Here is a 130,998-nt window from a genome sequence, read left to right as displayed (position 1 = left end):
TCATCCCCTTTCCACTTTTCTGTTGCATGGCAACATCTTTCTTTGATACCTTGACATTCATCTGCATCCCCACCCCATCACAGAGCATTTATTTCCACCCCTGCCCTGGATCCACAGTGAAATATACAAATGGGTTCTCCACATAGTGACACACACGTAAATCGGAGTGTTTTTTTTTTTAGCATTCACTGAAAATGACTTGGAATTTTATATATATATATATATATTTTGTTGTAAATTTAATAAAAAGTAAATTAAAAAATGAGATTGTTTAAAAACTCTTCCCCCCCCCCCCCCTCCTAAAGGTGACAGGATACCACATGATACAAGTACATGACCTCATACGAGAATAGCTGATTGCGACAAGACAAATATCACAATTTTATTGATTGCAATAGTGTTAGCGATTTTCATAAGAGGCATTCTTCATTGTAAGGCATGTAGCCTAGTGGTAAAGTGTTCACCACTTGATACGCAGTTAGTCTGGGATCCATCCCTGTCGGTGGACCCATTGGGCTATTTCTTGTTCCAGCCAGTGTACCAAAGACTCGAAGACTTATATGTCAAAATGACCAAATGTTTGACATCCAATAGCCGATGATTAATAAATCAATGTGCTCTAGTGGTTTCGTTAAACAAAACAAACTTCTAAACATTGTTTCAGTAAAATCTGACCTGTGTTACATGCAAAAATCTTGCACATGGATTTTTTGTAGATTTATAAAAAAAATATTCGACTAGGATTGATTACACATTGGTTCGTAATGGTACTAGTCTTGTTTCATCTAAATTGTTTAAAGAATTACATTTTTCCATTAGTAGCAAGGGATCTTTTATATGCACCATCCTACAGACAGGATAGCACTTATCACGGCCTTTGATATACCAGTCATGGTGCACTGACTGAAAAGAGAAATAGCTCAATGGGTCCACTGACGGGGATTGATCCTAGACTGACCGTGCATCAGGCGTGCACTCTACCACTGGGCTACGTCCTGTCCGTTTCTGAAACAATATTCAGAAGTAATCTGTGTTGCAAAACTTGCTGTAAAAATATAACAAACAAAGAATTGTCGAAAGGTTTAATGGTAATTTATTGATTTTTGTTGTGTACAGTGAAACCTCATAACCGGACCCTCTGTAAACCGAACAGTTTTTTTTTATGGTCCCTTTTTAAAGATCTGTGCAGAAGAAAACCTCTCTAAACTGGATACCTCTTAAAACTGGACACTTTACTTGGTCCTGAAGGTGTCTGGTTTAGAGGGGTTTCACTGTATACTGAAACTCCTAAGCCGGACATCATCGGGACCAAAGAAAATGTCCAGTTTTAAGAGGTACCCGGTTTAGAGAGGTTCTCTTCTATACAGATATTTAAAAAGGGGCCATGAAAAATTTCTGGTTTTGAAGGAATTCCGGTTTACAGAGGGTCCGGTTTTGAGAGGTTTTACTGTATATAAGGTTTTTTTAACTGTTGATTATCTACCGGTACACATTACTTACAAAATCAATGTGCTCTAGTGGTGTTGTTAAACAAAAGTAACTTTTTAAAAATTACTTACAATCTTTTGCATAAATGATAAATTTTAGCAGATTGTCCTGCTTTTTTATGGTATCTTAAAATCCATTTTACGTGAAATTGAAATGGTATTTACTTCAGTAACTAAGGTGACTGTCTCTTTTGAGTCGAAGTTTTTAGAGAATCATCTACATTTTCTATTACGGATTTTGTGTGCACATATGTATATGTGAATACAGCTTGTATTGCACGTCATGTGTATATAGAACGTGATTACGATCTGTATTGCATAGGTTTATATCAGAAAGTGAATACGATATATATATTGCCAGTTAATTATGTATTAATATTACATATATAGACAGAAAACGGGTTTTTGTGTTGATCATATGACCTCAGTTTCTGTGATTTTTGTTATAATTACTCTGTAATTACTACAGGTCATGTTAATGAACTAATATATATTATCTCTGTATTAGTAGTGATAAATATATTTGTTTTGTTTTGGGTTTTTTCTTTTCTTTTCGTTTTTTTTTAAATTATTAATTTTGTGAAGTATAAACTCCCTGGCCAATGGAAGTGATCATGAATAAAACATTAAAGTCACATGTTGTTAGCCTTAATTGTTGAAGATAAGAAGCATCCACCACACCACCACCATCTTCCACACCACCACCACCACCACCACCCATCTAATGTCTGTATGTATGTCAGAGACAGACGTAGCATAAGCATACAGGCGCTGATTTTTGTATAGGGTTGGGGGGGGGGGGGGGGAGGAAGTGAAGTGAATTGATTTTTGCCCAACTTGAATGGAAATGCCCAATTTCATCTGCAAAAAGAATATTTATTTATTTATTCATATAACATTTATTATTACTACCAAACAGCTACATAGGGTTTGAAACGAATCACTATGCATTTTTAATTTGATTATAACTGATATTGAGTAGAATTATGAATGCACAAGGTGAAAAGGTTTTAAATCGGCTCATTATGTCTGAATGTCTCCATCACTTTTGCCTCATTGTGAAGATTTGTTCCAGCATTTAAAAAAAAAAAAAAAAAAATTGAAACAAAAAATTGGGGGGGGGGGGGGGGCGGTGGCAGCAGCTGGCATACCACAGCAAGTCTCATTAACAAATTGACCTGACCTGAAAACCTTTCACAATGTACATGTATTTTTATATTTTCATCATTCTACTCACAATATTAGTTGTAATTCAAGTCAAAGTGTAAAGTGATTAATTTGAAACCCTATATAGCTGTTTGGTAGAAATGCAAAATATGAGTAAACATTGTTATCCTGATTCTGACATTTTCGTTTAATTCGGGCAAAAATCAGCCTGCACACCCATCCCCCATCCCCCCATCACCCAGGCTATGATGTCACTACACTGACCTCTCTCTCTAACCACCATCAGGATCTAGCTCGGTTGGTAGCCTGAGGTGCTGAAGTGTTTGGATCGAATCCTCATGTGGTGAATCCATTCTCTGATTGGGTTTATACCCATCCTGACCTGGGCACCATAACCGGTATATCAAATGCCGCAGTTGGAAAATACACACAAGATCTCTTGCTGCTAATGGGAGGGGGGTTGGGGGGGGAGTGACGTTTTCTCTGAAGATGTGTCCTATTTATTAACTGTTTGATATTCATTAATATTACCCATATGGTTAAAAATATCTTTGTACATATCAAACTGTTAGTCCCATAATCGGAACGCTAATCAAACGAGTTTAGTTCTATAAATTGAAATTGATTAATGTGTAATAAATGGGATATTAAACTTGCTACCATTTAGTATTGTGTTAATGTCCCTCGTGAAATAATTTTCATTGACAATTGAACATTATTTCACTTGGGACATAAACATGATCCAAAATGGAAGCTTTAATAGCTATAATACTGCAATAGAAGATCTTTAAAATAAATTTAACCCATTGTCATGAACAGACAGCTCAGATTAGTAAATGGATTTTTTTTTAAAACAACTTGGTACATTTTAAACTATGACTATTTGGTGTTTAACATATTGTTATTTTAACACTTGATTGAAAGAAAAAAAATGAGATGAAATCCGGTTTTGCCTTCCGTAATAACATCAAGAGATCTTTTATATTCAGTCTCACAGACAGGACAGTACTTACCATGACCTTTGATGTACCAGTTATAGGGCCCTGGGCCCATATTTTCGAAGCTATCTTAGTCGTACGAAATCGTAAAATCATCGTAGGGTGTGACGTCACTACAGCGCACGCCATAGTGACGTCATAGCTTACGGCGATTTTACGATTTCGTAGGCTAAGATTGCTTCGAAAATATGGACCCTGTTTGGGATAAAGGCATAAATCAATCAAGTGCATCTAACCCCTACCTTATACAGATGACCCATTTAACAAAATCTGTCTTGACACCATATAACCGTAAATAAAATGTGTTGAGTGCGTCGTTAAATAAAACATTTCTTTCTTTCATTGTTCTATGAGAAAACCCTTTTTTTAAAGATCTAATAAGAATAAAACTGTAATAAGGAATGTTCATTGATTTTTTAAAGAAACTTAAAAATTTTTTTACTTAAGTATTCAGAATGAATTGTTTTAGCAATTTTTTACACCATACATATATGTATATTTATCCCACAATCACTGTATTCATTGGCAAGATATGATGACTAGATAAATCTTTATATTTTCGGTCACTGACCAATAATATAGGTCACGTGACATAAGCCCAACTCGACTCCAGTATTTCAGAGTAGATTTTCAATAAACATGCTCTTTAAATCATTTGTTTTAGTACAGTAAATACAAATAACTTTAAGTTTTGAGATAACAATACCAAACTTGTATATTTATTTATGAATTAGAGTTTAGAAATGCTTTTTCAGTGTGACGAATGTAGCTAGCATCTTACAAATTATGACACCATGTATCTTGTATGACGTCATACTGCAAAAGCCTTGACTGGTATATCAAAGGTTGTGGTATGTACTATTCTGTTTTTGAGATGTGGTATGTACTATTCTGTTTTTGAGATGGTGAATATTAAAGATCCCTTGCTACTAATGGAAAAATATAGTTTGTTTCTTCTCTAAGACTATATGTCAAAATTACCAAATATTGGACATCAAATAGCCGATGATTAATTAATAAATGTGCTCTAGTGGTGTTTTAAATTGCCAAGGCTTAAAATCAGTCTAATTAAAATTAGCTCCACTATTACATGTGGATCTAACACCAGCCAGTTGGAGCTCATGTCCACCAATCAAAACCTTACTTGCAGAATCCTGCCAGTGATTTAAAACTAACAACACTGCGTAGTCTCCAATGTCCATTTCGTCTGTAATTTAAATATTGACCAATCACACTTACGTTATTTGGGAGCATACAAATTCTAAAAATATCGGGCGAGTCTATTTTAGTGGCCGCAGTACAGCGAACCATACCAATACGTACGAGGTGGGTTATCAGTCTTCAATTTTACATTAAAAATTATTTATTTATTTATTAAAAAAACCCAAAACTAAATCAGTCTTCAGTTTTACATTACAAATTATTTATTTTACAAAATAAAACATGTTTTAAGACATTCGTAATTCATACGAAACATGTATACCCTCAGGATAATTCGGAATGTTTTCAAATTATTTTTAAATCACTGGCAGGATTCTGCAAGTAAGGTTTTGATTGGTGGACATGAGCTACAACTGGCTGGTGTTAGATCCACATGTAATAGTGGAGCTAATTTCAATTAGATTGGTTTAAAATGATCGTGCTGAGGTGCTGTTAAAACATTGTGGCTTTCCTTCGTTTCGGGGTGGAGAGACGAGGTGAGTGGGTAGTGATTCTTCGTGGACCTTGTCTGTGAATCCTATCTTAAAGAGGGGCAGGATGTAACCCTGTGGTAAAGCATTCGCTTGATGCCCGGTCGGTCAGTGATCGATCCCCGTTGGTGGGCCCATTGGGCTATTTCTCGCTCCAGCCAGTGCACCACGACTGGTATATCAAAGGCCGTGGTATGTGTTATCCTGTCTGTGGGATGGTGCATATAAAAGATCCCTTGCTGCTAATCGAAAAGAGTAGCTCATAAAGTGGTGACAGCGGGTTTCCTCTCTCAATATCTGTGTGGTCCCTAACCATATGTCTTACGCCATATAACCGTAAATAAAATGTATTGAGTGTGTCATTAAATAAAAAAAATGTCCTTCCTTCCTTCCTATTTTAAGAAAACTGAATATGTTTCTTCTGAGGTTTTGACTGGAGCGATGCATTCATTGACAAGAGCGATGCATTCATTGACAAGGGCGATGCATTCATTGACAAGGGCGATGCATTCATTGACAAGAGCGATGCATTCATTGACAAGAGCGATGCATTCATTGACAAGAGCGATGCATTCATTGACAAGAGCGATGCATTCATTGACAAGAGCGATGCATTCATTGACAAGAGCGATGCATTCATTGACAAGGGCGATGCATTCATTGACAAGGGCGATGCATTCATTGACAAGAGCGATGCATTCATTGACAAGAGCGATGCATTCATTGACAAGAGCGATGCATTCATTGACAAGAGCGATGCATTCATTGACAAGAGCGATGCATTCATTGACAAGAGCGATGCATTCATTGACAAGAGCGATGCATTCATTGACAAGAGCGATGCATTCATTGACAAGAGCGATGCATTCATTGACAAGGGCGATGCATTCATTGACAAGAGCGATGCATTCATTGACAAGAGCGATGCATTCATTGACAAGAGCGATGCATTCATTGACAAGAGCGATGCATTCATTGACAAGAGCGATGCATTCATTGACAAGAGCGATGCATTCATTGACAAGAGCGATGCATTCATTGACAAGAGCGATGCATTCATTGACAAGAGCGATGCATTCATTGACAAGAGCGATGCATTCATTGACAAGAGCGATGCATTCATTGACAAGGGACTATCTGGAGATTCCATCCATTGTAACATGTTTCCTACTAACACTAACAGAAAGAAAAAAAAGTTTTATTTAATGACGCACTCAAAACATTTTATTTACGGTTATATGGCATCAGACATATGGTTACAGAAACCCGCTGTTGCCACTTCAAGGGATCTTTTAGTTGCGCTTCCCACAGGCAGAATAGCACAAACCATGGCCTTTGTTGAACCAGTTATGGATCACTGGTCAGTGCAAGTGGTTTACACCTACCCATTGAGCCTTGCGGAGCACTCACTCAGGGTTTGGAGTCGGTATCTGGATTAAAAATCCCATGCCTCGACTGGGATCTGAACACCAGTACCTACCAGCCTGTAGACCGATGGCCAAACCACGATGCCACCGAGACTAACAGTCTTTTTGGCAACTATAATTACATACTAAATACATTTTCTGGTTTAGAAGGAAAAAAATATTTTATTTACCGACGCACTCAACACATTTTATTTACAGTTATATGGCATCGGACATATGGTTAAGGACCACACAGATATTGAGAGAGGAAACCTGCTGTCACCACTTCATGGGCTACTCTTTTCGATTAGCAGCAAGGGATCTTTTATATGCACCATCCAGTAGACAGGATAGCACATACCTTTGCCTTTGACGTACCAGTCGTGGCGCACTGGCTGGAGTGAGAAATAGCCCAATGGGCCCACTGACGGGGATTCTGATTTAGAATACCAGTGTCTGTATATCCAATGTATTTGGGGTTGTGTGCTTTGACATCCATTAGCCGATGATTAATAAATCAATGTGCTCTAGTGGTGTCGTTAAACAAAACAATCTTCAACTTTAATATCTTTAACAGTCACTTTTCATTATACTTCATAATATATCTTTTTTCATTTGTACAAAATTTTCGACATCAATAGCCGATGGTGAATTAATCAATGTGCTCCAGTGGTGTCGTTAAACAAAACAAACTTTACTAAGACTATATATGTCAAAATTACCAAATGTTTGACATCCAATAGCCGATGGTTAATTAATCAATGTGCTCCAGTGGTGTCGTTAAACAAAACAAACTTTACTAAGACTATATATGTCAAAATTACCAAATGTTTGACATCCAATAGCCGATGGTTAATTAATCAGTGAGCTTTATAGCAAACGTTAAATATGATTGCAATCGCTTCACAATCGAGGTCAATAACATTCAGCGATGTAAATTACAGTGACGCGGAATGAAAAAAAAAGTTTCTTTTGTTTAACGACACCACTAGAGCACATTGATTTATTAATAATCGGCTATCGGATGTCAAAAATGTGGTAACTTTGTTATAGTCTTAGAGAGGAAACCTGCTACATATTTCCATTAGTAGCAAGGGATCTTTTATATGCACTTTTCCAGTGACGCGGAATGATGTCAATATCATAGCTGCAACCATTACAAGCTTACAGCTGCTGTAGCAACTATAGTTACCGGTATGTCAGAAGTGTGCTGTATAACAGTTTTCAATGTATTATTATAGCCCATGCCAGAAAGAGAGATGAGGGAGGAAATACCAGATTTATGTAACCGTTTATTGTAGAGCATATGGGTAATAAAATACACAATAGCTCAAACTCTTGTATACAATTTTGGATTATTTATTGCCTACTAGAAAACATCCAGTTAAATGAAATCAGTTAAATGTTTTATTTATTCTCATATTCTTTTCACAAGGGAGCAGGATTTAGCTAGCTCAGTCGGTTGAGTACTCGCTTGAGGTGCTTGCGTCACAGGATCGAACCACCTCGGTGGACCCATTTAATTGATTGGGTTTTTCTCGTTCCAGCCAGTGCACCACAACTGGCCAAAGGCTGTAGTATGTGCTTTCCTGTCTGTGGGATGGTGCATATATGTCTGCGTTAGGAAAAATGTAGCAGGTTTCCCCTGATGACTACATGTCAGAGGGTGCGATTATTAAAACATTCTTTGAATAATGACAATGTTGGGAGGGAAAAAATAAAGAAAGAAACGACGCACTCAACACATTTTATTTATGGTTATATGGCGTCGGACATATGGTTAAGGACCACACAGATATTGAGAGAGGAAACCTTTTGTCACCACTTCATGGGCTACTCTTTTTCGATTAGCAGCAAGGGATCTTTTATATGCACCATCCCATAGACAGGATAGAACATACCACGGCCAGTCAAATGAAATTACTTAAATGTTTTATTATTTCTTCTCATATTCTTTTTACAACTTCAAATCTAACTTATGCGTTTTCAATGGGGTTAAGTATATTTTCTAGTTGATTTTGGTTGTTTTGATCTTGTGTGTCCAAAGTATGTACATGTACATGTTATTTTATTAAGTCATTGTTGGGGTGCGATTATTAAAACATTCTTTGAATATAACAGTATTGGGTGGGATGGTGTAGTATGTACTTTTTTATTTTATACCTGGAACGTGTGTGTGTGTGTGTGTGTGTGTGTGTGTGTGTTTTTGTGTGTGTGTTTTGTTTAATAAAAGAACTGAAAGGAAGGAAGGAAGGAAGGAAATGTGTTATATAACGACGCACTCAACACATTTTATTTATAGTTATATGGCGTCAGACATGATTAAGGACCACACAGATATATAGAGAGGAAACCAGCTGTCGCCACATCATGGGCTAGGTACCCTTTTCAGTTAGCAGCAAGGGATCTTTTATATGCACCATCCCACAGACAGGATAGTACATACCATGGCCTTTGATATATCAGCACTGGCTGGAATGAGAAATACCCCAATGGGGTCACCAACGGCGATCAATGATAAACCGACTGCGCATCAAGCGAGCGCTTTACCACTGGGCTGCGTCCTGCCGCTAAAAGAGATTTATTTTTAAACTAGAAATATTTAATACAACAAAACAAAGAATAACTTTAAACACCTTTATTAAATGTGTAAATGTACAATCGATTTATACAAAAAGAAGAAACATGGTCCATCGTCTATTCAGTGGAACATTAAGATTGAGATGTACCTGCTAGAACATCAACAACAGCCGTCAAATGACAAAAAGAGAAAAACAGAAGAGAATATTATGCACCATCATACAAACGAAATGACATGAACATTCAAACTTTACGGACATTCAACTGGACAACTTTACACAAACCTCCACACCCCAAGATTGATGGGTCAAAGTAAATGTTCGCTTTACCAATCCGATTTAAACGCATGTAAATTAAAATTTAGAAGGCCGTCAATCATAATTGGTTATATTCACTACTGCACATTCCCCCCACCCCCACTTTTAAAGGTACGGTCAAGACTGGTCCAACGACCACCTGTGTATAACCACCACCTGTCTTAACACAACCACCATCAATACAGATCAATGCATTTTTTCTTTATTTTACCTGTATATAACAGCCAGCTGTCCATAACAGCAACAATAAATGCCCGCACAATGCATTTTCTTCTTTATTTTACCTGTATATAACAGCCACCTGTTATGACCAAAATGAATGTTTGAACCTGCCATAACCACCACGAGATATAAATGACCACCATTTTTGGGGGGTCCAAAGTGGCCAGCTGAACTTGCCAAAACAGCCACAATATGTAAACATGTGTTTTTATTAATTGTACATAACAGCCACTTGTCCATAATGACCACTTTTACCATGTCCTTTGTGTGGACATTATAAACAGATTCAACTGTATATTTTTTTAAAGGGGCATACATGTAAATAGCAGTGATGAAAAGCCATGTACATGCTTTCTTTATGGACTTCTTTAAAAGAAAAAAAAATGTCTTCATGTACATTGTAGATTAATTTTAACCCAGTCTACATGTAACAGTATATGAAATAATGTAAATGTTACCGAAGTCATCGAAATGACTGATGTAAAGTACCGGGAAATGTAAATCTGTCTTGGAGGTTTTGTATAAAGACGAACATATTCAAAATAAAAATACAGCCAACAATGGATGACAATACTAATGTTTTCAGCTGGGTAATGGTCTCATTATATGAGCGCTGAATGATTCATGAAAAATCTTGACGAAAACGCATAAACTCGTTTTCCTCTTTGTGGTAAATATGCAGCTAACAATAAAATTTATTACTAGGCAAATGTACAGCACATGGACATACTTCAGTTTTCGGTGCCAAACTCATCTGTTCTTGGAACATCACATGTGATCTTCCTTTAAAATGAAAATCATACAAGTTATGCTTTTGTTTTAATGCAAACCGACATTTGTAACACAAAAAGTAAAAGACAAATTTTATAATTCAATAAAAAGGCTCTTTTTTTTTTTCATCTTGCATATACAGTTGAATCCCGCTGGCTCGAACCCCGTCAGTGCCTGAGGAAGTGTTCGACCCGTCGGGCAGTTCGACATAACAATTCAGTTAACATTAGTGTTAGTAAAACTCGGGACTTTGTTTTTAGTTGGAGCGTTGCGGTGTATTCAACCCTCTCGAGTTTGAACCGACGAGATTCTTCTGTACTTAATTATGCAAGACAATTTAAATAATGTTAACATGATTCCCTCTTGCACTGACACTTTTTTTTGGTTTGTTTTCTCAAACTGAACAATCAAGAACAGGTTTCAGATTTGCTGAACAAAGAAGTTTGGCACCGAATATTAATAATAATAAATAGCACACAACACAACCACAGATTCATAGTTATAAATAAACAAGATCTTTCAGTCCAGCTTTCAGGCACAAGTATCAAACTGCGTGTATGAAATTAAAGAGACGGTTCTGAATTTGCTGTCATTGCTAACGCGTTTCTCACTAACGGAGCCTTTTCAACATACACTGATGAAAGCCACTACATTTATTTCATTACTAGCAAGGGATCTTTTATATGCACCATCCTACAGACAGGATAGCACATAATGTATAATGCAACTTTAATCATTAATGAGGTTCAGTTAGTTGGAAACATGTTACAAATTCAGAATTGTCTCTTTATACAATTCATCTCGGCAATAATTTTGGTATCATTTTGCGAACGGCTACATACCATAAAAATAGCTATACAATTCAAAAAGGCAATGGCTATCCAAATTTGTGTGTTCTCTGAATGTTATGTATTGTATTATATAGCTTATCGAAATTTCGACCATTCATTATCTCCCTCATCTTCTTGTAAATAAATGCATCAATTATTTACTAAAATACCATGTATGCTAAATGTTACAGCTTGAAAAACAAATCGCACACTTTTGAACATTGGTCATTCGTACATCCTTTCTTATCATCTCATACGCTGATATAAATAAATACATTCTGGCTACATCGTTCAATAAATTCTGGCTATATCGTTCAATCTTCTTAAGATTAAAACGAGAAATTTAACTTCATAATTGAAAATTATGCAATTTGTATTTTACTAAAGAGCGAATGGAGGGTTAAATATTATGCTTTTCGTTTTCAGCTGACATAATTCGTAAATTAAAATTTACACACATTGTTTTTTCTATTATACTTCAATATTAGAGCTTTTCTCTGTAATGCATATTGCAGGATATCATTTTTCATGATAAAAACATACTGCATGAATTCAAACGACGTTCGACAATCCACAGTCTAAATATCACGGTCACTGGATTATCGGCAGCTCGTAAACCCACACAACCTAGTTTAAAAGGAACTGCTGTAAATATATGAATGCCACGTTCTATAAATACCTCAATGTCACGTTCTATAAATACTTCAATGTCACGTTCTATAAATACTTAACACCCAGACTGTCACGCTACATCTCTATAGGACATTGTTATAGATCTGGTCAAATTGACAATCACATCTCTATTTCTGTCACTATACATCCACTGGTATAGCCAGCATTTTTTACATTCGGGGAGGGGGCACCTGACAAGCAAATATAAATTGTACTGGGGGACAAAAAGAAAGAAAATGAGGTGTGATTTGGGGTTTTTTTGGGGGGGGGGGGGGGGGGGGCTGCCCCCAGACTATGCCAGTGACTATACATGTACTGGCCTTAGTTGTATAATGGTTAGGCCATTGGGCTTTCAGCTGGTAGGTACCGGGCTCGTATCCCGGTAGTGGCAGCAACCCAGACTGTTTTAATGGCTTAATGGGGAAATGTTACTACATTACGCTGACTTCTCTCTCAATAACAATTAAAGGGAAAAAAGTAATACCTATATAACGCCTTTTTTACTTCGTAAAGGCAGGACAAAAAGGGTTAATTGTACGATTCTTTTCCTACATGTACACAAAATGGAGGAATGAGACTGCGTCAAACACAGAATATATCTTTAAAAAAAACCCACATGAAAAACACAACAGCTGTTAATGACAGGGGAAATGTAATGATATGAATGTTATATCAAAAAAAAAACCCACACTGTTTACAAAATAGTATTGAGAAAAGTCGACCAGCAGTTGCTAGCTATGGTTTTTTTTAAATCAGTTCATTGCTAACAAATCCCAGGCTTGAAAAGATTTACAAATGTTCACATTGTTTACCAACTGGACAAGAAGGGACCCATCAGAATGCAGTTCCCAAATCACCATGGTTACCATTACAGTTTAAAAAAAAAAAAAAAAAAAAAATGTTGTTCTGGTTAAGCTACTTGATTTAAAACTAACAGGTGTGGGGTTCAAATCCCAGTACCGGACCAATAGTTTCTGGCACGAGTCCTTTTGTAGATGTTTTTTCTGACATGAGTCTCAAGAAATTCAATCACAGGAGCAAGCTTCATCTTAATAAACATTAAATAACATCCACAATAACTTTCACAATATGATTTCTACCAAAAGGATTTAAAAAACTTTCTAAAAAGTTTAATTGCACAGAGAATCATAATATAAACGTTTCCTACTGTTTCACAACACTTGAACTATCACTAATATCACTGCACTGTTCTTATTTCAAATAATATCGTGAACCACTGTGTTTAATGGACAACTGAAGAACACTTTACAATTGTAGTGTGCTACAAAAAGAAGAAAAAAACAAACAAAAAACAGAAAAGAATAACACCCAGGGAAAAAAAAAAAAAAAAAAAAAAAAAAAAAAAAAAAAAGAAAAAAAAAAAAGAAAAAAAACACCCCACACAACAAACCCCAATCACATACACACAACATACACAATGTTGATCCCTCTCCCCAATTGGAAGTAAATCTGTTTTATTGATGAAGGGTTTGCGAAGAATACACTAATTTCCATATACCAGCAGCAGAATTGACAAATGTGCTGAATAATGATTTTGTCTCATCCTTCATGTGATGATGTGGCGACTTGATTTGTGTGTGAACGACTTCCAAATGTACAATGCACATGATGATTTATGATGTGGTCCATCCGTTCGTCCGACTATCTGTCATCACCAAACAGTTCCTTCCATCGTTTCTCAAAAAAGTTTCTGAGCGTGTGTCCCGCGCGACCTACTTCCGAATCATCCTCATTAAACGTTTCACAGTTGTTGAACATTATTCTCGCATCGGTGGCAAAATCACTCGTCACTTTATACCTGTGGGAAAATAAGAAAAGAAAAACCTTGTCTAAATGAATAAAGTATATAACGACAAAACTGACAGAAATGACACCTAATCCAACCATTCACATCCAGGGGTGGGAATTGGTGAACTGTCAAAAAAAAAAAGAGGAAATCTAGAGGGGTCCCGGAAATTCTTGAAATCCTAAGTTAAAATCTGTGCCATCTGACACATTTTGGAGGAAAGGACCATTAAAATGTGAGGAAACGCAATGTTCCACGACAGGAAAATAGCTGATCCGAGGAGAATTCCCACCCTTGACATCTTGTTTTCAGTCCACAAAAATACACTCTCCCCACACATACCATGGCCTTTGACAAGTTGTGACTTATGTCTGGTTAAAATGAGAAGAAAAACCCCCCAATCAGTTGAATGGATCCACCGAGGTGGTTTGATCCTGCGATGCAAGCACCTGTGGTATGTACTGTGCTGTCTACTGAAAAGTGAGCATAAGAGATTCCTTCTAAACTAAAAAAAAAAGGGCTCTTTCTTCAAGTTATTCTTCTAAGTGTGAGAACATAGTTTTTCTGTCCCTATTAATCTGTTGATAAATGTGAGTACGTACGCGTTATCCCTGAGTTTTGCCTTCATTGCCGACAGGTCCATCGGAGTCGTGATGTATTTCTTGTACGACGGGAACTTCTTCACGTTGACCGCGTGGAGGAACGGCCATCCTGCGTCATGTTTCTCCATCTCTATCAACAGTTTGCTGAAAAAGAAGACAAATTTTATTCATAAAAAAACACCTGCACAAAGCAGATAAATATAGAACAGAGGCCCATTTCACAAAATATTTTAAGTTTATGTCTGTGACCAGCAGTTATAACAGCCATACGTTAACACCTGTTTGGAATCTATTTCACACAGCAAATTACATCATTACGGAAGAGGAAGCATTTTAAGGACAAAAGAAAATGAAATGTGAATTCTTCAAACTATATTAGTTGTACGGTTAGCAGTAACAAGGATTGTGTTTTAGTCGTAGATTTACATTTACGTGCAAAACTAGGCTTACGATGTTTTGTGAAACTGGGGCCTAATTCACCAAGCTCTTTTAAGTAACATCATACCTTTCTAGCAAGTCTGTCTGCATTGCACTAGGACATCGCAAAATTGCGAGAGATTTATAGGATTTTAAATGAGCTTCAATATTGTATCATGTTTATGTCACGAATGAAATAATTTTCAATTGTCGCAAGTTTCAGCGAATGACAATAAAAATGTTTTCACGCTGGACATAAACACGATATGAAATGGTAGTGAGTTTAATATCCTATTTATTACTCATAATTGACCCTAATTTATATCACTCAACTCATTTGGTAAGCGTTCGTGTAAATTGTAGTGGGATAATCGATCACGTTAGAGTGTTACGTCCCATTTGGCGTAATGCCAAGTAGGACCTATCACTTTGATATGTACCAAGATATTTTCAACCATATGAATAATTATAGTGATTATTATCCATATATATGGTTAAGGACCACACAGATATTAAGAGAGGAAACCTATTGTCACCACTTCATGGGCTACTCTAACTGCCTCTGAACTATTTACCTGTACGCGACTACCTGCCTTTGAACTATTTACCTGTACGCGACTACCTTCCTTTGAACTATTTACCTGTATGCGACTCCCTGCCTTTGAACTATTCCAATATTTACCTGTATGCGACTCCCTGCCTTTGAACTATTCCAATATTTACTGCCTTTGAACTATTTACCTGTATGTTATGGACTCCTTGTCTTTGGATGGAGTGGTCGGTTCTTTCTTCTTTTTCTCGGCAGGACCAGACTCGGAACTTTTCGCCTCCGAATCTTTCCGCTGTCTTTTCTCAGCTTCAGCTTTCTTTCTTGGTCGTTTCGGTTTCTGTAAAAAAAGAAAAATGTATTTCTTTAAAACTCTTGATATATATATATTAGCACTGGTTGGAATGAGAAATAGCCCAATCGGCCACCGACAGGGATCGATCCTAAACCGACCGCACATCGAGCGAGTGCTTTACCACTAGGTGATGTGGTGCCCCAAACTGTAACAGATGTAAAGTAAATTTAATGATCTGTTCGTGTTAAGTGAATGGACATCTTACCTTTCCATTTAAACAGGCAGCACATGACCATTTCTTTGGTAACCTGCAAATCAGATGGACACACATATTAATGCCTAGTTAACATAAAATGTGCACAAAGAGTCGTGCAAAAATTAAATGTTCTGGCTTAATCATAATTCAAAACAAAAATAATTGGCCATACTAAATATATATTACTACTTCTGTATTCCATTACATAGCCGATCATGCTTTAGATATGGAGTTTTGGGCCCCATGTCACTATGCAATCTTAGTGCTAAGATCACCTTAAGTACACAAGGTAGTTAGGCACCTACATGTAAGATGATCATGGCGCTAAGATCGCTTTGTGGAACTGGCTCCAGTTGTGTTGAAAAATACTGCTGTCTAAAACAAGTTTTCTTTGGTCCGCCAAATTTTTTCAGCCATGTTGCTCCATTTGGCCAGGCCAGGACCCATATTCACAAAACATCGTAAGCCTAGTTTTACACATAAACGTAAATCTACGACTGAAGACCTATTCACGAAACAACGAAAACATAAGTTACGTGTAAAGTTGGACGTAAATATAAGAGTGTCCCCGGTTACAACTAGCGCTGCAAGTAAGTCGTGTACATATAATAAATCAAGCACGATCACCGTTATTTACTATTATTTATGGAAACTAGCAGCATTTCCAATAACTGAAGCAGTTTGCGATAGCGAACGCCTACGGATTGAACATATTTTTGTTGGTGATTGAACAGATGTTTTCGACTCAGTCAATTTCTCCTGAGTTATCTTTTCCTTTTTAAGAAATGTCCTCAAGTTCATACCAAAACGCGGATCCTAACAAATACCAAAATGCCATGGTTCGCCGTTCGCGATGTTAATGTTAGCAGACGACAAACGAAATTGTGTTTTGTGCATTTGTTATTATCCAGTAGCCATCGTTTCTAATGGGGTTTTAAAATTATTTCCTGGTGAGAGTGTTAAATCATAGATTTATGTCCAGCTAAGTTACGTTTACATTTACGACCGTCTTTGAGAATAAGGTGCTTCTTGCATGTAAATGTAAATCTACGGCAGACGTAAGTGCTAGCCGTAGACGTAAATTTATACCTTTTTGTGAATATGGGTCCAGTGCTTTAAGCTTGCTTCATTGTACAAGGGGCAAGACTGCAGGGTGTGTTCTGGAGCCTAGTGTCTTGTTGGACATGGACAGTCCTCAGTGTCTTCCAGTTAGTTATATATATCTTACCTAACAGCTAACTATGTGACATCAGTGACAATGTTAAAATCAACCATTAACCTACACCATTATCTGACAAGACTATTACACACCTCGGCAGTGGAGGATCAAGGCAGTCAATGTGGATGGCGCGCGGACACCGTTCACACTCGACGATCTTGCCGACCTTCTTGCCGCACACGATGCAGTGAGAGGCACCGCTCGCCTTGGAGACGCACTCGTAGCAGTACCAGTCTCCATCTGGAATGTTGTCCATCTTCGGCTGCAAGGAAACAGATCGTTAACGCTATAAAATGATTAGTGATTTCCCTAGAAATTTGGCATGGCATGGTAGACCAAACACTTCTGTGGCATTTTCACCATTTTCGGGACACTTGATTTTCATTAAAAATACACAAAAATTAATTGAAATAAACATTAATGTAATTTATGTGCTTGCTTTAATAAATGAATGGCAAAAGATATAAAAGGCATATTTTATTAATTAATAATACCTTTTTGGGTGTCTTATAAAGGCAATTTTAGAATTAATTAGTGAAAAAGGCTCGTTTAATCTCAGGGCAGCATGGTGCTCATTAAGGCAAGATGATGCTAGACTACTGAGGTATGGTGCTGCACCATGATACGACAACATGCTAGTGAATGTGGTCTATTATACACAGGGATGAAACCGGGTTAAGAAAAACCATCCAGAAATTTTATTCTCCAATCCCTAACTATGCAAGACACACCTATTTCATGACGTCAGCCCATATGGAATAATTCTGTCTTGTATAGGCTGTGATGTCATTGTGTTCAACATAGGTAGTACAAATTTACTGTTTACTTTTGCAGCCATCTTTGTTTGTTCGTGTAAAATAATGGTTTATTTATTGAATGGATGGGAGAAAAAGACTCCATCATATGTGATAATGTGGGATAAAAAAAAGTACACCCGAGGTGGTGGAAATTTTCGACTTTGCAAGCCTCGTCCCGGGTCGAAATTTCCACCACCTCGGGTGTACTTTTTCTATCCCACATGACCGCATAAGATGAAGCCTATTAATATTGTTTGGCTGCGTACTGAGACTGGTCCAGAGTTTGGGCCGCACAGTAGTCTCAGTAACTATACAAGAAAACTATACACCAGTCATGGAGTACTTGTTGGCATGGAGAGAAAATCCCATCAAAGAATGGGTCCCTTAAAGTCGTTCAATCCTATGACTCAAGCACCACAGGCGAGTGCTCTGCCGACTGACTATGTTCAAAACTCCACACTTGACAGATAATCACTAGACAATTTTAAAAAACATTAAAAAAAACCCCACATACTGTAGGTTATCAATTAGGAAAAGAAAGGAATACCTCAGCACAGTATGAACCTTGAAACAGTATGAAAAAAGCCACAAAGAGTTATCTCCCTAGCCATTAAGAGTTATCTACCTTGAAGCAGTATGTGTGGTATCCCTTGTCACAACCATCGCACAACAACAGCTCCGCCTCATTATCATCCTTCCGACAAATCTGACAGATCTAAACATACAATCAAATCAGAATTAAAAAACGACACATCAGTATTTCACAAAATTTGTACGAATCTGACAGATCTAAACATACAATCAAATCAGAATTAAAAAAAAACCACATCTATATTTCTAAAAAATTGTACACATCTGACTATTAATGATCTGTGCAACAATGTTAAATCTACCGTAAGTGCACAGACACAGAAAATTAACAATGTCGAGATTTGCCAAGAGGTTTTAAAGGCAATAAATTAATATAATTATCCCTTGATTAAAGCAGTATTAAAAATAAACCACCACCACCATTACAAAAAATATGTATACCGACGTCCAAAAGAAACTTTACATACATAAAATTTGAATAATTTGATAAATATTGTTGCTAATCGAAAAGAACCAATTTAGAAACCACCTTACAAACACTTTGGAAGTATCACAAAGTGTATTGTGACGTTTAGATGTTGAACTTCATGATACTTTCATATCCCACCATACATACCGTTTGTTGGTTTTCTATAATACAATTTCAAACCTTGTAATGTTTCTTTTGAATGTCAGTATATAAAAGGGGGAAGGGGGAGGGAAATCATTAAGAAAACAACTCTGACCTGGGCCCCCATTTTACGAAACAATCTTAGCGCTTAAGGCAGTTATGCAGTTACAGCAATCTAAATGCTCTACAAAAAAACAACACCTCCACAAACAATGGTAAGCATGGCAACAGGTTACTGTACATACCACTTTCATGATTGATTTCTCCCATGAGATGGCACTGTTCAGCTGCAGAACACACAACATGAGCTGGGCGGACGAGACCGAAGCCGCGACTGCCTGTCGCCATAGCAACAGGCCTGGGGCGACGACCTGTTCCACATCGTCGTCAACCTCCTCCGGTACACCGGGATGACCCTCGCTGCCGGAGATGTTAGCGAGATTCAGAGGAATACTACAAATAAACGATAAAATATTATAAATATTGTTTTAACTCTGAGATATATACGCAAATTGTATAAAATAGTCTAAATTCAGAAAAAACCCCTGAAATTAAGAACAAATATTGTCTAAATCCTGAGAAACGCTAAAAGTATACAAAATATTATCTAAATTCTGAGAAATATGGAAATTATACAAAATATTATCTAAATTCTGAGAAATATGCAAATTATACAAAATATTATCTAAATTCTGAGAAATATGGAAATTATACAAAATATTATCTAAATTCAGAGAAACACTGGAATTATACAAAATATTATCTAAATTCTGAGAAATATGGAAATTATACAAAATATTATCTAAATTCTGAGAAATATGGAAATTATACAAAATATTATTTAAATTCAGAGAAACACTGGAATTATACAAGGAGGGAAACTAACTTTTAGTATATGTTTAAAAAGTAAGTTTGTTTTGTTTAACGACATCACTATAGCACATGTACATTGATTTATTAATTTTGAAATATAGTCTTAAGAGAAGAAACCCGATACATTTTTCAATTAGCAGCAAGGGATCTTTTATATGCACCAACCCACAGACAGGATAGCACATACTACGGCCGTTGATATACCAGTCATGGTGCACTGGCTGGAATGAGAAATAGCATTTTGTAATTTTGACATATAGTCTTAGAGAGGAAAACTGTTACATTTTCCCATTAGTAGCAAGGAATCTTTTATATGCACCATCCCAGAGACAGGATAGCACATACCACAGCCTTTGATATACCAGTCATGGTGCACTGGCTGAAACGAGAAATAGCTCAATGGGCCCATAGACACGGATCAACCCTAGACCCAACCGTGCATCAATGGACTACTCTTTGTGATTAGTAGCAAGGGATCTTTTATATGCACCATCCCCCAGACAGGATAGCACATACCACAGCCTTTAATATACCTGTCATGGTGCACTTGCTGGAACGAGAAATAGCCCAAATCAGGGTTTCTGTCAGAGGGTAAAACGGGTTTTGGGCCATACCCAAATTTTTGGCAGATTTTTTTTTTTAAATTAACCTTTTGACAAAATATATTATTCTTATCATTACTGTATGCTTTTCATAACCCTAATCCTAAACTTAACCCATTTTCTTTCTAGGGGAGGCCCCCATACTCCTTGTTGACTGTGGTTGCATTCAATTCCATAGCGCCATACCCCAAAAATTTCTTTCTGGCAGAAACACTGCCAATGGGCCCATAGAGGGGGAAAGATCCTATAGTATACAGGGGTGCAGAAGTAGAACATATTTCACTTGCCAGCCGGACCAGAACAAACTAAACGTTACCAACCCGCCAGAATTTCTACTAGTCTGCCAGCCTATAGAACAATATTACTGTTGAACAATATTACCATACACTCCACTTCATATTATATATTATTAAGTACCCTTGGTAAGTGATCAACATCACATGGCAAAATGGAATCAAGCCCCATACCTTGATAGACAACTCAATAAATGTTTTTAATATTCTGATATAACATTTTTCACATTTCTTTCGTATAGATTTTAAAAAATCCTGCAAGTACTGAACAGAACAATCCAATCAAAACACACCAATATATGACAGTTAAACATCTCTATAACTGTAAGAGAATACAACGTAAATAAGCCATTTGAATTTCCACAAAGTATTGATGTTTGACCGCCTCTGTTTCCGTCGTCTATTAGTCAGTCAGAAAAAGAGACAGATCACCCGTCGGACTGGTAGTTGCATTTTTTTTATTCGTTCGTCAGAATTTTTACTCACATTTGGCGAGTGGGTGAGTACTTTCTGCAGCCCTGAGTATATGCGTTTAAAAGTCCAACGTACCTTTTAGTGAGAGGAGGTTTGAGGTAGCGTCGCTCGACGTTAGTTTCCAGCAGAGACAGGCGGTCCCGCGCCACATCCAGAGGGTATCGCTGATTGTCTTTCAGACTCGGCGAGTCGTCTTCACGCTTCATTAACTCCAGGTTAGAGTCCTCCGTCGCCTTCGGGGGAACCTTCCAGCCCTACAGAAAGCATAACAAATACATGGTTAAAAAACAAACACAGATACAAGGCCAGAAACACACCGAATCTGGGTCTGTGCCTGGGGCCTGGGTCTGGGTCTGGGGAGTGTGGCAAAGACACCATCTGGTATATTTTGACATCTGGGTCTGTAGCTGTAATGTGTTACATGCGTAATTAGTTTTACTTTCCATCAATAGATGTAAGTATTTAATAAATAAATTTATTAATAAATAAATAAATAAATAAATAAATAAATTAATTAATTAATTAATTAATTAAATAAACCCATGCAATTTCTTCTACTAATTAATTAATTAAATAAACCCATGCAATTTCTTCTACCTTCCATCATTAAATACAAATATTTATTTTAAAAGATAATTAAAAAACCCCAACACAAAACAAATCAACCTGATGAACAAAAAAGTATTAAATAAACCAATATTATCTTTTCTACCAACCTCCTTAAGAAAAAATAAAGATATTAAAGAAGTCAATCACATGTTCTAGAAATCACCAAAATGGTCAATCTGAAATGTGTTAATGGAGCTATGGCCACCATTAGTTAAAGTAACATAGTACCAACATTTTATTTATATAAGCCAATCGACTCTCTTAACACAGCAGCCAATCAACTGTGTCCTACCATCATTTACTTTTATTACATACCCATTTAATCTTACTATATATAGTAATAAAGACAATTCTGACCGTGCAATTAAAAAAATATTTTATTGAACATATGTGTGATACAAAACATCGCATGCATAGTATTGTTCACCCGAGTGAAAAAAAAGAGAGTAAAGTTTGTTTTATTTAACGACGCCACTAGAGCACATTGATTTTTTATCTTATCATCGGCTATTGGATGTCAAACATATGGTCATTCTGACACTGTTTTTTTTTAGAGGAAACCCGCTGTTGCCACATAGGCTACTCTTTTACGACAGGCAGCAAGGGATCTTTTATTTGCGCTTCCCACAGGCAGGATAGCACAAACCATGGCCTTTGTTGAACCAGTTATGGCAAGTGGTTTACACCTACCCAATGAGCCTTGCGGAGCACTCACTCAGAGTTTGGAGTCGGTATCTGGATTAAAAATCCCATGCCTCGACTGGGATCTGAACCCAGTACCTACCAGCCTGTAGACCGATGGCCTAACCACGCCGTCACCAAGGCCGGTCACCCGAATGACATTATGTTCCTAGCTCAGCGTTTCATCAATTCCATACAATTTAACCGACTTTGCAGATGAAGTAAGTTGTGTTATTTAATTAAACTTTTGTTATCATAATATAGAAAGGTGGTATGTAATAAATACTGAACCACATACCAGCTGTGTTGCCATGTTATTTACTACACTCGTTTATAAAGCGCAAGATTCATACCACTCGACCACTGAGCCGTCTAATGGTACAATATTCTTGCGCACTATAAACTCGTGCAATAAATAGCATGGCAAAACAACTGGTATGTGGTTGTGTCTGGGCCTGAAAAAATATATATGTGTTTCTGGTTTTCCGACCTACACTAATTTTGTCGCGACCCTGAAGTTTTTTTAAACGAAAAAAAACAAACTAGATTTGGAACACCTCGGCCGATTAAAGTATCTCAATTTGATTTGATTTTCGACTTTTTTTGTGCTTATATCCAATTAAGGTTCAAGCATGCTGTCCTGGGCACACACCTCAGCTATCTGGGCTGTCTGTCCAGGACAGTGGGTTAGTTGTTAGTGATTAGTAGTTAGTGAGAAAGAAGAGGGTGCAGTGGTCTTACACCTAACAACGGAGTCGTTAAAACTCGCTCTGGATGGGAGCCAGTCCCAGGCTGCAAACCCAGTACCTACTAGCCGTATGCCCAACACTTAACCACGACACCACAGAGGCCGGCAAAACAAAGAAGAAAAGAATTCCTACCTACCTAGTCTGGGGAGATAACCGTAATATTACTTTGTAAAAATAGGTGGTGCTTAAAGCTTAAGCGCCACATAGATCAGTTCCAGCTTAGCATTTTTGATATATATTATTCAAGGATGAAACCTGAAACACACACACACATATATATATTTTTAGGCCCTATTTATCAGCCAATCGACTCTTAACGAAGCAGTCAATCAACTGTCTCATACCTTCACCTGTAGGCTGGCCTGGTATATCCTGTCCTCCAATGCTTCCACCTCTTCGAGAGCCGACATCTCCACTTCGTATGCAACCTGCGGATACCACTTCGATGGCAGTTCTGGTTCCGGGGCCGGCGTTTCCATGGTAACCTCGGCACTATCGTCGGCCTTGTTTTCGACCTTTTCATCAGGCTTGGAGTCTGTCTTCTCTTTGTCTTTTTCATTACTGGCGGGTTTCTTCTCTACAGGTTTTGGAAATCCTAGAACTGCTGAATGAATGAATGAATGAATGAATGAATGAATGAATAAAACTCCTTCTATAATGAATAAATGACAAGAAATACAGAAATCCTAAAACTGCTTCATGAATGAATGAATGAATGAATGAATGAATGAATGAATGAATGAGTGAGTGAATAAATGAATGAATGAATGAATGAGTGAGTGAATAAATGAATGAATGAATGAATGAATGAATGAATGAATGAATGAGTGAGTGAATAAATGAATGAATGAATGAATGAATGAGAATCCTAAAACAGCTTCAAGAATGAATGAATGACAAGAAATAAAGAAATCCTAGAACTGCATCAAGAATTGAATTAATGAACGAACGATCTAACGAATAATGAATAAATATGAAATAAAGAAATCCTAGAACTGCTTCAAGAATGAATGAATGACAAGAAATAAAGAAATCCTAGAACTGCATCAAGAATTGAATTAATGAACGAACGATCTAACGAATAATGAATAAATATGAAATAAAGAAATCCTAGAACTGCTTCAAGAATGAATGAATGAATGAATGAATAAACAAATGAAAGGAAAGGAAAGGTCATCCCAGCACATTTGTAATCCATGAATTCAAGAATAAATTAATGAATAAAGAAATGAATGAACGAATAAAAATACACTTCAGTACATTTTCAAATCCATGGCTATTAATGTTACAATGAGGGATTTTCTTCAATCTTGTTACAGAAAAAAAAAAACCCATTCACAAAAGGACTACATGTATTACTGAGTATAAGCACGACAATAAAATGGAATAAAATGATTACTTTTATCGGATCCTTTGGCAATGCACGTAGCTGCGTATTCGAGATATTTCTGGATCATCTTGGAGAGCGACTTCTCTCGGATTCCACGGGAATGTAGGCACTTCAGCATGTTCCTCAGCTGTTCCTCATCACTGATCTGCCACCAGCCGTGACACTTTTCTGAGAGACGGAAGAAAGGAATGTTTCATTATCACCCACACAACATATTTTAATTATAGTCCATCCCACAGGGAACACCTTTTTTATACTATGCAATTTAGTACAAGTTATTTATGTCTAAGCCAAAAGATTTGTAAATTGCACACAAAAATAGTATATTTTTGTTATTTCCAAAACACTTTTGCTTTTCTTATTATGTCAAATCAAACTGAAAATATTTACAAAAAACATATTTACAGAACGATGGGACAGACTACATGTATAGTTACATGGCGTCAAACATATGGTTAATGACAATAATGAGAAGGAAAAGAAAGAAAGAAGTGTTTTATTTAACGACGCACTCAACACATTTTATTTACAGTTATATGGCGTCAGACATATGGTTACGGACCACACAGATTTTGAGAGGAAACCCGCTGTCGCCACTACATGGGCTACTCTTCTGATTGGCAGCAAGGGATCTTTTATTTGCACTTCCCACAGGCAGGATAGCACAAACCATGGCCTTTGTTGAACCAGTTATGGATCACTGGTCGGTGCAAGTGGTTTACACCTACCCATTGAGCCTTGCGGAGCACTCACTCAGGGTTTGGAGTCGGTATCTGGATTAAAAATCCCATGCCTCGACTGGGATCCGAACCCAGTACCTACCAGCCTAAAAACCGATGGCCTGCGACGACGCCACCGAGGCCGGTTTGTTTAAAGACATCACTAGAGCACATTTATTTACTAATCATCAGCTTTTGGATGTCAAACATTTGGTAATCTTGACATATAGTTCCCTCAACCTGCTACATTTTTCCATTAGTAGCAAGGGATCTTTTATATGCACCAACCCACAGACAGGATAGCACATACCACGGCCTTTGATATATCACTTGTGGACCACTAGTTGAGACAAAAAAAAAAATTCAGTCAGACAATGGATCCACCTAGGAAGGAAATGTTTTATTTAACAACGCACTCAACACATTTTATTTACGGTTATATAGCGTCTGACATATGGTCAAGGACCACACAATTATTGAGAGAGGAAACCCACTGTCGCCACTTCATGGGCTAATGTTTTCAATTAGCAGCAAGGGATCTTTTATATGCACCATCCCATAGACAGGATAGCACATACCACAGCCTTTGATGTACCAGTCGTGGTGCACTGGCTGAGTGAGAAATAGCCCAATGGGCCCACTGACGGGGATCGATCCCAAACCGACTGCGCATCGAGCAAGCTCTTTACCACTGGGCTACGTCCCTCCCCGTAAGAAATGTGATTGTAAAAGTAAAAGAAAATGGTGACACCCACCTTCTGGAATAGGAATCGGTTCGGTTCTCACCGGCTCCCACTCCTCATAGTTGGGCATCGCTTTCTCTGAAGGTGGCGGCGGCACTTTGAACGGGACCAAATTGCCAGACATATCCGATGACGTGGCATTTTCTATCGAGTTGTTACCCATCTGGAATGATGAAAAGCTTGGCGACTGATATGGCAGAAACGGAAAAAACGACATTGAGCTGTTCGAGAGGGAACTGGCGGCGGAGGCGACGTTTGGGTGGGGCGAGCGGGTCAGTGACATCTCATCACAAGGCATTCTGGGTAGAATGCTGAACCACGGCTTCTGTTCGAGAATGTCCTTGTAACTCTGGGCGTAGTGGTCGGAGACGAGGGGTGAAGGCGGGAACACGTTCAGTGGCAGAAAGTGATTGTTGTTCAAACAGTTTGTCTGTTCTTTCGTTTCCTTCTTGAGCAACGAGTCGATGCTGGTGAAGTTGTGCTTGCTCTCTGTTTTGATGGACGGCGAGGCTGTGGTGGGCGAGGTCAGAGGGGTGCTGTGGACGAACAGCGGTGACGATGGTGAAGATGGACAAGGAATAGATATGGTTGGAGAATGTAAAACGTTCGCAACATCAGGCAAGTCTTTTCTCTTTGGTACTTGGAACAAATCACTGAGTTTACTCATGTTAGGACTATGCATGAATAGATTACTTTCGACCACAGTCTTTTTCGTTATTTCATCCGTATTTTTGCTTAGATTTTTTTCTTTTTCACTGTTCGAAATGTTGACGACCGTCTGTTCGGAATTATCCCCGTTGGACATTTTTACATCCTCTTCGTTTTCTTTTTTCAACAGTGTCCATAATTTATTTTCCAAACCTAGTTCTTCTTTTTTAACATTTTCGTTTTCAAGCTTCACCAAAATATCAAATGGTTCCACTTTTGAAACATCACAAGTTTCTTTTTTCGAAATATTATCCATTTTATTTTTTGAAATATCTTCCGTTTCATTTTTCACAATATCATCATCAGTTTCTTTTTTCAAAGTATCAGAATTGAGATTTTCTGAAATATCAAAATTTTTATTTTTCAAATCATCCGAATGTTCATTTTTCAACTCCATCGAATCTTTATTCGCTTCATTTTCGTCCTCACTTTTCGAAACATCCATTTTCTCAGTTTTCACTATTTGCTCATCTTTACACTCATTCTCTTCTTTATCGTCTTTCATTACTTCCTCATCATCACGTTTTTCTTCTGTTGTGTTTTCCTCTGATTTCTCATCTTTTTCTGGATCCTCGTCGTAAACTTCCCGAGCCGATTCAAAGCCCTCGATGTACACCCCTCCTGCTGCCGGGAGAATCCAGTACCTCCTCTTGTATCTGTCCTGGCCCATCGTTATCCCGCGGAGTCGGTGAGATGCGTCAAACACTTTGTTACGATACATTCCATGTTGCTGCAAAACAAAATCACATTCATTCTGTGTTAAAACATAGTATTTAGATACATATACTTAGTTTACATATTGAAAATTTTGGGGGCATATTAAAAAAAAAATAATAAAAATAATAATACAGTAAATGTGAAAGAAAAATATCACAGTAAAATGCCGACATCTTCAAAAAAATTAATTGAATAGAAGACGAAGAAGGAAATGTTTTATTTAACGACGCACTCAACACATTTTATTTACGGTCATATGGCGCCAGACATATGGTTAAGGACCACACAGATATTGAGGGAGGAAACCCAATGTCACCACTTCATGAGCTACTCTTTTCGATTAGCAGCAAGGGATCTTTTATATGCACCATCCCACAGACAGGGTAGTACATACCACAGCCTTTGATATGCCAGTCGTGGTGCACTGGCTAGAACGAGAAATAGCCCAATGGGTCCACCGACAGGGATCGATCTTAGATCGATCTGCACATCGAGCGAGCTCTTTACCACCGTGTCCCGCCCCTTTAATTGAATAATGCAGTAAATTAGGTATGCAATAAAAATAATAAATTGGACCATTATTTTCCATTATAGGTAGTACTAAACCAAATAATTTCCAACTGGGTCAAAGTTCAAGGTGCACCCAACTTTTAATAGAGAAGTTAACACCACCTGTCCTGTGATTGGTGATAAATGTGAGTGTTGATTGTATAAAAAAAAAAAAAGTTTAATCTGGGCAAAAAATACTGTGTCAAGTAGCCCGGTGCTTGAAACATGTATGGGGTACCTGTAAAAAAAAAAAAAAAAATTTACTCACATTTTGTGCGGAACTAGGGTCGTCTTAGATGCTATTTCTGAAATGAGTAGCTTGACCCCCAATTTTTTCTGATTCACTTTAAGGGTGAGGGGTGGTAGTACATGTATTTGTATCCATGGTGTTTATTTTGATTGATACATTGCAGGTGGGAGTTTTAGCCACATGTTACTATTGTCGATTTGGGATTTGATTTGGTAGCAAACATCCTATAATATGATCTACCGAGACATTTTTCATGTTTTCAAGCAGACATAAGCAACTGGCAATCTATCTCATAGCCAACTGCATCTAATTCAAGAGCTTCACCATTAACCCACATCCCACCCTGAAAATGGGGAAAGGAAAGAAAAGGAAAGAAAAGAAAAGGAAAACACTAAAACAATACCTTTTGTAGTTTTTCAATCTTCTTGTCACATTCTTCTATGGTTAACCCTTTATCCTCTTCCTGCAGAGATAAAAATAACATGAACAATTTTAAAACCTACTCAGTCTTTAGAGAAAAATATTACTTTTTAAAAAACAGAAAGAAAAAAGAAGAAGTTTGCTTTATTTAACGACAGCACATTGATTTATTAATCATCGTCTACTGAATGTCAAACATTTGGTAATGAGGACTCCTGGTCATCAGAGGAAACCCGCTACATTTTTCCTAATGCAGCAAGGGATCTTTTATATGCACTTTCCCACAGACAGGAAAGCACATACCACGGCCTTTGACCAGTTGTGATGCACTGGTTGGAACTAGAAAAAAATCTAATCAGTTGAATGGATCCACCAAGGTGGTTCGATCCTGCGACGCAAGCACCTCAAGTGAGCACTCAACCGACTGAGCTTAATCCTGCCCCTTAAGATTACAGTAAGATACATTATATTTACGATGGTGCGCAAAAGTCCTGTCATATATTATAAATAGCACATGATTGAGCTCACCTTATAACATACCAAAATATTACAGTAAAATATGTTACATTTATTGTGCTATATTTACCATGGTGCCCAAAATCCTGTCAAGTATTATAAATAGCACATAGTTTGACCTTATAACATAGCAAAATATTACAGTAAAATATGTTATATTTATTGTGTATGACACCAAACCAATGGTGCACAGAAGTCCTGTCATATATTTTTAAAAACCACACACACCCCCGACACCACTAGAGCACATTAATTTATTAATCATCGGCTATCGGATGTCAAACATTTGATAATTTTAACATACAGTCTTAGAGAGGAAACCTGCTACATTGTTCCATTAGTAACAAGGGTTCTTTTATATGCACCATCCCAGACAGGATAGCACATACATGGTCAGTCGTGGTGCACTGGCTGCAACGAGAAATAGCCCAATGGGTCCACCGACGGGGATCGATACCAAACCGACCATGCATCATGTGAGGGCTTTACTACTGGGTTACATCCCACTCCATATACATATGTTTTAAATATCACATGATCCAGCTCACCTCCCCGAGGTGGTTTGATCCTGCGACACAAGCACCTCAGGCGAGCACTCAACCGACTGAGCTAAATCCTGCTCCTTAAGTTATCAAAATATGACAGTAAGATATGTCACATTTATTGCATACGAAGCTAAAACAATAATGCATGAAAAGTCCTGTCGTATATTTCAAATATCACATGATCCAGCTCACCTCGTCTGACACGGGGCCAGTTGCATTTGTGACATCGCTCTCGTTTCCACTTTCTTCGTCCTCTTTCTCATCATCGTCCTCCTCATCGTCCTCGCTGCCATGTTTACTCTCCATGGAGACGTTGGTCACATGCATGCTGTCGTCGTCACACGTCACCGACGGTCGGTCCGCTTTCTTCGGAGACTTCAGTTTCGATTGGATGATTCGCAGTCTGCAAGTCAAACATTTACTGGATTAGTTCCGGTCTTGGGTTTAATTTTACATGGTTAATCGCTTGTAAGTTTTGGAATGGAATGTACTGGAACGGAAGACAAGGTAGGAAGAGGAGGAGGGGAAGGGGGATGTGAGGATGACGAGAGGAGAGGCCAGGGGAGGTAAGGGAAGGGGAGGAGAGGAGAGGAGATTGACAGGGAGGGGAAGGGAAGGAAGAGGGGAAGGGAAGGAAGAGGGGAAGGGAAGGAAGAGGTGATGGGAGGGAAGAGGGCAAGGGGAGGGGAGAAGAGAGGAGAAGAGAAGAGAGGGGAGAGAGTGAGGTGAGAGGAGGGGAGGGGAAAATGGAGAGGAGATAGGAGGGGAGAGGGTAAGGAGAGGGTAGGGGAGAAGGGAGAGGGGAGAAGGGAGGGGAGAGAGCGAGGTGAGAGGAAAATGGAGAGGAGATGGGAGGGGAGAGGGTAAGGAGAGGGTAGGGGAGAGGGAGTGGCAATGACAGGATAGGGGAGTATTGGTGTTAAACAAAATAACTATTTTCTCTTGGTTCTAACACCGAATTAAGAGAATAAATAACAGGTAACACTTACTTTCTTATTTTTCCTTCCACGATCCACTTATCACGTCGCAGGTTGTTGATTTTTTCTATATTCTTATCAATTTCTCTGCAATGAATGGAAATATATGAATGGTTAAGATAACGGCATAAAAGACAGAGGAAATGCCATTTGTTTGCGGACAGGCTAAATTGAAAAGAAATTTTATTGTAACACGTGCTTCATTTACTAGCGCTAATTGTCATTTTATTCAGTCATGTTTACTTATATTATTATGTAACTTACTTATATTATTATGTTTACTTATATTATTATGTTTATGTATATTATTGTTTACTTACTTATATTATTATGTTTACTTATATTATTATGTTTACTTATATTATTATGTTTCTTACTTATATTATTAGGTTTACTTATATGTTTATTTACATTATGTTTACTTACTTATATTATTATGTTTACTTATATTATGTTTACTTATATTATGTTTACTTACATTATTATATTTACTTACTTATATTATGTTTACTTATATTATTACGTTTACTTATATTATTATGTTTACTTATATTATTATTTAACTTACTTATACTATACGTTTACTAATATTATTGTTTACTTATATTATTATATTTACTTATATTATTATGTTTACTTACTTATATTATGTTTACTTACTTATATTATGTTTACTTATATTATTATGTTTACTTATATTATTACATTTACTTATATTATTATGTTTACTTACTTATGTTTACTTATATTATGTTTACTTACTTATAACATTTACTTATATTATTATGTTTACTTATATTATTATTTAACTTATATTATTACGTTTACTTATATTATGTTTACTTACTTATATTATTATGTTTACTTATATTATGTTTACTTACTTATCTTATTATGTTTACTTATCTTATTATGTTTACTTATCTTATTATGTTTACTTATATATTATTATGTCATCTTGAAATGCATCTTAAAAGTACTGCTGGAAAAGGAAAAGAAATACTGTGAAATCACTTTTGTTAATGGTGGTTTAATTTTCATGAAATTCGTAGACTAGCACTGTCGACAAACTTAAGAACATTAAAAAAAAAAAATATATGTATACACCAGGGGTGGGGAAAATTAAAATTGCCAATCGGTCCCACCTATGACATAATTAGTAGCCTACCCCCCCCCCCCCCCCCCCCCCTGGTTAAAAAAAATTTAAAACTATTTTATAGGCCTACTTGATGAATTTATAGTTTATTATCGTTTTACGGGACTTTACTGCTCGTAAAATATCCGACTGCACGTACACCCAATCCCTCAACGTACATTAAAACACCTACTTATCTGTACATTAAATGATGTTTCTAATAAGGAAGATATTAATTCATTTCATATTATGCTATGGTTCCTTACTATATTGTTTTATTGACGCGTCCTGATAAGTGTCGTTGAACAACCAACTTGACACCTAATTCAATGATACTATTGATAGAAGTTGCCAACTGAACGATTAATAACGTCGACGCTGATTGGTTCACCTTGAACTTGAGCTGTTCATTGCGGTTTTTGGTGCTAATCCCATTGATGTAATTATTTTGTTATTACGCGCTTGCTTCATGATCACAGTGATATTAAAGATTACTGGCCGACATAATTAAACCTATTGTAATTGTGTACCGATCGACACCTGTGCAGGAACAAACTGAGAAGTGACACAAATAGCTCATTCACCGTGTTCAACGTTTCTATTTCCGGTCATTGATAGAAAAACAAAACATGACCGATTGATTTGTATTAAACGTGTGACCGGTTTAAATGTATCACGACACCTGTTAGTGAAGTAGGTAAGTAATGAGTTGCAGAAACATCAATAACAAATTAAAGTTGTTTCCAATAATAAAAATGGACAGACGCTTCGCACCGAAAAAATAATAAAAGTGGGACCGGCAAACACGTTTTCAAAAAATTATTTCGGTCTCAAAGATTGTGAATCGGTCTGAGACCGGCAAAAAAGGGCTTTTCCCCACCCCTGGTATACACAGGGTTAAACCGGTCGCTTGCCAAATTGCCAATGTAAATTAAAGTTAAATTTGACGAATATATTTCATTACTAATTTGCCAAAAAGATAATTTGAAAATCGTCTGTCATTTATAGATATACCGCCATTTTGGCTGTTTCAGTTTGGCTAAATGAAACTTGAATTTGGTGACAGATAACCTTAGGAAATTTGCAAAATTGCTAACAGTGTATTGCTTTGCTTTTCCTTTGTTCAGTTAACTATGTCAACACCTCATTTAAAACAGATCTATGAATATCTTTAACCTGACAGGATCCGACTCGATAGCAATTAGTTAACTATGTCAACATCTAATTTAAAACAGATCTATGAATATCTTTACCCTGACAGGATGCGACTCGACAGCAATTCGTTACACAAGAAAGCTAAAATAGCCGATTTTTTTGTTGCATTCAGTGCCTCCAGAGGTAGGAATTCCAGCCACTCACTCATCTGAAATAAAACATTACATTACATTACATTATCATTACATTACATTACATTACATTACATTACATTACATTACATTACATTACATTACATTACATTACATTACATTACATTACATTACATTACATTACATTACATTACATTACATTACATTACTACATTACATTACATTATATTACACTACACTAACATTACATTACTACATTACATTACTACATTACATTACATTACATTACTACATTACATTAGATAACATTACACTACACTACACTACACTACACTACACTACACTACACTACACTACACTACACTACACTACATTACACTATACTACACTACATTACTACATTACACTAATTTACTACATTACACTATATTACATTACATTACATGTTTGTTGGTGGAGGGTGTGTCAAAAATGTAGGTTTTTTTTGTCCTACTCTATATAAATAAAGATAAAAATATGGCTTGTGCCCCCCCCCCCCCCCCCCCCCCCCCCCCCCACACACACACACACTCAAGCTGTTGTTCCTACGGGCCTGATATATGAAACTAATAATGTAAATCCTTTTTAAACTCATATAATTCTAACTGATCATATAGTCTAATTAGTGGATAACCCTACCGTGTTTTCTGATTTGCGGACATATATCAGTGGTTTTACTGTCGCAAATTTACCGTTTTTATAAAACGCTAAATTTGTGCCTGTAAAACCACCGATATACGTCCGTAAATCAGAAAACATTTAAAAATCAACCAGCAAACAGTTATCCCTATTCTAATTAAACTGTTTGCTGATTGATTTTAAATAGGAAATTGTCACATTTTTAGTAAGAATAAGCATATAAACATCACCAGCTGGTGACGTCATTAGGCAGCCCATTAACAGATGATGGGTGGTTGGACAGTTAGCGGCTAAAACATAGATGTGTAATTTGACATATTTAATCAGCTCTTGTGATTAGATAACGACTAATAAAGAATAATATGTTCATTTCTGACATAAAAACTGTCTCAGTATTTAACGACTTCTGTATGTACTATGGACACTACAGAAATTGTCTTTATGACGTCATTACAAAACAACCCTGTTCGTATGACGTATTTCTGCCAGGAAATTTGCGACCGGTATATCAGTGATTTTACCACCTGAAATTTTTAGTAGAGATCTAATCGGATTCGTTCTTACAAATGTGTTGAATTAGAATGTTGACTGGACGGTATAAACTTGCAACCGATTCCCCAAACTACTACTCACCTCGTTCTTTCCACCGCTGCGGACGATGATGAAAACCCGTAAGATGTCCGACAGAGTGGAGTCGGTCAACTCAATATCCGTGATCTTCTGGTTCAGCTTGGTGATAGCCTGTCAAAATAAACACAACATGGATGTTCACAAGTTCATCAACACTGAACAAAAAAAACAAAAACAAAAATTAATGAAAAAATTTTAAGTTTTTTTTGTTTAACAACACTGATTAATTATTAATCATCAGCTATTGGGTGTCAAACATTTGGTAATTCTGACATGTTGTCATCAGAGGAAACCTGCTACATTTTTCTGTTAGCAGCAAGGGATTTTTTAAATGCACTTTTCCCCACACAGGACAGCACATACCACAGCCTTTGACCAGTTGTGATGCTCTGGTTGGATAAAAAAAAAAATGGAATGAAATCTATGGTCCAAATTTATGAAGGGATATCATCATGTTTTTATTTTATTTAATAAAATTTCAAATGCGGAAAAAATATAAGACAGATGCATGCTTGGTTATTATTACCCATATGGGCTCAAATATACGGGGTAATATTTTTTTGATCTCTGCACAGTGTGCAGATTGCTTCTACAGCCACTGATTGGCTGGCTTAAAAATCACGATGTTTGGTTGGTTGCTTGTCATGGCCGGAACTTCACTTTCATTCATATAATGTTTCCATTCATGAGTCAGATTACACATACGTTATACGATATACAAAGATTTACAAAAACAAATGGACTCACTTGTTTCGTAAACATGAAATGGTATATTTTCATAAGCAGCGGCTTTAGTAATATATAAAAATAATTATTTTCAAATGCAAATACAGTCGTATTATTTTGTACTGTAAACATTTGGCTGTAAAAAGAACGCCGTTATGCTATGACGTCACTTACATTACGTCATGTAATGTGCGTAAGATTATATGACGTAATGGCTGATGGCTTTGTTGTAGACTGCAGAGGAATTTTTACATTAAAAATCAGTTAAAATTGACAATGGGTAATAAAGAGAATAACCAACTCGCTACGAGGAGTTACGAATTATCTGTCCCTCGTGAATGAATGTTGTAAAACCCTCGCCAAAGGCTCGGGTTTACAACATTCATTCACCCGGGACAGATAATTCATAATTCCTCGTAGCTCGTTAGTTATTCTCTAAAGCATCTTCATTTGTCGTAACTTAGGGGAGGGATTTAGCTCAGATAGTAGAACGTTGGTGTGAGGTGCCTGGGTTGAAGGTTCAAGGAAGGAAGAAAGGAAGTGTTTTATTTAACGACGCACTCAACACATTTTATTTACCGTTATATGGCATCAGACATATGATTAAGGACCACACATATATTGAGAGAGGAAACCCGCTGTCACCACTTCATGGGCTACTCTTTTTGATTAGGAGCAAGGGATCTTTTATATGCACTATCCCACAGACAGTGTAGTACATACCACGGGAGTTGTAGGATCAAATCTCCTTGGTGGATCTATTTGTTTCCCCATACCACAATGCCTCATAATAGATATATCAAAGGCCTTGGAATGTGCTGCCCTGACTGAGAAAATACTTGATCCCTTGATACTAATGAAAATTATGTAGTGGGTTTCCTAGATCTATATTAAAAGTCAGAATTATCATATGTCTGACATCCAACAGATGATGACTGATAAATCATTGTGCTCTAGTAGTGTCGTTAAACAAAACAAAGTTTAACTTCCATGAAAGTTAAAGTACACAGTGGGTCACTCACTACATAGGTAAAAACTTGAGTCCATCAAGAATCTTGTGACCCATGGCCCCTCAGTCAACCACATTACCACTGAGCTACAATTCATCCCAATATGGAAACACTGGCTTTGTTCAGATCTTCTGAGGCGAACTCAATCAATGGTAGCAGTAAGATCTGATGTTATTCAATGTACATTGTAGATACCTCTTTAGGGTCAGGGACGCCCGGGTCGTTGAGAGCAAATAGTAGGAGATGTGACAAGATGTCAGCTACATCTCATCCTCATGGGACAAACTTGCTTTGTTCAGATCTTCTAAGGCAGATTCAAACACAATTATAGTAGTAAGAGTAAGATCTGATGTTATTCAATGTACATTGTAAATACCTCTTTAGGGTTAGGGACGCCCGGGTCGTCGAGAGCGAATCGGAGAAGATGTGAGAAGATGGTCATCAGTTCTTCCATGTCCTCCTCATTAATATTCAGCAGGCCGTTCTGTAGCACGTGCATTGTGGGAATGGAATCCTTGTCTGAAAAGAAAGAAAGAACAACGTATCACCATTCAGTCTTAATTATAGGATATTAAACGAGCTTCCATTTCCTATCATGTTTATATCCCGTGTGAAAAAATGTTCCAACTGGCATGAGCTTTAGCAAGTGACAATGAAAATTATTTCACAAGGGACATAAACATGATATGAAATGGTAGGAAGTTTAATATCCTATTTATTACCCATAATCGATCTTAATTTATATCACTCAACTTGTTTTGTTGAAGTTCTTGTTAGGTTGTATTGCGCCAATCGATGACGTCATTGTGTGACGTCAAAGTGTTAATAAAAGTAAAGTAAAGTTTGTTTTATTTAACGACGCCGCTAAAGCACATTGATTTTTTATCTTATCATCGGCTATTGGACGTCAAACATATGGTCATTCTGACACTATTTTTAGAGGAAACCCGCTGTCGCCACATAGGCTACTCTTTTTACGACAGGCAGCAAGGGATATTTTATTTGCGCTTCCCACAGGCAGGATAGTACAAACCATGGCCTTTGTTGAACCAGTTATGGATCACTGGTCGGTGCAAGTGGTTTACACCTACCCATTGAGCCTTGCGTTTGGAGTCGGTATCTCGATTAAAAATCCCATGCCTCGACTGGGATCCGAACCCAGTACCTACCAGCCTGTAGACCGATGGCCTGCCACGACGCCACCGAGGCCGGTCAAAGTGTTATTATGTCTTACTTGGCATTCTAGTGGGACGTATCACTTTATATGTACCGAGATATATTTAACCATATGGGTAATAAATTGGGTTACCTTGGATTTTGTTTTTACCTTATCCCACAAATAAAAATTTCAATTCTGAGAAGCATGTATGGACATGCAAAATTTAAATAATGGCGATTCACAAACTTACCGAGACCAAGAGCATCGACAAAATTGTGCATGAACTCTAGCGCCATAAGACAGTCTGAAAATGCCTGGCCCTCCATTTTGATTCCATGGATACGAGGGAAGATCGGGATTGGCTGAAAGAAGGAGCATTTAAAACATGTAATATTGTCAACTTAAATGCCCCTAACTTGGTTATATTGTAAACTCTGTGATGTTCGTTTGTCAGCTTATCGTTTATTTGTAATATTTTTCTTTATAATTCAGTTGCATTTCATCAACAATAAAGTTTAAACAAATAAGAATCTTGACATCTCGATAAAGTTCTATTAATTTTACTTTTATTTGTAACCTCTTCATAAGCTGTTGGTTTTTTGGTGCATGTAGCTGTTGAGATTGAAAAATGGATAGAAACAAGGACAGACAGAAGGACATAAACAATGAATGTTAAGCTACCCATAAATCCTTTAACTCCAAGTAAATGTAGGTGTTATAGACAGACAGAGAGACAGACAGACAAGAGTAAAACAGATAGAAGCAAGGACAGACAGACAGACAGACAGACAGATGGATGTGTGGACAATAAGTCACCTGTAGATCCTCTAGCTCCAAGTCCTCGGCAGGTCTCTTCATCTCGCGTGCTAGCTCCATCTCCATCCTCCTCTGTTCCATCTTCTTCTCCTTACTCAGTCTCCTCTCCGCCATCCGCTCCTCGCGAACCTTGTCACGGACCTGGTCAAAGGGAAAAATATAAATATAACATACTTAGTCAACGAAAACACATTAGTATACATATAATATACCTAGTCACAAGAAAAACATGCTAATATCATAAAACAAGACCTGTAGATCTGGGTTTTTTAATCTATCCTACTTTGCCCCCTTTCCTTTCTCGTGTTAGTGAGCCCATTGGGCTATTTCTCGTTCCAGCCAGTGCACCATGACTAGTATATCAAAGGCCGTGGTATGTGCTATCCTTTCTGTGAGATGGTGCATATAAAAGATCCCTTGCTGCTAATGAAAAATTTAACGGGTTTCCTCTCTATAACTATATGTCAAAATTACCAAATGTTTGACATCCAATAGCAGATGATTAATAAATCAATGTGCTCTAGTGGTGTTGTTAAACAAAACATTTGGTAATTCTGACATATAGTCTTAGAGAGGAAACACGTTACATTCTTCCTAATGCAGCCAGGGATCTTTTATATGCACTTTCCCACAGACAGAAAAGAACATACCACAGCCTTTTGACCAATTGTGGTGCGTTGGTTGGAACAAAAAAAAACCCAATCAGCTGAATGGATCCACTGAGGAGGTTCGATCCTGCGATGCCAGCACTCCAAGCTCCAAGAGACTGAGCTAAATCTTGCCCCAGTGAACTAAGAATGCGTACAGGGCTCAACCTTAGCAGTAGCCCTGAGTGTTTTGGCTACCAATTTCTCACTCGGGCTACCAGATATCTAAACCTGGTAGTCTGCCGGGCTACTAGATTATTTTTTTCCACCTCCAGTTGCTCTGCAATCAACAAGATGCTTAAACACCTAAAAAAACACATCGTAAAACATTTAAATAAAAATAATTTATTTCGCTTTTTTCTCTCCTTTTTTAAAAGTTCATTAAAATTGTGGGCTACCAATTTTACTGAGGGCTACCAGATTTCATAACCTGGAAGCCCGGTGGGCTACTACTGAAAAAGGTTACGGTCAAGGCCTGGCACCGTACCTGTTGCTTCTTCCGTGCTTCTAATGCCTTCACGAGGATGATATGTTGTCTGCGTCTCTCTCGCTCCTACAACAGTAAAAACATGAGGATATTCCTTCAGGGTGTCTCACAGAGGGCAACAAGGCTAAAATTATGTACCCTAAAATCTAGGAATTAATGGATATATGCGTACAGTTTTTCAACTGCTGTTTACAATCTGTCAAAGTATATAAATGCATTAGAGCTGGGCGGTATTGAAATTTGAGGTTCGATATCGATATTGGTATTTTTTTTGGTGATTTACCTCGGTATTGATACGGTATTCGGTATTGACACGATACCGATATCGAGCGCTATTTTTGGTATACTCGGCTTTAAATGCATGCCTGTGTTATGGCTTACCTGCTAATATCATCTAAATACAATTAAATTCCATACACAAGGCTCTCGTCTGATTTATACCAACCCATTTTGCGTTCATCAGATATTTTATTAGTGGTTTCCGGTAAATATTTTTCAATACCGAAATTTCGGTATTTTGAAATTTGCTTGGTATGGTAAATCAGTATGGACATAATACCGACACCGAACAGTATATACGGTATACCGCCCAGCTCTAAAATGCACTGTCCAATTTCAAAAGATCTCACACCCATAACCACCTAGTAAGGTGTCCATATGCCACAAAAGGTTCAGGCATGTCTATCCCAAGTCCGGTTTCTGGCATGGCCAGGGGTCAGACTTGGGACAGAATTTCTCACAGAAAGCCTGCCAGATAATACCAACACTTATTACCCACATAGTTCAAGATATTCAGGGAAATATAACCAGTATGGCCCACGAGTGGCATAATGATTTCACGTGCACAATGAATGACGTAATTTTGTGAAGTGACGTCATAACTTAATGCGGTTTCCCCAGTGTAAATGCTTATTAACATGAAAATGACGTCGTTTTGTTGTCTCTTTTTAGTTATGTTTGAAATGTTTTGACATGTCATTCGTGAAAATAATCTTTTGGATAATGTGGATAATAAAGAAATTACTACACTTGCATGTGAATTGTACTGATTTTACGAAACTCATGTCAGGATTCATGTATTACCCTCGCTATTGCTCGGGCAATACAATAATCCTAACACTCGTTTCGTAAAATCAGTATGACACACAAGCTCGTATAATAATCTCTATATAAATAATATTAAACGTAATCATATACATGTACCAAATTATGATGTGAGTGTGCATGTGGGAGGGGAAGGTGGAAGAGAGAGAGGGGGGGGGGGGGGGGAAAGAGGAGAAAAAAGAAATAAATTTCACCTGTTCACGCAAGACAATAGCATGCTGACGTTTCATTTCCCGCTCCTAGACAAAGATAAAAAAAGAGGTTTTTTCAAAAAAACCTTTAGGCAGAACAATTAAACTGACAGCCTTATCAACATAAACAGAATTCTTTAAAAATACAGAGTACATTTCATCAATACTACATATGGCTCCAGTAAAAATGATTACCTTTAAGCCGAAAAATAAATGTTGGTCATACTGTGACATACAGACAGGGTTTTTTTGTGTGACGTACACCAAGATGGATGATATGATGGACACTCAATAGATAAATGGACATTACCCACATTATAAACTTTGTGGGTTTTTTAACGACACCACTAGAGTATCATCGGCTATTGGATGTCAAACATTTGTTAATTTTAACCTATAGTCAACCCGCTACATTTTTCCATTAGCAGCAAGAGATCTTTTATATGCACCACGAGCAAGATTTTAATGTGGAATACAAATATTATTAGTGGCTCATGTGTTATAGCTCTAAAGAAGATAATATTATTTGGGCGACTAACGACATTATTTTTTAATAATCAAGTCGCCCAAACAGGACATTGGGTCACATTTGGCGACCTGGCCACAGGCCGTTTCGAGCCCTGCAAAAGTTATCCAGTCTGAGCATAAGTACAATACAGGACTCGAAACGGCCTGTCGCCAGGTCATCAAATGCAACCAATGTCCTGTTTGAGCAGCTTGAATATTAAAAAATTAAAATCTTGCTCGTGGTTTGCTTCCCATTATTTGCCAACATCCGTTATTTTTTGGGCCACCACATGTTTTTTCATGGCAAGTTTAGAGCCCTGACACTACGATTACCATTGCATAATATAAATATCCCCTTACCAAATATAAAACTAGACTGCCTGGATACATTACTGCAAGCGAAACCATACCAGATGTGTCAGATGGACTTGTGGACATACGGATACATCTACCATTTGTTCCAAACGGCAGTGAGAAGGAATGAGAGAGATGACCGAAAGTACATTACATGACAACAGTATTGAAGCAGCCAGTTAACACCTGTCTCAAACCTGTCACACCTGTACCACGGTGGCACCTGGCTTCACAACATTTATTTAATCATCACCGGAGCACTGTGAGGTGACCGTTGATGAAAAAGACTTCTTCAGTCAATGTGTAGCACAGTGGTAGAGCGTCTTGCCTGAGGTGCGATGGGCCACAGGATCAAACCCCCTCTACGGATTATGTTCCTTCCCATCCCAATCAATGCCCCATGATTGATATACTAAAGACTGTGGTATGTACCGACTTGTCTGTAGGAAAGTGAAGATAATGGGCTGAATTTACAACACCTGTTTATGTATTATGTGTGTACTACATATATTTACAATGCTGAAACACATGTGTTTAAGAAAAATAGGCTTCATAAATTCGGTCCTATTTGTCAGAATTATCACATGTTTGACATCCAATAGAGAGCAAGAAACTGCTTAAAGTAGTTGAAAAGAGAGAGAGAGAGAGAGAGAGAGAGAGAGAGAGAGAGAGAGAGAGAGAGAGAGAGAGAGAGAGAGAGAGAGAGAGAGAGAGAGAGAGAGAGAGAGACAGAGAGAGATGAAGGCATTGTGCATCAAATTTTATTTTATTTCGATGAAATTAATGGGCGAGCCTATACGGAAAATAGCGATCGGTATTGGCATTGTGTCCATACCGAATACTGTACCGATACCGAGTTAAATCACCCCCAAAATACTGATGCTGAACTAAAATTTCAGTACTACCCAGCTCTACTAACTTTAGTTAATCTACAAACCTGCAACACATTAATTTTGAATAAGGTTACAACAGAGAAAAGCTAAAATTTGTGATGTTTAATGGAAAAAAAAACCCTTCCAAAATTAGATTAGAGTTGGTCTTGGTAACCATTACTTCTCAGACAAACGTGTATTTTAAGAATTATGAAAAATGCATTTTGGGGCATTACAAAAAACTGGATTACCAGAACCACCTTCAGGCTCCATATTCATAAACGTACTTTAAGTATGTATTTAGGTATCATGCATTGACTTAAGTATGTTTATGAATACGGAGCCAGGTGTACGACAATGAATATTCTAAATAATAAAATGTAAGTATGTCTCCAATTTAAATTATCAAAAACAGCTTTACTAGTCAAAAATAAGTTGTAGTGTTTAAAAACCTGGGCATATCACTTTAATATGCACTATAGTAACAGATAAGAGGGTGTATACCTCAGTCTATGATATACCAGTCACAGTGCACTGGTTGGGACACGACAAAAAACAACATCACAAAAAAGGTGCACTAAGGTGATTTGATCCTTCGACCCCAGAGCTTCAGACATGAGACTAATGAGATCCCATACAATTCACCAGTAACGGGGTTCTTTTGATTAAATCCAAGGAGTCTATCAAAGTTACTCTTTCTTAAAATACACCTGTGATGTCACAGTATTGTCTCAACGCTCCATTATTTTTAAGTAATGGAGAGATGAAACCCTACTTAATTAACCCACCAAAATCACTAGTGTTAAACTCCATACTAACATATTTTGGCATAAAGTTGATGTCACAGTATTGTCGTAACGCTCCTTTATTTTTCAGTAATGGCAAGATAAAACCCTACTTAATTAACCCATCAAAATCACTAGTGTTAAACTCCATAAAGTTATTATTTAGTGGTGTATTTTAAGTAGGGGAATATCCTTATAACTCAACATTCCTGAAAAATAATAGGACCCTAAGTGGGCCTCGTCTCCATTATTTTTCAGGAATGGAGAGTTACTTGGACATTCTCCTATACACATAGAACAGCACATATTAATGATTTTGATGTATCCTCTGTTGTAGTACAAAATCTGAAACTATGAAAATCTACTAAGAGGGACAACAATAAATTAATAGCACACTCCTTGCTCAAACACCCTCCTCTTAAATCATCTGGGTTTCAAGACAAATCTTTAATTAAAACTACTGGTCTCGGTGGTGTCGTGGTTAAGCCATCAGATATAAGATACAGGGTTCGCAGCCCGGTACCGGCTCCCACCCAGAGCAAGTTTTAACGACTCAATGGGTAGGTGTAAGACCACTACACCCTCTTCTCTCTCTCACTAACCACCAACAACTAACCCACTGTTGTGGACAGACAACCCAGATAGCTGGTGTGTGCCCAGGACAGAATGCTTGAACTTTAATTGGATATAAGCACGAAAATAAATTGAAATGAAATAAAATTAAATATTAAAACTGAGTGTGCGTGTCCATATTAATACAAAAACATTCCATATTTAAGTAAACAATAACTGAAAAGTAATTCATACATCTGTATATATACATGTATATTAAAACTCTGTGTAATGCTAATTATACATACTATAGAAGGAAATATACGGTAAAAAGTACAAATATATACATGTATTATGATTATGATAATGTAGCTACAAAAGAACTCGTGTACAAAGACCACCTCACCAACCATGGCCTTTACATTAAGAATGGACAATTCAGAAATGTCCTTTATGGATAGGTGGGTGTTACACAAGATGTCCTTTATGTCTGCATATATTTATTAAATTATACACTTTTCTCAAGACAAATAAATCAATTTACAGTAAATTATGATTTAGAAAAATACTGCACAATATTCTTTACTTAAAGGGACATTCCTGAGTTTGCTGCAATTTTTAAGATATTATCAACTAACAGAGACTTTTTAACGATTGTAATTACATATCAAATATATTTTCCTGCATAAAATATTAGTGGCTGTATAGTAAACATGTTTCTGACCGTTTTAATATTTTTTCTAGGTTAAATTTCATTTTATTTCCTAAAAACTATTTTTTCGTACGTACGATATTATTTGAAGACAAAATCCAGTTTGGGCTTCTTACAAATATTGAGATGACCAGAAACACATTGATTATACAGACACTCATATTCTAAACAACAAAATATATTTAATATGTAAGTTTAATCGTAGAAATATTTTATTAGTTGGAAAAATCTTACTATACAGCAAACTCAGGAATGTCCATTTAATATAAATGAAATAGAGGGTAACCAGTCTTTTAGAAATATTATGAATTTTATGACAAAAGTGTTAGAAAGCTACTACCATTATGGACTACACCACATGCAAGCACAAAAACTGGCCAATGAAAGCACCTGTTTCATAACTTTTGATACAAATGTCCAATGAAAACACCACATGCAAATAGCTTTACATACAGAACTGGCCAATGAGAGCAGATATTACAAATACCAGCAAGACAGGTTTTGAGTAAGAGTATTATTTTTAATGAATTATTAATATGAACAAATGGAATCTATTTTTCTAATTACAAAAAACTTATGCCAAGACAACAAAATTGCAAGCAAATGCTATTCGTTACCATAGTAATACTTAATGTTAAACAAGTTTAGAACTATTTTAATACATGTATTTTAGTCTTTTTTTTCTCTCTACTAAATCTAATCATGCATCATATTTATTCAAATATTTTTGTTTTAATGTTATGCATGCAGATGTAACTAAAAACAATGCCTTTTAATTAAATTTGTTTTTAACAATTTAAAATATGTTTAACAATTATTCAGTTTTATCATTATAGTTGATGCCATACTTTGTTAGAGGTGGTTGTTTTTTGGGGGGGGGGGTTAAAGTTTTTTTTAGGTTTTTGGGGGTTTTTTTTTTTTTTTTTTTTTTTTTGGTATGTGGGGTAGAGTTATAATAAAGTTGCATTTTTAAAAATAAAAGTAAACTATCTTAGATAGGAATATTAAAATAAATTGCAGCACTACAGTTGAACCGAGTTACAAAATGTAATACTTATACTTACATAAGTAATTTATGACAAATTTAAACTGCCTATTTTTTATTTCGTTAAAATTTTTCCTTGGTAAATTAATAATCTTTTCAAACACCATCACAGCATTTTATTTTGTCGGTGGGATGGAGTTAGTGTTACAGTGTCATTTATGTTTGACAATTTTTAAAATTAAAGTAAAATTTAAAATTTAGGACAAGAGTAAGAGAATAAATACTAATATATTTAAATGAGGAAATGGAAATGATAAGGAAATGTTTTATTTAACAACGCACTCAACACATTTTATTTAAGGTTATATGGCGTCGGATATATTTAAATGAAACCCAATTTATTATTCGTTATTACAAATCTTTCGAGAATGATTGTTTTTATGATGGCACCACCGATGGTTGGGGGGATGGGGGAATCCCGGATATAATTTTAATTTCTCAACAACTAACAACATAACTTTTCTTCCTTTTTTTTCAACACTTAATAATTATCAGACAACAAGTCTAGCAATGCAGACATTGTTCTTAAAAATTGTGATGGGTATCTTTGTAATTCCTGATATTAACTGTGTTTATGTTTATTAAAAATGGATTAAAAATAAATTTAAAATATTGGAAATATTAATGTCATACAGGCCAGTTTCCTAAGATGCAAAACTACATCATTCTCTACAGAGACAAACTAAATATTGTTCTTTGCATTTCTAAAACCTCGCTATTTCGACAATATGTTCCAATGTCTTGGCATGCAATTTAAGGGGAGACAATTTGTTTCCAAAATGCTATAATTCGACCACATCAAGCGATGCACAAGCAAGTACCCGACGAAGTAAATCACAAAAAACAGGAAGACAAGACATACTTCGTACCTACATACTGAATGATAACAACAAAACTACATGTATCATTACATTTTTTAAAAATTATATCTCTGCACAAAGTCCAAGGGGTATATTTACCAAAGACAATGAAAACATATTTCACAATCTCTTCCACAGTCATATTTGGGGCTTGTTTTGTGGAGGGGGTTTTTTGTATTGAAAAAAAAAATCCAAATAAAGATCATAAGTTTTAATAAATTTTTTCAGTATATGTTTCATAAGATTTTTTTGATTTTTTTTTTTGGGGGGGGGGGGGGGGGCAAAAGTGAAATGAAACGTTATTCTTTTTGAGAAAAAGGAAAATGGTTTCAGAAGCCAAACCAATGTTAGGAAAGCACATTCACAGATCTACAAGTAGGGTACAGATTTGACTTACTCTTTCCATGTGGAACCAAAGAAGATTGGACTGCAATAGATAAATCAAACATTACCTATCGCTATGGCTACCAGTTTACACATTTTATACATTTATCCAAAAACCACTAGGCCAAAACAATGTAATTACTAAACTTTCAATTCCTCTCCCTTACTCAAGACAAATTAAGATTGCAATAGATAAATAAAACATTTTTCCTATACCTATTGTTACGGCTACAACATTTTATACATTCACCGAAACAGCTAGGCCAAAATAAATCACTAGATTTTCCAATCCCCTCCCCACCAATTGATTAAAACAAATAATAAAATAGTTTTGTTATTTTATAAAAAATTCACTATTGGGGGAAAAAAACAACAACGAAAATTCACCCTCCCACAACACCCTCTAAAATGTTAGGGGGGAAAAGGGGGGGGGGGGGGGGTGGGGGTAAAATCTAGTAATTAATCATAGCCTTAAGATGATTAAGAACATTCTATTTTAACGTAACATTTAATTAATGGAGTCATTAATTAGTCATTTTATACATTCTGTTAAAAAGGTTTACAAACAATACTTTTATATATTCTAATTATAAACCATTAACTTGTCCTATGATGGGACAACTGACACACAAAACTATATTATCAATATGATTTTATAATGATGCCTTTAATATACCAATATAGTTTTACAAATTCTATCATGGATATCATTAATATTAAATAACATATTTTATCACGGATACTATTAACAGTGGTTGCCCCTACTACCGAGTAGTATTACTGAGTAGTTAATAGTCTAAAACTCCTTAAATGGCTAAGAAGAAAATTTTCTTTAAGTTTCTATAATGCTTTCCGGATTCCACCCCCCACCCCAGGCTACGGACCTGAGGGAGCCATTATAACTTCAACAGCTTTCCATTTTAGTCCTGAATTGACTAGTTAGACCATAATTGAATTACTTATGCTAATGTATATTAAAAAGGAATCTTTAAAAAAGCTGTAAACATGAACATAATGGTTCACATTTCTACTGATACATGTATAATTTCCTATCGAGTCACCACGGTTAAAAACTGAGGCATTTTTTTTGTTATCAGTCAAATGATTTATATTCTAGGTAAAATGTACAATAACCATATATGTCAATAAATTACATAAGGAATATACTGCAACTTTTAAACAGCTAGTTCTAGATAGGTTGTTAGGTAGAAAGAAAACACAATCTGTATAGGTCATGGGTACACAAACTGGAGGTCATGACCTCTAAGAGGTAATGAAAAGGTCATGAAGGTCAGTACAAAGGGTCAAGGACAGATCCTATGACTTTTGTGAACACAAATCAGAAAGAAAGAAAAATATTTTTGTACTCCAAGACTTTTTTGTTGTCTTTTTTTTTTTAGGGGGGAGGGGAGAGGGGGGTCACTGAGGATAATAATAGTGTTTATACGAAATTCTACCCTCTCAAGTTTACAAAGAGAACATTCAAATGCCCATAAAATTTGTGTACAAATTTTGTGAAATTTAAAAGCTGTCTTAAAATAAACCAAAACACACATGGAATTAAAAAACAGCTTAAAAGTGTTATAACCCAAAATGCACATGAATATAAAAACAACTTTAAAATATTATAACCCAAAACACAAATTACAAGAACATGTAAAATTATCCCAGATTAAAAAAAAGAAGTTAATAAATAAATTTTAAAATGACAACCAAAAAACATGGTCATAAAAGTCGATCATACATCTTAAAATTCAACTTATTTAATAAAAAAAAAGAAAGACAAAAAAGCCATAGATATAAAACTGCAAAGTATATATCAATATCTGCTCTCATTGTGTAAAAGTACAAAAAACAATATCACGTGTTCACTTTCAACAATGTTTTTATTATTATTATTACATGTATTAATTGTTATCCCTTAGACTTGGTGTTACGTACAGTAAAACATCCACATCTCAACCTGTTCTCTTGCTACCCTAGGATATCCCAAGGTTGAGAAATAGTTTCAATGCATTAGAAATAGTCCCACGGAGTGAGAAATAGTCCCATGGCATGAGAAATGGTCCCATGGCATGAGAAATGGTCCCATGGCATGAGAAATGATCCCATGGCATAAGAAATTGGTCCCATGATATGATAAATTGGTCCCAGGCATGAGAAATTGTGTGTGTACACACACACATACACACACAAAGTTGCTGCTTTCAGTCAGTGTACCAGTAATTCTTGTCAATTTATTGGCAAGGTTTTATTCACTTGATTTCTATGACTAACAACTTATTTTTCCACATTTCCACATCTATTTCATCTAATGTCCCTTTGTGATCACATACTCTGAGTTTTCAAAACAAGAACCCTAGAGGATAATTAATAATTACTAAATACAAATTAATGGATCAGAATATTCATATATATATGATCAAAGTTGCATTATGAATATTATATAATTTCCAGACGATTCTTTTAAATTATTTTTATTTTAGGCATCCTTCATTTAAACATGTAGAATATGGGATTGAATTTAATGGTAGCCATGCACGCAATTGCTGCAGTGCCCTAGTCATAAGCTCCAAGCCCTGAAAATTATTGAATGACCCTATATTTAAACACCAAAAGAAAGAGAAAAATGTCAAAGAAATTATAATACTTGTGGGATATCACTGTATACATGTAGTTTCAGTTGACCAATGAAGGAAAACAGAGTGGTGGGAGATTGATTCTTAATGTCCTATTTATAAAATTTCTAATTCCTAAGTTTTATTTTGTATTATTGATATGTGGTTTTAATTAATAATTTACCCATTTTTAAATTCACTCATATATTTATTTTCAGTTTCAGTCAAAGCATATTTACAAGCTTAATCTGATTAACATTATCTGTATAGTAAGTAGTACATTTCTGGATGACTATATCCTGTTAAATCATTGGATGACATTGGGTTAGAAATGCTACAAGTCTTCTCATTGGCCAGTTGCCGTTTCTAAAATATTAGAAGCAGAGTTTGACTACCAGTCTACTAACTGGCCAATGTGTGAGGTTAGTACAAGTCTATAACAACAGCCAACATAAAATGGTATTAGTAGGATATTAAATGTTTGGGCAGGGTGTCTATGTGCACAGCATGCAATACTTTCACTACACTGTAAACCTATAAAACTGAAAACTACTAACTAGAAAGACATTGTTTGAAATACTGTGGTTGAAGTCGCTGCATATCTGCAGTGTTGTTGTTATGAACCAGTGTAAAAGCTTTTTATAATTAACTGTGTGTTTTTTTCTCTCTTTTTTTTTATACAGAATATCTATAATTAACAATGAACGCTGGGTACATAACTATATGTTCATTATATATATATATATATATATATATATATATATATATATATATATATATATATATATATATATATATATATATATATATATATATATATATATATATATATATATATTTTTTTTTTTTTTTTATTTTTTTTTTTTTTTATTGTCCCCAGACCATTAGACAGTGATTAGTTTCACAGTCCTTTCTTTTAAAATATAAATATTTAAATTCTTGATTGATTTTTTTTAAAAAGAACATTTTTAAATAATAAATTTTGCTTATTTGTTTATCTGAAAATGTCTTCACAAAGCAATAGCATCAGTATGTTAACCCAAAATTTTATTTTAATTGGAAGGATGTAATTTTGGAATTTCCTCTTGCACCAAGGGTTAAAGGAGCAGACTCTAGTTTCAGCCCGTAAAATGGACACTAAGTTACAAACCTGTAACACATTTGGATAACGTTATAAAAGAGTGAAACAAGAGTGTGATGTTGAAACGGTGAAATACCGTTAAACATAGACTAAAACTCGACTCCATAACTGTGACTTCACAGACGCATGTGCGTTTTCAAAAAAAGCAGAAGAAAAAAAGCATTTTGTAGTATTAGAAACACCAGGATGACCAGAAAAACTTCTATTTTACGGAAATGGATAAGCTAAACAATAAAATATAAGTAATGTTTGATTTCAGTGATCATAAACGGCTTTAATAGTGAAAAATATACCTTAGTGTTTAAAAACTAGGGTATGTCCCTTTAACGAGTGACATACTGCTGATAACCATGTCGCTAGTATAATAATGTTGGTATCTTAACAATTTATTAGTGTTTTTCCTAGAAATTTGGCAAGGCATATGGTAGCTTAAACACTTTTGGGGCATTTTCACCATTTTCAAGGTTTTTTCATTTTTTTCATTAAAGACAAAAATTAATAAAAATAAAAATAAATGTAATTAGTGTGCTTTCTTTAACAAATGAATGACTAAATACGTAACGGGGATATTTTATTAATTAATAATACATTTTTATAAAGTGTTTTTATAAAGGCAATAATTTTAGAATTAATTATTGAAAAAAAAGTCTTGTTTAATCTCAGGGCAGTATAAAAATAAATGTAAGTAATTTGCTTTCTTTAAAAAATGAATGGCTAAATATGTAACAGGAATATTTTATTAATTTTAATAATACATTTTCTGAGTGTTTTTATAAAGGCAAGTTTAGAATTAATTATTGAAAAAGGTCTTGGCAGCATGGCGCTGATTAAGGCAAGATGGTGTTAGACTATTGAGGCATGGTGCTGCACCATGCTAAAACATAGGAAAAACACTACACATGATCTTGAAAACAAATACAATGAGATTCAGACAGAGATATTAATCACACTTACTGCTATACGATATCAAATTTTAATCTACATATCACAAATAAATGTAAAAGTGAGCAATTACAACTATGGTAATGCACCTTTTATTCAATTATTTAATGAAAATAAATATAAAATTAGCAAAATATTGCACTTACAGCTATGATAATACACCTTTAATTTGGTTATTTATCACAAATATGATTTAAAAACAGCAAAATATTACACTTACAGCTATGATACTACTCTTTTAATTTGGTTATTTATCACAAATTGATTTAAAAACAGCAAAATATTACACTTACAACTATGATAATGCACCTTTAAGTTGGTTAATAATTTTAGGTAACAAACACATTAACTGGCGCTCATAGTGTCCCAAACTACTGTTGGTGAATGTGTGTGGGTGCAGAGAAATAAAAGGCATAGCCAATGAGAGATCGGGTTAGTGAACAGGACAGGAACTATCCAGCTAATCAAATGGGACAAGACAAACCTTGGCTTTTTGCAAAGTCTGAACATAGCGAATGTGTTCGATTTCTTCCTGCCTTCTCTTCTTCGTCTGTGGCCAAGCAAGATGGACAACAGTTTAAGAGTCAAGAGAACACACAGTCTAACAAGGTCACGGTCACGGTCACGGTCAAGGTCATATATATATATATATATATATATATATATATATATATATATATATATATATATATATATTGTAAGCTATATATATTATAACTCCAAAAAGGTTACGGTCATATATCTTACTACCAGTATGTTACTCTATGCATATGGTAGCAATGCCAAAACAAGTTTGAAATAGCAACTCCGAACAATGTCAAGGTCAAGGTCAATGGAATATTTATTCTTAATCTTATTCTATTATGTAGCTAGTTTGAAACAGTCAAGCTATGTATAGTAACACAAGGTATATCCAACTAGGTCAAGGTCAAGGTCAAGGTCACTCATATTACTATGTTACTATATGCACACACATTAGCCACACCAAAACAAGTTTGAAGCAGTATAGTTATTTATATACAGTAACATCATCTACATAATATCCCTTAATAGATCAATGTCAAGATGATACATATTATTAACACTAAATATAACTACCCTTTTAAACAAAATTGGAAACAAAGAGATATATATAGTAACACAATCTCCAATGTGGTCAATGTTTATGCAAGTTCTTTAATGTGCCAATTAGAACAATTTGTTAAGAAACACATCTATCTTGGGTTCAAGGTCAAACTAACGTATCTATTCTTGTGTCACCAGCCTCGGTGGCATAGTGGTTAGGCCATCGGTCAACAGGCTGGTAGGTACTGGGTTCGGATCCCAGTCGAGGCATGGGATTTTTTATCCAGATACCAACTCCAAACCCTGAGTGAGTGCTCCGCAAGGCTCAATGGGTAGGTGTAAACCACTTGCACCGACCAATGATCCATAACTGATTCAACAAAGGCCATGGTTTGTGCTATTCTGCCTGTGGGAAGCGCAAATAAAAGATCCCTTGCTGCTAATCAGAAGAGTAGCCCATGAAGTGGCAACAGCGGGTTTCCTCTCAAAATCTGTGTGGTCCGTAACCATATGTCTGACGCCATATAACCGTCAATAAAATGTGTTGAGTGCGTCATTAAATAAAACATTTCTTTCTTTCTATTCTTGTGTCAATCACTAACTTAAATTATTTTATGCATTAACCCACCTACCAAGATAAATACTTTAAGATATGCTAAAGACTGATTGGCTACTGTTGGGAATGATGAAAACTGAATTTTAGTTATTATTTCACTATTTTTAACACACTACGTTCAGTATATTCGTGTTGTAGCTTTATTGAATTCAGTTACCTGGAGCAGGACTTCTAGATTATGGTAGCGCCACTCCCATGGCTAGTGATATTCAGTGTTGGGCTAGTAAATAACTACTATAACTAGCCCGATGGCTAGTAAAAAACAAAGTGGTCAAATGCTGCATTTATGTCTTATTTTGTAAATATGAATATCCTGTTCCCTCTTCCCATCCCAATCTATGGGGTTTTAAGCTCTATCTCCCTCTTTAGGTGACATATCTGATTATTACTATTAGTAAAATTGTATTTATTTAAAGTAGGGCTAGTGGATTTTTAATTGTGGCTAGTAAAGTTTTAAAGTCACTGATCCCATGGCTAGTGGATTTTTATAAAATTCTAGAAGCCCTGCTGGAATTATTCATGGAGCTGTACTTGTTTAATTATTATACACAATATTTTCCATACAGACATGTTAAAAACTAGGGGTTTGTTCTGTCGTACTGTAGAAAAAAAGTGTGCATAAAACATCCCATAACTTCTGATGGGAAAATGTAGCAGGTTTCCTCCAAGATGTCAAATTACAAAATGTCTGACATCCAAGAAGCCAGTGATTAATAAATCAATGTGCTCTAGTGATGTTGTAAAATAAAACAAACTTAAACTTTTGTTAAAAAATACTACCATTAATTCAATTCAGATATAATGTACTGATCTTTACAAAATTCAAAAGGATAAACGACTTTTTTTTTTTTTTTAATGTATTTACACCGTTGTAACATATGAAAAATATTATATTCTGGACAAACATATTCTGGACAAACAATCACATCAGTTGAATGCTCTACCCACAAAGCTAAATAGTATCATCTAATAAAAACTGTACAAATCAATCCCAGACACAAACTCAATGATTTTTCAAAATGTTTTCTTGCTGTAACCGCAAAACCAATTCTCGTTAATATTAAAACATGTTACTGGTACACAACAAACAGGCAAACACAAATATTAAAACAAAACACTTCGAGGAGGTTAAAGTTAGTTATGTTTAACAACACCACTAGAGCACGTGTAGCGATTAAATCACCATGTTTAAGGTTGAAAGGTACCGAGTTCGTATCCCAGTGCCAGATCCAACCTGGAGTGAGTGCAAAGCACAGTACGAAGAAAAAGAATGTTTGGTTTTAATACAACATCTAAACCTATTTTTAACTACAGCTGTTTGGTGTGTAACATTATGGTTATTTTGACACCTGGTTTAGATAATAAAGTTTGTTTTGTTTAACGACACCACTAGAGAACATTGATTAATTGATCGTCGGTTATTGGATGTCAAACATTTGGTAATTCTGACACGTCAGCAAAGGAAACCCGCTATATTTTTATAATGCAGAAAGGGATCTTTTATATGCACTTTCCCAGGGACAGGAAAGGACATACCACGGCCTTTAACCAGCTGTGATGCACTGGTTGGAGAAAAAAAACAATCAGCTGAATGAATCCACCAAGGTGGCTCGATCCTGCGACGCAAGCACCTCAAGTGAGCATTCAACTGACTCGGCTAAATCCCGTCTCCTTGGTTTAGATAGTGATAGTAAAGGAAAGGAATGTTTGCTTAGTAACTCCTCAGCACATTTTTAACTGTCTTTTTAAAATGATTATTTTGACATTTCTTCGACAGAAAGAAAGGAAATCTGCTGCTGCCACATAAACTACTTCTACCGATAAAACAGCAAGGGTTCTTTTATAGGCACACTGCATAGGACGGCCTTCGATATACTAGTCCAGGGCTGGAATTTAACATAACTATAGTCCGTCCCATCCTTGTACAAAAGTGTTTTTTGTTAATAATTTCAGTTTGGTTTGACGTAAGAAGAAAAGTAAAAGTGTTTTGAAAATAACAAAAAAATACTATTTTTTGTGTGCAAGTTACAAAATAAATAAATAAATTACTTGTAGTAAATTCCATAGTATGAAAAAGGCATTCCCTGCGGGATGGACTATAAAACTGTATTAAGTAGAGGTGGTTTTTTTATATATAATTACATAAATTAAGTGAATTCTATAATCTTGAATATTTCAATCAGATGCTCAATATGAAGAATTTACACATAAATGGGCAAACAAATTATATACTAACTGATCTTCCAAAATTATTTTTTAAAATGCTGCCAAAATAAAGGGTGGATTTAGAGTGGGTACCAACTCAGTATACCCCTTTTAGTGACAATTTGTAGTACACCCCTTTTTGAGACAAATTACAGTACACCCCTTTTAGTGACAAAATGCACCCAACCAACATAGCCCCATGATCATATTTAGTACTAATATTCAGGGAATATTTTGTTTTCATAATCTTGATTAACGATATTTCCAGTCAATTAAAAATTGATTAGCAACTACTGTTTAATGTTTTAAAATTGTGTTGGGATCTGAAACTTGTGTAGCGAATTGTGACCCGATACTGAACATAGTGTTCTCCGATATTCCATTTGGTGCATGTACATCCACTCCTCCCCACCCTACCCCTTTAAATTCCATCCCAGCACCTCCCTTCAAAAAATCCTGTCTCCCAACTCTGCAAAGTATAGACTTATAGAGTTGATAATGTCAGCTATATACAACTTGCTTTTGTAAATATTAATACTGACTTATAAGTGTGTATTGACAAGGGGAAATAACTGGGTGAGGGTTTTTTATACGGGAAATTAGGGGACGGGGTGGGTAAAGATCTTGTATGTTTTATAAAATTGTGAAACTGTTGATAATTATGAACGACTCCTTATGTTATTACAAAAATTAAAAAATGTGCAATAAAACTGAAACATACACAATAACTGAAACCAACTCAATATGCTGAAATATATTCAAACTGAAATATATGTAATAGTAAACTGAAAAATATGAAAACATATTTCATAAACTGAAAAATATTTAATAGTAAACTGAAAAATATAAAAACATATTTAGTAAACTGAAAAATACTGAAATATATTTAATAAACTGAAAAATACTGAATATATATTCAGTAAACTAAAAACCACTCAATAAGCTGAAATAATATTCAATGAACTTGATAACAAGGACTCAATGATTTGGATTATATTGATAGTAAACTAACCTCGAGAACGTGTTGGGCTCTCATTTCCTTTTCTAACCGTAACTGTTCCTGTCGCCGGTATCGGTCTTGTTCCTTCAACATTTTTATTTGTTCTTTTTGCTTCTGCCTTTCCAGTGCTGCAATCCAAAAAGTAAATGAGTTATCTCCCTTTACATGACATTAAAAATTAAATCTTCATGCCAGAGACCAGGCGTGGGATTGACATGCCTGAACCTTTTTTTAAATATAGGCATGTTAATAAAGTTAAAAGAAAAAAATCTTCATACCAATGATCAAATACAGTGAATACATCTGTGTTATTTAACCATTTAAAACAGTTTTTCTTGTATTAAACAACACCACTAGAGCACATTGTTTTATCACTCATCTGCTACTGGATGTCAAAACATTTGGTAACTTTTACATATAGTCTTAGGGAAGAAACCTGCTACATTTTTCTGTTAGTAGTAAGGGATCTTTTATATGCACCATCCCATAGACAGAGTAGCACATATGACGGCCTTTGATATACCAGTTGTCTGGAACAAGAAACAGCCTTATGAGGCCACCGACAGGGATCGACCCTAGACCGACCACACACCAGGCATGCGCTTTACCATTAGGCTACGTCCTGCCCACTGGTTTAACGACTTACTACACATATCAGGAGAACACTTAACCACTGGGCTACATCCTGCCCCATACAGTTGAAAAGACAAAGTCACTGATGTAATTTCTGTTATTTTGGAATTTAAAACAAGTCAGGTGACATTTTACTTATAAAGAAAAATCAAAATTAACCTTTTAAATTTTTGGCCTTTTGGATTAATTCATTCTGTCTCTGTTTTTCCAACCGTTTGTGGAATTTAATCACAGCAGCCTTTCTTGCCAGCTCTGAAAAAGATTTAAAAAAAGCCAATTGGTGTTATTTGGTTGTGGCTCCAAATAATTTTTAAAAAGGGGTTATCATTCTTCATGTATAGCAGGCTACAAATTTAGCTTGATTCTGTGCATCCACTCAACACCAACTAGGTCCACTTAACGAGCTACTCTCGGCACACTAATCTTCCAAACTATACGTAGCTCCCTATTTTTCTTTTTGGCTGACCATTCAAAATTGCGCCTAATTTCCTTCACAAAACTGTGCACCTTTTCTCTTTAGACTTAATAATACGGGACATCACATACCATCCTCCGCCTGGTACCGGCCCTGGTTGGACTGCTGATGCCCCCTTGCACCTGCCAGTGCAGGCGGAACCCCCCTCCAACCCACCCCACCCCTTTCCTGTCCTGGACGGCGGAATCGGCGTGCACTACAACAGCTCTGAATGTGCATGTTAACCACTCTGACCTGACCTGACCTGACCATCCACAAATCCCAAAGTTCGGGATGAAGGGTAAGATTATGAGACAGAATCACAAAACATCTATATTACATAATTTTTACGATTCAGTGGAGTTCTAAAAATAAATCCCCAAATTAAATTTCTGATATGCATTGGTTTAAGTCAATTAAATGAACATAAAATATATATAATTCATCGACACATTTTATCCTGGATCTATAACCTGGGGCAGGACTTACCCAAAACTAAAACATTTGCCTGATGTGCGGTCAGTTTAGGATCGATTCCCGTTGGTGGGCCCAATAGGCTATTTCTCGTTCTAGCCAGTGCACCACGACTGGTACATGCTATCCTTTCTGTAGGATGGTGCATATAACAGATCCCTTGCTATGAATGGAAAAATGCAGTGGGTTTCCTCTTTAAGACTATATATAAAAATTAGTCTGTGCTAGAGAAAAACCAGTGCCACTACTGATATAAAAAAAATCAAAAAAATCAAACAAACTTGAACATGCACTTTCCCATATGCAGGACAGTATGTACCACTGCCTTTGGTGAACCAGCCATGGGGAACTGGGGCCCTACCACTGAGATATATCCTACCCCCCTGCATAAACACCCCCCCCCCCCCCCCCCCCCATGACCGACAACTCACCAAAATGTTAAGTGTCTTCATCCTACTGGTCCAATCTTTTTTCATTTTCAGTTCCATATACTGTGCCCTGTTTTTTTTACCACTGAGATACATCACACCTAAACACCCATTCCCCCACCTCCCCACCCCCCCACCCCCCCAGCACCCTGCAACCCATGGGACTGACAACTCATCTCAACCTCCGTTACCTTCTTCGTCCTGCTTTTCATTTTCATTTTCAAGTACTACCACCGAGCTACACCCACCTCAGCAGCAACCCTCGCCCCACCATTCCCATTAAGCATCGGCTGTTGGATGTCAAACATTCGGTAATTCTGACTCGCAGTCATCAGAGGAAACCTGCTACATTTTTCCTAATGCAGCAAGGGATCTTTTATATATACTTTCCCCACAGACAGGAAAGCACATACCACGGCCTTTGACCAGTTGTGGTGCACTGGTTGGAATGAGAAAAATGAATGAATGAAAGAATGAAAGAATAAATGAATGAATGAATGAATGAAATAATAAATGAATGAATGAATGAATGAATGTTTAATGACACCCCAGCACTGAAGAACAAGAAAAAGCCCAATCAGTTCAATGTATCCACCGAGGTGGTTCAATTGTGTGACACAAGCACCTCAAGCGAACACTCAACCAACTGACCTAAATCCCACCCCTTCAGTTACCTTCTTCGTCCTGCTTTCTATTCTCTTTTTAATTTTCTTGTACTGTGCTCTACCACTGACCTACACCCCCCCCTCCCCAGCACCCCTGTATGACCAGACAACACACTAAAACATCAGTTACCTTCTTCATCCTGCTTTCTATTCTCTTTTTCTTGTACTGTGCTCTACCACTGACCTACATACGCCCCCCCCCCCGCACCCCTGTATGACCAGACAACACACTAAAACATCAGTTACCTTCTTCGTCCTGCTTTCTATTCTCTTTTTCATTTTCTTCTACTGTGCTCTACCACTGACCTACATCCCCCCCCCCCCCCCCTCCCCAGCGCCCCTGTATGACCAGACAACACACTAAAACATCAGTTACCTTCTTCGTCCTGCTGTTCTATCCTCTTTTTCATTTTCTTGTACTGTGCTCTACTACTGACCTACATCCCCCCCCCTCCCCAGCACCCCTGTATGACCAGACAACACACTAAAACATCAGTTACCTTCTTTGTCCTGCTGTTCTATCCTCTTTTTCATTTTCTTGTACTGTGCTCTACTACTGACCTACATCCCCCCCCCTCCCCAGCACCCCTGTATGACCAGACAACACACTAAAACATCAGTTACCTTCTTTGTCCTGCTGTTCTATCCTCTTTTTCATTTTCTTGTACTGTGCTCTACTACTGACCTACATCCCCCCCCTCCCCAGCACCCCTGTATGACCAGACAACACACTAAAACATCAGTTACCTTCTTCGTCCTGCTGTTCTATCCTCTTTTTCATTTTCTTGTACTGTGCTCTACTACTGACCTACATCCCCCCCCCTCCCCAGCACCCCTGTATGACCAGACAACACACTAAAACATCAGTTACCTTCTTCGTCCTGCTGTTCTATCCTCTTTTTCATTTTCATTTCCATGTACTGTGCTCTACCACTGAGCTACATCCCCACCCCACCCACCCCTGTATGACCAGACAACACACTAAAATGTCAGTTACCTTCTTCGTTCTGCTGTTCTATTCTCTTTTTCATTTTCATTTCCATGTACTGTGCTCTACCACTGAGCTACACACCCCCCCCCCCCCCCCCCCCCCCCATGACCAGACAACATACTAAAACGTCAGTTACCGTCTTCATCCCGCTGTTGTTTTCTTTTTTGTTTCTGTGTACTGTGCTCTACCACTGAGCAACCCCCCCTCCCCCACCCAGCACCCCTGTATGACCAGACAACACACTAAAACGTCAGTTACCTTCTTCGTCCTGCTGTTCTATTCTCTTTTTCATTTTCATTTCCATGTACTGTTTGGCCAGCTGCTGCTGTTTCAAGGCCTTCTCTTGACGACGGTGTGCCTGTGCACGGCGACCCTGCTTTCCTTTCGACAGGGCGATACGTTCCAGAATCTCAGACTCGGTCAGTTGAATAGGAGTCTACAACAGAACAGACCTTGATTTTAGTACAAATGTTTTACAAAATCTAATTAACAGGGTTTTAGTATGAGGGTCAAAATAATCAGGTGAACCAAGTTATTATAAACATCAAGTCCAAATAATTTCTTTAATTAATGCAAAGTAACCCAAATACTAAGTGGATATGTCAAATACTTAATAAAGGGAGATAACTAAAGTATTGAGTCCTGTTCCATACGGAGATCTTAGAACTAAAATCACATTAAGTGCATAACTACTTAAGTATATGCACTTAAGGGGAACTTAGGGCTAAGATCACTTCGTGGAATGGGGCCCTGGACATCATTAACAGGGAATAATTCAAATTGTCACCTTAATAAAAGGGAGATAACTCAAAATATTATCTTATTTAATGGAGATAACAAAATATTAAAGTGGAGAATCCAGATATTTTCCTTACAGTATCAAGGGACAGATTTTTGCCTCTTGGAGGGGAGAAAAGGTAGGACATTAATATTTCGGTTATCTATTTTTGGGGGTGAGTTATTCCTTCAAGAAATGAGTCATTGATAATTGGCCTACATACCACAGCATTTCTTGGACAAGTCGATCGAACATGCAAAAAAACCAAGTCCACTGAGGGCAATATATACTGTATAAAAAATATACAATCACAAACTCACCGTTTGTCCTGGGCGCATTTCAAAAACCTCTCCAACATTCACCTTCGTGTTGAAAGTAAAGTTATCTCGGGTCAGGTCAGAAATCTGGTTACGAGCCAAATACTGAAAATAAAACAACTACTGTAGAACAAAACAAACCAGCAATTTTAATCAACAATAAACATAGCAGAGAGGAAAGTGGGTTGTGGGAAAAAAAATCCAGATATTCTGATATTGGCGATTTTTTTTTTTTAGACTGGTGTAAATGGTGACCCCATATTGGTATGTATGTATGCAAAGTCTCAGACGAAACCATATTGTAAGTTTTGGACAGAGAATATGGGTATTTTTTTTACCAACAGCGAAAAACACAGAAACACTGTACAATTAAAAATAAAGAATTCCAAATAAATCTGGAAAAACTTAAACCTGTAACACAGTAAACCAGAGATCTGCTGTGGAAATTTTTTTTTGATGAGGGAAAAATCACTTTCATTAAAATAACTGGGGGGAAAATTGCATCCGTAAACATGATTAAGTGTGTGACATAATACAGACTAATAACTACATAGGTAAGAATATTGTTTTTATAATTACAAAAAAGGAATATGGAAAATTAAAATGACGAATACAACTACAACAACTCTCCAGAAGAAGCTGTATGGCACAAGAAGTGATCTACAGAGAACAGTATCATTCATAGTCACTGCTGGCCTCGACGTGTAGTCAACAAGTGAACGAAAAGAAGAAAATGACGAATTTGATTTTTAAAAATTTAACCTGCATTAAAATGAACACCTGTGGATTCAACTATCAGTGTTTATGATAGGGGTGAGATTTACCTCCATGGAATTCTTGTAATATAAACCAGACTTTGTTTTTGTGTGGTGCGAGTGAATGAATGAATTAATTAATTTTTAACTACACCCCAGCACAAAAATACATATCGGCTATTGGGTGTCAAACAAAGATAGGTATATGAATATAATTATTTACATTAAAAATTAAAAATGATATCATTACGTAATTTATGTTGAGAGATGTAAAACATCTTTAAAATTAGAGGTGCAATATTTTGCTATGTAAAGGCAAAGACAATAAAACAAGTTATTCCCCTTACCCTCATGATATCTGGAAGAATATAAGTATTTACATTAAAAATAAACAATTATATAATGACGTAATTTATGCTGAGAAGGGTAAAACATCTTTAAAATAGAGCTGCAATATTTTGCTATGTAAAGGCAGAGACAATAAAACAAAGAGTTATTCCCCTTACCCTCATGACATCTGGAATGGTTTTCATCTTCTTCCCGCAGGGTGCCGTGTACAGGACTTCCCCGACGATTCCACGCCTTCCCATCGTGTGAATAGTCGTGGTTCGCTGCCAGCCATGCTCCAGTGGAATTCGCAAGTCCTGCTCATTGGTCACCAGTTTGCGACGTTTGATCGGCGGGGCATCACCTTCCACAGTGGCTTGGTCATGTGACAGTGAGCTACCAGCCTCACTCTGAGATTGGTCTTTATCTACATCAGAATCGCTGCTGCCATTAGAATCATTTGCCGAGTCGTCATCGTTTGAGTCTGATTGGAAACAAACAGAGGATTTGTACGTTTTTCAGAGCTATCGGCTGTTATCGATTTTTATTGGTGTCAACATTATTACTAAAAAGTATATTACTATCAAAAATAATATGGCTTTCGTTGTGTGTAGGGTGGGAATTAATTCAGTGGTGTATAATGTATAAGGACACTTGGTCGAGATTGAGATTGAGTGAAAGAGACAGAGATGGTCAGAAAGACGGAGAGAGGCTAACAGAAAACCAGACAGAGAAACACAGAAAGCCGAGGGGGGTGGGGGAGGGGAGGAGAGAGAGAGAGAGAGAGAGAGAGAGAGAGGGGGAGAGGGAGAGGGAGAGACAGAGACAGAGACAGACAAAGACAGACAACTGGATACCAACCTGATTCTGAATCTTCTTCACTACCTGAAGAGTTCTGATTTGATTTTGAAGTACTTGGAGTTTCCTCCCCTTGAGCATGATTCAAATGCTTCTGTAAAACATATTTCAATATACTATTTAAAATGGTAGAATTAAACATTATTAGTACTATTATTATAACTACTATATTATTATTATTATTATTAATGACATTAAAAAATATAATAAAACAATGTATGGCTGGTATTTTGTAATAAAAGAAATCCTTTTTCTCCAATACTTTGTGGGAAACTAGTATTTTAAATTCCACCCCCACCCCCTTCTATGTTGCATAGTACCTAAGAAGAAAGTTCCCTGTCAAAGTTTGAGGTGCACCGTCAAATATTTACGGAGTAAAAGCAGCTATGGGTGTGATTGGTAGTAATATGCGACATTGATTATTTGTGCAAATACCATTATCCACTTTTATTTGTTATACAGTTGTTATACAGTATATACCAGTTGTTGAAACTAATGTGTGGTACCCCAAAAATTGGAACTGCAAACTGCAAAACTGACGGTTGCAATTAGAAACATTAATTAAATATCTTAAATGGTATGTGACCCCTCATTTTCTTGCAGATAGATTAGATGTGAGGTGCCACATGTTTTATTGCTGTACTTCCTGGGTGTGTTGATATGCTGCTTATATCGGTTTTATTAAACGTTAACATTATCGGCAATAGGAATTGATTTGGTCTATTAGAACCTTTATTTGGCACAGTATAATCTAACAGGTTGCACTATACCAATTACTTTCCGGCTGGGTCAAAGTTCGAGGTGCACCGAACTTTTGATAGAGAAGTTAACACCACAAGTCCTGTGATTGGTTATAAATGTGAGTGTGTTGGTTGTAAAAATTAGTTTCATCTGGGCTAAAAAGGTATGCAATTTTATTTGATGTAGTACCACCGTGTCAAGTAGCCTTGTGCTTGGAACATGTATGAGGTACCTGTAAAAAAAAGTACTCAAATTTTGTGTGAAACTAGGGGTGCTGTAGAAACATCTGGTTATACCGAAAGTGAGCCATGAAAGGTACCATTTTCTGCAGTTAATAGTTTGAGGTAGGGGTTGTAGTACTGATATTTATGGGTCATAGTTTGGTTGATATATTGCATGTAGTGTTTTTAAACACAAACGTTAACATGGTCATCTATGGGATTTTAACTGGTATAGTCCAACCAACAGGAAGTCTGTGTGTTTGTCTTAAATCCCTCCATGTGCATAACTCACCTGAATGAGTGATTTACTGATGTGAAGTTTGAGCGAGGTAGGACTCAACGAATGACTTGTTGAATGACTTGTTGAATGACTTGTTGATGAGGTTGATGAGGTTGAGGCCACTGGCTGCTCCAGTCGCTGCTGTACCTCAGCTTTTTCCTTCTGTTTCTTTCTCATCAGTTTCAAATTGAGTTGTTGTTGTTTTAATTCTGCTTCTAGTTGTAATTTTAGCTCCTGCTGCCTGTATTTCTGCTGCTGGAACACATATGGTTGGGTTTTTTTCAGTTTTATTACGTAATCTTTTGCTTATATCCAAGTAAAGGCATATTGTCACAGATCACTGACCTATGAAATGGCCTAACAAAGTATTACCTGAAAAAATATATATATTGGATTTGTCCCTGAATGTACTTTATTCAACTATCTTCATAACCACCATACTCCATTTATTAATGGTATTTTGTAAAAATAACTGAATTGTGGCAATGATCCATAATTTCAAAAACTAAAACTGCCGAGAAGGTTGACATGGATTCCACTCCATCATGGTTCAGTTAAGGTGATGCGATAGCTAGATTTGGTTTCCAAAAATTGATGTAATTTTTATTTATTATCAGTTTTAGAGAAATACGGTCCTTAAATCCGTGACAGTATGCCTTTAAGTTTCAAGCATGTTGTTTTGGACACACCCCTTGACTACCTGGGCTGTCTGTCGAAGACAATGAGTTAAATCAAAGCTCGAGATTTATTTTGTAGTGTTTAAAGAAATCTTGGCTTTTTAAATTTTAATTCGAAGGAAATGCTACAAATTGAGATGCATTTCCCCCCAAAAAAACCCCACTGGAATATGAAAAATGCCTTTAGTTTGAAGGTGCCCTTGTTGTCTAGGCAAAGAAGTCTGTATATTGCTATGTCTCGATTCCTTTAGTTTTTTTCACAGTTCATCAATTTTTTTTGTTTTAAATGCCACCCCTCCCAGTCCTGATTTACCCCTACCAGTATCTTAAACAATTGTCAAATTAAAATCAGCATATCTCTGACTCCTGCGAAAGTGAATTATTTGGTGATAAACCTTTCTTACCTCACTATCTAATTCAAATTAGCATACCTCCAACTCTTGCGAAAGTGAATTATTTGACAATAAACCTTTCTCACCACTGTTAAATTCAAATTAACTCACCTCTGACTCATGCAAAAGTGAATTATTTGACGAGGATAAACTTTTCGCCGGCTTCCCCCGATGTCCCCTCATCTTATTATGCAGTGACGGTGTCGTGATCACGGGGGACGAACCGGAACTACCTCCGGTCTTCGACTGCATCCGGTGCCGAATCTGGTCTGCGAGTAACTTCTTCTTCAAGCCATCTATCTGGTGGGCAAGCGCACCGGCTTTCTTCTCGAACTCTGTCATGCTGGTCGACGTCTTGCCAGCATGGTCGTCGTTTCCCGAGCTGTCGTCGCTGAGACTCGAACTGATGGAGCTGACGTCGGGGTGACTGTCGCTGTCGTGTGTGATCGTCCCGTTGTTGTTATGCTTCCCAGAATTCTCCAGTGTCTTCTGGGAAAGGAGAAAGGAAAGGAATGTATGTCAGGTGTTAAGAAATATGGTAAATTCTCACTCAATCGAAGGAAAAGGAAGGAAATAGTTTATTTACTGGCTAGAATGAGAAATAGCCCAATGGGCTACCGATGGGGATGAAAGGAAGGAAATGTTTTGTTTAACGGCACGCTCAACACATTTTATTTACGGTTATATGGTGTCGGACATATGGTTAAGGATCACACAGATATAGAGAGAGGAAACCCGCTGTCGCCACTTCATGGGCTACTCTTTTCTCTCCACTGAGTGCACTATGACTGGTGTATCAAAGGCCGTGGTATGTGCTATCCTGTCTTGTGAGATGGTGCATATAAAAGATCCCTTGCTACTAATGGAAAAATGTAGCAGGTTTCATCTCTAAGACTATATGTCGAAATTACCAAATGTTTGACATCCAATAGCTGATGATTAATAATGCTCTTAACAAAACTTCAACTTTGTTAACTGAATGAATGGGGGTTTCTCAATTATTATTATTTGAGGAGGAATATATTATCAACTAGATGTCAGTGTTTATATTTTTGTCACTGGTTTATAGCTAAAATATTTTATTACTCAATGTAATAGACTTAAAAATATGAATGAATGAATGAATGAATGAATGAATGAATGAATGAATAAATAAATAAATGAACAAATCAATGAACGAAACAATGAATGATTGGTTTAACAATTTAGATTTAATTCATTCTCGAAAACAGTCTTTGGGGACTTTGATACAAGACATCAGTATTGTAATATGAACATCAATAACATCCATGAAATCTAATAGAAATCTCAGAAAACTGAAATATTGGGGACTTTTTGGCATTCAAGAAAAGTTATCTTTATTTTTGTTTTCAAAGTTATCTTTATTTTTGTTTTCAATCTTGCAATAAAAATGAGCTATCAATACCTTAAACATTACCTAATTAAAAATATACATATTAATATACCTAAACTATATAATTTTTAATATTTCATTAACAGAAAATATGTCACAAGCTTAAAGGCGCAGATCTAAAAATTGGATAAAAAATAGTTTTTTGTTCCACTATGAGCCCTGGGATAGCTATAGATCTCATTAATTTGGGCCAAATAGAGACTTTTGTATTTTGTCATTTAAAGCAATGCTGGATCTTGCTAAATTATCAAGACTGAGATGGGGAAAGGGCTGCATATGTTGTCCATCCATCCACATTTCATCTATCACCAATTGTCTTAAATGTACATAAACCAAAAATCAGAAACCTAAATGTACATAAACCAAAAACCAGAAAACCGAAATCTATATAAAGCAAAAACCTGAAAACCGAAATCTACATAAACCAAAAACCAGAAAACCGAAATCTACATAAAGTAAAAACCAGAAAACCGAAATCTACATGAACCGAAAACGAGAGCCATAAAAAAACCCCACCAAAATCTCACCTTCAAAATGTTACGTTCATGAGATGCCGATGATGATGATGGTGACTGTGAAGGTGATGGCAATGGTTTCCCCAGACATGCGGAGGACGTCTTCGACGACTTCTGTTTCCGCCTCTGTACGAGTTTGGGCGATTTCTCCAGGTGCAGGGCGCTGCCGTTGAGATAGGAGTGGCTCGACACCTTCACGGCAGCCTTCGAGTGTTGAGACTGCAGGGCTGCCAGTGCCGCCGCATGCTCAGCCATTTGTCTGACGGCGCCAGAGAGGAGGGAACCTGTAAGGTCAAAGGTCATGAAAAGATTTAAAAGCAGATATAACATTTTAATTGGGTTTTTGTGGGGGTATTTCTTATTCTGTTTTATTTTGTTCATATGGTTGTGTTTTGTTTTAGGTTAAAATATTTTATCACATTTTAGAAGGTGGATACCAATCTAGTTATTAATTATTATAGATATCAGAGTGAACGGCTAAACTCTTATTGTCTTTAGAAGGAAATTTCAAGGCTAAAGGTCAAAAAAAGAATATTTAACCAACGGGTATAATCTCTCTCTTGTCCGTCCCTCCCTCTGTCGGTCGGTCTAGGATCGATCCCTGTCGATGGATCCATTGGGCTATTTCTCGTTCCAGCCAGTGCTCCACAACTGGTGGTTTCTGCTATCCTGTCTGTGGGAAGCGCAAATAAAAGATCCCTTGCTGCTAATCGGAAGAGTAGTCCATGTAGTGGCGACAGCGGGTTTCCTCTAAAAAATCTTTGTGGTCCTTAACCATATGTCTGACGCCATATAACCGTAAATAAAATGTGTTGAGTGCGTCGTTAAATAAAACTTTTTTCTTTTTTTTTAAATTTCTCAAACTTTAGATACGTTGATCAGATGAGATAAGAAAGGTCGAGATAACTATGTTTGACTGTGCATCCTGTTTAATTCTCGTGATGTTTGGTCATTCAAAGCTTTTCAATTCATTACAAACAAATTAGGCAGAATTTACAAAGCCTGTTTTTCTTAAAACCAGGTGTTTAAGCATTGCAAATGTATGTAGTTACAGGCATGTAAGACAACCAGGTGTTTAAGCATTGTAAATGTATGTAGTTACAGGCATGTAAGACATAACCAGGTGTTTAAGCATTGTAAATGTATGTAGTTACAGGCATGGAAGTCAAAAACAGGTGTTTAAGCATTGTAAATGTATGTAGTTACAGGCATGAAAGTCAAAAACAGGTGTTTAAGCATTGTAAATGTATGTAGTTACAGGCACGTAAGACATAAACAGGTGTTTAAGCATTGTAAATGTATGTAGTTACAGGCACGTAAGACATAACCAGGTGTTTAAGCATTGTAAATGTATGTAGTTACAGGCATGGAAGTCAAAAACAGGTGTTTAAGCATTGTAAATGTATGTAGTTACAGGCATGAAAGTCAAAAACAGGTGTTTAAGCATTGTAAATGTATGTAGTTACAGGCACGTAAGACATAAACAGGTGTTTAAGCATTGTAAATGTATGTAGTTACAGGCACGTAAGACGTAAACAGGTGTTTAAGCATTGTAAATGTATGTAGTTACAGGCACGTAAGACATAAACAGGTGTTTAAGAATTGTAAATGTATGTACATGTAGTTACACGCGTGTAAGACATAACCAGGTATTTAAGCATTGTAAATGTATGTAGTTACAGGCATGTAAGACAACCAGGTGTTTAAGCATTGTAAATGTATGTAGTTACAGGCATGAAAGTCAAAAACAGGTGTTTAAGCATTGTAAATGTATGTAGTTACAGGCATGAAAGTCAAAAACAGATGTTTAAGCATTGTAAATGTATGTAGTTACAGGCATGTAAGACAAACAGGTGTTTAAGCATTGTAAATGTATGTAGTTACAGGCATGTAAGACATAAACAGGTGTTTAAGCATTGTAAATGTATGTAGTTACAGGCACGTAAGACATAACCTGGTGTTTAAGCATTGTAAATGTATGTAGTTACAGGCATCTAAGACATAACCAGGTGTTTAAGCATTGTAAATGTATGTAGTTACAGGCACGTAAGACATAAACAGGTGTTTAAGCATTGTAAATGTATGTAGTTACAGGCATGTAAGACATAAACAGGTGTTTAAGAATTGTAAATGTATGTACATGTAGTTACACGCGTGTAAGACATAACCAGGTGTTTAAGTATTGTAAATGTATGTAGTTACAGGCATGTAAGACATAACCAGGTGTTTAAGCATTGTAAATGTATGTAGTTACAGGCATGAAAGTCAAAAACAGGTGTTTAAGCATTGTAAATGTATGTAGTTACAGGCATGTAAAACAATCAGGTGTTTAAGCATTGTAAATGTATGTAGTTACAGGCATGTAAGACATAAACAGGTGTTTAAGCATTGTAAATGTATGTAGTTACAGGCACGTAAGACATAACCAGGTGTTTAAGCATTGTAAATGTATGTAGTTACAGGCACGTAAGACATAACCAGGTGTTTAAGCATTGTAAATGTATGTAGTTACAGGCACGTAAGACATAACCAGGTGTTTAAGCATTGTAAATGTATGTAGTTACAGGCACGTAAGACATAAACAGGTGTTTAAGAATTGTAAATGTATGTAGTTACAGGCATGTAAGACAAACAGGTGTTTAAGCATTGTAAATGTATGTAGTTACAGGCATGTAAGACATAAACAGGTGTTTAAGCATTGTAAATATATGTAGTTACACGTATGTAAGACATAACCAGGTGTTTAAGCATTGTAAATGTATGTAGTTACATGCGTGTAAGACATAACCAGATGTTTAAGCAGTGTAAATGTATGTAGTTACAGGCATGGAAGTAAAAAACAGCCTTTGTAAATATGGCCCATTAAGAACATATTAATTTTTTAAGATTTTAACAATTTTGGTTAAAAAATGTCTAATTTCAGGGCTCACCCCGCCACTTGCCAATTTAATATTCTTTGGCTAATAAAATATTCCTTAAATTAAGCACATTTTAATATTTTTCAAGGCAATACTGTATGTATTGGTTAAACCAACATTTGTTCCAGCCTATATATAGGCCGTAATTTTGTAGACAATTATGGACTCAAAAATGTATTTCACATTATTTGGTATGAAGACACTATCTCCAGAAAGGAGTTAGTTTTAGCCAGAAATATGATATCGTAAGAGGTCAAAGTTCCTTTAAAATTATATATTTGTTGAATGAAGGAAGGAAATGTTTAATTTAACGACACACTCAACACATTTTATTTACGGTTATATGGCGTTGGACATATGGTTAAGGACCACACAGATACTGAGAGAGGAAAGCCGCTGTCGCCACTTCATGGGCTACTCTTTTTGATTAGCAGCAAGGAATCTTTTATATGCACCATCCCACAGATAGGGTAGTACATACCACAGCCTTTGATATACCAGTCATGGTGCACTGGCTGGAACGAGAAATAACTCAATGGGGCCCACTGATGGGGATTGATCCTAGACTGACTGTGCAATGAGTGAGTGCTTTATTACTGTTTTACGTCCCGCCCCACTTGGTATGAAAGAAAGAAATGTTTTATTTAACGACGCACTCAACACATTTTATTTACAGTTATATGGCGTCAGACATATGGTTAAGGACCACACAGATTTTAAGAGGAAACCCGCTGTCGCCACTATATGGGCTACTCTTCCGATTAACAGCAAGGGATCTTTTATTTGCACTTCCCACAGGCAGGATAGCACAAACCATGGCCTTTGTTGAACCAGTTATGGATCACTGGTCGGTGCAAGTGGTTTACACCTACCCATTGAACCTTGCAGAGCACTCACTCAGGGTTTGGAGTCGGTATCTGGATTAAAAATCCCATGCCTCGACTGAGATCCGAACCCAGTACCTACCAGCCTGTAGACCGATGGCCTACCACGATGCCACCGAGGCTGGTCACTTGGTATGAAGACATTATCTTAAGCAAGAAGTTAAGTTTTAGCCAGAAATACTATATGATATTGTAAGAGGTCAAAACACCTTATATTTGTTGAACAGTGCCATTAGGTGTTATTATGGGACGACTCAACAATCGCATAATGGTACAGGTGAGGTTTACTGTTATAAGTTCTTATGTACACAGGGCTTGAAATTGACAGAACAAGAAGCAAATGCCACACAAAATACACAATATACTTTCTGAAGCTGTATCCTAACTGGACACGAGTGATGCGAGCGATTATTTTAGAAATCATTGATTTCAATCGTCGTATCCTAACGGCATGCGTGCGACGTGACAGATAAATGTGTCACGTCACACGCATGCAGTTAGGATATGGCAACTGAAATAAATTATTTCTAAAATAAACACTAGTGTCTGGTTAGGATACAGCTTTATAATATATCTCAAAAGCAGAACTCTTGTTTTCACTTTGAAAATCACAAAGTTTTTCGTTTTTTTATCATTATTATTAACGCAAATTTACGAACTTGCTAAACAATTTTGTCTTAGTATAAGTTGGCTAATTTCATTTTCATTTGGTGAAATAATTTCATGTAATAACTGACAATTTGTCAAGGAACAAAAAACAACAACTGGTTTTCTGAATTATTTCTTAACTTGGCAAAATTTTCTTCTCACCCAGAACTAACTCAAAACTGTTCAAGTGAATAAGAATGGTTTCTCAATTTTTAGCATTTTGCCTCCAGATTAAAACATCACAAGCAAAGATGGCTTCCCATTCCACAAAGTGAGGGCGGCATTTAGCACAGTCAGTTGAGGTACTTGTGTTATAGGATGGAACCAGCTTGGTGGATCCATTCCACTGATTGGGGTTTTCTTGTTCCAACCAGTTCACCATAACTGGTCAAAGGCCATGGTATGTGCTTTCCTGTCTGTGGGGAGAGTGGATATAAAAGATCCCTTACTACTAACAGAAAAATGTAGCGGGTTTCCTCTGATGTCTACGTGTCAGGGGCCTAATTCACAAAGGTCTGTTAGGCTCTGCTAGACAACAACGCATCCTCTTTGCAAGTCTTTTAGCATTGCACTGCGAGATCGCAAAGTTGCGAAAGTTTAGTGGATTAGGCCCCTGAATTACCAATATTTGACATTCAATAGTCGATGATTAATTAATCAATGTGATCTAGTGGTGTCGTTAAACAAAACAAACTTTGTCTACAAAGTGAATTTCAAGCCCTGTACATGGGGGTTAAGTCTTAGAGATTTTTTTTTACATTTGTAATACAATCACTTAATTGTTTTTACTAGTATGTTTTAAATGCAGGCAGCCCTTGATACTTTGTTTATATATAAATGATCATATAAAATATAACACAGCATGTCTTAAATCTTCACAAAATGAGGGTGTGCATTTAAGAGGGGTGCAGATAATAACACAATAACAATTACTCGGTCAAAGAGGTGTAACTGGTCTTTAAGGGTTTTTTTGTAAAATATATAAATCACAATTAGTGAAGATGCATGGTGGCTGGTGCTGCATTAGGCAGAGCTTCTAGATTATGGCTGCCCCACTCTCATGGCTAGTGATATTCAGTGTTGAGCTAGTAAATAACTACTACTGCCATGACAAACGGCTAGTGAAAAACAAAATTGTCAAATGTTGCAGTTAAGTCTATTTTGTAAATATGAATATCCTGACCCCACCCCAACCCCCCACATGTTAGTGTTTTTAAGCTCTATTTCTCTCTTTAGGTAAAACATCTTATTATTACTATTATTTAGTAAAATTGTATTAACTTAAAGTAAAGTAGGGCTAGTGAATATTTAATCGTGGCAAGTAAATTGTATTAACTTAAAGTAAAGTAGGGCTAGTGAATATTTAATCGTGGCAAGTAAATTGTATTAACTTTAAGTAAAGTAGGGCTAGTGAATATTTAATCGTGGCAAGTAAATTGTATTAACTTTAAGTAAAGTAGGGCTAGTGAATATTTAATCGTGGCAAGTAAATTGTATTAACTTTAAGTAAAGTAGGGCTAGTGAATATTTAATCGTGGCAAGTAAATTGTATTAACTTTAAGTAAAGTAGGGCTAGTGAATATTTAATCGTGGCAAGTAAATTGTATTAACTTTAAGTAAAGTAGGGGAATATTTATCGTGGCAAGTAAATTTAATCTTAAAGTAAAGTAGGGCTAGTGAATATTTAATCGTGGCAAGTATTAACTTTAAGTAAAGTAGGGCTAGTGAATATTTAATCGTGGCAAGTAAATTGTATTAACTTTAAGTAAAGTAGGGCTAGTGAATATTTAATCGTGGCAAGTAAATTGTATTAACTTTAAGTAAAGTAGGGCTAGTGAATATTTAATCGTGGCTAGTAAAAAATTTAAATCCCTGATTACTTGGCTAGTAGATTCAAAAAGAATTCTAGAAGCCCTGATTACGTCCATGCAATTGTTGAACTTCCCCTCAGTGCTTCAATTACATGCAGATAAACACTGTAACAGACTACGTATACAGATCATAGCGTGTAAGAAGTAAACAAACGTAAACAAAAATAACATCAGAACGACAAAAACACTGAAACAATGGGCAATGTGTAGCTTGCCACAATTAGTGCTAACAACCAGAAACATTGCATAAAGATGATGCTAAAGACTAGAAATACTGCACAGAGTCTTTGGACACTCCAAGTGCTAAGGCAACCACTTTACCAATGAACCAACAAAAATCGACATGACATCAGAAATCATGGTTATGAACAGTCAGTGATGGATACATCGCAATGTGTTCCCAAGTATCGAGATACGTATCGTAATATATTATTGACAGCAGCATCAATTGATTTTAGGGGTAGGGATGTAGCCCAGTAGTAAAGCACTCGCTTGATGCACGGTCGGTGTGGGATCGATCCCCATCGGTGGGGCCACTGAGCTATTTTAACTCTTAACTCAACTGACTAAATGCTGATGTGGCCAGCTGAATAAGTACCAGATGGAAAACACCATTCTATTAAAAGGACATTCCTGTGTTTGCTGCAGTATAAGATGTTTCCGACTAGTAAAATATTTCTACGATTAAACTTACATATTAAATATATTTTCTTGTTTAGAATATTTGTGTCTGTATATTCAATGTGTTTCTGGTCGTCTTAATATTTGTAAGAAGCCCAAACTGGATTTTGTTCTCAAATAATTTCATATGTACGAATAATTTCATATGTACAAAAAAAACATATTTTAGAAAATAAAATGAAATTTAACCTAGTACAAATATTAGAATGATCAGAAATATGTTTAATATACAGCCACTAATATTTTATACAGAAAAATATATTCGATATGTAATTACAATTGTTAAAAAGTCTCTGTTAGTCAATATCATCTTAAAAATTGCGGAAAACTCAGGAATGTCCCTTTAATTCATATTACATATTGGTAAACCGAGCCAAAAAAGTCTCAGATTATAAGGTTTTACAAAAAACAAGGAACTGATCAAATTCAATTCGCAAAGTAAACAAATTAACAAATGAATAATGGTATGGTTATTGAAAACATATATACAAAAAATCAAAGCAAAAACTAAACAAATTCACCATTTTAATAACAAATTATTACACATAACATTAGTACAAAACCAACAACGGTATGGTTTAACCTTGAAAGCAATCTGGATCCTAATTCACAACGCTCTCTTAGGCTCTGCTTGACAAAAAAAGTATCCTCTTTGCAAGTCTTTTAGCATTGCACTGTGAGATCGCAAAGTTTGCGAGAGTTTAGTGAATTAGGCCCCAGGTACAAACAATTGGACAAACTGCAATGAGTGATACCAAAAATGGAAAAAAGGATAAATAAAAAATGGCAAGCTAAAAAGAAATAAAGGGGGGGATAGGGCAACAGGGTGTGTGGGGGGTATCATGAAATTGTCAATACGGAATCATATACAAATTAAAAACTTGTACTGTTAAACTTTCACAGCAATCCATTGGAATCTGTAAGAAGGTATAAATCAGTGTGTGACGGGGCAGACGGACAAATGGACATAATAAAAACAGCAATTCATAAAACACGAATAGGTGGTAAAACAACCTTTAACAATTCCACAAGATAACTACTAAAACCCAGCCAAACACAACTAAAACTGTTCTCCAATATATAGGAAAATTTGCAACGTGACTACGGTATGTGTGCGAACTACACAGTAACAACAACAATACCAACAACAACACAACAACATGAATACGTTTCTCTCTTACTGCTGTTTAGGTCATTTGGAGCCCTAAGGAGCAACTCTAGCCCCGACTGACTGAGCTCAAGGCCCCCATCGAGCGTGGTGAACGTCTGGGACAGGTTATTTCCGAGGCTACCGGCGTAATACTCTATCCCCGTCCCACCAGCCAGTCGACGGGCGTGCTCAGATGCCGACCGCCACCATTCAGCGCCACCTGGTGATCACGATTGTTGTTAGTAAAAGAAAAACAGTCTCTTGTAAAGGGGTGGAGGTGGAGGTGGGGAGAGAGAGAGAGAGAGAGAGAGAGAGAGAGAGAGAGAGAGAGAGAGAGAGAGAGAGAGAGAGAGAGAGAGAGAGAGAGAGAGAGAGAGAGACAGAGAGACAGATAGACAGAGACAGACAGAGACAGAGAGAGGGAGTGGGAGAGGGAGAGGGATAGGGAGAAAGAGAGGGAGAGGGAGAGGGATAGGGAGAAAGAGAGAGAGAGAGAGGGGGGAGGGGGGAGAGAGGGAGAGGGAGTGGGATAGGGAGGGGAGGGTAGGGGGAGGGGAATGTTTTCTCACTAAGACTATATGTCAAAATTATCAAATATTTGACATCTAATAGTCAATGATCATTAAAGAATCAGTGTGTTCTAGTGGTGTTGTTAAACAAAAACTATAGGGATAGGACATAGCCCAGTAGTTAAACTGCTTACCCTTATACATGGTCAGTTTAAAACTGATCCCAGTCAGTGGGTCTATTGGGCTATTTCTTGTTCCAGCAGTGCACCATGATTGGTATATCTAAGGCTGTGGTACATACGTATTATCTCGCTACTAATGAAAAAATGTAGCAGGTTTTCTGTCTAAGACTATGTCCAGGGATGTATGAGGGGCTGGAACAAAAAAGCTTACTGTGGCCGGTGTCCAGGAGCCGCTCAAGGGCCCCTGAAGGAAAATTGTTGTTTGCAACCCCTGGAACTGACAAAAATTGCATTCAATGCTAACAAATCTAAACTGGTTATAACTTATAATATAAGGCACACATCATAAACTTGAAACTGTGAAAACATGCAAATGAACCGTGTGTGCTCAACAGTAATGAATATCATGTTTTTTGGGGTTTTTTTAGACGAAATGGAAAAGCACATTTACGCGTTTCCACATAGCTCTCATGTCAGAATGACCAAATGTTAGACATCCAATAGCCGATGATTAATGTCTTCATAATGTATTTTATAGATACTGATGGAAAGACATAAGGGGCTGCACAGGCGAGGGGTGCTCGTTTCCAAAACATTTTACTGTCATAACCATTTAAAGGTTAACTCAATAATAAAACTTTTAACTATGACCTTTATGGTTTAAATCTATTTTGCTGTATATTTTTATTCCCAATACGAAATAAAAAGTGATATTCCTACTTTAACTTGCACATAACCATAACACTGCAAAAAATGTTTACATAATATCTATGCTAAACATTCTAAACTATCTGATTTTGTGTGTGTTAAAAACATTATTATTGAGTGTTTTCAATATGTTCATTCACTAAACACCAAAACATACAAAATACATCACTATCAAAGAGAAAATCATACAAACTACGTCATTATTCAAAGGGGGCGGGACCTAGCCCAGTGGTAGAGCGCTCGCTTGATGCACAGTCGGTTTGGGATCAATTCCCATCAGTGAGCCCATTGGGCTATTTCTCGTTCCAGCCAGTGCACCACGACTTGTATATCAAAGGCTGTGGTATGTGCTATCCTGTCTGTGGGATGGTGCATATAAAAAATCCCTTGCTGCTAATCGAAAAAAAAAGAGTAGCCCATGATGTGGCGACAGCCAGTTTCCTCTCTCTCTATATGTGTGATCCGTAACCATATGTCTGACGCCATATAACCGTAAATAAAATGTGCTGAGTGTGTACATTTCCTTCCTTCCTTTTAAGAGTTAACTATTGGTCATTTTTCCTTTTAGCCAAAAAACTATTTTAATGCTGGATTTTCAACATCTTTTTATTTATTTTATTTTTTTAAATTGAGCTTTTAATGGAAATGAAAGCATGTAATGTTATCTGATATTTCACTACAAGTTGGAAAAAACAAACTGTGTCTATTATTTAAGCAGACACCAAACAACACTGATAATTTGACCTATGTCTATTTGAAATAATTTTAATTTTAAAACATAACATAAATAGAGAATAATACATGAGTGGCCATTAGATGCCATTTATCTCACAACAAGTTGTTTTTCATTGGCTGCATGGCACTGATGACCTGGTCATCACCTAGGAGCAGCCAGTCATTTGTCTTGAAATTGTCAACACACGTACGTGTGTTAACAACCCATGTGTTATCAAAAATAATGCATGGTGTTCTCACCAATGGGTGAGTAAGAAAGATGGATATAACAGTCAAAAGCTCCTATATTGGTAACCTTCTCTAATAAATCCTTTCCTATAAAGGGTCTGTCGCTTCATACAGCATACAGCACATATTTGAACCTGTATACAAAGACCACCTATGAATAAAGACACTGTGATGCAGCCTGAAAGCTAAAAAAAATGTATAGTAATAGTACTACACCTTTAGCATCTTACCATCTTAGCAAATGCTTATAAAAATACATTCTAATTCAGCCCTTGAAACGATGATCATTAACAGACAGGACAGCACATACCATGACAATTTAGTACAAATCATAACAATATAAATACCAAATGGTTGAAAATGTCACTGCAACTAATTTTGCTACAACTTTTTGTAACAAAAATGCTGCTTGCAACTGTCAATTTTAAGGATTGCAAATAAAAAAAATTGTTTTAGACTTGCCACCACCACCATAAACAAAGACATAACGAGAAAAAAAACAAAGGCTCACTAAACAAGCACATTTATGTCTCCAGTTTTGTATTGAATTCATAATACAGTACAAAAACAACAAGAAATTCAACCACAGAGGTTTTTTTTTTATATTGTTAAAGATCGTTCTGTTGAATGACACCACTAAAGCACAGAGATTAATTAACCATCAGCAAGTTGATGTCAAACATTTCTCAATTCTAACACACACACAATCTTCAGAGGAAACCCACTACAGTTTTCCTTTAGCGACATGCTATAGGTTTTGTGGGTTTTTTTTAAAACTTTCCCACAGACAGGACAGCACATACTGTGGTTTTTGATGTACCAGTCATGGGAACCCAGCAGTGCAGTACATTTCTGTAATGCCCTATTCATGTGCCTCAATGCCTTCAAAATTAACCAGTCTCACAGGTAAACCGGCAGTGTCTTATTTTGCATGTTACTAACTGGTTGTCATACCCAAACACTGGTTTTTATAACGAAAACATGAAACCGTTCACACTTGTTTATTTTGAATGAGTGCTATTGTGTTATATTAAAACACTGCTTGAAGTCTGCCTTGTTGCCCTGCTTCATGGCCATAAAGCCCTAAAAAAAAACAAATCTCTATTGGTCTAGACCAAATGGCCTCATTTTGTTAGGGGAGGCACGTAGCCCAGTATTAAAGCTGCTGGTGTAATAAAGGCCATGGTATGTACTATCCTGTCTGTGGGATGGTGCATATAAAATATCCCTTGCTGCTAATAGAAAAGAGTAGCTCGTGAAGTGGCGACAGCGGGTTTCCTCTCTAAATATCTGTGTGGTCCTTAACCATATGGCTGACGCCATATAACCGTAATTAAAATGTATTGAGTGTGTCGTTAAATAAAATATTTCCTTCATTCATTCTGTTAGCACAGGGCTGCAGACAGTACTACCATAGTTCAGTCCCCAATGAGAAAATTCAAATTTTGACAGACAAGTTAAAAATTATATCCACCAGTTTGACTGGCGATCTCCTTTTTATGATCAAGCAAACAATGCATTTATTTTCAGTGAGGTTCTTTTTCTTTTATGGTTTATTATTATTTATTTTAGATTAGTTTAAAAAAAAAAAAGAGATTTCAATAAAAAGGAGATTTGAACACCAACGTGCTATGAATGGCAACGGTGGTGCTTGGTACAAAATGTTCCAACGTGGTCTGGTTGAATTATGATCATATCCTAGCAGATGTGCAGACAAAAAGAGTTGTGAGCCAGCTAAAATGGTAGATTTTCTGCAAATTTATGACACATGATTTTTGAATTAACGAGCTTTTTGACAAATTAGTAGTCAAATATTTTAGAAATTTGGCAAATCACAGTTTACACTCGGCTCCAGGTCAGGCCTCTTGACATTTGCGGGAATGAAACTCGCTCACACAAGATTAATTTTACACAACCTGTTTTTCATTAACCATTAAATCTAAGACATCATTTATATGGACATGACAGGTTGTACAAAAAGGATATTAGCAGGGGTGCAGAAAGTACTCGCCTGCTCGCCTTATGCGAGTAAAAATTCTGACGGACGAGTTCGACGGTCTATCTCTCTTTTTGATTTTGTTTGCCACATGATGTTGACCACTTACCAAGTGTTATTAATAATGTTTTGTCCATACATTTATATATATCATTTGAAGTGAAGACACTGTATACTATAATTTTGTTAATAATATATTGTTCTATAGACTGGTGAACTAGTAGAAATTCTGGTGGGCTAGTAAATTTTATTACCCATGTTAAAAATATCTTGGTACACATCAAAGTGATACGTCCCACTAGAATGCCAAGTGGGACGTAACACATTTGACGTCATGCGATGACGCCATCAATTGGCGCACTACAACCATACACTATAAGTTACAGGAACGTCAGCCAAACGAGATGAGTGATGTAAATTAAGACTGATTATGGGTAATAAATAGGATATTAAACTCGCTACCATTTCGATTCATGTTTATGTCCCTTGTGAAATAATTTTCATTGTCACTCGCTAAAGCTCGTGACAATTGAAAATTATTTCACTCGGGACATAAACATGATACGAAATGGAAGCTTGTTTAATAACCTATAATTCTGCACCGCTGTATTAGTTACCTGAATTTATTTCTGCATGACCCATGAATGGATTACGCGAACTTTCAATTCTCAGAATCCTGGGCCCCGTTCCACAAAGCGATCTTAGCGATAAGATTACCGTAAGTGTATATGTTAGGTGTGCAGTTACGGTGATCTTTGGGCTAAGATCGCTTCGTGGAACGAGGCCCTGCAGATGGCTTTTTAAATTAAAATAACGTTTTTAAAATAAATTTATTTGCCACAAAACAAAAACAAAAAGACACTCACCTGTAATTGGGTTGGCGCCATGGCCAAAGGTGTGAAGCGGGTTAACAAGTCCTAGTGATCCGAACAGGGCAGCAGGAGGGAACCCCGGGGGTGGGGAAAGCAGAGAAAATGCAGGTAGATGGCCTAGATGAGGGAAAACAAGGCTTGGACTTGACGTGGAGTCCCCACTGATGGGGGGTGGACCTGTGGAAATAAAAGCTTGGGTAAGATCGAGGAGGGAAATCAGTATTCTGTGTTCATAGTACCTTGTTATCAATGGTTACCTCCCTTAGTTTGGACCTGAGCCAACTGGGTGAAAAAAAGAGAAAGTTTTCTGGTAAGTTTTCAAGAAAAACATAATAGGTTCATTAAACAAGCTGTAAGTTGTTTTTTCATTCTTCTACATCAGTATATGAAGAGTCAAAGCACAAAAAGCAATAAACGCCAGTTTATCCCAAAACTGACTTCTACTATCATTACTTACTTCAAGGCGTCATGTTCTGTTTTCTATTCCTGTTTTTTTTAAATTCTGTCCTTTATTTACTTTATTTATTTCAACTTAAGATCACCCATTGTGGATTTGATATGTTTTACATAGAAATTATAACAAAAAACTTCTTTTGCAGAAAATTACTAAAATGGATTTATCTGTTTTGGATCTGAACTCTTCATATAGTCTTAATTAAAGGTTATCTCCCTTACTTTGGATTTCAACCAACTCAATGAAAAACCCACTTTTTTTTTATCAGTTTTAAAGTGGAAAAAAAAAAAATCAAAGGTTTATTATCTTGTCAGTTTCTTTAAACAAGCTGTAATTTTAGATATGTTTTATTTTTAAAAAATTTGGTGTATCAGTATATATTCTCAAGGAAAAGAAAGAAAAGGAATGTAAATGGAATCAAAGAGAAATTCTTGTTAATGATAACTCAGGTCTTTTAAAACAATACATATATTTCACACAAACACTTCTTCGGTGGTACAACTTTGAATTCACTTGAACTGCCAATTTGATCGGTTAGTTTATGAACTGTTAATTTGTTATGTGGTGAACATATTCTAGAAATAAAAAAGTTGCAAGCTTGAGGATCACCAAACCTTTATTTATGTATACGAAACAATGTTTTCCAACAATGTTCTAAGGAGCAGGACGTAGCCCAGTGGTAAAGCGCTCGCTCGATGCACGGTCGGTCTGGGATCGATCCCCATCGGTGGACCCATTTGGCCATTTCTCATTCCAGCCAGTGCACCACGACTGGTATATCAAAGGTCATGGTATGTACTACCCTGTCTGTGGGATGGTGCATATAAAAGATACCTTGCTGCTAATCGAAAAGAGTAGTCCATGAAGTGGCGACAGCGGGTTTTCTCTCTCAATATCTATGTGGTCCTTAACCATGTCTGATGCCATATAACCATAATTAAATGTGTTGAGTGTGTCATTAAATAAAACATTTCCTTCCTTCCAACAATGTTCTAAGACTGAATTTCATTATTAAAATAATGGACTGTTACCAAACATTTTTAAAATGGCCGAATGTAAAAATATATGAAGCACTCTAAAACATAATTTTGTCATTTGAAAAATGGACCATTACCAAAAAGACTTAATTTTGTTATTAAAAACATGGATCGCTACCAAAAAAATTCAAAATCACTAAATGTAAAAATTATATAAAGCATTCTAAAGCGGAATTTTTAATTAAAAAATTGGCCCTTTACCAAAAATTTCAAAATAAGCAAATGTTAAAAATACATACACAGAATTAAATTATTAAACCATTAATAAAAAAAGGAAATAGTTTTAAACAATGCTGACTGACAATTAAAATCAAAGGTGAAAAACAAATTTAGTTAGAAAACTTGCGCAACGAGTGTGATATGATTGCAAACTTCACTCGATGAGATATAAATCATATTTGACCAAAAAAACATGAAACATTCTATTTATTATATAATTTTTGGCAATTTACCTTTATTTTTAAAATGCCAGCAGCAAAATAGTTCCGGCTTTCTTACAGTGAAGATAACACTTTCTATAGTGACGATAACACATTTTAGACTGAAATAGTGAAATTTTCACTCTAAAATGTGTTATCATCACTGAGTGACTGATAACACTGATATGTAACTGATTTAATTTCACTAACTTATATTTCACTGATATAGCTTTTTGGGGACAGAACTAGTTTTATAAATGAGAAATAAATTGTTGTTATTTAAGAACTATTTTGTTTTGGTGTACAGATATTGTAGGCAATGAGGCATTCAACATGTGTGAGCTACTACCCTAGACAATGGTTAAGTTGTACCAGCCTCAGTGGTGTTGTGATTAAGTTACTGGACATATGGCCGGTAGGTACAAGGTTTGCAGTCCGGTACCGGCTCCCACCCAGAGCGAGTTTTAACAACTCATTGGGTAGGTGTAAGACCACGACACCCTCTTCTCTCTCACTAACCACTAATAATTAACAACTAACCCACTGTCCTGGACAGACAGCCCAGATAGCTGAGGTGTGTACCTAGGACAGCGTGCTTGAACCTTAATTGGATATAAGCACGGAAATAAGTTGAATTTAATTAATTTTGTGTAATAAAGTGGTGCATAATTTAATTAATTTTGTGTAATAAAGTGGTGCATAATTTAATTAATTTTGTGTAATAAAGTGGTGCATAATTTAATTAATTTTTTTAATTATATAGGATCGCAGGACCAACAAAATAACCTGTTACTGACTAAAGATATCGGCTTTATCCTGCTCAGAATAAAAGTAAAGTTTGTTTTATTTAACGACGCCACTAGAGCACATTGATTTTTTTTATCTTATCATCGGCTATTGGACATCAAACATGGTCATTCTGACATTGTTTTTTAGAGGAAACCTGCTGTCACCACATAGGCTACTCTTTTATGACAGGCAGCAAGTGATCTTTTATTTGCCCTTCCCACAGGCAGGATAGCACAAACCATGGCCTTTGTTGAACCAGTTATGGATCACTGGTCGGTGCAAGTGGTTTACACCTACCCATTGAGCCTTGCGGAGCACACACTCAGGGTTTGGAGTCGGTATCTGGATTAAAAATCCCATGCCTCGACTGGGATCCGAACCCAGTACCTACCAGCCTGTAGATAGTGATGGCCTAACCACGACGCCACCGACGCTGGTGCTGCTCAGAATAAATGCGACATCTTAAGACGGTAACCAGAGTTATTCTCTACATATATAGCCGGCGATCTTTGTTTCTTCAATAGGTACGAAAAGGTAGACAACTCACCAAGCAAGTGATTGGTTGCATCAAAGAGTCCATGGCCACCAGGACTGGGTGATGACTTTTCTTCTTTGCTCATAGCATTACCGGGCTGTAGACAAACTGGAAAGAGAGAGAGCACAAATATATCTTAAAACACTCGTCTGTAACCCTAAATACTGTAAGTACCATATAATATATTAGTTACTGGAACCTATCCTTTTGTAGAAGCAGGGCTTCACCCTGTACATTGCCAAATTAGCCAATTTTTATACAAAATGACTACAAAATTTAGACTTTGGCTAATAAAATATTCCTCAAATTGACCATATTTTAATGATTTTCAAGGAAATACTCTACATTTCCGAAAACTGGCTAAACCAAAATTTGTTCCAGTACGAGCCCTGTAGAGTTTTTTTTTTTTCTGACACTTGTCTCAAGAAAAAAATCAATCCTTTAAGCTTACTAAAGCTGTCTCCAGGATTGATATTCGTGACATCACGACCCTGCTGACAGCTGATATATATTACGTCACTAGAAGCAATGTATGCAGTGCTACATATTACATGACATAACGACCCTGCTCACAGCTGATATATATTACGTCACTAGAAGCAATGTATGCAGTGCTACATATTACATGACATCACGACCCTGCTCACAGCTGATATATATTACGTCACTAGAAGCAATGTATGCAGTGCTACATATTACATGACATCACGACCCTGCTCACAGCTGATATATATTACGTCACTAGAAGCAATGTATGCAGTGCTACATATTACATGACATCACGACCCTGCTCACAGCTGATATATATTACGTCACTAGAAGCAATGTATGCAGTGCTACATATTACATGACATCACGACCCTGCTCACAGCTGATATATATTACGTCACTAGAAGCAATGTATGCAGTGCTACAGATTACATGACATCACGACCCTGCTCACAGCTGATATATATTACGTCACTAGAAGCAATGTATGCAGTGCTACATATTACATGACATCACGACCCTGCTCACAGCTGATATATATTACGTCACTAGAAGCAATGTATGCAGTGCTACATATTACATGACATCACGACCCTGCTGACAGCTGATATATATTACGTCACTAGAAGCAATGTATGCAGTGCTACATATTACATGACATCACGACCCTGCTGACAGCTGATATATATTACGTCACTAGAAGCAATGTATGCAGTGCTATATATTACATGACATCAGGTACTAACTTTGATTATGGAATGATGTAATTAACAGGTAGCAATGGCCATCTACCTCCTAAATGACATGACCAATTAAAGGCATATTGTCACAGACCACTGACCTATTTAATTGCCTAACAAAGTATTACCTGAACAAAAATAATTAGATTTTTCCCTAAATGTACTTTATTCAACCATCTTTATACTCATACTCCACTTATTAATGGTATTTTGTAAAAAAAAAAGAAAAAAAAACTGAATTATGGCAATGGTCCATAATTCAAAAACTAAAATTGCCGAGAGGATTGACATGGATTTCACTCCATCATGGTTCAGTTACGGTGATGCTATAGCTAGATTTAGTTTCCAACAATTAATCTAATTTTTATTCACTATTAATTTTTAGAGAAATAAGATCTTTAAATCCGTGACAGTATGCCTTTAACATAACCAACATATCCCACTTGTTAATGATATTTTGTAAAAATAATTGAATTATGGCGACGGTCCACAATTAAAAAACTAAAATTGCCGACAGCGTTGACATGAATATCTCTTCATTGTGGTTGTTTGGGCGATACAATAGTGAGGGTTGATATCCCCCCAAAATGTAATTTATATTTGATATCCAATTTTAGAGAAATAAGGTCCTTAAATCCGTGACAATATGCCTTTAAAAAACCCACCCCAAAAACAAAAACAGCAGGCAATAATTTACTTCCTATTTAAGAGACCTGTTGTATATGCAAGTCACTGGCATATCTGCATATGTGTGCATGCATAATATAGTATGCAAGTTATTAGCATACCTCATGAACAGAAGCGTGACCCGTGTAGTTGTATGAGGATAAACGTGTATGCATTATGCTTAAAGTTCTTGGCCTAAAGTAACTCAGGGAACAATGTTAAAGTTTGTTTTGTTTAACAATATCACTAGTTACAGCACATTGATTTACTAATCATTAGCTACTCAAAGGAAGGAAATGTTTTATTTAAAAATACACTCACCACATTTTATTTTACAGTTATATGGGTCAGACATATCGTTAAGGATCACACAGTTATTAAGAGAGGAAACCCACTGTCAACACTTCATGGGCTATTCTTTTCGATTAGCAGCAAGGCATCTTTTATATGCACCATCCCACAGACAGGATAACACATACCGCGGCCAGTGCTGTATGTACCACTGAGCTATTCAATGTCAAACATTTGATAATTCTGACACTTAGTTTCAGAGATTACCCGCTACATTTTCCTATTAGTAGCAAGGGATCTTTTATATGCAATTTTTCCCACACACAGGACAACACAAACCACAGCTTTTGATAGGCTAGTTATGGGCAATGGTTAGGACAGAAAAAAAGAAGAAAATGGTTCCCCCTAGTGGGTTCGATCCTGCAATCAAAGCAACTCAAGCGAATGCTCTACCAACTGAGCTAAATTCCACCTTCATTTATTTCATTTATACATATCCGACGCCATATAACCGTAAATAAAATGTGTTGAGTGCATCGTTAAATAAAAACATTTCATTCATTCATTCTTATCCCTCAATATCTGTGTGGTCCTTAACCATATGTCTAACGCTATATAACCGTAAATAAAATGTGTTGAGTGCATCGCTAAATAAAAACATTTCCTTCCTTCCTTCATTCTCATCCCTCAATACCTGTGTAGTCCTTAACCATATGTCTAACACCATATAACCATAAATAAAATGTGTTGAGTGCATCGCTAAATAAAAACATTTCCTTCCTTCTTTTATACTTATTTTCGTACTCATATCTAACTAAGGTTCTAGCATGCTGTCCTGGGCACACACACACCTCAGCTATCTGGGATGTCTGTCCAGGACAGATGGTCAGTGTCTAGTTGTTACTGAGAGAGAAGTCGATGAAGTGGCTTTCCACCCCGCCAACCGAGTCATAAAAACTCGCTCTAGGTGGGAGCCGGTACCGGGATGTGAACCCTGTACCTTCCAGCCTGTAGTGTGACGGCTTAGCCACCACTCCACTGAGGACAGTTCTACCAACAAGGAGAACAGTGAAGAAAATAATTTGGACACCTTAATTAACTGAAGTTCTCCAGGTAGATGTCGATAAAAAAAATAAAAAAAAGCACTTTAAAACTGAAAATTGTTTGGGTGGGGCAGGGGTTTTTCAGTGGGTGTAACTGGTCTTTTGCACCACCCCCACCCTCCATGCTTGGTTTCGCCCTGGTTGCACATTCATAAGCATACTTAACTCAAGGCCTCATATACTTAAAATAGATAGATAATCAAGTATCATATGTTTCTTATGTATGTTTATCATTATGAATACGACCGGCCTCGGTGGTGTCATGGTTAGGCCATCGGTCTAGAGGCTGGTAGGTACTGGGTTCGAATCCCAGTCAAGGCATGGGATTTTTAATCCAGATACCGACTCCAAACCCTGAGTGAGTGCTCCGCAAGGCTCAATGGGTAGGTGTAAACCACTTGCACCGACCAGTGATCCATAACTGGTTCAACAAAGGCCATGGTTTGTGCTATCCTGCCTGTGGGAAGCGCAAATAAAAGATCCCTTGCTGCTAATCGGAAAGATTAGCCCATGTAGTGGCGACAGCGGGTTTCCTCTCAAAATCTGTGTGGTCCTTAACCATATGTCTGACGCCATATAACCATATATAAAATGTGTCGAGTGTGTACTTAAATAAAACATTTTTCTTTCTTTCTTTCATTATGAATACGAAACCTGGAGTTTAATAATCAAACTTGCAGGCAGGTGTTATAATATTTAGTTATTTGGAACTCAGTTTGCACTGTAGTGTACTCAAAGCTGTCTCACACTGTATATTGGTAGTCTTGTACAAAATTAGGGGCTTTCATGCCAAAAAAAAGAGTTTTGTTTTGTTTACAGACACCACTAGAGCACATTGATTTATTAATCATCAGCTACTGGATGTCCAACATTTGGTAATTTTGACATTTAGTCTTAGAGAGGAAACCCGCTACATTTGTTTCAATTAGTACCAAGGGATCTTTTATATGCACCATCCGACAGACAGGGTAACACATGCCATGGGTTTTGATATACCAGTCGTGGTGCACTGGCTGAAACGAAAAATAGCCCAATGTGCAAACCGATGGGGATCGATCCTAGATTGGCCGTACATCAAGCGAGCGCTTTACCACTGGGCTATGTCCAGCCCCAGTTTTTGTAATAAGCAGAAACCAGTTTCAGACTTATCAAAAAACACAAGGTTTCTAATTCTTTAATAATCTAAAACCAGTTTCAGTCTACAAAAAAAAAAAAAAAAACCCACACACAAGGTTTCTCATTTCTGTAATCATCCGAATCCAGTTTTAGGTTACCAAAAGAACACAAGGGTATTTCTAATTCTTGAAATGATCTGAAACCAGTTTAAGGCAGCCTACATGCTGGCTCATATTGATAAGAGATAATACACAATCATAAGATCTTGGCTATTCCACACAGTGGAGGCCATGGTGGGCAGACAGCCGTCTAAAATCAATAAGAAATGTATCTGGTCATATAGCCCAGCACAGCATACCACGACGACTTGTCACAATGATGGCAAATATCTCCGCAAGCAGCAGCGAATCAAAATTTCTCCACCAACATGGCCAGTTTTTATTTTTATCTTCGATGACGATCCGTCTTCAGAAAGGATAGCACTTCACTGGCTGCTGTAGCCTCTGTGGATGCAGATTAATGCTAGCTGTCAGGTTTACCAAATGATAAACTTAAGCGGACATGGCAAAGCAAAAAGGAGGAAAAAGAAATGTTTCATTTAACAACGCACTCAACACATTTTATTTACGGTCATATGGCGTCAGACATATGGTTAAGGACCACATAGATTTTGAGAGGAAACCCGCTGTCGCCACTATATGGGCTACTCTTTCCGATTAGCAGCAAGGGATCTTTTATTTGCGCTTCTCGCAGGCAGGATAGCACAAACCATGGCCTTTGTTGAACCAGTTATGGATCACTGGTCGGTGCAAGTGGTTTACACCTACCCACTGAGCCTTGCAGAGCACTCACTCAGGGTTTGTAGTCGGTATCTGGATTAAAAATCCCATGCCTTGACTGGGATCCGAACCCAGTACCTACCAGCCTGTAAACCGATGGCCTAACCATGACGCCACCGAGGCTGGTCAAAAAGGAGGAAGAAAGAAATGTTTTATTTAATGTTAAGATTGTTTTTGTTTTAACTGGCTGGAACAAGAAATAGACCAATGGGCCCATCACAGGGTTTGATCCCAGACCCAACAGGATTCGATCCTAGACCACAGGTGGATGAATGTGTCCAGGGAGAAAACTATGACAGCTGGTTGGACACACAGATCTGATTTGTAAAAATTAAAACAAATAAAGACAGGTTGATAAATACATAACAAGCGGGAATGGCAACCGTTCAGCTAACTCGATCATGTTGTTGTTTTTTCTTTTATACAGCTTCACAAATACTTAACATATGCCACATCTGTTGATATACCAATTATACTGGTCAAACTAGTGGCACTTTACAGTTAATCTACCTGCAAGTAAAGACTGTTTACAGAGAAAACCCTACAAATCACTAAATGTTATCATCAGTAACTATTTACTACCTTTTTTCCTTTATGTACACATAAAAACAAAAACAAACAATATTTACATCAATTTCATCAATTAAACTGGACGAACAACCACAATTAAAATTTCAATCAATTATTACATCAATCTACTCAACCAATCAATTTTTAATAATTATAACTGATTATCAGAACATGACTAGTTAACAAGCAAAAACAATTTTATATGCATCTTAAGTGGTCAACATAAAAATTTGAAGTTTTTTTCTGAATCATTAAAAAAGAAGTCAATTCCAGCAAAATATGGAAAGGAAGGAAATGTTTTATTTAACGACGCACTCAACACATTTTATTTACAATTATATGACATCAGACATATGGTTAAGGACCACACAGATATTGAGAAGGAATGTTTTGTTTAACGATGCACTCAACACATTTTATTTACGGTTATATTGCATCAGACACACAGATATTAAGAGAGGAATCCCGCTGTCGCCACTTCATGGGCTACTTTTTTTCGATTAGCAGCAAGGGATCTTTTATATGCACCATCGCACAGAAAGGACAGCACATACCACTGCCTTTGATATACCAGTCGTGGTGCACTGGCTGGAACGGGTAATAACCCAAAAGGCCCAACGACAGGGATTGATCCTAAACCAACCATGCATTAGGCGAGCGCTTTACCACTGGGCTACATCCCACCCCGATCACCAAGAGATCTTTTATATGCACCATCTCACAGACAGGATAACACATACCACAGACTTGATATACCAGTCGTGGTGCTCAATGGGCCCACTGACAGGGCAGCAAAATATAGTCTAGACAGCCAAATTCTAACTTTAATCCATTTAAAAATTAACCATTAATCAATCCACCAATGTGTCATAAAAAAAAAAAAGGACTAAATTTTATACATTTTTAATTTATTTTATAAATCATAAATTCTCCAAAGTATTATTAATTTAGCTATCATTATATGCCACCTGACTCCCAGGGCAAAGATGATCATTCTATAAAAATGGCCGCTGCCAGTCGGGCATTGTTCTGGGCTAAGATGCGACAAACTGTTAAGCAAGCCCACAGTGTGGTTTTCATGCTGTTATTTATCTGAATCCGCTTTCAGTGGGACATCAGCTGGGCAGATGGAAAGTATAATTGTGTGAAAACAAGCCCGGGCTAAGCCGGAGCTGGGATGGAAGAAACAAATTAACCACGACATCAGTGAGTCTGCTACATGCTGTGATTATTGTCAATTCAAGTCATCGCCCCTGGCAACCTAACCATACAAATGTATATTACACCAGTTTGGAACCACCGGTTTTGGTGGTGGCATGGCCATCAAAAGGAAGACTGGAAGTTACTGGATTTGACCTGAAGACGGCTAGGTACTGGGTTCAAATCTTAGTACCAGCTTATATACTGTGTTTCTTGTCAAGTCATCGCCCCTGGCAACCTAACAATACAAATGTATATTACACCAGTTTGGAACCAGCTTTGGTGGCATGGCCATTGAAATGAAGACTGGAAGTTACAGGATTTGACCTGAAGACTGCTAGATACTGGGTTCAAGTCTTAGTGCCAGCTTACATAATATATTTACTGTCAATTCAAGTCATCATCTTGCACAGTGTAAGCATACACTGTATATTACACCAGTTTGGAACTGGCTTTGGATGCATGGTCATCATGGCCTGAATACTGCTAGGTACTGGATTCAAGTATTAGTGCCAGCTTACATAATATATTTACTGTCAATTCCAAGTCATCATCTTGCACAATGTAAGCATACACTGTATATTATACCAGTTTGGAACTGGCTTTGGATGCATGGTCATCATGGCCTGAACACTGCTAGGTACTGGGTTCAAGTCTTAGTGCCAGCTTACATAATGTGCTTATTGTCAATTCAAGTCATCACCCCTAGCAATCTACACATAAGCATGCATACCCTGTATATTACACCAGTTTGAAACCAGCTTTGTGGTGGCATGGTCATCAAGGCATGAAAACCGTTTGGTACTGGGTTCGTATCCCAGTGCCAGCTTCATGTTTGTATTAAAGATCGATTTGCATAATGCCACAACTAGAGTACATTGATTTATTGATCATTGCCTATTAAATATCAAACATCTGGTAATATTTGCAACATTTTTCCCATTAGTAACAAGGAATTTTTTAATATACACTTTTTTACAGACATAACAACACATACCATGAACTTTGATAGACCACATATGCAAAATTATTGGGAGCCAAAATTCAGTTTTGGGTATTAGAAACATTAGGATTACCTCCAAAACACATTTAATATACAAACACTGATGTTTCAAACAAGATTTCAACATATTTAATATTTAACTGTAGTCATTAAAAAGTCTTTATTAATCATAACCATTTACGGATTGTCTGTTATTTCTTTTACGTTCCGGGTATAAACAAAAATAATTATATGTGTGAATCAGCGAAGCCGTGAGCTAATGGTAATAGTTAAAGCTGTTGTAGATGAAACAATTTTACACAGTTTAATAACCAATCTGATTAAAATTAGCTCTACTGGGTCTACCAGTAGATCTAACAGCATTGTGTGGACTCGTGTGTCCAGGTGACATTTTATCTATAAATAATAATTTAAATATCGACCAATTACACTTCGCCTTTTATAGCGTTATTTGGGAGCATACAAATTCTAAAAATATTGGGCAAGACTATTTATGCAATAGGCAAACTTGTTGGTCTATTTCAACACTGAAAAAACAGGGGGTAAAGTGCAGTAATAAACTCTGGATTGTATACTAGTATAAGCAGATTTTATGGCTATACCATCACAGTTTTTTAGTTTTTTTTCGTCTTGAAACGAATGTTATATAAAATTTTATATTGAAATTAGTTTCTGGCATACTTCGTAAGTCACCTGAATCATTTCGTATACCCTCAGCTTAATCCTGAATGTTTAAAAAAAAAATTCAAATCACTGGCATGATTTTGCAAGTAAGGTTTTGATTGGTCGAATGAAAGGTCAACTGGACATGAACTCCAACGGGCTGCTGTTAGATCCACATGTAATAGTGGAGCTAATTTTAATTAGATTGTTTAATAACTAGGGTACATGCAACTTTAATATCACCGGCCTCGGTGGTATCGCGGTTAAGCCATCGGACATAAGGCTGGTAGGTACAGGGTTCGCAGCCTGGTACCGGCTCCCACCCAGAGCAAGTTTTAACGACTCGGTGGGTAGGTGTATGACCACTACACCTTCTTCTCTCTCACTAACCACTAACAACTAACACACTGTCCTGAAAAGCAGCCCAAATAGCTGAGTTGTGTGTGCCCAGGACAGCATGCTTGAACCTTACTTGGATATAAGCACAAAAATAAGTTGAAGTGAAAAAAATAATAATATTAAACAGGATGGGAATCTAGCTGTCAGTAGCACACTCACTTAAACAAAGTTTAACTTTAATACCAAACTGAGCTACAGATATAGCAGCTAACTCTGTCTGTCTGTCTGTCTGTCTGTCGTATACACACACTGACTGCATTCTCTCGTAAAGGATGGATAGAAAACTATAAAGAGTTCCTCTAAGATTATAATTATGTCACAATTATCAAATGTTTGACATCCAACAGCCGATGATCAATTAATTAATCAATGTGCTTTAGTGGTGTCGGTAAACAAAGTTTAACTTTAATTACCAAACTGAGCAACAGATATAGAAACTAGCTCTGTCTGTCTGTCTGTTATACACACAGAGAGTGACTGTATTCTCTTGTAAAGATGCACACTTTCCGACTATCCGCGGCGGCCGTAATTGAAATGGTTTCTCAGAGAGAAATATACGAGCCAAACGCAAATGATTAGTTGTGAAAGAAACGTCTTGTAGGGCCGAATCATGAACCATCGTCAATCAATACACACACTATTTGCTAGTCCATGCAAAAACCGTCTGTGATCTTATGTGAAGTCATTTAATATGCGCTTCAAAGTTGTCCACTTCGGCTCCAAGCCACACACTGATCATGCAAGCCTTTTATAATCCGTTTTTTTTTTTTTTCTTCTTCTTCTCCCTTGGTTCAATAGATTTGAAATGGATGTTGCCATGCAATTGTCAACTATGTTAATGAAGTCATGGATACAGAAACAGATTGTATAAATAGATATATACCAGTCTTCAAAAGGTTACAGTTATTCACACATAAAGAGTTTAAGGGCCCGCTGTTTCAGTTAATGAGGGTGAGGTTTATGGGTAAGGGTGGGAGTAGAAGGGTTATTCAAGGTAACCAATCTGAGTGGTGTCATGGTTAAGCTATCGGACATAAGGCTGGTAGGTATAGGGTTCGCAACCCGGTACTGGCTCCCACCCAGAGCACGTTTTAACGACTCAATGGGTAGGCAGGTGTAAGACCACGACACCCTCTTCTCTCTCACTAACAACTAACAACTAACCCACTGTCCTGGACACAGGTAGGTACTGGGTTCGAAGCCTGGTACTGGCTCCCACCCAGAGCAAGTTTTAATGACTCAGTGGGTAGGTGTAAGACCACGACACCCCCTTCTCTCTCACTAACAACTAACAATTAACCCACTGTCCTGGACACACAGTCCAGATAGCTGATGTGTATGCCCAGGATAGCGTGCTTGAACCTTAATTGGATATAAGCACAAAAATAAGTTGAAATGATATGAAATATTCAAGGTAAAAATCTGTATGAAGCAACTTCATAATTAACTACATTAATGTCAAACCTGTAAAATGTAGCCAGGTTGGAGTTACAGTACCAGTAAGTAGTGAAATGTGTTGATTGCTGACATGTTTCAACTAGTCTGGGATTTGGATCAGAGTAGATGGCATTGTCCAGGGGCTCACCACAAAAGTATTTATTTCTACTTCTAATCAAAACTGAAGAAACACACACCACAGAAAGAAGAAAACAAGTGATGAATTAAGAAAGAAAGAAATGCTTTATTTAACGACGCACACAACACATTTTATTTACGGTTATATGGCGTCAGACATATGGTTAAGGACCACACAGATTTTGAGAGAAAACCCACTGTCGCCACTTCATGGGCTACTCTTTCCGATTAGCAGCAAGGGATCTTTTATTTGCGCTTTTCACAGGTAGGACAGCACAAACCATGGCCTTGTTGAACCAGTTATGGATCACTGGTCGGTGCAAGTGGTTTATACCTACCCATTGAGCCTTGCGGAGCACTCACTCAGGGTTTGGAGTCGGTATCTGGATTAAAAATCCCATGGCTCGACTGGGATCTGAACCCAGTACCTACCAGCCTGTTGACCGATGGCCTAACCATGACACCACTGAGGCCGGTAAGTGATGAATTAATGCTTAAATATTAATAATGTATTTCAGATTACACCTTTAAATGTTCATAAGGTTTGTTTTGTTTAATGACACCACTAGAGCACACGGATTTATTAATCATCGGCTATTGGATGTCAAACATTTGGTAATTTGACAAATAGATTTTAGAGAAGAAACCCACTATGTAGTAGCAAGAGATCTTTTATACGGACCCCCAAAAGTTTGTTTTGTTTAATGACACCACTAGAGCACACTGATTTATTAATCATCAGCTATTTGATGTCAAACATTTTGTAATGTTGACATATAGTTGTAGAGAAGAAACCTGCTACGTTAGTAGCAAGGCATCTTTTATATGTGCCATCCCACAGACAGGTTAACACACACAACAGCCTTTGATATACCAGTCATGGTGCACTGGCTGGAACGAGAAATAGCCCAATGGTCCCACCAACAGGGATTGATCCCAAACCTACCGCGCATTAAGCGAGTGCTTTACCACTGGACTACATCATGCCTGACATGTATGCATCTATACATACACATGTACATTTAATATGGAGATCGGAAATGTAGTTCACTCCTGCATACCTGTGTGCATATGTGTGTACTTGTATGTGTGTCGACAAGGGAATATAACCCACAAGGTGAGACAGACAAAAACAACAAGTGCTTGACTCATAATTCAAATGTGACACCACTGCACTGCCCATATCCTGGCCAAGCTGTCGTTTTCTGTACACTCATATTATCATGCACACAACACTCCATAGAAAAAGAAAAAAACCTCGTCTGGCAACAAATAAACTAGTGTACAGCAGTTTATAAAAGATCTAAGGCCTTGGCAGTCTTTATTTGTCGCTTTTAATGGGGCACAGAACAGAACGCAACTCTAATGTTTGTTTAACTACACCTCATTGTGGCCTATCTTTAAGCTTTTTAATGTTTTGTTTAGTGACATCACTAGAGCACATTGACAAATTATTCATCGGCTATTGGAGGTCAAACATTTGTTATTACTGATATATAGTCTTAGAGGAAAGTAAAGTTTGTTTTGTTTAATGACATCACTAGAGCACATTGATAAATTAATCACCAGCTATTGGATATTAAACATTTGGTAATTCGGACCGGTTTGAGAAGTATTTCGCTCTTTTCATTCTATCAATGTGAGACCAAAAAACAGGACACATTTTCACTATGAAGATACATGTATCACATTTCCATGTCTCAGCTAATATGACATACACAGTAACAGGTTTTATGTCAGGTACAAGGGCAGGCCAGCTACCTCCATTGAAAGGCCAACTTCCAGGGTGGATTCAAGATATATTTTCTAGAAAAGGGTGGATTCAAGATATATTTTCTAGAAAAGGAAAGAAAGAAAGAAGTGATTTATTTAATGATGCACTCTGACTTCAAGGGTGGATTCAAGATATTTTTTCTATAAAGGAAAGAAAGAAAGAAGTGATTTATTTAATGATGCACTCTGACTTCAAGGGTGGATTCAAGATATATTTTCTATAAAGGAAAGAAAGAAAGAAGTGATTTATTTAATGACGCACTCGATCAACACATTTGAACATATGGTCAGGACTTCTAGATTATGGTTGCCCCACTCCCATGGCTAGTGATATTCAATGTTGGGCTAGTAAATAACTACCATTACCATGCCAGACAGAGCTTCTAGATTATGGTAGCCCCACTCCCATGGCTAGTGATATTCAATGTTGGGCTAGTAAATAACTACTATCGCCATGTCCAACAGCTAGTGAAAAACAAAGAAGTTGTCAAATGCTGTATTTTAGTGTATTGTGGAAATACAAATATCCTGCTGCCCCCCCCCCCCCCCAACCCCCCAATCTAAGGGTTTTTAAGCTCTATCTCCTTCTTTAGGTGACATATCTGACTATTCCTATTAGTAAAATTGTATTTACTTAAAATAGGGCTAGTGAATTTTTTTATTGTAGCTAGTACATTTTTAAAATCACTGATCCCATGGCTTGTGAATTTTTATTAAAATTCTACAAGTCATGTATGGTTAAGGACCATAGAGATACATAAAGAGAAAACCCACTTTTGCCACTCCATGGGCTACTCTTTTCTGTTAATTAGCAGCAAGGGATCTTTTATATGCACCATTCCATAAAGAGGGCCTGAAGATAGTACATACCATGGCCTATGCAGGGGACAATATTTAAAAATCGTAGGTCACCGAAGACGGTTCGGGTTAGTTTTAATTAGGTAACTGATTGTTCAGTTAACCGATGGGTTAGACCTACCTAATTGTAAAACACTTGAACAACGGTTCTATGCCACATTGGTGGTTCAAATGTATTTAACAAATAAACCGATTTTCAAATTGACTTCTGGTATATGGTACTTATAATTTTAGGATGTAATTTGTTCACCACATAACCGATAGGTGGTTCATGTGATTTTAAAGTTTGTGTAACCGACACGTGAACAGAAAGAAAGAAAGAAATGTTTTATTTAACGACGCATTCAACACATTTTATTTATGGTTATATGGCGTCAGACATATGGTTAAGGACCACACAGATATTGAGGGAGGAAACGCGCTGTCATCACTTCATGGGCTACTCTTTTTGATTAGCAGCAAGAGATCTTTTATATGTACCATCCCAGACAGGATAGCACATACCATGGCCTTTGATATGAAACGTCGTGGTGCACTGGCTGGAACGAGAAATAGCCTAATGGGCCCACCAACGGGGATCGATCCCAGACCGACTGTCCATCGAGCGAGCACTATACCATTGGGCTACATCCTGCCCCTACAATATTTCAAAAGTATATTATTATGATATATTTCCACATCAAAGTGAAAAAATATATAAAAATAGGGGTTTTGTGAGGTGGGGTTTTTTTAAAAATATTTCACACCCAGTATAATTCAGGTTTGAATACAAGAATGATTCGAACTTGTTATGCCAAAAAAAAAAAAAAAAAAAAAAAAAAAAAAAAAAAAAAAAAAGCATACTTTGTACTGTAAGTTAATCAGACTATGGTAGTGTTATTTCCTTGTTTGTGTAAATAAAGAAATGTGTATCACACACACACAGTAAACTTACATAATCTGTCACCGTCAACTCTGATCATGGCACTTTGACATTTTTTCCTTTGTGTCACACGAAGGGTCAGTGATTTATACAATTGTACACGTACAAATAGGGTTTCTGCCAGAGGGTATACGTACAAATAGGGTTTCTGCCAGAGGGTACACGTACAAATAGGGTTTCTGCCAGAGGGTACACGTACAAATAGGGTTTCTGCCAGAGGGTACACGTACAAATAGGGTTTCTGCCAGAGGGTACACGTACAAATAGGGTTTCTGCCAGAGGGTACACCTACAAATAGGGTTTCTGCCAGAGGGTACACCTACAAATAGGGTTTCTGCCAGAGGGTACACATACAAATAGGGTTTCTGCCAGAGGGTATACATACAAATAGGGTTTCTGCCAGAGGGTATACATACAAATAGGGTTTCTGCCAGAGGGTACACCTACAAATAGGGTTTCTGCCAGAGGGTACACCTACAAATAGGGTTTCTGCCAGAGGGTATACGTACAAATAGGGTTTCTGCCAGAGGGTATACATACAAATAGGGTTTCTGCCAGAGGGTATACGTACAAATAGGGTTTCTGCCAGAGGGTATACATACAAATAGGGTTTCTGCCAGAGGGTATACGTACAAATAGGGTTTCTGCCAGAGGGTACCAAGGGTAAAAAGGAATTCAATCTTTCTTTCTTCTTTCCTCTCTCCTTCCTTCTCTTTATTTCTATTATTGATAGCTTCTCTGTTAAGCCCATAAAATTATAAACTATATTTTACATGTATCTATGTCCATTATTACTGTTCGATTAATGTGATATATATATATATATATATACTATTCACTTATGTACAATGTTTAACATATTAAAAGATTTTAAAGTAGTGATGCCAAGGCCTCAACACTGGTACCAGTGTTTGAGATTAACAGTATCCCGATATCCCGGGGATACCAGAATTTAATTTTGGATACCAGACTTCAAGAACCCAGTATCCCACCGGGATACCATATAATACTAAATTCTCAGGTGGGATACCAGATTTTGAAATGTTAGTATCCAACTGGGATACTGCCTCAAAATTTTAATCTCGAACACTGGGTACTACCATATTTGTTTTCTGGGATCAATAAATTTTATTTAAAAAAAAAAAGGAAAAAAAAAAAAAGGTATAAGAATGTTTGTTTAAAGTTGTATTTTGTTTAACGACACCACTAGAGCACACTGATTAATTAATCATTGGTCACTGGATGTGAAACATTTGGTATAGTCTTAGAGAAGAAATCCGCTATATTTTTCCATTAGTAGCAAGGGATCTTTTATATGCATCTTCCCACAGACAGGATAGCACATACCGCAGCCTTTCATATATCAGTGCACTCCTAATGTATATAAACTTTGCTAGCTGCTAATGGAAAACTGTAGTAGTCTTTCCTCGGGAGGACTGTGACAGAAATATTACATACCTGACATCAAATAACCCAGGATTAATTCATCAGTGTGCTCCAGTGGTGTTGTTAAACATAATAAGCTTTCATTTTTTAAAAATCATTTCAACCAGCCTGTCAGAATACATCTGTTCATGTAATGTATCCAAGCCAGCAGCTTTGTATGAACTTGTTAAAGAGGCATTCCGGCCGCCATCTGAACAAGGAAATGTGTGTTTATCTGACGCCAAGCCAAAGATGCTTATTGAAAACCTATGACTGGTTGTACAACAAGACTTTTGTCTGATTTATAATGTAGTCGAGTTAACACTGCGAAAAAAAAAGTAAAACAAAATGCCAAAAATAAATTAAGAAAGAAAATGTACACCTATAATAAAATAAAAAAAGCTAAAAAAGCTAAAAAACATCAACAACCTTTTAGTAAGTTATAAATAAATACATATTACACCAGTGACTGCTGTTTAACAGGCGAGATCACGCTCACGCCCATATAGCACCAGTAAATCGTATCTCAGCACGCAAAAAAACGTTCCCCTTAACAAATTTGCAAGGTAAAAATATTATACTGTTAACTTATATCATTTTTTAGAAATTGAAACTGAAACCAAAAGCTTTCATTCAGAAAAAGAAAACAGTGGTGTCTTCCGTAATATAAAATGTATCAACTGTTCTCATTGGATGTATGTAAGCGGAAATCGTACGGTCTATCAGAATATTCCTCATTCAGAACACTTCGGCATATTTCTATTCATAATAAGCCGCGGTGTTCCTAATTATCACAAATTTGCAGAAGGGGCGGGTGAGGTGTGTAGCAATCTCGCAAATTAACTGAAACCAATGAAAAAAAAACCCACGATATTGCTGTTTATTTACTTGCTTACTAGTAACTCCCTGTTATATTTAATTATTGTTGTTACTTTCAAAATGTTCACGTGTTGTCAGGAGGCGGAAATTAGTGTTTTCCGAATTTGTTACGTACACTTACGGCTGACGTCAGTGAAAACTTCAAAAGAACAGTGATTAATAATTAGAGCACAGTTGAATTTCTAGTCCAATGGGAGCTTCATATTTGGTCACGTGAAGTACATTTATATCCCGATAAAGTACTTCAGACATTCACTTTATAAGCGGTATTGCTGCACGAGATTTTGGCTCTGCTCTAAGACAGTTAGAGGACGAGTAACAAAACTTTATCGGCGTATAAAGGTAGTGTCGCACTACCTTTATACGCCGATAAAGTATTGTTTCTCGTCCTCTAACTATTACTTATAATGAACTGTTTGACAGTGGTGTTTATATATAGTGATGGTCGTAAAGTTAATCAGTGAGAATGGTTAGGTAGTAATTATTAATGAGCAGTCAAAACTTCAAAATGACAGTGATTAAATTAATATTTGTTTGATGATTATTAGTGGTAAACTTGTTAATAGGACTAAAATGAAAAGTAAGGATGGTTAGTATAATTATAAATGACAGTGAAATATTATTATCAGTTTGGTGACATTTACATTTTAACAATTAAGGTATGCTAGCTAACTTCTGAGGAGAACAATGACTCTCGCAAAAAAAATTCAGGGGATCTTTTTTATGCTCCTGAAGATTTTACAAACGGCAGTCAGTGATTACACAATATTTTAAAAAAATCAAATTAAATTCAATCAAATTAAAATATGCCAAGAGACAAGCACCTGTCGCGGTTGGAGAGACCAGGACTGGGATGTGGAGGTGGACAGCAAAAGAAGTTGAAAGATAGGAGTTTCCAGATCGGGAAGAAATGAGATGGAATTCAAAGGAGTCAAAGCAAAGGGGGCAGTGGGATAAAAAAATAGCTATTTGGAAATACAAAATTCAGTTTATTTGATTTTGGCAATTTAGCAATGATTACAAGATTTTGAATTTCAAACATGAAGTTACTTAAAATTTAAATAACCTTATTTATTAAATATATGTAGTAAGACGAATTAAAATACTAAAAATAATAACAAACAAAAACTAATAAAATAAAACAAACTTGCAAACATGTATTCCATGAAGGTGCATATATACAGTGCTTTAGATCTCACTGATTTGAGCACGAAGGGGTCTTTTGTCTTTTCTGAGTGCAGAAAGGTCGTTTTAGTTCAGTACTGTCATTAACAGCTGCTGTAGAGTGGTCAATATTCAAGAATACATTTCAAGTTCTTTTAATCTAATTACCCGTAACATTTCAATGGTTTTGAAATTAAATATTTTGAGTTCAGCCTGTAACAATGATCTTTGTACTTAATTTGAACGTGATTAATAAAGTTTGTTCGTTTTGTTTAAAGACACCACTAGAGCACATTGATTAATTAATCATCGGCTACTGGATATTAAACATTTGTTAGTGTTACTTCTGACTCGTAGTTATCAAAGAAATCCACTACATTTTTTCTAATGCAGCAAGGGATCTTTTATCTGCATTTTCCCACAGACAGGAAAGCACATACCACGGCTTTTGTCCAGTTGTGGTGCACTGGTTGGAACGAGAAATACAAAATCAGCTGAATGGATCCACAGAGGTGTTTTGATCCTGCGACGCAAGCACCTCAAGCGAGCACTCAACTGACTGAGCTAAATTCCACCCTGCTTGGGCGTGATTAATTTCGGCATATGCATTTTGGGCACAGTGTTTATCGCTTCAATTTTGATGCAATCTACATCCAATAGCCACTGATTAATTAATTAACCAATGTGCTCTAATGGTGTCGTTTAACAAAACAAGCTTTAACTTTTGTAACTTTGATGCGAACTAAAGCCCTGACATATAACCAGATTAATTAATGTTTGTTAAAAAAAAGGCAGAAAGAGAGATAGAGAGAAAAAAGAAAAAGAAAAAAAAAGTAAGTTACTTGGTGCAATATGACCTGACTCAACACATTTATCTGCAAGTAGAGATGTACAAGCAACTATCTTGTCTCAAGAAGCGTTGTACGTTTCACTGATGTACATTTCACATTACACTAATGCCTTTGCACTGTGTAGAGCTCCATAGCATTCTTAAAATCCCATTTGAAGTGATGCCAGCCCACACACCCAGGAGTCTGCACTTACAGCCAAGCTAGCCAATAAAAAAAAAAGGAAAAAAAAAAAAAAAAAAAAAAAATGAGAGAGAAAATATTATTACCTCCTCGTACTTATTTTAATAATTTATTCTGACTGCACTTTGAGTATAGATGTATATGCAGAGTTTGGGGGAAAAAACAACAACACAGGAAAGAGTGCAGTGACTCATGAGGTATTCTAAACATTTATTGTACGGTCTTAATAGAGGAAAAGAATGTCTGAATACACACTAGCACATCAGTTAATGAATCCAGGTGCAGGACAATTATTTTCTCAGACATGGAGATAGGATTTAGCTCATTCAGTAGATTCAATGGAAATGGTTTATTTAACGACGCACTCAACACATTTTATTTACGGTTATATGGCGTCGGACATATGGTTATGGACAACACAGACCTTGAGAGAGGAAACCCGCTGTCGCCACTTCATGGGCTACTCTTTTCGATTAGCAGCAAGGGATCTTTTATATGCACCATCCCATAGACAGGATAACACATACCACGGTCTTTGATGTACCAGTCGTGGTGCACTGGCTGGAGTGAGAAATAGCCTAATGGGCCCACTGACAGGGATTGATCCCAAACCGACCACGCATCAAGCGAGTGCTTTACCACTGGGCTACATCGGGAGGGGATGTTTAAAGGGACATGCAGAAGACAACAGATAAAAGGAACAACATCACATGGCCTAAATGAACTAAACCTGCAGTCACAAATTTAACTTTCAAAAGAAATGATTTTACATATTGACGAATGCTTATTTGGATACTGTCTTCAAAAACAAGGTTTATAACTGACAAAGGACAATGAACATCCATAATCTGAGAAATTTTTTAATAAATCTGCTGTCACAAATTAGACGGGTAAACATCTAACAGATATCCCAATACGGCGATGTACTAAAGATAATGATAACAGTTCGAACCACACTTATTTAGATACTGTCTAAGTTACAACAGACAAAGGACAATGAACTAACTACCCAAGGACTAAAACTGATGAACCAAAACTGCAGTCACAAATTAAACATCCAACACGTATCGCACTATGCTAATTGCAATGATGTGGCAGTTCGAATTAGGCTTATTAAACTGGACATTCTATCTCATGGTCCATTCCTTGATGTGATGAAAGAAAGAAATGTTTTATTTAACGATGCACTCAACACATTGTATTTACGGTTATATGTCATCAGACATTATTGAGAGGAAACCCGCTGTCATGGGCTACTCTTTTAAAAGAGCAATAGCCCAATAGGCCCACTGACGGGGATTGATCCCAGACCGACCGCACAGCAAGCAAGCGCTGTACCACTGGGCTACATCTCGCCCCTCTTGACGTGGTGAGGTAGCTTGCCTGTCTCAATGACTCGGAGAGCTATGTCAGCTGGAGCATCAGCTCCTGTTAGGGTCACCCAAGCTGGACTGGTCAAAGGGTAGAGACTAGACTAATATGGACCGGACAACAAGAGGACATCAAGAAAGACAACTGTCTAGAAGCAGCAAACTCCAAAATCAAAACTGGGCTGGAGAGGCTCAGAATCCTAGTAAGGAAACTCTCCTAGGAGAAGGAAAACTCCAAACTCAAACCAAGTCCACTGAAGTCAGAGTACAGAAGCTATGCATCAGCATTTGCGTGGAAACCAAAAGGAAATGTCTGTACATGCACCAAGCTCTGTGATCATGATCATCAAACTGGACATTGTTCTATAATGGCCAAAGAACAATAACTACTCAAGTACAAAATTAACCATTTGAAAACTGCAGTAGAATAAATTAAGACCAGAAACCATCTAAGATATCCCTATGTACTAACTGTCATTATACTGTTTGAGGCACTCTTATGAAACTGGACTTTGTTTTATAATGGACAAAGGATAATGAATTCCACAAGAAAACTGCAGTAAGTTATTATATGGTAACCACCTTAGATATCCCGATGTGCTAACTGTAATTATGTGACATTTCGAGGAACACTTATTAAACTGGACATTATTTTAAAATGGACAAAGGACAATGAACTACACAAGGACTAAATGAACCAAATTAGATTGGTTACCATCTAAGATACCCTAATTTGTTAACTGTAATTATATGACATTTTGAGGCACACTTATTAAACTGGACATTGTTTTATAAGGGACAAAGGACAATGAAGGACAAAACAAAACAAATTCGACTGGTAACCATTTAAGATCTCCTGACCGGCTAACTAATTATATGACAGTTAAAGGCACCCTTATTAAACTGAACATTATTTTATAATGGACGAAGAACAATGAACTAAGCAAGGACTAAACAAACCAAATTAGACTGGTAATCATCTAAGATACCTCTATATACTTTAGTAATTATTAGTGCTGCAATGATAAACCGGTATACCGCGATAATTGATCAGCTTTATATGAACTGCAGTACAATTTTGCGTATCGCGATTTTTACACGCTATTTTTTCCTTATATCTTATTTGACTTGAAATAGGCATACAAACAAACTAAAACCTCATCATTTTATTAATTGGTGATGACAGGAAATGTAACAATCATGTCCATACGAAGTGATAGGTCGGTTATACTTGGTTCTAACTTCTAAACAAAATGTGTTAAAAGTCCAATAAAAATAACCAGTTAACGATAATTACAAATAAATGTTTTGTTACTTACACATTATTATTCGTTGGCTATCATCTTCGAAGAAATAAACCAACAAGGAAGAATCGCACTTCGCTGTTTTTCCCTGAACTCGGAATACTTTGGCCGATCAATCAAAACACCTTGGCCAATAACCTCTGGTTCGGTCGATCTGCCGAAACATTGCGAAATGATACGTACATTTCCATGTCAAGTGTGCAGCAACAAAAAAGCCAGATAGTAAGTAATACATATTGCAATACGGTTTCTTATATCGCAATATATCGCAATACGGTTTTGACCATATCGTTGCACCCCTAGTAATTATACCGTTCAAGGCACACTTGAAATTGAACACTGCCACAAGACTTATAATGGACAAAGAACAATGAACTCCACAAGGATTAAACCAACCAAATTAGTCGGGTAACCATTTAAGATCTCCTGATGCGCCAACTGTAATTATATGACAGTTCAAGACACACTTATTAAACTGGACATTGTTTTATATGGGACAATCTCCCCTGGGGGGGGGGGGGGGGGGGAGAGAGACAGGATCCAGGGGGGCCATGCCTGAACCCTAGTGGATAGAGGCATGTAGAACAAGTTTGACTTGACATATGGGACAAAGAACAATGAACTCGGCAAGGATTAAACAAACCAAATCAGTCTGGTAACCATTTAAGATATCCAGATGGGCTAATTAATTATATGACGGTTAAAGGCACACTTATTAAATTGGACATTATTTTATAATGGGCAAAGGACAATGAACTACTCAAGGACAAAATGAACCAAAAACTGCAGTACCAAATTAGACTGGTAACCATCTCAGATACCTTTGTGTACTTTAGTAATTGTTCTGATGCACCAACTGTAATTATATGACAGTTCGACACATTAAAGAAAGAAAGAAAGAAATGTTTTATTTAACGACACACTCAACACATTTTATTTACGGTTATATGGCATCAGACATATGGTTAAGGACCACACAGATTTTGAGAGGAAACTCGCTGTCGCCACTACATGGGCTACTCTTTCCGATTAGCAGCAAGGGATCTTTTATTTGCGCTTCCCACAGGCAGGATAGCACAAACCATGGCCTTTGTTGAACCAGTTATGGATCACTAGTCGGTGCAAATGGTTTACACCTACCCAATGAGCCTTGCGGAGCACTCACTCAGGTTTTGGAGTCTGTAGCTGGATTAAAAATCCCATGCCTCGACTGGGATCCGAACCCAGTACCTACCAGCCTGTAGACCGATGGCCTAACCACTATACCACCGAGGCCGGTCAGAGTTATAAGAAAGGCCAATGAACCAACCCAGCATTGCCCAATTAAGACTGGTCAAACATCCAACAGCTATCCCGATGTGCTAACGGTCGTGACATCACCTATTGAGACATCAACCCTTGGTCACAGCAAAACTGATCGTCAGTTACCTTGGTTTCAATCAATACCAAGCAGAAAAACAGGTATCTCAGAGCCTACTGATGATTTCTGTCGGTGGCGTCACTTTGTCTGCCATCAACAACCTGCTACAGATACATACTCCACTCATCCTCCGATCAAACACAATCGAGCTGTTAATGCAGTTTTCCCAATTTCCACAAGATGGCCGAATGTTGCAGACGCAGGTTTGTATGCCAATTTGTGCTCTCCTGTGCCAGCTGCCACCAGTCAGATGAACACAGGGCTCACCTTACACATTGCCAAATTAGCCAATTGCTAATTTTTATACAAAGTGGCTACAACATTTAGGTTTTGGCTAACAAAATATTCCTTAAATTAACCACATTTTGATAATTTTGTAAGGAAATTCTCATCATATGTAAAAACTGGCTAAACCAAAAGTTATTCCAGTGTAAGCCCTGGGACACAAGGATGGGACAAAAGAAAGGAAGGTCTGCATGACAATCGGAGATTCTGACACCCCACCCACCTGAGCTGATGCAAGTCAGACGGATACAAGGACAGGAAAAGGTAAGGAAGATTTACCTAAAACTGCTCCCCGTCCCCATCCCGAGCTGCTGCAAGTCAAATCGACACAAGGATGGGACAAAAGAAAAGGAAGGTCTGCATGACAATCGGAGATTCTGACACCCCACCCACCTGAGCTGATGCAAGTCAGACGGATACAAGGACAGGAAAAGGTAAGGAAGGTTTACCTGAAACTGCTCCCCGTCCCCATCCCGAGCTGCTGCAAGTCAAATCGACACAAGGATGGGACAAAAGAAAAGGAAGGTCTGCATGACAATCGGAGATTCTGACACCCCACCCACCTGAGCTGATGCAAGTCAGACGGATACAAGGACAGGAAAAGGTAAGGAAGGTTTACCTGAAACTGCTCCCCGTCCCCATCCCGAGCTGCTGCAAGTCAAATCGACACAAGGATGGGACAAAAGAAAAGGAAGGTCTGCATGACAATCGGAGATTCTGACACCCCACCCACCTGAGCTGATGCAAGTCACCACGGATACAAGGACAGGAAAAGGTAAGGAAGGTTTACCTGAAACTGCTCCCCGTCCCCATCCCGAGCTGCTGCAAGTCAAATCGACACAAGGATGGGGACAAAAGAAAAGGAAGGTCTGCATGACAATCGGAGATTCTGACACCCTACCCACCTGAGCTGATGCAAGTCAGACGGATACAAGGACAGGAAAAGGTAAGGAAGGTTTACCTGAAACTGCTCCCCGTCCCCATCCCGAGCTGCTGCAAGTCAAATCGACACAAGGATGGGACAAAAGAAAAGGAAGGTCTGCATGACAATCGGAGATTCTGACAACCCTACCCACCTGAGCTGATGCAAGTCAGACGGATACAAGGACAGGAAAAGGAAATTGTAAGGAAGGTTTACCTGAAACTGCTCCCCGTCCCCATCCCGAGTGCTGCAAGTCCCTGGGACACAAGGATGGGACAAAAGAAAAGGAAGGTCTGCATGACAATCGGAGATTCTGACACCCCACCCACCTGAGCTGATGCAAGTCAGACGGATACAAGGACAGGAAAAGGTAAGGAAGGTTTACCTGAAACTGCTCCCCGTCCCCATCCCGAGCTGCTGCAAGTCAAATCGACACAAGGATGGGACAAAAGAAAGGAAGGTTGCATGGCATTTTGAGACTTTGCCTCCACCCCCCTCCACACACACACACACACACACACACACACACACACACACACACCGCAAAGCTGATGTAAGTCACATGGACACAAAGATGGGGACAAAAGAAAGGAAAGTTTGCATATTGGCAATCTGATAAATGGGTTAATTTTGAAAAGCCTAGTTTGAGATTATTTCCAACTGTTGCACAGACAGGACAAAAGGAAATAAATGTTTGTTGAACTGCACCCCGGGAAATTTTTAACTACAGCTATTTTTCGCGTCTCAGGCCTCAAATTTGGCAAATTTGTTATCCAGTCATTACGACACCTCGGTATATTTTAAACTATAGCCCTCTGATAGTGTCTAATAACTGAAGGGTCCATGGGAATAAAAAGAAAGAAAGAAATGTTTTAACGACGCACTCAACACATTTTATTTACGGTTATATGGCGTCAAACATGTGGTTAAGGACCATACAGATATTTAGAAAGGAAACACGCTGTCGGCACTTCATAGGCTACTATTTTTTATTAGCAGTAAGGGATCTTTTATATGCACCATCCCACAGACAGGGTAGTACATACCACGGCCTTTGATATACCAGTCGCGGTGGGTGCACAGGCTGGAATCAGAAATAGCGTAATGGGGCCACCGACGGGGATCGATCTCACACTGACCGACCGCTGTACCACTGGGCTAAGTCCTGCCCCACCATGGGAATAACGTAGGATGTACAAAAAGACAGTCAATATTATAACGGTCGTGTACCCTGTACGTGTATATCAAGACAGGGCTTCTAGAATTTTTGTAAAATCCACTAGCCATGGGATCAGTAATTTAAAAAATATACTAGCCACAATCACACATTCACTAGCCCTACTTTTAAGTTAATAAAATTTTACTAAATAATAGTAATAATCAGATATGTCAGAGGGACTATACTAAAGAGGCTTAAAAACACTGACATTAGGGGTTGGAGTGGGGTCAGTATATTCATATTTACAAAATAAGACTTAACTGCAACATTTGACAATTTTTGTTTTTCACTAGCCGTCGGGCATGGCAATTGTAGTTATTTACTAGCCCAACATTGAATATCACTAGCCCTGATCACGGTCACAATGACACACTAAATAAAAAACCTATAATTATGATAGGCCATTAAAAGTAGTTGGTAAATTATGCTTTCTCAGGCATAAATATTTCACGATTGTCGAGCTGTAAACATTAAAATTTAAAAATATCACCTCACTAAAAATGTGACATCACAGTTTATTCCTGCGAACCCTTCAATTGTTTTTAATTTCCAATAGCCCACAAAGGTAAACCTGTAGCCCAAATTCCTGACCAAATATACCTTTAATTTTTTTAATCCTCAAGATTTTTAGTATAACAGTAAAACAAAGATGTAATCAAGTGGAGTGTTTCCTTGAAAATGATTAAAAAGTAGTTTATGGTTTTTAAATTTTTAATCAATTACAAAATGTAGCTACTTTGTATTTATAGAAAAATAATTCAGTGATTTGACATTCTGGTAATGTGTAGTGTCAGCGTTCAGGCTTTCTAACAGATAATAATTTGAGGGTACGTAATAAAAACTAAACAGATTATAAATGCCCCTTTTAAATGGAAAGAAAGAAACGAATGTTTTATTTAACGATGCACTCAACACATTTTATCTACAGTTATATGGCGTCAGACATATGGTGAAGGATCACACAGATATTGAGAAGAAACCCACTGTCGCCACTTCATAGGCTACTCTTTTTGATTAGCAGCAAGGGTCATTTATATGCACCATCCCTAAACAGGATAGTACATACCATGGCCTTTGCTATACCAGTCATGGTGCACTGGCTGGAACAAGAAATAGCCCAATGGGCCCACTGACGGGGATCGATCCCAAACCAACTGCTCATTGAGCGAGTGCTTTACTACTGGGATATGTCCTGCCCCTCTTTTAAATGGTTATAGGTTTGAAATCTTTCGAAAAATTTAACACTGCATTATTACAAATTTTAACCAGCAATTCTCTGATCTATCTAAAAAAAAAAAAAAAATTGTAATAATGCAGTGTTCAGTTTTAAAACAATCAATCATTCAATCTACAAATTATAAAAATATATCCATTAATTTCCAACATTTTCGGGCACGTCATTTTTACCCTCTGGCTGAAATCCTGACACTGGCCTTGAAGAATCTTTTCACAAAGGCTATACCAATGATTTATTAAAATCCTTTGTCAACATGCTCAGCCGGTTGAACCACGCTATCTGAGTATATAAATCTGTAAAGAATATTATTGATGTTTTCAAGGTTCTGTGTAATTGAGAATCCATCATAAGGGCAGTTTTTAGCTGCACCGATTGTTATGGACTTTGAGACACTAACTTCTTGTCGCCAATTTTAAACATTATTCCATTTGTCTGCTACTTTCAGGGGTGGGAACTGGTGAAGTGGAAAAAAGAGGAAATGTAGAGAGGTCCTGGAAATTCTTCAAATCCTAGCTTAAAATCTGTGCCATCTGACACAATTTTGGAGAAAAGGACGATTAAAATGCAAGGAAACGCAATGTTCCATGAGAGGAAAACAGCTGATCCAAGGAGAATTCCCACCCCTGTACTTTCCCTCTTAGTTATTACGTACATGTACGGTACTTAGTGTTCAATGATTTTTTTTTTTTTTTTTTTTTTTTTTAACATTTATTTACTGTTCACGAAAATCAGTGTGTATAATGCAGTACGCGTGTAGATACTGCTACATCACAAACATTTCAAGTGGATGTGTTTGTGCATGTATATATGTGTAGCTTTATTAGCAAGAGTCTAAAAATAGGATGAGTTATTGAGAGGGAAGCGAAAACGGATCAATGTTTAACCACCTACAAGAATTTCACTAGGAAAGTCAGTCGCTTGCATATGGTTAATATCAAAGACCTGCTTGTGCCATGTGTACTGCCAAAACGAGCTTGGTGTGATATAACAATCTGTAACCCATCTAGATCCAGCCTATACATACCAATATAACAAGACTGTAGGCAGGCAGGCAGGCAGGCAGGCAGGCAGGCAGGCAGGCAGGCAGGCAGGCAGGAGGCAGGCAGGCAGACAGACACGCAGGCAGGCAGACAGACACACACACAGACAGACAGGGACTCAACACTCAACACATTTTATGTACGATTATATGGCATCGGACATATGGTTAAGGACAACACAGATATTGAGAGAGGAAACCTGCTGTCATCACTTCATGGGCAACTCTTTTCGATTAGCAGCAAGGGATCTTTTATATGCACCATCCCACAGACAGGATTAGTACATACCACAGCCTTTGTTACACCAGTTGTAGAGCACTGGCTGGAACGAGAAACAGCCCAATGGGTCCACCGATGGGAATCGATCCTAGATCGATCACGTATCAGGCAAGCACTGTACCACTGAGCTACATCGGGAGGGGAGAGAGGGAGGAAGTCAGATGAAGGGAAAACGACAGAGAGAAAGAATGGGTGAAGGAATATTTATTGAAATAACACTTAGAAGAATATTATAAATTAAAGTTAAACTTGGTTTTATTTAACACCACCACTAGAACATATTGATGTATTAATCATTGGCTATTGGATGTCAATTAAACATTTGATAATTCTGACATATAGTCTTAGAGAGTAAACCCGCTACATTTTTCCCCATCAGTAGCAAGGGATTTTTTATAAGCACCATCTCAGACAGGATAGCACATACCATGACCGTTGGTATACTAGTCATAGTGCCCTGGCTAGAGCAAGAAAGAAAATTGATCCTAAACCGACTGCGCATCAGGCGAGAGCTTTGCCACTGGGCTATGTCACACCGAATGCCCAGAGAGAGAGAGAGAGAGAGAGAGAGAGAGAGAGAGAGAGAGAGAGAGACAGAGACAGAGAGAGAGAGAGAGAGAGAGAGAGAGAGAGAGAGACAGAGACAGAGACAGAGACAGAGACAGAGAGAGGGAGGGAGGGAGGGAGGGAGGGAGGGAGAGAGAGAGAGAGAGAGAGAGAGAGAGAGAGAGTGACAGAGACAGACACACAGAGGGAGAGAGAGAGGGAGAGAGGGAGAGGGAGAGAGGGAGTGGGAGAGGGAGAGGGAGAGGGAGAGGGAGAGAGAGGGAGAGGGAGAGGGAGAGAGAGGGAGAGGGAGAGGGAGAGAGAGACAGAGAGAGAGACAGACAGACAGACACACACACACAGTGTGTGAGAGACAGACAGAAAGAGAGTAAAGTAAAGTAAAGTTTGTTTTATTTAACGCCACTAGAGCACATTGATTTTTTATACAGAAAGAGAGAGACAGACAGAGATAGAGAGAGCGATGACAACTGATGACAAAATATGAAACAATCTAAAACAGTAGTGGCCCATTCAGGTCAGACCAATCTGAAACACTGTGGTTCAAACTAGCTGTACAGTCTCAAAATGGTTCTCAACCACTGGGCCAACATTAACGTCAACTTCCCCGATGTTGTTGAGTAATATTTTCATGTGTAATAGCCACTGATGCAGCTGATTAAATAATGTATGGTGAGGTGACACAAAGACACATTCCTTTCTTTTCTGTGCTCAACAATGGATGTCATTCGGAACAGCTATAATCTGGTGTTACATATAACCCAGCTCCGTGTGCAGTCAACCGTAACTAATCCATGGAGATCCATTTCTCTTTATTTATATCTCCACAATGAAGTCACGAGTACAAATTTAAACACACATGTATGAACATGAATAACCCACTGTTGGAGGTGAAGTGGTTACATCATCAGGACTCGAGGCTGGTAGGTATTCGGTTCGCATCTGGGTACCAGCTCCCATGCACTCAGACCAATTTCTAACAGATCAGTGGGTGGGTGTAAGACAACTACAGTGTATATCAACATCTCTATTTGTAGTGATCGAGCCATCAGGTCTTAATGCTGGTAGGTACTGGGTTCGCATCCCAGTACCGGCTCCCATGCACTCAACCCAATTTCTAACAGATCAGTGGATAGGTGTAAGTCAACAACAGTGTACATCAACATCTCTCTCACTTGCTGGTGTAGTGGTTATGTCATCAGGACTTAAGGCTGATAGGTACTGGGTTCATATCTCGATACTGGCTCCCATCCAGAGCGAGTTTTAATAGCTCACTGGGTAGGTGTAAGACCACTACACTGACTTCTAAGAGATGTTGCTGTTAAGTCATCAGGTTTTAAGGCTAATTGGTACTGGGTTTCTATCCCGGTATAACAGCCCAAAATATACACACACACCCCCCCCCCCCCCACCAAACTATACCTGGGGTTAAAGTGGGCTAGCCCGTTTTATACCCCTAACGCTGACCCTCATTTTTTATTACTAACCTGTATACAAAATAAATAAATAATGATTATAAACGCTTTAAAAGAAAAGCAACTAAGGTATATTTTGGGCTAGCCTGTTTTATACCCCGGGGTATATTCTGGGCTAGTCCAGTTTATACCCCGGGTATAGTTTGGCTGGGGGTGGGGGTGGGGTGGTATATTTTGGGCTATTACACCGGTACTGGATCCTACTCCAGGGCAGGTGTAGGTGTACAGCCACTACACAAACTTGGTGCTATAGTACAAGGGCATAGCATGGTGAGGGTGGGGGTGGGGGTGGGGTGGGGGGGGGAGGATCATGGGTTCGAATATGAACCTAGCTGGTTCTTTTGTCTGCATCTATATAAATATTGCACTGCTTCAGCAGAGTGGTTCGCCTGAACCGGTGAATGAACCCCCAACAAAACCCGCCCGCCCCTTCGAAACGTTACAGTCTCGTAACTCATACTGAGCTATAAATCCCATCCCATGAATTACTCCATGGCTGTGACCTCACTGTATTGTTCTAGGTGTAGATAAATTATTTGTCAATAATCTATACAACCGTAAAACAATGCAATTTGAACTGTTTGTGCATTCAGGTCAGGCATTCGAACCCGCACAACTGGCAAAACTTGTAGTATTGTAAACAGTTACAAAACATAAAATTTAAAGGGACATATTTCTCACTATTAGAGCCGTTTATGATCACTGAAATCAAACATTACTTATATTTTATTGTTTAGATTATCCATTTCCATACAATTGAAGTGTTTCTGGTCATCCTGGTGTTTCTAATAGCACAAAATGCATTTTTCACATTTTTAAAAACGCACGTGTATCTGGGAAGTAACAGTTATGTAGTCGAGTTTTAGTCTACTTTTAACGATAGTTCACCGTTTCAATGTCACAGACTCTTGTTTTACTCTCTTTTAACTTTATCCAAATGCGCTACTGGTTTGTAACTTAACCAAACTTAGTGTCCATTTTTACGTGTTGAAACTAGGGTCTGCGTGTTTAAGCCGTTAAACCTAATACTAGTGACAGAATACAAGGAAGATTGTCAGAAACTACATTTTAACAGAAATCAGAGATTACATGTTTAAGAAGTGCATCACACTTATAAATGTTACAGTTTGTTTTGTTTAACAACACCACTAGAGCATATTGATTTATTATCATCGGCTATTGGACGTGAAACATTTGGTAATTTTTATATATAGCCTTAGGGGAAAGAAGGAAGGAAATGTTTTATTTAACGATGCACTCAACACATTTTATTTACGATTATATGTCTTCAGATGTATGGCTAAGGACCACACAGATATAGAGAGAGGAAACCCGCTGTCGCCACTTCATGAGCTACTCATTTCGATTAGCAGCAAGGGATCTTTTATATGCACCATCCCACAGACAGGGTAGTACATACCACAGCCTTTGATATACCAGTCGTGGTGCACTGGCTGGAGCGAGAAATAGCCTAATGGGCCCACTGACAGGGATCGATCCCAAACCGACTGGGCATCAAGCAAGCGCTTTACCACTGGACAACGTCTCGCCCCTTTGTTACACTAGTTGTGAAGCACTGGCTGAAATGAGATATAGCTCAATGGGGCCACCGACAGGGATAGACACTAAACTGACTGCACATCAAGCGAGCGCTTTACCACTGGACTACGTCTCACCCCTTTGTTACACTAGTTGTGAAGCACTGGCTGAAATGAGAAATAGCTCAATGGGGCCACCGACAGGGATAGACACTAAACCGACTGCACATCAAGCGAGCGCTTTACCACTGGACTACGTCTCGTCCTTAATAGGAGAAGACAACATTAGAGTCTAATGTGTTCTTTATTGAGTAAACTACAAGATTACGTCAATTGATCGAAAATAATTACTGCATTAGTGGGGGTTTTAAAAACACTTCCTAAAAACCCTCATAACACACTTCATAAAAAGACCTCATAAAATAGTTCATAAAAGAATAACTACTCAATTGCATAAACTGCTTTGTATTATTTCTACTGTTTTATTTCATTAAATTTTCTAGAACTAATTTCATAAAATAATTACTACCTTTAATGAGTGAAACTTTTATTTCAATTTTTTTTTTTTTTTTTTTTTTGCTTTAGTGAGCAGAAAAAACCTTTTTATACAAAATGAATGCTTTACAAATAAAAACTGTAAAGAATTACCGCTTTATTGAGTAGGCCTTTTTATTTGGTAATAGCAGAACAGCTTCATTGCTCTTCTAATAATAGAAAGAAATGTTTTATTTAACGCCGCACTCAACACATTTTATTTACGGTTATATGGCGTCAGACATATGGTAAAGGACCACACAGATTTTCAGAGGAAACCCGCTGTCGCCACTTCATGAGCTATTCTTTTCAATTAGCAGCAAGGGATCTTTTATATGCACTATCCCACAGACAGGGTAGTACATACCACGGCCTTTGATATACTAGTCGTGGTGCACTCGCTAGAACGAGAAATAGCCCAATGGGCACACCGACAGGGATCAATCCGAGACCGATCTTCTAATAATAATTCCAGGAAAAAAAATTCAAAGTAGGATAGCCATTCCACACATTAAAAAAAAGAAAAAAAGAAACATTGAAGAAAGAAACACTGTACCAACACATACTAAAGCAAAATGATGCAAGGCACTTCACAAGGGAGTAGAGAAAAACAACCGCTTAAGACAGGTGGCCGCTGATTACAGGTTGTCACATATATTACAGTCATTAAAATGTTTGTTACTGTTTCTGTTTTAACTGTCTCTACTTCTAGTTAACGGATGTGTGCTCCACAGTTGATTATAAATCAACTTTCGACATGTCGCCTCCTTCACAAATAATTTCACTGGAATGTATTCATTTAACCATTCTCAGCAAGTTTTGTTTTCTCTTTCCATTTAATTATTTAATTCCTACTTCATGTAGTATATTGTCATGTAGTATGTGAATCTACAAATATCAGGCGTAGCCTTCCCAGAGGTAATTAGATGTATTCCAGAGTCATACTTTCTTAATTGATACACAGTAGAGATGTCGAGACTAAATGGGTACTAGTATTCATGAACTTCCAGTGTGCAGATCGGTTATTTGCTGCACCTTGTCTCTGTTAGTAAAAATATCTCTTCTATTTAATACAAATGTATTGAGTAAACATTTACTATGGCTGCTTAATACAGGTATGTTGGCGATTTGGGATCCGATTTAGGCGGCCACTGGCCACATTAAACAGGTGACCGCTTATTATGAGTGCATTTACATTAAACATCATTTGGGAGTGGAAAATGTGGCTGCTTAGAGCAGGTGACCACTGATTACAAGTGGCCGCTAGGACAGGTTTGACTGTAGATGAAAACAGTAGATGAATTCCTGATTTACTGCATCAAAACATTTCAATGAGTGGTGTATACATACATGTACAGACACTAATTTTTGTAAGGGTGGGGGACGGCTGATTTTTGTCCGAATTAAATGAAAATACCCTAATCTGGATAACACTAAGTATTCATATATTCATATACACTTCAGCTATCTGGGCTGTCTATCCAGGACATTGGGTTAGTTGTTAGTTGTTAGTGGTTAGTGAGAAAGAAGAGAGTGTAGTGGTCTTACACCTACCCACTGAGTCGTTAAAACTCGCTCTGGGTGTGAGCCACCGGTACCGGGCTGCGAACCCTGTACCTACCAGCCTGTATGTAGTCTGATGGCTTAACCACTGCGCCACTGAGGCCGGCTCAGTTCAGTAGAACAGGTTTATGACATTTTAAATGAGCAGCTCAATGACTGAGATTGGTCATGGGTCAGCGAACAAATGAATCATTTACAACAGGCAAGAACAGAACAGTCTTAGCAGGAATACTACTACCTTAGTACTGGACAAGTCAAGCCAGAAAGAGTCATGTAAAGGACTATCCCAAAATTGATCATTTAGGGGTGTCAGGGGGAGGGAAGTAACATCTTGTGACACACAAGTTGGGTATTCTATGGTGAATGGGAGGGGAGGAGGGTAATATTATATATATTACAGTACCTGACAGATTTTATTTTTTATGCAGTACTTAAATACTACTGTAGTAACTACAGACCTATTAAAGGGAGCTATTACCTTCACTCCCCAGTGTTCGAAATAAGCACTTGTCCGTTTGTCCCGACAAGTGAAAATCTATTCAGACAAGCCAAATGTGTCTTGGTGGTTGTCCAGTGGACAAGTAAAAATGTTCAGTGCAGTTTAATTTTTAGCAATCACAAACATCATCCTGATACTTGAATAAAATAAACCATTTATTTGGACAAGTGAAAATACTGGCCGACAAGTAACTTTATAGATGTAGTTGTCCGGTGGACTAGTTAAACATTCTGCTTATTTCTATCACTGCTCCCCATCACCACCCCTATCCCCCCACCCCCCGAAACTAGATCAAGCAAAGAAATGTTCAGCTTCTCTTACAAGGTGAAAGTCTATCATATCAAAGGCATATTGTCACAGACCACAGACCTATTAAATAGCCTAACAAAGTATTACCTAAAAATATATAATTTTCATTTGTCCCTAAATGTACTTTATTCAACCATCTCCGTAGCCACCATAATCCACTTATTAATGGTATTTCATAAAAATAATTTAATTATGGCAATGGTCTATAATTCAAAAAGTAATATTGTCAACAGGGTTGACATGGATTTCACTCCACTGTGGTTCAGTTAAGGTGATAGCAAGATTTGGTTTCCAAATATTAATGTAAGTTTTATTTATTATCAATTTGTACAGAAATAACATTCTTAAATCTGTGACAGTATGCCTTCAATATCGTAATATCTTAAATAGCTATCCATAATCTAAATTAAGGGAGCATTTATTTACTACCCCTAAAAAACAGGTTCACAGCTATGTCTGGTTACTGAACAAAAACATTCTCCCATCTCCCCCAGGAATGTTTGTGGAATGGCCCAGGTAAATGTCTTCATGCAGGCTGTTGTTTGCTCATAAATAAATGATTCATATCGGTTTTAGTGATCAGTGGCAAATGAGGCCTTCACCCGAATGTACGTGTGTCGATTTCACTCGAATATACAATTCACCTGAATGTACACGGGTCACACAAAGAACTGAAAGCAAGATTGAAACACATGACAATTACGTGACAACTAATCGAAGAAATAGTCTTTCTTTTCTTTCTTTCTCTAATTCTTGCACGATTTATTTCGTCAATATGTTGGTTTGCTTAAGACGAAATCTGTTGACAATACACGTAATAAAAAATAAAAATACTGAAAGAAGTACTGCTGTTTATTTAATGGTTGTTTGATTGGATGAATGGATGGATGGGATGGATGGATGGATGGATGGATGGATGGATGGATGGATGGATGGATGGATGGATGGATAGATAGATAGATGGATGATTTATTTTGTCAATATGTCAGTTTGCTTAAGACGAAATCTGTTGACAATACACGTAATCAAAAGAAATCCTGAACGAAATACTGCTGTTTATATAATGGTTGTTTGATAAGATGGATGGATAGATGGACGGACAGATGGATAGGCAGATGGAACAATGGGCAGATGGATGGATGGATGGATGGATGGATGGATGGATGGATGGATGGATGGATGGACGGAATATTGGTTCCATTTGTGGGTTACTGGATGGATGAATGGAAAATAATTAACTGTAGCACGATGTAAAACAAATATAACGAAACTGTAATTGATGAGTAAATGTCCTGTGTAATTATTGATTTGCTAAAGCTGACTGTACATAAATTTTACCTTTTGTAACGCACTAATGGCAAACTTTCGTAGCTTGTTGGTGGTTTGTTGTTAGTGTTTCGAGGATATCTTTGGAGCGATGAAAAATTATTATTATTTTACTACTAGTTAGCCTGCTAGATAAAAAAAATAATAATACAAAAATATTGCTTTACTTTAACTACATATATATGCATATCTTCCATGCATAGCAAAATAATTTTTCTGACTTGTTAACAAATCATCACCGGCCTCGGTGGCGTCGTGGTTAGGCCATCGGTCTACAGGCTGGTAGGTACTGGGTTCAGATCCCAGTCGAGGCATGGGATTTGTAATCCAGATACCGACTCCAAACCCTGAGTGAGTGCTCCGCAAGGCTCAATGGGTAGGTGTAAACCACTTGCACCGACCAGTGATCCATAACTGGTTCAACAAAGGCCATGGTTTGTGCTATCCTGCCTGTGGGAAGCGCAAATAAAAGATCCCTTGCTGCCTGTCGTAAAAGAGTAGCCTATGTGGCGACAGCGGGTTTCCTCTAAAAAACAATGTCAGAATGACCATATGTTTCACGTCCAATAGCCGATGATAAGATAAAAAATCAATGTGCTCTAGTGGCGTCGTTAAATAAAACAAACTTTACTTTGTTAACAAATCAATTTAATTCTTGCGTCACGAACCATAGCATATATACTGGGGTCTTCTTTCTATTAATTGAAAGTATTTATTCCTTGGGCCAGTACAACTTATATATATATATATATACATACGGGATGGGATTTAGCTCAGTCGGTTGAGTGCTCACTTGAGGTGCTTACGTCGCAGGATCGAACCACCTCGGTGGATCCAATCAGCTGATTGAGTTTGTTTTTTCATTATAACCAGTGCTTCACAATTGGACAAAGCCCATGGAATGTGCTTTCCTGTCTGTGGGAAAGTGCATATAAAAGTTCCCTTTCTGCATTAGGAAAAATGTAGCACGTTTCCTCTGATGACTACGAGTCAGAATTACCAAATGTTTGACATCCAATAGCTGATGATTAATTTAATCAATGTGCTTACGACACGTTTTGTTCAGTATTGCATTGCAGTTCACTATGCAAATTTCAGAGATGACTGCACAACATTAATTAGTAGTTGCTACTTCATTTTCAACTGAACTCAAACTTCTGCTAATAACAAAACAAACTTTTTTATATATATATATATATATATATAATTTTCTCTGTACAATCTTCTGATATTTAAAAATGATTTACAATAAACATAACAGCTACAACATAAATGGTAGTTGCTAATAAAAAGGTTTAAAGTTAACCATTTTTTTTTTTCAAAGAAATATCCCATATAACGATTTTCTTCTTTGTTTTTTTGTTTTGTTTTTTTTATTAGCAGAAGTTGGTGTTCAGTTGAAAATTAAGTAGCAACTACTAATTAATGTTGTGTAGCCATCTCTAAAATTTGCATAGTGAATTAAAATGCAATACTGAACAAAATGTTCCCTGTCATACCGGCCTTGGTGATGTCGTAGTTTAGCCATCGGACATAAGGCTGGTAGGTACAGGGTTCGCAGCTTGGTACCGGCTCCCACCCAGAGCGAGTTTTAATGACTCTATGAGTAGGTGTAAGACCACTACATCCTCTTCTCTCTCACTAACCACTAACAATTAACCCACTGTCCTAGACAGATAGCTCAGATAGCTAAGGTGTGTGCCAAGGACAGTGTGCTTGAACCTTAATTGGATATAAGCACGGAAATAAGTTGAAATGAAAATCAATAATAGTGTTTGTTATTATTTGCATACTGTCAATAATTAGAAAAAGAACACTGGAATTGTTTGAAAACGTTTTTACCCCCCTCCCCTCAAACCTTCTTGTCGGAGTTGTCCATTGGAACATCGGGCTAGAACAATGTACTTATTTCATGGATATAAACTGATGACAACTAGCTTAAAATTGCATTTTTAAAAATTCTATCGATGGATTGGATCAGAGGTTAGTCCCTTTTTCCCTATGGTTACAAATTTTTACAGTCAAAGCAAAGAAATTCACAGAACGGAATGGGACCTAGGGAAGGAAGGAAATATTTTATTTAATGATGTACTCAACACATTTTATTTACGGTTATATGACGTCAGACATATGGTTAAGGACCACACAGATATTGAGAGAGGAAACCCGCTGTCGCTACTTCATGGGCTACTCTTTTTGATTACCAGCAAGGGATTGTTTATATGCGCCATCCAACAAACAGGATAGTACATACCATGGCCTTTCCTACACCAGTTGTGGAGCACTGGCTGGAATGAGAAATAGCCCAATGGGTCCACCGACGTGGATCGATCCTAGACAGACCACGCATCAAGCAAACGCTTTACCAATTGGCTACATCCCACCCCAGGACCTAGGGAGAACACTGGACAGGATAGTACATACCACAGCCTTTGTTTCACAAGTTGTGGAGCATTGGCTGTAATGAGAAATAGCCCACTGGCTATTGGCCACCAACGGGGATCGATCTTAGACTGACCACACTTCAGACAAGCACTTTAACATGATCGCCGTATTACTATATTAGGAAATGATGGCAGAGGAGACTGCAACATTGCAGATCTAAAACATTTAGAAGTTAAAATTCAAATTAAAACCAGGTCATGAATAAGAAGACTTTCTTACACACCTGTTGGTGAGAACATCATTTATTATTTTTGACAACACATACTGATAACACACACACATGTATACTATATGTGTGATAACATGTTAAACACAAACCACTTGCTGCTCCTAGGTGATGACCAGGCCACCAATGCCATACCATCCAAGGATAAAAAGCATAGTCGAATTGATCACCATATAACATACAAGTTTTAAACCTGAAATTGACTTGTCTTGGGCGTACCTATAAGCGCTAGGGCCATAAATAGGTTTTAGTAAGAAAAGTGTTTAATTTGTTTTACAACTGGGTTGTTTTTTTCAGGATATGTAAGAAATAGAATACTACATTAGTGTTCATTAGATACCATTTATCTTACAACTCATTCATAACATATCCAACTTGCTTTTGCTATTTAGATACGATTTAAATTTAAAACTACTTGTAAGAAAAATGGTATCTAACTGCCACTCATGTAGTATTCTCTATTCAAATTGAGGACAGTCTAAAAATAAGTATACAGAGAGAGAGAGAGAGAGAGAGAGAGAGAGAGAGAGAGAGAGAGAGAGAGAGAGAGAGAGAGAGAGAGAGAGAGAGAGAGAGAGAGAGAGAGAGAGGAGGAGAGAGAGAGAGAGAGAGAGAGAGAGAGAGAGAGAGGGGAGGCTGAGAGAGAAAGGCTGAGAGAGAGGGAGGGGAGAGGCTGAAAATAAAATGTGTTTTCTCACAGAATGAAAATGAATAATCAATGATAAAAAGAAAATGCCAATAGATCCACCAAGTCTAAAAAAAAAAATTATAATAATAATAATTTTGGGGTATCCAGTCCTAAACACACATGTATGTATCACATAATTTGAGTATTATTATTATTATTTTTTTATATATAAAATATCAATTCCCATCTCAGGGCATCTAGATTATGGTAGCCCCACTCCCATGGCTAATGATTTTCAATGATGGGCTAGTAAATAATTACTACTGCCATGCCTGATGGCTAGTGAAAAGTTTTCTTGTCAAATGTTGCAGTTAAATCTATTTTGTAAATAGAACTATCCTGCCTCCACCCCAACCCCTGCATGTTAGTGTTTTAATGCTCTATCTCCCTCTTTAGGTGACATATCTGATTATTACTATTATTTAGTAAATTGTATTAACTTAAAGTAAAGTAGGGCAAGTGAAATTTTAATCGTGGCTAGTAAATGTTTTAAATCACTGATCCCATGGCTAGTGGATATTATAAAAATTCTAGAAGCCTGCGTCTGTAAATTACATCCTTTAAGTTTATAATATCTTACATCCTTTATAATAACATATACATATATACACACACTACACATTTAACACAAAAATAAAAATTAATTTAATTATCTTTAACAGAACTCTCAATTCTAAATGAACAGTAAAGGCACAGAAATGTGATTTAAACTGGACAAATTTATCAATCACTGATAAATAAAACTGATACATCCAATTCTTATGTTCTTTTTCTTTTACTTTTTAAAACGAAAAACGCAAGCCTTCACAAACTGACCCTTTGTTAGCGAAATCGACAGGTGTTAGGAGAAATCAACATGCTTACTGGCCAATGGTGGTGACAAGATTAAAAAGAAGAAAAAAAAGAACGCGGTTTTTACCGAACAAAGAATAATGAAGACAACATATTAAACAATAATATTAATATATTAACAAAAGTTGAGTCATACTTTCCCTGAAAAACAATATATGTGGTTACAAATGCACTAAAATTATATCAAAACGTCAAAATGTTACAAAGGTAAAAATAGTCTTCAAAGCGCACCTGTTCACGTAACACGAAAACACACGATACGTCAAAAAAGAGCCAAATACATGCTTGTAGTTTGAACGATATAAATTCCACAGCAATCTAGGTCCGTGAATTCTCCATTGCCGGTGAAAAACACTACCATAAAATAGACAATAAAACAAAACGAAAAACCCACCCAAACGCCCGTTTTAAACAGGTACGAGAAACAGCAAACATGGGAAATACCGAAAACAACAACATTAGCACGTGTTTGTGCTATTTTTAGTGTTAAACAGCATTAAATAAGACATAAAATTAACGAAAAAGAATCAACTATCACCTTCGAGAAGCCCGGAATAATTGTCGAGAAGATAAAATGGCTGGTGAGCTCGAGATATGATTGCAGTCAATAACAACTCGGGGAGAGAGAAGATGACAGAATTATCTGAGAATTTTCTTCAAAAATATAGCAAAATTTACCATAAAACATAACAATACTTACACCAAAATGAAGCTAGTACACCCAGGAATGCTTTGATGGTGTTAAATCGTCAAAATATCTCGACTAATTCGGTATTTACCGCTGACAAAGACACCCTGTTACGGTTACGAGAAATCTATAGGATTCCGAACAAAGTAAACGCACAAAATAACGCTATTTATATGATTGAACAAGGCATCAAAACACGAGTCGGTTGCACCCGTCATCTGCTACCATTCTACCTAGTCCACACTTAGTTTCTATGGCAAAATTCAACCCGTTTATAAAGTAGAAAAGGAAAAAACCTGCAAAGATAGTCCTCTTCGAGTTTCCGTAGAAATAACTCCGGATAGATAGTTTTAAGGTTCAGAGCGCATGTGGCTTTGCAGCGATTCTGTGACGTCACGAGCTATCGCAAACAATGTATGAGAAACGTCTTTGTGCTGTGTACGAAATTTATTTACGATTTCTACACCAAAACGGTCAAGGAATAATAACAATTTATGTCAGTTTGTTTGTTAAATAAACCTAATGTTAACAGAACGGTAAATCGGAGAAAAAACTACGTGATCTGACTGTATAATTCAAATTGTTTTCCCTTTGTATCAAAAGATAGGTTGGTGTAATTCATTTGTTTTGATAAGTGTACACCTATTAGTTTTATTGGGGATTTCGTGTTCATGTAAATGGCTTGTTCATAGGTTGATTGTAGCCCCACTGCACACCTTGGTCAGGAAAAAAATGGCCACATTTCGAACAAAGATTGCAGACGAAGTTTCTTGCATGTTCACCGTCTCTATATCGGATCACTCGGGATACAAGTCGAGTAAATTAGGCCGCATGTAGAACAGGCTGTAGTTCATGCTCAGTGTCAGGCCAGTCCAACTGGATTTTTTTAGGGGTGCTGGCATCTTCATAAAAGCCGGCTGGGTTAATAATGTGTGTTTAAATCTTTGAATCGACGCTAGAAAACACGGTTAATAAAAACACCTGTTTCTATATTTTCGGTAAATGTCAATACGAATATATAAAACCGATTAGTATCCGAAGTAATTATAAAAAATATTTGTTTAAATAACCTGTCACCCCCATTTACATCTTAACATAAATTGTCATAATCCACACCGATTGCTGATGTTTAGGCGATAAAGGATCCAACCGTAGCCTCGGATGGATTATGGAGTCGGGGCACGGGCGGTGGTGGTGTGGGGGGGGGGGGGGGGGGGGGGGGGGGTCATTTATATATTTGCATATACAGTGCTATTGTTTTGGTGTCATGTAGTTTCATTTGAATTAACTATACGAAACAAAACACCTGGAAAAAAAAAAAATCTATTTCGCATTTTTATTTTTATTTTAAAAATTTGATTATTGTAATTGGTTATTTGGCTCCTTTTTTTTTTTTTTTTTTTTTTTTTTGCCTGTTTGTTCAATGTTTAAAGAAGCGGGTCTGCATTAAAAAAGTAAAAAATAAAAACTTTTAAAGTTACTTAATTAATGGTATTTTAAAACGACATTTATTTATTCATTTACAGGCGCGCGTGCAGGGGAGGGTTTCGGTGGTCTAAACATTTGTTTGTTGAAGCAAATTTTAAAAATCCCCACAAAAAGCAACAACTTGACCCCCTTATACCCCCCCCCCCCTCCCCCAAACAGTCTAGAACACAAACACCCTGCATAAATTCCTGCACACGTACCTGATTTATTTATTTACTTATATTGGTAAGGGTAGGTCTTTCTTAATTATTATTATTTTGTTATTATTATTTTGTTGTTGTTGCCCGCTCGATGCGCGGTAGGTCTGGGATCGATCCCCGTTGGTGTGCACATTGGGCTATTTCTCGTTCTAGCCAGTGCACCACGACTGATATATCAAAGGCCGTGGTATGTACTTCCCTGTCTGTCGGATGGTGCATATAAAAGATTCATTGCTGCTAATTGAAAAGAGTAGCCCATGAAGCGGGTTTCCTCTCAATATCTGTGTGGTCCTTAACCATATGTCCAACGCCATATAACCGTACAATAAAATGTGTTGAGTGCATCATTAAATAAAACATTTCCTTGTTGTTGTTGTTTGTTGTTTTGTTGTTTTTTGGTTTGGTTTGTTTGTTTATTTTGTTGGGGGTTTTAGGGTTGTTTTTTTGTTGTTGTTTTTTTGGGGGGTACTATTATTACTCCTCTCCTTCAATAGAAAATTACAATGTGCATGCGAATGGACAGAAATATTAGCAGCGGGGGGGGGGGGGGGGGCATGACAATAGCGAGGGAAGTTTAAAAGGAGGGAGGGGGACGAGTCATGCTCCCGCGGAAAACACACACACACACCAATACATTCTCTCTCTCTCTCTGTCTCTGTCTCTCTCTGTCTGTCTGTCTCTCTCTCTCTCTCTCTCTCTCTCTCTCTCTCTCTCTCTCTCTCTCTCTCTCTCTCTCTCTCTCTCTCTCTCTCTCTCTCTCTCTGTGTGCCTCTCTCTCTGTGTACCTCTGTGTGTGTGTGTGTGTTTGTGCTCTCTCTCTCTCTCTCTCTCTCTCTCTCTCTCTCTCTCTCTCTCTCTCTCTCTCTCTCTCTCTCTCTCTCTCTCTCTCTCTCTCTCTCTATATATATATATATATATATATATATATATGTGTGTGTGTGTGTGTGTGTGTGTGTGTGTGTATGGATATGGATATGGATATGGATATGTAATGCCCCCTGCACATTCGTCTGATGTGGGGATATTTAAACTTCTATTACGAGTAAACAATTTTTTTTTTTAAAATATATAAACAATGAACGTCAAAATAATACAGAAATAACACTGTGACAGTTAGAAGTCAAAGGGGTGGAACGTAGCCCAGTGGTAATGCGCTCGCTTGATGCACGATCGGTTTGGGATCGATCCCTGTCGGTGGGCCCAGTTGGTTATTTCCCGTTCCAGCCAGTGCATCACGACTGGTGTTTTAAAGGCCGTGGTATATGCTATCCTGTCTGTGGGATGGTGCATATAAAAGATCCCTTGCTACTAATGGAAAAATGTAGCAGGTTTCCTCTCTAAGACGAAATGTCAAAATTACCAAATGTTTGACATCCAACAGCCGATGATTAAAAAATCAATGTACTCTAGTGGTGTCGTTAAACGAAAACAAACAAACAAGCTAGAAGTCTACGTACATTTTTGTTATTTCTGTTTTAGCGAGATCTATGTGGCTCAATGGCAGGCCTACAGTGCTAGTGTGAAGAACTATAGGCGCTAGGTTCGATGTCCTTGGGGGTATACCTGTTTTGAAATACCTGGGTTTATTACGTAGAGGAATGTCCGAGTAACTCTCCATTCCTGAAAAATAATGGAGACGAGGCCCGCTAGGGCCGAATCCCATTATTTATTTCAGGAATGGAGAGTTAGAGGATATTCCCCTACTTAAAATACACCACTAAATAATAACTTTATGCCAATATATGTTAGTATGGAGTTTAACACTAGTGATATTGGTGGGTTAATTAAGTAGGGTTTTATCTCTTTATTACTGAAAAATAATGGCGCGTTGAGACAATACTGTGACGTCACAGGTGTATTTTAACATTACCAAATGTCCTCGACACGTTATCCAGGAATTATTATTATTATAAAGTGGCGACAGCGGGTTTCCTCTCAAAATCTGTGTGGTCCTTAACCATATGTCTGACGCCATATAACCGTAAATAAAATGTGTTGAGTGCGTCGTTAAATAAAACATTTCTTGTCTTTTTTCCCCCAACTATTTGTTCCTTCTACATTTCCCTTATCCAGACCATTCCCACAAAGACGGGACGAACAACATGAGCATGTCCCTAACTACCTTTCCCACCTATTTGTTCCTTCTACATTCCCCGTGTCTAGACCATTCCCACACAAAGATGGGGATGACAACATCTACATCCCTAACTACCTTCCCCATCCATATGTTCCTTCCACATTCCCCTTAGCTAAACCATTCCCACTCAAAGACGGTATGGACAACTACCACATGCCCTTAACCATCTTCCCCCATCTATTTGTTACTTCCACATTCCCCTTTGTTAGACCATTCTCACACAAAGACGGGATGGACAACACTACATGCCCCTAACTACCTTCGCCATCTATTTGTTCCTTCGAACGCCCCCTTGTCTAGATCATTCCCACACAAAGACGGAGTGGACAACATCCACATGCCCCTTACCATCTTCCCCATCTATTCGTTACTTCCACATTCCCCTTTGTTGGACCATTCTCACACAAAGACGGGATGGACAACACTACATGCCCCTAACTACCTTCGCCATCTATTTGTTCCTTCGAACGCCCCTTGTCCAGATCATTCCCACACAAAGACGGGGTGGACAACATCCACATGCCGCTAACCATCTTCCCCATCTATTCGTTACTTCCACATTCCCCTTTGTTAGACCATTCCCACACAGATGGGGTGGACAACATCCACATGCCCCTAACATGTCGGAAGGTAGTCCAATAAAAAAAAACCCAACATATTTTGCTGAGACGTCAATTTTCGGTCAGTTGATCGTAATTCGTTATGGACTAGGATTGAATTATTGCATGTTCGGTTGGAATTTCATTATCGATAATTGGTTATAACTGGTTTGCACTAACCGATCTATTTTTGATTAGAAGCCGATACAGCTAGCATTATTTGATTTTTAATTTTTTTTAATTATTAAGTCAGCTCGTCGAGACAGATCCTACAGATTGCAAATTTGTCCTTCAATACCTATTCAATATATATTTATCAAAGGCTGTGGTATGTGCTATCGTGTCTGTGAGATAGCGCAAATAAAAGATCCCTTGCTACTAATAGAACAATGTAGCGAGTTTTTTCTCTAAGACGTTGTCAAAATTACCAAAAGTTTGACATCCAATAGCCGATGATTAATAAATCAAGGTGCAATAAATCAAAAAAAAAAAGGGTTAGCTTTAACTCCATCGTTTGCAGCCCAAGTACTCTGCCGTTCGAGAGCTAGATGAACATTTTGGACGGCGATCATAACCTCAATGTGCTCTAGTTGTGTCGTTAAACAAAAACAAACTTTAACATTTATTTACATCTAGATAAGCCTGTGGTATTACCGGTGTTCGTGTCATCTTGGTGTAATGCTATTGTTAATCACTCACCAGTGCACCATGATTGGTATATCAAAGGCCGTGGTATGTACTATCCTGTCTGTGGAATGGTGCATATAATAGATCCCTTGCTACTAATGAAAAAAATGTAGCTGGATTCCTCTCCATGACTGTCAAAAATTACCGTATGTTTGACATCCAATAGCAACAGAAACAAATATAATCGTAGCCTTGGATTATAACACACATCACATATATTTTGGGGTGGACCTAATAATTGTTTTAGTGTGGATATATGTATGTTTTTGTAGGCATAAGAATTTGTAACAGTCCGTTAAAGCTTATGCACACAACATTGATCTATTTCATCACTGGGATATAGATACATGCATATGTTTGGGTTTTTTTTTAACCATGAACTGCATCTGTGAAACCTTCCAAACTGATCACCAAAAGGAAACGCAAATATCATTTTCAGCTGTAACATCAGATTTTGTTTTTAAAGAAGGGATTAACACATTGAGAAGAAGTTAGTTTTGTTTAACGACACCACTAGAGCACATTGCTTTATTAATCATCGGCTATTGGATGTCAAACATATCGTCATTTTGACACAATCCTAGAGAGGAAACCCTCTACATTTTTCCATTAGCAGCAAGGGGTCTTTTGTATGCACCATCCCACAGACTGGACAACACATACCACGGCCTTTGATATACCAGTCGTGGTGCACTGGCTGGAACGAGAAATAGCCCAATGGGCCCACCAACAGGATCGATCTTAGACCGACCGCGCATCAAGCGAGCGCTTTACCACTGGGCTATATCCCGCCTCATTTAGATTCATGTAGAAGAATCACAGGTTGATTATACCATACATAATTTATAAGAACTGAGCGTTTGTAATCAAATAAACCCATTCTAATTACAAAACTAACCTACAACCTTCATTTGCAGGGGTTTGTTTTCGTTGTTGATTATTTTTGGGTCCTCTGTATAAGATAAGTACGTTAAAACTGGCTCCTAGGCAGAGCCTGTTTATCGCAGTAGCACATGTAGCACGTGCTACGGGCCCCGCGCTTCACGGGGCCCCGGGGTGATGTGTACATTTATTTCCCTCAGGTCATTTTCCCCTCTCTACACGAGGGGGTTGCAGAATATATATCCTGGGAAGGGGGAACCGCTGTTATTTCATATGTCTTTCCTACCGGCCTGTAAAATGCTACTGCTGTTGTTGTTGATTGTCATAGAACGCTC

General features: G+C 37.3%; 1 protein-coding gene across 12 annotated transcripts; it reads right to left on the bottom strand.

Annotated features, from left to right (window-relative positions):
* Positions 1-9,372: 9,372 nt before the first annotated feature.
* LOC121384967 (bromodomain adjacent to zinc finger domain protein 2B-like) lies at positions 9,373-125,058 on the bottom strand. 12 transcript variants are annotated; one of them, XM_041515466.1, is made up of 38 exons: positions 124,967-125,058; positions 84,194-84,289; positions 80,942-81,124; positions 76,620-76,685; positions 75,749-75,937; positions 67,578-67,849; positions 65,748-66,125; positions 64,580-64,822; positions 63,329-63,419; positions 62,647-62,951; positions 61,389-61,490; positions 60,549-60,726; positions 57,438-57,530; positions 56,658-56,773; positions 52,244-52,309; positions 47,072-47,101; positions 40,991-41,035; positions 39,693-39,758; positions 38,559-38,699; positions 37,993-38,104; positions 36,960-37,102; positions 34,851-34,958; positions 33,486-33,595; positions 31,110-31,184; positions 30,313-30,523; positions 29,043-29,102; positions 26,428-27,853; positions 24,963-25,121; positions 23,908-24,167; positions 21,600-21,778; positions 19,528-19,735; positions 18,707-18,796; positions 17,377-17,546; positions 16,075-16,117; positions 15,709-15,854; positions 14,551-14,694; positions 9,931-13,960; positions 9,373-9,857 (listed from the first exon to the last, which is right to left on the bottom strand). In XM_041515466.1, exons 2-37 carry the CDS (start codon positions 84,264-84,266, stop codon positions 13,804-13,806), a joined length of 6,438 nt encoding a protein of 2,145 aa, XP_041371400.1. In that variant the 5' UTR covers positions 84,267-84,289; positions 124,967-125,058; the 3' UTR covers positions 9,373-9,857; positions 9,931-13,803. The 12 variants fall into 12 exon arrangements, with proteins under 12 accessions (XP_041371400.1, XP_041371402.1, XP_041371401.1 ...); XM_041515468.1 differs by lacking the exon at positions 124,967-125,058 and adding an exon at positions 124,683-124,906 and having other exon boundaries at positions 23,914-24,167; XM_041515467.1 differs by lacking the exon at positions 124,967-125,058 and adding an exon at positions 124,683-124,906 and having other exon boundaries at positions 23,908-24,164.
* Between the last annotated feature and the right edge of the window lie 5,940 nt (positions 125,059-130,998).

The sequence above is a fragment of the Gigantopelta aegis genome, chromosome 11 (genome assembly GCF_016097555.1).
Source record: "Gigantopelta aegis isolate Gae_Host chromosome 11, Gae_host_genome, whole genome shotgun sequence".
NCBI classification, from domain to species: Eukaryota; Metazoa; Mollusca; class Gastropoda; order Neomphalida; family Peltospiridae; genus Gigantopelta; species Gigantopelta aegis.
The sequence above is the reverse complement of the archived record's forward strand: the minus strand, read 5'-3'. Positions and strand labels throughout refer to the sequence as shown.

What these genes read in the sequence shown, in the direction of transcription:
- LOC121384967 (XM_041515466.1), bottom strand. Translation starts at nt 84,266, where the DNA reads ATGAGCAAAGAAGAAAAGTCATCACCCAGTCCTGGTGGCCATGGACTC. An exon ending in TGGCGCCAACCCAATTACAG is followed by an intron (nt 76,686 to 80,941) that starts GTGAGTGTCTTT and finishes AATTTTTGTCAG; the next exon opens with TTCCAGGGGTTGCAAACAAC. An exon ending in GTGGAAGGAAAAATAAGAAA is followed by an intron (nt 30,524 to 31,109) that starts GTAAGTGTTACC and finishes TTTGACTTGCAG; the next exon opens with ACTGCGAATCATCCAATCGA.